Below are 144179 nucleotides of genomic sequence, written 5' to 3' on the forward strand. Positions count from 1 at the left end.
AGTTACGTCATACACCTTTAATTTCTCATGGGGGAAGAGAAGTGCTTCTCAATGCGTCGACGTCGACATTTAACACCCTTACCTACTACTAGTTACTACTACGACTACTACTACTACTAAGTTACCTCTTCTCTCTTTCCATGTGGTATGCATTGTGTAATCTTTCTCTTTGATTACACAATTTTCCATATGCATACACTACTATTTCATGTATGTAAATAGAGGAATAGAAGTGACATATATATATATTATATATACTTCATACGTCAATAAAGCCCCAGAATATATATTGAATTTAAAAATTTTGGAAAAAAAATTCAAAAAACCACATCTATTCTTAAAAAATTAAATTTCTTAGAAAAAAATTTATAATATTTTTAATTTCTTTCTCTGTTCCATAATTATACTTTTTATGCTCCTTTTAAAAACTGCAAATGTCATTATTAGGACATTGACGTTTGTAATTTGATTAAGTATTCAAACTTGACCGTGAAGAAAAGTACCTCAATTTGTTGGAGGGAGAAATGTCACCCCTGGTCTGTATTCTAAGATTTCCAGATTCAGAATAAGTAGAAGAGTGGAAATCTGAGCTTTTTTTCATGTTACAACTTGAACAAGTAGATTGTAGAGTTGTATGCATACTAACACGTTTAAAAATGTGCGCATTTTTACTTCTCTATTAACATACTACATTATAAAAACGAGGTGTTACTTACTAAACTATCAGTATATTAAAAAAAAGGCCTTGTTTTAGGGCAAAGTTAATGTGCTGGGGCCCTTTCATTCCTTTTTTAAATTTGAGTTTGAATTTTGTTTATATTTTTTTAGAAATTAGGTCACTCTTTTAATATGACCTATTTATTAATAAACTTCCATTAGTTTTTATAATCCCTTGGGAGGATGGGGTAAATTATTTCAATGCCCTCCCCCCTTAAACCAGATCATATATTAAGGGTGTAAAAATGGGATGGAAATATACTTGACATATATAAATTCAAGTGCAATTTATGAAATATTGCCACAGTTTCCTTTCGGCAGGAGACTTTTGCTACAGTTAAAATAATTAAATTATAGTAAGAAAATAACACAAAATAACATTTTCTTCAAGGTGATGAATGAATTAATGGCTTATTAACATTAAATTTATTATTACTCATTATAATATAGTAAAATTTGTATTACATATAGGGCCCAGATTTGATTAGATATAAAAAATTCACTGCAATTTATTGAGTATACTCATTCTGACACTAACACTATTATGTAGAAGAATCCAGGAAAATATACAGTATATCGACAAACTCAACATTTGTTGCAATTGACTACTTTTGTACTAACATTAAAATGTTTCAAATACCTCCTCCATGAGGAAGTATTGGATTTTGAAATAATTACAATTAGTCTTGGCAAATCATTACTTTTATCTCTCGAAATCAGTTTTTATCCAATGTCTGGAAATTTGACAAAAATGTCTGATTTTTCCCGTCAATATTAACTATTATATTATATAATTGTGATGTGAATTTTGTGGCTAAAGCTTTTGATGTTTAAGAAAAGTAGCTTGTTTCAACCTCCCTTGCGGCAAATATCCCACTTTCCCCTACATTAGATGGTGATTTATATTATTAAAAATGTACTTAAAGCAATGACTCCCAGTCGTTTGATTACTCATTACCTAACAATCTTTTTTTTTTTTTTTGGGGGAATAGCTGATCTTACATGAATTTTTGGGTTCATAATTTTTTTTAAACATTTTTATGACCATTTTAATACTGAGGGAATGTAGTAATTACAATTTTTAGAAACTACATTTTTTTATCGTCGCAGGGCCGCGGATACTTTAGACTGCTTGATTTTTTCCCCTAGATCTATTGCATATCTCGTTAGACAACCTGGATGCCTCGGACTCCTCCAAGATACCCATGTTGACGCCAAGCTTAGTGCGGACGCCGGTTCAACGTGTAGCACTGCACAGCAGAACTCCCAACCTCAAACCATCCACAAATTCTAGCCTCCCAGTAGCTTGGATTACAGGGCCCCCTGGTTGGCTATGAAATTATGGCCGGTGCCACGTAGGAAGGAGGGGGGTGTATTAGAGTAAGAAAAAATGGGATGTTTGTCAAAAATTCGGATTATTTAAATGATTTTATAAAAAAGTTAAATGTCGTTCCTTTAAAAAACAAAACTAATTTTGGAAAGCTAAAATATAATTTTTTTTAAATGACATTTTAAAAATAGAAGAAAATACAATTGTAGAAAAAAAACCAGGTTATTAAATAAAATATTCCTACAGTTTATAGACCTTTTTTATTCTTTTCTAAAAAAATCGATATACCAAAAAAAATATTAAGTAAACATATTTGTTTTCCTAAAAAAGACATTTTATATTAGAGTTGGATAATTTGAAAAAAAAGATTCAACCAACTCAATCCCTCTGCAAAAGAAAAATCCTAGTAACGGCCCTTTATGACACAATCAAGATACTTCGAGACAAGGTACGTCGGTCATCATTTTTTTAACCTCGCCAGGCAGATATAACAACAAGGCAATAAATAAAAGCTCTCCCTAGGTGAATAAACCATAATATAGTCAGCTGTTTCTGTTTACAAGTTCATTAATTATATTTATATATCCAGATATTTTATATACATGACGCCACAGAATTGGGGTGTGTGTATCAATAACATTTTCATGAAAATAGCGTTTCTGACCTAATTGGTTATCTAAGTATCTTGGAAACAATGAAATGTCGGATTTTCGGTCTAACTAACTTAGATGTAACTAAAATACCCTCAAATTCCAAGGAAGTGGAACAGTGGGAAAGTAAGAGCCCTAAATAGGAAGTGAGGACCTACCAATAATAATAATAAGTCAGAATCAAAGGCTCATACATATAACATTGGTACCGTGTAACTATTTCACAGGTAGTGGGAATCTTTCACTTTACGTACACAGACATAATATAGTATCTTCTGATTGATTCCCTTTGGGTAGCAAAGCGTGCCTTTTTATTTTCGTTTTTTTTTTTTTTTTTTATTATCCATCAACCTAACAAAAGGAAACAATTTGGGCTAATAGCATATATATACCTATACATTGGTATAATGCTCTACTGTTTAATTTCCCGTAATTAATGACTGATTTTCTGTTGAGCATTAAGACGTAGTATTATATTATGCATATTGCTAAGGCTATTTTTATTGTTTTATATGGTTGTTATTATACGTCTCTACACAAATATACCATTATATACCTATGTGAGTAGATATTTTCTTTTAATAAATAAAGTTAAAAAAAACCTCTGTCGTCCTTGAAAATGATGACTGAAAGGTCATTTGATGGAATATCTCATTAAAATTAGTGCATTCATTTATATGGTTGTATTTTTATATATACCATGGGCTACTCAACTAACAGTCCGTGGTTTAAATTAGTACTCTCTTAGTGTTGTTGGGGCATGGTTCCAGGAGGAGAAGGACAAACGTCACCACATTTTACCATCTAGCTAATATATTAATCAATCAAAAGCTAGTAATGAAATCAAGGGGGGATTTGAAGGTAATTAAAAATGTATTATTTTTTTTAAGTCATAAGGTAGCTCAATGGACAACTTGCTTGGGAGTCATTATTCTCTTGAACTCAATGTCTCAGTGGTACCTAGAGAAGGAAATATTTGTATTTTATATGGACTTCAAAGACAATTCCTAGGTCAGATGAATTAATGTAATACAATCATGTTTAATTGTAATTAATTAGTGTAAAAATCTTGAAAAAAGTTTTTTTATTTTTAATAATCCTTGTCCCAAATATTCGTACAATTTGTGTTGCCCGCATAAAAAATTATATTATGCGTACATTGGAAATTGTCCAACTGTTAGATACTGTTCATAATGTTTACATAGTCTAAATACTTGCATATACAAATTGGTTTTTTGCACTCTTTACCAATATAGGTACGATTTATTTAGGTATGTGCATACAGGTAATGGTTGATTGTTTTCATTATTTTTTCGTTTGTCACCTTATTTATGTATGTAGATTCCAGAGTGGAATTGTTTTAATTCCCTTCGCACACAAAAGATATGTTTCTTTTTTCATGTAGAATCAGATATACATACATTGGTTACTTGCTAGATACATAATGTGTAATATACATACCCTAAATCCATTCCTCTACATTTTTTTTGGCAATCACGTCCATACAGGAAATGGTTCCTCAAGGATAAGAAAAAGTATAATACGTAAAATTGTGTAAAAAACACACACATATATGAGGGTCAGAGTCAGTAATACTTCTTTTCTTAATGCTATACCCATGAGAAAATTCACACAAATTAGCTTTGTCAAAAGAAAGGGTTTATTCTTTTCTTCTTCTTTTTTTTTTTTTTTTTTGGGGGATTAAATTGTTAAACAGTGTGACGTCATTATTCTATATAATGTATATTTTATTTTTTGGTAATAGGTATATAAGTCACAAACATGGTATTAGGTATTATAATATAACAATATGTATGTAGTAGTCAGAAATAAGCCTCCTCATGACTCTCTACTTTTGTGTGTGTGTGTGATCATGATGGCCCATACATACATAGGTATACATTATATATGTATATGTGTATTCTAAATAAGCCTTCTTCTTCCCCCTATTAAGTAAGTAAGTACTATTTTTTATTATTATTTTTTTAGTCTACCTAAGTTCTATTGTGTTTGTTTCACCAACTCATGAAAGAATGAAATCCTTTATATTATATATATATATTTATTTTTTTTTCCATAAAGTTATTTACGAACAGTATACCTACGTTAGCACAGCTCACTCTATTTATTTATTATTATGTATTTTTTTTTTTTTTTTTTTTTTACAAATCATCAAGTCAGTTTTTCTTCTTTTTTTTGAGCCCCCCTTCTTTCTTCTTTATAGAACATAATAATAAGAACAAAATAAAGAATGAATAATAGGCGTTTGTGTGTGTGAAAATGAAAGAAATTTTTTTTTAAATAATAAACAAAAATATATTTTGTCAATTCCTACACCGTGAAATAAAAAAAATAATTTCCTTCTTTAATTCCAAGTACCACTCTACATATTATTATATATTACTCATGAATATACCTAATATTATCATGTACATTGTAAAGACCAGAAGCATCAAGTACGCTCGCCCGATGGTGATGAAGGATTCCGTTATTCCTCCACCTCATCATATGTAGGTACCATGCTCATTTGAGTGATTTATCGGTACTCATATGATGACTAAAACATGAGCATTTACATATATATTATACATATAAATATTACATGACGAACTCCTTGAACGGAAATCCATTTCTAAAAAAAGTCTATTTTTAATCCTACAAAAATTATGATGGTTTCCTATGAATCTATAGTATCGTTTTGTACAAGTTGCAATATTATACGATTTCTAACTTGTACAAGTTATAAATCGTTATTTAAATACTGTAACAACAATCATTATCATGTCATGATGATGGATTAAATACATTTATTTAGGATGTATTTACGAGGAATATAATTCTAGAAGAGTGGTTCACTGCAGAGGCCCTAAAAGCTAAATTTGGCCAAATATTTGCATCTATGAATATTTGATGCCTTAATAACCTAGCAGATCCCCGGTTTGGGATTATCACTCTACTCTAGACATTTGAACTATATAATGTGCTACAGAATACGTATTGTATCAATAAGTCACTGCCCTAGCAAATGGTCAAGTGTTTCATCATAATATATGGTTTATCTATTGAGAATCCCCAACAATTATAAATATAATTATCTGAGTAGTGACAAATAAACTATTAAACAAAAACCATTTCAAATAGTTTTTTTAAAGATGTTTGCAACTTGTACATACTATTTATTCAAGCTACAACTTGTACACCGACATATAGGTACATTAATTGAAGTTTTCTCTTTTCGTATATATGTAGTTAAATGAAGAAACGAAGTCATAAATGTATAATATAGTAAATACATTTATATAAGTGACTGCCTGTCATAATAGTGGTGGTGTGGCAGGGAGAGAGAGAGGCTACTACTACTGTGAGAATATTCTCATAAAAAAACCACTTATGTGAGAATTTTACCCAAATATATATATGTTAAAAAAACTCAATATGACGGATATTTTTTATTTCCTTTTTAGAAAACACAGACTGTGTCCACTCTACGTAGTTAGTTATTATAGTATAATATACTTATGTTACAGCTCACATTAAAAATATAGGTATATAATATAACAATCAACTGGCAGGAGTTGAATATGTAGGAATTTACTTATCTTTTTGAGAACATAAAGACCTTCCTTGAAGGCACAAGAATAGGAATAAGGGGGGGGGGGATAACCAGATTATGTAAATCAAATCCATCATCTGTGAGCTTCTTAGAAGAAGAAGAAGAAGAAATATATGTAAGAGACTTTTAACAATAATAATAAAAGCTTCCACTGCTGCTCAAAAAATAGTAATTTTTTTAATTACTATTTTTTTTTATGAGTTTCACTTTTACTCATAATAACTGCAAAAAAAAAACTTGAAGAAACCTTAAATAGTGTGTATCAATATTATTATTATGTATAATAATAATAAGAGAAGATGAAGAAGGTAATATAGGTAGTTGAAATAGTAGTCTCCATCCAGTAGCAGATACATAACATATGTATGTACACACATCTGTTTCCTTCCACCTTTGGGTTTGAGTGCCTCTTTTAAATGGACAGTACACTTGTGTCTCCTCGTTTGTGGATATTAAGTACATGCATACGTCACATAAGTAATATGTATCCATATACCTATGTACATATTATTATTATTGACGCTCCTTGTAATTGTATCTACATAATATACAAAAATGGAGCTTTGAGATGACAAATCAGAATTCAGAGATAATAATCAGTCTGATAGCAACTAGTCTGTAATTCATAGGTTACTCCATGCATTCCCTGCAGATATATCAAAAAGAGAAGAGTTAATCCAGTCTAAATATGTTTATATTATCTGTATAAGGAATGAGACATTTTCCTTGCTCGCTTTGACAAAAATATAGCTTATATCAAATATATGTATATTTATATGTATGAATGAATAAATTGCAAGTCTGAACAACATATTTTGAGTTTATTTTTGATATTACAATTTTGATATACTAATGAATTGAGTTATTCTAAAAGTGTATACATATATATATATCATCCGTATATCTCCTTATCCAGTGCCTGAGATAATAAATAGAAACTTTTCTGACAATCGAATCTGCACTATGTTTGGGTGGATTGTTCAACCAGTGTAAATTATTTAGACTACATACGACTTCTATTCGTTCATGGAAGGAGCTCTTTCGTCCAAGTAATTTATCCCATAATAAATAACTATAAATTAGATCATCTTGATGAGGCTCTTGCGTACCGTCACCAACTCTTGAAATATGCTCGTATCGAAAATGGGATGTGTTTGGAGTGTTTTGTTAATTTTTACATATATTTTACCAGGGCATTAGTAGGTAGGTAGGCAATATTTAGGCCTTTATACATAAAATGTTAAGGCATTTCTAGTGCTCTGGTCTTTCAAAATTTCCCAGAACTAAATAAACAAGATAAAAAAGAAAAAGAAGGAATATAAAAGCAAAGATTATTTTTATTGACGTCATAAATTGTATCCTAATTGAAGGTGACGCCATTTTGGGGGCTCTTAATTCATATTTTTAGTCAATAAAATAGACTGATTTAGAAAAAAATATGGATAAAAGTTCATCAATTTTTGCTTTAAAAATATAATAAAAAACAATCACTACCCATATCGAACACACAAAAAAGTTGTAATATTTGAATCACACCTAATATCTAAGTACTGAACATCCCCATGAAATGGATATAAATTTACATTGAATTTTATTTCTACGATATTCGGAACGATAAAAGTATAGTCATTTGATAAAAAAAATATATACATATGATCCTTGCGAATTGAGGGTTAATTTATTGTATACAGTATGTAAATTTGACATATAATTATAGACATTACTTGTTTAGCTCCTCATATATTTTTTAATCTCATTTGGACGTCCAAATACAAGGTAGTTGTTAACTATTTTCCTACATTTTAATCAAAAAAGTGTTTATTATTATAAAACTTGTTTGTTTACGTCCCTCTTAAAAAAGCCAAAATCAGCAATGCTTAAGTCACATGAAAACGCTCTATAAATAGACTTATAATTTTATATCAATAGTCATATGTGTGTTGTAGCTATGCCAAGACGTATCAAAGTTTTTATTTGCCAGGGATGGAACATGACCATTTGTTCTTTTTTGTGTCTGTGGAATTTTAGTGAACATTCCTCGACGTTCATATTCTATTTTATGAAATATAATAATAACATAGTTTTAATACCTACCCACTCAATATTACCCTATCCTTATACCTAAATCAATTTGACAGATTAATTAATTAATATTTTTAGTAACTATAGATGATTGAGTTATCATTTTGCTTGAACAAAAAGAAGATGGGCACAATGTAGGCAGGTACATGGAGTGGTAAATATGCCTAATGATAGAGAAGCAAGTTTGCGGAGGTGTAAGTGATAACACACTTGTGTCAATATCCTGATTTAGATATCCCGTCATCACTCATCAGCATCATAGAAGAAAATGAGTGTTGTCGTCGTTTTTGTTGTCCCATCCTCTTTGTCTTTTGTTTATTTATTCGGGGGGAAAATATTAGTGTTGCTGGATTCAATTAAAAATATTAGAATTGTAATAAGTTTTTTTGAAATGTTCCTTTAACTGGTCGGATGTTTATGTTAAAACAATAGAGCATTATCACTGACGTCATAATTAAAGAAGACGTCATTTTCTGATTTTCAAGGTTGATATTTTTACTACATAAAATGGACAAATTAACATTTGCATTGAATACTACTTGATGCACATGATAAACAATGATATTTGAAAGAAATCATAGTAATACGTGATAAAAATCACTCGATTGGTACTTTTTTTTTACTCAATTAGAGCCGAGAAAAGTAGGATAATTCCAGAAAATATATAATATTCGTTCATTATAATTGTTAATATATTGACTACAATATGAAAAATAGGATGTTATAACGATTTCATGGCATATATTCAATATATGTTAGGGGCAGTCAATAGAAATAGTTGTTTATGGGTCAGATATATACTAAAACTAGGCGATAGATATAAAGGGATTTTTGATGCGACAGTAAGGTTAAGTCCTTTTACTTATTACTCCAATTCTGACACCAATAGTTCACTATTTTCCTTAATATTAATGAAAAAAAGGTGTTTTTTGCTATAAAACTTGGATCTTTAGGGCCCCAAAACTGCCCACATCAACAGTGCTGACGTTACGTCATTTTTTTTTAGTTCTACGTCAAGTTGAGTTCTAATAAAGAACAGTATGGATAATTTTCGGGTTTGAGTTTTAAAGAATTTTCACATCATAATAATAATAGATAATATTCATAATACAAAAATTCATAACTATTCAGAGAAAATTAAATTTTTTGGAAAATCTAATTCAAGAATTCAATTTTTAGCCCACCCCCTGGATGTACCCACTGATTGATTACATTTGTATAAGTAATCATGATAAAGATATTAATCATAATCTTGCCCATTATGCCTTCCAAATTAACTCACTTTTTCCCTTTAAAAAAAAAGAAAAAAATATTCCGTTTCTTTAGAGATGCTTACTTCTAGCATCCTTGAGGAACAAAAATTAATCCAAGGCAACAATGGCCTTCCTTTTTATATATATACATATATAATATTTGACTGAGTAGTAACATATATATTATAGTATACATCATTCTACTTTTTCTAAATGCTCAATGATTCTATTTTTATTTAACTTTATTTTTTTCCCATATGGTTTATGAGAAAAACGACGACTCACTTCCAACAAGTCATATGATAATAATGTATGTATACGTATCCCTAGTATGCAGGTATGTACTCAAGAACGAAATTAAGGCTTTAAAAAAAGAAAGAGAATCAAATCACCATGCTGCATTTCTTTTATTTTATTATTTATTAACTTGAACAATTAGATAATGACCAGGTAATTTCATTCTTTACTTTGCTTCTCTCCTATGTGCCTATATACTTTGGCTTCTTCCGTTCTCCCTCTCTCTAGGTATAGATATATATATATATATGAAGAAGAAAAGACGTGAAATAGAAAGAAAGAAAGAAATCCACGGTATTTGATATTAGTCATGATTTGAAGTAGAGATTCTTGATCATGATGAGAATGACAAATACATAAAAAAAGAAGATCATCATCATCATGGCTTCACTTACTCACTACATACCTATAAAGTAAGCAAGTAAATAAACAGAAACCATCTCAGCAAGGGGTACCTACATAAATCACATTTAAGAGCAGTTGTTGAAGAAGAAAGAAAATAATAATACACTATAGAATATAAAATGATGATTGAACAGGTGCGTATATTTATGGGGGGAAGTTCACGTTAGTAGTTCTATGGATGCCGTATTATAGTACATATACATATTACACCGCATATTATGACTTGGTAAAAAAATAAAATATATATGTATATATATAATAAAAGAGAGACGAAGTGACGTGAAGCTGAGTCGACCAACCAAGCATAAACATCTTTTTTTTTATTTATTTTCTGTTTCTTTATTATGGTTGTAGTAGGTACATACATATTTTAAAAGTTCTTTCGAAGAGCAGCAATTTCATCCTTGTCTAATGGGGAGAGATTCATTCCTAATAAGGAAGAGGAGTAGACCCCTTCTTCTTTGTCATTGAGTTCGTGGAGTTGGACCTTTAAGTTGCTTCGCTGTTTGTTGATCTCTGTATTGAATTTAACTCCATCTAGAAAATAAATAAATGGGTCATTAAGATGGATGTGTGATATTGTATATAATATGTATCATTCATGCAATGCTGTTCCTACTATAGACACCTACCTATACATAAATAGAGGAAGAACAACGACCAAACTTCCGTTTTGATTCTAATAAAATAAAAAGTAAAAAAAAACGAGGCAGACAACATCATTACAAAGAGCCACCTGCTTAGAAAATCATTAATGGTGGTTCTTTCTCTTCTTCTACTATTACAAGTACATAGGTACTCCTATCCGTGGATTCTGATAACTTTTTTAAGTGTGTTCTACGTAAGTTTGGAGAACCAAGAAGAAATGACACGGAATATCTTGCTTGGTTCGGTTATTAGTGGAACACCTTGACCGAGTGTTTATTCTTATTATTTAAAGCAGATGGGCAAGTTAGGTGGCCGTGTCCGCCACAAACGATACTTCCCCTCTCCCCTAATTGGAAATATAAACATAATTTTAAATGTAAAAACTCTGGAATTGTCATCACATTCTAAACTATTGTCCTCGACAATCATTTATAATATGCCCTTCCATAAACCTGTGACGACTGAGGAGTGTAAAATAACATAAATGTTAAATAAATTTCCTTTTTTTTTAAATAATAATAATAATTTCAAACTTTGGGCTGTCATAGAAAAAAGGGTATTTAAAATTTTTCTAATATAGGTAAATGTCAACTCAACCTAATCAACTGGCAAATAAAATAATAGTCACGGCCCTGACGCTTCCTAGAATTTGGCGTGTCCGTCCTTGGATATAAGTATGGCTACGGGGCTGATTAGAAGCAAAAGAAGTTACGGTTTTGCAAATGTGTCCCGTGTACACAAAAGCAACTCTAACGTTCTTTTTTTTTTTATGTTGAGTCTGTATAGCAATTATTCGACGAATTAATTTTGTTTCATCTTTTCTATCAATAAATTATTTTAATTATTAATACTTTTTGGAGGTGCTGCAAGATTGAAAATTAAAGACGCGCAAATTCATTGTCATAATGAAAGAATTAGAAATTGATAGATTGAATGGTTAGAAGGCCATAATCGGGGAGAAATTAAATCTTATAAATTAAATGAAGATTCTAATAAACTATCTCAACAAATTCCATAAATTTGAATACAAAGCCTTTAATTGGCGAAAATATTAGGTCTATAAAATATTGTGCAATAGAATTAGGAGTAATGGTCTGATATATAAAAATCATAATTTGATTTATATAGTTTAAAAAAATGGTTTCATAGAGCCTAGCCTTTTATAGTAAAATATGATCTATAAAAAATACTACATAGATAATATAAATCACACTTTTACCCATAATTCCATAGCTTTTACACTGTATAGTTGTTATTTTTTTAAACTGATAAGGGATCTATCTTTAAATGGTTAGAATTTTTTTTTAAATCAAAAACTATATACCTTGAAAATTTAAGGTCAAAAACTATACAGTATATGCTTTACTTTTTTTTTAATAACAAAAACCAAACGCCAATATATAACATAAATTTTGTTTAGCTAACTGATAGGTATTGAATGATGTATTATACTTCCCCATGAGTGCTTTAGTATGTGATATAAACCAAATCAAATATTCATCAAAATACTAGTTTCTTCATCTTTAAGGCCTCAAAACTCAGAGTTGGATTGATTTACAGATCTAAAATTTCATTTCTGAGCTGGTTTACATACTGTCAAAAATACCACATCATCACTTATAGCCAAATCCGTGAAAAAGTGAAAATCCCAGTGAAAATTTATCTTGGAATGACCCATGTACGTATGCCATGAACAAGTTACGACTTTGTACAGCATGTGGCTTGTATAAGGAAATAGGATGAATAATTTCAAACGAAATATTTAGAGAGATGCAGATAATGCAATTATTGAGCCTTTTTTAGATCATTGGTCAGGAAACAAGGGTAATGGGAGAGGATGTCATGCCATGCCATAAAGAAGGACTTTACTTCCTAGTGTTAAATGAAATAAATATCATGCCACTAATTCGAGGCATATTAATTTTACTACAAGTTCTTTTGGGTCAACGCTAAAAATAGTTACCCGATTGTCAATATATTGATGATGTAATTTTTGACTATTCAGAGGAAAGTTGTTAATTGATACTGGCTCTCAATATTTGAAATCAGTTCGGTGTAAGATTTGAATCTTTCAACGTGACGTCACTTCATAATGTAATTATGTCTTTTAACTGTGCTCTTGAGTATTTAAATAAGTTATAATCAATGAAGAAATACACATACAAACAATAATATTTATTGATTTAAGATCAAACATTAAACCCGTCATACATTTAGGCCAACCATTTTGTACTTTTTTGATAGATGCAACCTGTGGCGTGGGAGCTTCAGATTGATTGAAAATCTGTGAGATTCACGGCAATTGCGTGAGACTTGAGAGCCCTGGATAAATATTTTATAGCAGGTCATCAAGTTCAAATGCCCACAGTTATAATATTCATCGTCAGTACTTCATAAATACGTAATTTTACTAGATCAAAATGAAATCATAAGATCAATTTGTACATAAATTGGTCATTAAAATGACAGATTTTGTAATTGAAACAGCTCCGCTATGAGACGTAAAAATATAACTTATAGAATCTGTTATTACAAGTTGCCACCTGTACACAAGATATGAGGTGCGTCCATATAAAAACAAAAAACAAATCCCAATTTATGTGTTACTTCATATATACATAATATTTATATACATACATATTTGAGTCAATTATAGGAGTTGAATTCAAATTTATGGAGTAATAATTTTAACAAGAGTGTCAGACCTTTATTTGATTTAAGAGACTTACATTTGACCCAATACGGCCTTTCAAATAAAATCTATCATTTTATTATTATTTTATCATGACAATCAAATTTTGCTAATTCAAGTATAATTTGCAGCGCCGCCAAAAGGTTAATAAGTATATAATAAATTGACGATATTCCGTCGAAGAATACAAATGTAATCCACAATTGATTTTAATGTCTTGTGAGTTATTTTAATCATTTCTGACATGAATATTCTTATTTTTTTAGGTGGCTATAGGCACACACCTGCATGCGCCCCTGACGCTAGCTTGCTTTTATGTTGACGGGCCTCTTTTATAAATATTATGAAGAAACTTGTGTAAATTAAAAGAATAATAAAAATTTATAGTGGGTGAACAAGGAAGGAGAAGAAGAGGAAAGACGGACTGAACGAAGGAGAAACGGTGTTTTTTTTTGTTTTGTTTTTCTTCTTTTCGAAAGTTTGCCTCTTCCTTCGTCGTCTTTTGCTTTTGATCTCCATGTCATCATCGTCACTTCTTCATTATTTTAATACTTGAATCAGTACATTATCCACATACATACATAATATTAATACAAAATTAAAAAGAGATCAAAGAAAAGATATCTTTCTCTTGTAAGAAGAAGAAAATAGAAAAAAGGGCTTAATATATATGTATTTTTTTAATGTAAGAGAACCTTGATGATAAGAAAAGGAAAACAAAGGTCAGAATTCATCATCAGATGAAAAAAGATGTTCAAAAATCCGTATCGAGGAGGAGATGGATACGGTTATGACTACATAATTCCATCTTCTCCAACCTATATTTATATATATATATATATAGTATATACGACAGCAAATGTATGTATGCACTAAAAGACCTTTTAAGTATGTATGTAGTATCTGCGTACATATATAGTTATTTGAATAGAAGAAGTAAATCATGAAGTAATAATAAAAATAACAATAATAAAACAAGAGCAATTAAACTCCCTAATTTGCAAAAATAAAAATAATATATATAAAAAAATAACCCTTTTCCACACAGAAAAAAAATCAAGGTTAATCACTATATAAAAAGACAATACAAATGCGCAGTTTCGAAGAGTAGTAGTACGGGCTATTCTATCTCTATGTATGTTTTGTACAAGTTGGAACTTGTACAAAACAGATTGTACAAGCTACAATTTTAAAATCAGTCATTTTAATTCATTATTAACCACCATATATTACTTGATACTATCCTTTCAATTTAATTTATTAACCCTATAGGCTGTAAATGCCCACTAGATTAATCCGTTATCAAAATTTTCTGATTATGTTAAATAACAAGTAACAAGAAAATAAATTTTTAAAGTTTTGATTTTTTTTTTCATCATGATTTTTGAGTTTAAGGTTATAAATTGAGATTTTTTTTTAATTCATAGTAAATGACTGAATGTTTTTACTTATGTTTATGAAAATAAATTAATGGATTGTCTCCATAGAACACATCTATGGTTAGATTGGATTTTTTTTTGTTTTTTTAAACACACGATGATGCAATACAAGAATGATGTTGAAAACATTAAGAAATTTACATTTTTTCTGTTTAGTGACCCATTGATTAAATATGTTTGTAATTGCATCGATGATGTTTTTGAGGCAACTAATTGTCAAACTGCTCAAATCGAGAATCTCAAAACCTATAAATATCAAAATGATACCCATGACCTATTGAATTAATAGTACTTGGTTATCATGTAATTATAAATAGTATAACCAAGGAACGTTATATTATCTAAAACTTTTACAATATATAAGCTGTTGAATCTGGGGAGGGGAAATTTTGGGAGTTATAAAATTTGAAAGGGGACAATGGACATGAACATTGTGATCTATTACTGATTTATTATTTACTAGCCGTAGTACACCACATTACCCGTAGTTATTAAGAGTCGATGAACAGACCAACTTTGCTTTAATAATGTAAATGGTAGCTCCTCAATAAATAATAATTAGTTTTAATCTCTGTTTTTCATATGCAGACTCGCAAGTAATTACTCAATACTTGGATGTTCTCCTTCAAGAAAGAATTATATAATATTTGAGGAACCAAAAAACTTATATTTGTACAAGTTGTCAACAAAAACTAACCTAATACATCATAAAAAATGCTAAAGATTTACAACTCTAAATATTCCTTTGTCTTTTTCTTTTTTTATGTGACTCACTGAGCTATAACAACACACGCTCTTTGTTGAAAATGAATGTTCCCCAGACAATGAAAACACCAACAAACTTTGTAGAACCTACAAGGGTAAAAAATACCGATTTTCAAACCCTTAGTGAGGAACTAAACTTAGTAGGCCCTGGGGCTTCATGTCAAATTAGCATTTGTATTAAAACAGCTATGCCCATTAATACGTCTGATCTATCAACCATCAAAAGAATATGTAATTATTGTATTTTCCTGAATACAATTATATTTTTACGGGCTTGGTTTTTGAAAAAAAAATCAAAAAAATAAAATTTTATAATTTTAATCTTTTTAATTCCATAGCTATTCACAAAAAAAATTAAATTTTTTGTAGAAAAAAAAAATTCAAAAATCCATAGTTATTCATGGAAAAATAAATTTTTTGGAAAAAAAATCAAAAATCCATAGTTATTTAGAGAAAATTTATTTTTTCAAAAAAAATTGAAAAATTACATTTTTTGGGAAAAAAATAACAAAAATAAAAATTTTTTTTTTAAAAATTCAAAAAATCCATAGCCATTAAAAAAAAACTGAATATTTTGAGGGGAAAAAATCAAAAATCCATAGTTATTCAGAGAAAATTAATTTTTTTGGAAAAAAAATTCTAGTAAAACAGAATACAGTCCTTCCAACCCACCCCCTGTGGACGCCCCTGACAAGTCAACTCTAAATTATTCATCCAATATGTTTAATCTCATTTATGGTTGCAGCTTGTACAATTTGCTTATACATAGAACTTGTACACCACAAATATAGATATATAATATACAAGCAATCCCTTCTCTACAGAAAAAAGACGCCATTCAAGTTTGAGAAGCTAAAAAAATAAAGAATATTCTAATGAAGGTTTGTCTAAATATTCATATTGGATCTCCGAATATCCAATATAATATTTCAAATAATTTCAGAAAAATACATGATCTCCTCATGAGAGTTTTAAAGGGACTCTGTGCTTATAAGATTATTTGAAGAAAAATAATTCATATCTTTTATTTTATATATAAAAAGAAGGTCATTTGAAAAAATAGAAATTATTTCTACAAAAAGTAACTTTGACGGTGAAAAAGGACATCATTTGTATTTATTGTCAATAAAACACCTTAGGTATCATAATAATTCAATCTATTTTTTCAAAATATTTTACCAGTTAGTCTAACATTTCTAATTCAAATACTTAATAGCAAAAAAAAGGTGGGTAAAACCAGAGAAAAGAAGAAAAAAAAAAGCCCTCATAGTGCAAAAAAAAAAAAAAATATGACTTAAAAAAAGAGGTTCCCATCATGTTCGTTCGTTAGTTAAAATCACATACTTTTTTTTCTTCTTCTTCCCCTTCTCAAGTATCAATTTACAGAAAATAAGAATAAAAATAATAACAGCACTAAAACCCATTAATTCAAGTTAATTTTTTTATATTTTCCTTCATTTCATCACATGTGTCGTCGTTATAGTTCTATTATGCATGTTTAATAATGATTAGTGATGGGTACTCTGAGCAAGCCCCTTCCTTTATTGGAGCAATAACACTACAACTACTTTAAGTATGTAGAACCTTCATCCTTGAGTAGTGTAATTAAAGCTGTCCCTACTACATTTAAAAACTCAACACTGCGCCAAACTATTTGTGACTTATTATTGTATTCGCTAAATAAGAATAAATAAATGTAGTGGTAATAATAATAACACGGGAAAAAGGGGCAAAAAAACGAAGAAAAGATTTTATTATGACTATGTAGTAACTACATAACATAGTATAAGACGCTGGGCCATTTCTTTAGTTTTATTATTTTGTTTTTTTATTTAGTAGTAAGGAGTTTCACGATTTTGGACGTAGATTAAGACAATGGTAGAACATGCTGCATAGGTAGAAGAAAGGCATTTTTGTTTTCATGGGTACGTAGGGTTTCTTTTTTTTTTCTTCCGTTGTCTTTTTCACTTACTTACTTACATATATAAGTCCTTCTTTTTTTTTTCTATTTTTTTTGCCCCGCAAGGAAAAGAAAGCAATGGAGGAAACCATTAAAAAGACAATAAAGGTGACTTCTTCTTTTTAATTTTCCTTATTCTTATATAGATAGATAAATGTATCACAAAAATGAAGGTCAATTTAATTTAACGATGCTTTTTTGCGATAATGATATAATAAAATATTCTTGTTGGTAAAGGAATAGTCGCCCCAAGGTATCAGAAAAAAAAATGAGAAAATCAAAAAATAAAGGGGAGGGAGAAATATGTTGTATGATGAAAAAATTGAAGATTTTGTATACTTTTACATCATCCTCCCAATATATATATATATATATTTTTAAATCATATATATAAATATATCTTTCCTTACATTGCCGGAAATTTAAAAAAAAAAGAGAATACCAAGGAAAGAAATCATCATTAAAAAATAAGATACCTTTTTCTAAAAGATGAGTTGAAATCCGATTAGGAAGAGCAATAAACGTATTACCCAGAGCCAACCAGGACTCACTTTCCTCTCCATTCCAATGACTCTTTGCACTTTTCTTCAAACCAACGAGAGCTTCACGATTGGATTGTCGTTTGCGATCCAGGTCCACTATTTCTTGACGCGAAGAGAGGATCTCCTCTGCGGCCGCTTCGATTTCCATAATTTGGGTAAGGAGTTTATCATAGCTGAGATCCATTCTATAAGTAAAAAAATAATAGGATCGTCAAACTCAATCATATTTGTGTTGTTGTAAAAGCAATCATAATACATTAATCAGTAAAACATCATTGAGACTCGAGCTTCCTTAGCCCCCAATAACAGTTGCTTTATCAAGATTCTACATACTAGAGTTTCTCTCAGAATCCCGCTTTACCGGGACTTAACACGTATGGGAGAGCCCCCATTTAAACATATATATCTTCTAAACTTGTGACTCGGTGGGAACTAATGGGAACATAGTATGTTCAGATGTATTTGTTGATTTGAGTCTAGTATGGATAATTATGAGTTGTAATCCATCATAAGTAAATTATTTCATTTTTGAGGAGAGAACATCTAAGTAAACAATAAAGTTACTTTTGTTCATTTCTTACCAATTATGTATATTTTTGCGGGTCGGACCGGATTACAGAATTTAAAAAAGCTGAATGCATTTGCTCTAAAAAATAACCTCTGCACTATTATCTTCATTAATGATAAAAATGAACTGAGTATACAAATGCGAGTAGAACACGCTTACAATTGATCCCGTTAATTCCCGATGTCCTGCTCCACGACAACTTACCGGGACCTGAGAACCTCTAGTACATACAAAGTCAATCAGTTAGTCAAAAGATATGTTATATAAAACACATACAGATATTATACTATGTATATAAGGAATCAAATTACTTGGAAAAAGAGAAGAATTAATAAATAGGACTACACAGAGAGTTCTTCTTATATGAATATAATATGTAACTATAAATTATATATTTCAAAAAAAAAGTGTAAATATTTTACAGTGTAACAATTATAACAGTGAGTGGCTCTTCACATATAGTAATAATAATAATTATTATAATGATGAATATATAAAAATAACTTTTAATACATATACGTAATGATAATAGGCCGGAGACAGTAATAGTAGTAGTGATAGTAGTTGTAGAGGGTTGGGGTCAGGGACTTGGGTGTAAATTTGCCAAAAAAATTCTAAGAGAAAAATAATTACACAAGAATCATTGCACGTGGTTGTTGAGAGACTGATTACACACTACTAGAGATAGATAGAGGCAAATCTTTATATCATTCTTACAGTTTTATCTACGGTTTTTTACATCATTTGGTTGACCAGAAGAGAGAGAGAGAGATAAATGGATAGAGAGCACCAAAAATCCAAATGCACAAAATATACCTAGTGCCATTTAGATTGTAGTGTACATATAATTAATTAATAATTACATATTTAATTAAATGGGTGGTGATGAAGGAGGAGGGAAAGAAACAGAAAAGTCTACAAATCTATAAATGGAAAAAACTTTGGTTGGTTGTACAAAAAATATTTAAAAGGGGTTTTATTTTATTTCTTCATTTGGAATGACTTTTTGGAATGGTTTTTGGAGGGGGTGAATTACAAAATAAATGATTTCTATTTATTTAAATATTATTATAAGTATATTATTATACTTGAATGATATGAAGATTATAAATCAAAACACAGTTGGTTACTTATATATGTATATGTAAGTGATATGGTAACTACATTTCAGAAAATTTGATATGTGTTTGGTTTTTTTTTTTCGTCGTTTCCAGGAGGGAATCAGCATCTACAGTCTAAGATATATATATATATATCAATAATAGTTTTTTTTATTCGGGCTTTTAGTTTTTTTTTAAATCATTTACTCTTTGGTATCTAAGCTCAAAAAAAAAAAAAAAAAATTAAGAAATGAAAAAGAAAAAGCTAAGTAATATGTATGTAGAACTTCTTGGATCGTGTCGTTTTCCCCCTTATTATTATTTTTTTAAATATATTTTTCAAGACAATTTCTCAAGTCTCTTCTTCTGATATGATTTATGTCAAATAAGAAGACGAAGAGGAGGAGAATTGTAGTAGAGGAATACATATTATATACACACATATCAATGCATATATATTAGGTATACAGAGGGAGGGAGAGAGACAGCGAATATTATACATAATCGGGTGTGCGATTTTTTCGCTTGAAATTGGAAACTTGTATAAATATATATATTTATAAACGCCGTGTGTTTTTAAATAATACATAATACTTATATAAGATCCAAAACACGCTACACCTCTACTCTACAGAGTAGCTTAAGTATAATATAAAAAAACGTCACAATCCAAAAAATTATCAAAAAAACAACATAATAATAGAAAATAACAAGTAATATAATAACAAAAAAAAAATTTACACATAATTCAAACTAAACAAATTTCTTCTTTTTTTTTTAACTTTTTAAAAATAGTCGAAACTTTTTTTTTTTTTTTTTTTTTTTGGTACAAGGGAAAATTGGAATGGGTCGTTCTTTGGAATGAGTTGTTGTTTGTTACCTTTTAATAATAACTTTAGTTTGTTCACTACTTACGAAAAAAATAAATATAAATAATTAATAATAATCTATCTGTACTTTACTTTACATAAGATATGAGGGACAAAGTAACTAAATCACAATTTAGGTTTTTTCTTCATAAAGAAGTATCATCGTGTGTATAAAAAATATAACAAAAGTTCGTAAAACGATTATTGTTATAATTAATTAACCTGCTACTAGAAAGAGATGATGATGATGATATTGTTTGAATACATATTACATGTACATATAGGTTTGATAATAATAATGATTAAATTATAAATGTCCTACAAACTAAACATCATTAAGATTTACTGCATCAATAGTTATTTCTAATTTGAAGAGAGAATTTGAATGAATTAATTATTCGTTAAGCCGAGGGTGCTTCGATTTTACTTTGAAGTGTTGGAACACCAGTCGAAGGAGGAGGGGCACCAGAGGATGCAGCATTATTAGCCGATGAAGGTGAAGACTGAAGTTGTTCTGATGAGGGTGGAGGAGCCGCGACTTCCTCTTCTTCATCCTCCATCATCATTTCCTCGTCATCAAGTTCAGAGCACGTTTTCTCATCAATGATGAGTTTTTCGTTGTTGTCTTCATGGGAAGGACCCATGAGACGGGCCTTTTTACTATTGCTGAGATCCATGTCGTTGTTCCAAATTCCATAGGCTTGGCCAATTTCCATGAGTGAGCTGTATCCTCCATTTGAGGGTGGTGTAGGACAGGTTGAATCGGAGGATTCATGGGATGAGGCAGCTGCAGCAGCTGCGGCTGCTGCTGCAAGACTTGCAGCTGCAGCAAGGCTGGCCATATTGTGATGACTTCCAGGAGGAGGTGGAAGGAGTTTGGGGTTGCTGATATTGTTGTTGTTATTATTGTTGTTGCTAGAAAGAGGAGCTGGTCGAACGGGGGTGGAGGCTTGCTGTTGTCCCCGAGGATTCGGATCCGGTGTTTTCTGTATACCCATTGCCTTCAAATAGCGTTGATAGTGTCGACGAAGAGTCTCTCTTGGAATGTGATACTTGGTAGCAGCACTCTGGACAGAGGCTCTGTTGTGGAGTATTTCTCCAATCGCCAATTGGAGGGAATGGGTACGACGGCTTTTCATGAGTTCTGGAGTCATGACAGGTAAGACCTCTGGACTTTGATCTGAATATTCGTTGATAATCTTATATTCAGCAGCAATCATCCTCTCAAGACGAGAGCCTCTTCCCTTGCTTTCACGACCATGATGGTGTTGTTGAATATGGTGTTGCTGTTGGATGTGGTGTTGTTGGTGGTGATGATGATGATGATGAGATGAAATTGGAGGAGTTGTGGAGTGGTGTTCATTCTTAATGTTCTCAGAATCTTCAGCAGCACTTTGTTCTAACCCATTTTCGGAGCCAGAATTGGACGGAACTGTTGGATGGGGCGGACTTTTTTCAGCAGCGATGGAATCAGAATCATCCTCCATTCCCTTCATTCCACAATTATTATTGTTTAAATTAACTGAAGGAGGGGGTGCGACGGTGGCATTGTTATAAAATGCAGCGGCAAGGTCCTTCATCTCCTTGAGAAAAGGCATTTGTTTCAGGACGGGAACTGGCGGTTGGTGAGGGCTTGTAGAATTAGTAGAGTCAAAGGGTTCTAATTTGGTATTGGGTGGGCCCAGGGAGGTTGCTAGTTGATAGCGTCGTTGTAGAGCACGATATAGATTTGGTGAAGTCAAGGAGCCTAAGAATTCATCTCCAGTTGAGGAAGGAGGCAGAGGTGGAAAGAGTGGAGGGGTGGATAGCTTCCCTGCAGCAGCAGCTAGTAAGTAATTCTTGGTCATTAAATCCGCTGTAGGCGAGGTGGGTGGAGGAACAGGGATTGGACTACCATTGGAGGAAGGGGGGAGACTTGACTTGTTCGAAGAGGAGTTCATCTGATTACTATTGCTGCTACTATTTAGTACATTGTTACTGTTATTATTACTATTATTGATGACATTGCTGTTGGGACCAACACTGTTGATATTGTTGTTGCTGTTGTGTAGGACTTTGTTCAAGGGAGGAGTGGATTGAATTTTGTTGCCGTCTTTGTCAGAGGAGCTAAGTCCCTTGACCTGAAGCGTTTCTGCAAACTTGAGGAAATCACTGAGTATGGCTTCCCTCACTTCGACTTCCCCCTTATACATAAAGAGAAGAAGGTCCCTCACAATGTCTTCAGAGGCGTCCTTAAAAACAATGACGGGATGCTTCTCAGGTAGATCCTTGAAGAGACGATAGAAATATTCGGAGCAGGCCGCAAGGACCATTCGATGAGCAGAGAGTGTTTTTCCATTATTGCACGTTAAACTCACGTCCACCAGGGTGTGGGTATCCAATAAATGTTGGAAGGAGTTAAGAGTGTTTAAACTATGATTATTCCATTTCAAATGAAATTGTTGAGCCTCCATTTTTTGGAGAATGGGAGGAAATGTGTATTGTCGATGATGAGGATAATTTTGTTGAGTGCAACAACAAAATGGGATATAGAGATAAAAAGAAAAGAAATCAATTAACCAAAAAAAAAAAAAAGATTAATGATTTGCCTTTTTAAACTTTAGGGTTGTTATTGATTTAGTATTATTGATGGTAGTACAGAAAGAAATCCAATTGGTTGTTAATATTATCATCAGTCTTGACGGGTTAAATCAAAATTAAAGTACATAATAAATTATGTAATAACTAGTAGCAATTAGATCATAGAAAGAGTTAGTCATAAGAAAGGGGAATGGGGGTGGAAACTTTTTCTTTGGAGGCACTTAATCCCTTAAGTAGTAGTAGTAGTAGTAGTAGTAGTAATTGTTTATAAAAATATAAGTGTTCTGTGTATAAATTGATTATGGATGATTAGTAGTTTAAGAAGAAGAAGGAGTAGGAGGATAGGAAGAAGATGTGTCAAGCCTAAAAAAAATGAAGGAAAATCCGTAAATTAATTATTTGACATTCAATTTATTTATAACCCAAAATTGGCCATTATTTCATTTATGCATGATGATGTACATATTTATGTAATTTTATGAGTAAGTTACATCACTGTCATCAGAGTATCATCATCTGTGTGGCAACCTCACAATAACACTTGGCGACTCAATAAAAAATTAAACACCTGTTAACCCACTTGTTGGGCAAGGAAAAACATACAAAAGTCATAGATATACAACATAACAAGAAATAGATCATCGATATTTAAGGTATTTTGAAATGAAAAGAGATCCCCTTAGGTGATATATGCGTGTGTGTGTGTGTGCTTCTAGAAATACTTGAAAAAATTGTGAGTGTGCAAATGATGGAAAAACGAACAAAATATGGCTACTACATATGTATGTACATAAAATTCATGAGGAATAAAGAGATAGAGAGAGATGTCAAATTCAGTGTGTGATAAAGTTTTTTTTGGTTTTTTTTAAATTCTTCTTATATATATATTTTCTTCAAGAAAGAGCTAACTAAATATGTATGAATGATAAAGGTAAATAATTTCATTCATATATCATAATCATATTCCCAATTACTTCACGGTCAAGATTCTTACAAAATGTAATTTAATTTCTTTATTATAACTACATAATATTCAACTTTCTAGATTCTTAACTTGGGGGGAGGGGGAAGAAGTTATTTTATATCTATATACATTTCAATTGTAAGTGTCTGTAAAAATAAATAAAAAATCAAGAAGGAATAGAAGAAGAAGAAGCCAATACTTGAAAATGAAAATTCTGCCCTATCTACCTATCAAACCGTGGAAAAAATAGCATGCAACTCTCACTCTGACGGAAAAAAAGAGAAAGAAAATGGTCATGCAAAAAGGTTCAAAAATTACATCCAAAGTACACTTTCAAATTGATTTTTCTATATATTGTACTTTGCTTTGTACTTCTTTTGATGAATAAAAAGACGAAGAAGACCTAAAAGTGTGAAGAGGACAAAATGACGACAAGAAGGTGGTGGTTTATGGAGGAGGAAGAAGAGGAAAATGTTGGGAGGACTGGGATATTCTATCCCCTTTCTATCCTAAATATGTATTTAATAAGGCTTCACCAAACTATCTCTTTTTTAAAAGGGGGAAAAACCATAGAAATGGTGGTTGTTCTTGTGACAGGACGGAAGTATATGTATACTAGATATAGGTATAGTAATAATTACAGCTGTTTGTTTCAGGGGGGTGATGTGATAATGATGGAAAAAGTACATTATTAATTATTACATACATAGACAAGAGAGAGAGAGAGGTAAAAGTTAAAAGAAGCAGCTGAACCCATTTCCCCCAGGTAAAATCATTGCTGCATGACCACCGGAAAGAGGCACCCATCCGTGGAAAGAGCACGCGCCTCATCCAACAAAAAACCATTGGTAAAAGTACTAGAAAAGGTACTTCCGCCGTTACTTGTTACTTGAAAAAGATCTTTGTCTAGACATCCTGGACGAAGAAGAAGATGAACCTCAAAAAAGTTATGAGCTTCCAAATAACTTAGCATAAGTAGGAAAGAACAAGAAAGCATTTGCTTAGAATTATATTATATGTAATAGTGTGAATTATACTCATGTATAAATCATATTTGTAATGTAACACTCATTTCAAGATTCATTTCTCTGACTTTTTCTCTCTCTGTATAAATATGTATGTATACAGTATGTATTTAATAATATTCTTTTGCATACAAAAACTGATTAGATTTCATTGATTAAATACATACTAAGCAGAAAATGAGCTATTTTCTAACTAAATGAAGAAGAGGTTGCTGATAACTGCAAATGTATATGTAGAGCATTGTTGTCTGTTATCAAGTTGTTGAAGTTGATACATATTGTAAGCATATATGTATCAAACTACAAAATATGTATTTATTTATGTATACAGAACTATGATGTGACTGACTTTGGCCCTACCTATTGCTACAACTATTCCTTCATCGTCTTTAACAACTGATAGTGATAAAAAGTAAGAAATATAAGTCCTTAAAAATTATGTCAAATGGGTGCTTTCTATATATATGATATAAAAAATTGGGGGGTGTTGTTGGAGTAGGATTGAGGTCAATGATGGTTAGGGTAAGAATATAATATAATATATATAAAAAATAAAACTGCTTTCTAAGTGATTTCCCTTCTTCCCTAAAAAAGAAGAAGGGAAAAATAATGAAAAACTTTTAGGGGAAACTCAAGAACCATCACCTTAAAAAATAAGAAGTAAGATTATTGTGTAGGAAGGGGGGAAATATGAGCTTCTGCTGTTGTGCTTTCGGGGTGGTAGAAGGAAGGAGGTAGAAGAAGTCGGGGGAAGAAAGGAGCAGAATAGTAATAATAAATATAATAGAACAAATATCCTTCCAAAGAAAGTAATTTCCTCCCCAAAAATAGGGGGATTTTGGGGGGGAATCAAAGGAAGGAAAGAAAGAAAGAACAAACTGCATGCAAGAACAACACCCTTCACCAAAACAATAAATAAATAACGATGATAGTTATGTAGTCACGATGCCTATTATTAATAATGATTAATTATGGGTTATTTTTGGGTACCAATAAATATACAAAGTATTTTTATCTATTAATCCAAAATGGATAACAAATTCTTAAAACAATATAATATAATAAAAGAGTGTGATGATGACTCACCCGCTCTAACTCAAAGGACGTTCCACGACGGAGTGAGTAACTAAAGAAGGTTGAGTAACTTTTAATGAAAAAAAAAAAAAGGCAAGTCCTTTTTTTCCTCAGGCAGACATGTGTCCAGGGCGTGCGCCCCAACCAAAAAAACGGGCGAGCGATGACTAAAAAAATGCGGCCGGCTTTCTTTAAAGTGATGCATGCCGAAAAAAAAGGGGATATATCATGTTTTTTTTTTTACCGGCCCACCCAAAAAAAGAAAGAAACTGATGCCATCTATCGTATTAAAATGTCTTTACTGGAAATAGTATATAGTACTTACTACTTAATACTATGTTAATAGTTGCAATAAATAAGTACTAACATAACTCATTTCTTCTTAACAAATAAATAAATACATTTTTTCTTTTGTGTCGTCTCCTTCCCGTTTGTCTTATCATTTCAAACTGACAAATCAGAGATAAATAAATATAAAGGAAGAGGAGAAGGAAGGGAAACCTGCTCAAAAAGGGGAGATAAGACTCACACAATTACACAGAACATCATAGATTTGTTCTGAATGCTGTTTTGAGTAGGCTCTGCGAAATGTAACACCTATTGATAATATACTTTGACGGAGTATAATAATATGATGTCCTTTATAAAACTTATTAACACAAATATTATATAAATGTAAGAAATGACATTTATAAACAAACGTTGGAGAGAGGATACACATCTTCAGTAGTCAGCGGCTCCATGAACTGACATTCAAATGCTATATAATATTATTAATATTATGCCACCGTACATACATCATAAATGTACTCATGGATACCACACACTATAAGAATACTAACTACCGAGTACATAATAAAAAAATATGTAGTCACACTTTTTATTTTTGCATTTTCAATGAACAGTTATGGAAGTCAACGTCCTTAAAAATGAAACAAAAAATATTACGTAAAGTTTATATACGTACCTACATTGATACATATAATAGGTGAGGTGAGATTGTGTGTCGTTCATCATAAACACCCAATGACACATCTACTACATACATTGTATATACTTTGTATACTAGATGGACCATATTTTAACTTCCCAAAAAGCCCCATCAGAGCCTGTTTTGTGGAGAAGGTTAAAAATAAAGGAATTTGGGTTCTTCAGGCTCTGCACACTGTTCTTGAAAATGGAGGGGACATAACTGTATGCAAAAACACTTTTTTTTGCTGCTATATTTGTAAATTCAAATAAGTGTGGTCCCTCTATTGCATGCACCCATGTTCTTTATTTTTTTTATAAAAAAATTATTTAGGAACTGCTGCTTCATTTTAGAAATGAAATGAAGGAAAAATATTTAATACTCATAAAACTTGACATTTCATGGATCTGTAAAAAGTAACCGGACATGCTGTAAAAAAGAGGTCATCTGAAGGCTAAAAATAACTGTAATGCACCCTACGACTTAAATCATGGGGCCGTAGGAAGCCATTTTTTCATAGTGGGGCAAAAATCAGGCACAAGGACTGGGCATATATTTTTCTTGAGTCGAAGAATGACTATAGTCATGACCTATAATAAAAAAACAATTTGATTGATTTTTGTGGGGCCCTCCCGGTTCCTACAGCTCTGAATCATTATATATTTTTTCAGGCTCTATGCAGCGTTTTCTTATTCTTTTTTTAAAGTGGGGAGTGGGCAATGGCCCAATAAGTCTAATTTTTATATTAGGTAGATACTGAACTACCGCCAAATAAAAGAATGCTCTTACATTTAGCCTCAACAGATCTGTCGTTATAATAAGAATTTCACTTCCACATGGGTTTATTGTATCCCTGCACATCAAGCATTATATTTTTAGTCGACGGTACAATACTGCTGTGACGTTGTCTGCATGCCTTGCTTTCAATTCGTCCCTAGATGCTTTAATCAAGGGGATTCAGGTCGGGGCTCTGCCGTTGACAGATGTCCTTCGGACAGAATTTCATTTTTTTGGTCATCCAATCTTGCACGATCTTTGCCGTATATGCAGGAACCCCGTCCTGTTGAAAGCAATAATCGACTTTCTTTGATTGCTTTGTGAACTTGCAAACCTGGGGAAACACAACTTTGTTTGCATAATCATCAAATAATCCTTGCTACTCAATAAGTATCCAACGGGAAACCAAATTGGCTTCATTTTGTGACCTTCAGACGAAACAATGCCGAAACTATGTTGACTTCTCCAATAAATACAACCCAATAATTTTCCCTATTGTACACGGTATCCACTGTAAATGTTATCTCGTTTGGGAAGAACAAAATTCGGTTTCCGTGATACCTCATGTCATTGTAAAGCTTTTTGTACCGATCAAATCGTAATTGTCGTTGAGTGAGTAAGGGTTGTTCAATAAGTCGGAGAAATTTGCCAACAGCTTCTTTTTTCTTTTGTTTTTTTTACAGCATTAGACACCATGGGACGGATCTCTGATCGCTTTTTCGCCAAGTCCGTCATCTTTGGATTTTTCAAAAAAGGTTTTTTTCCCATTTCAGACTTTAATTTGACCGACCTTCCGCTTCTATGACAATCGCTGATGTCTTCATTATTGTTGAACTTAACTCCGTCTCTCCAGACGGTGGTTTTGCATGACATTAAAGGTATTTACAAAATCGGAATTGTTAAATCCGGCGCAGACTAAAGGAGCCACTTCTTGCTTTTTTTCCTACATTTTCGTTAATGTTTGTCTTAGAGACTGGGTAATAAGTCTTTAAATACGTAAAGAATCAGCCGTTCTTTTTTGTTTACTCAACTTTTGCATAAAATTAAGCAAAACCTTTCAAAATGCAATTAAAGTAATGTTCCAAAACTTTTTGGGCGCCCAGTATATTATTTTTTATTCTTGAGGCATACAATATTAATAATATTTTTAGTATAATATGCTTAGGAGAGGAGAACATCTCAGTATTGAGTAGCTCCGTCTGAGTGTACTCATGACAAACCAAGAGTAACACTGAGTGTTTCTTCGGCAATTATCTTCAAATTAATTAAAGTAAGGTTTGTCTTTTGACCGACGCCAGATTATTTCGAACAATTCCGGGTAATACCTCTAGTACATTGTAATTGAACATTATAAAAATTTTTGCATGTCCCCTAGTATGTTATGATAAACCATCATTGAATTGATGATAGGCCTAGTATTGTGTTAGTCCTTATTCATTCAGTCTAGTTCAGGCTAGTCTTGGGACCGATCCTTCGGACTATCAGTTCTAGAACTGATTAAAAAAGAAGAAATTAAGGACCAAACTTCATAAGTTTAAGGACTGATATACAGGACTGAACCGGACTGCACCAAGACTGAGGTCTTCAGTCCTAAATAAGGATCGACACAACACTAGATTTCCCTGTATTTATTAATTAAGTAACCTATAAACTTAATTAGTCCTATATGTTTTATTATTATAATACTGTATGAATGGACATATTTAAAAGCAAAGTACAGTGACACTTTATCAAGTCTACAGTCGATTCGAGATACATCAATCAGGTCTACTATGTACATAATATGTATTCTACCCGTGTTATTATTTTAAAAAAATTAAAAAAGATAAAACCTCATCATAGAATTATTATACTTCATGTATGTATTTACTATATATATTTTACGGGTTCTTCGTTCCTTGTTCTTGCTCTGACTTGTTATCATTCCGGGCGGAATTTGGGAGTCAACTCTTTATTTTTTATTATTTTAACCACTAGAATGAATATATTACATATTATATTAATATATATAGTCAAAACAACAGAGACAACATTATCAGTTTTAGGTCACTTTCCTGTATTCATCATAAATTGGCCTGGATATCATGATTTCCGTTAATACATAGTGGGTCGTTCATTTTTTTTTCTTTTTTTTTTCATCAAGTGTGTGCGAATAAGAGAGCTAAAAATGTTTTCAGTGGCCTAGAGACCACTGAAAACCTCTTCCAAATTTAAAATACAGGGACTCTAATATACTTCCCCCCGAAATATGAAAACATTACCTATAATGCTTTAAAATTTAGACTTTTCCGAGGACTGATATCAACTAGGAACTAGGACCGGTCGTACCGTTAGTTGGGCCCTGGGGAAAAAAAAAAACATTTGCAGGGCTTTTTAAAAACAAAAATTCGAATCTATATATTTTAAGCAAAATAAATGCAGGGAACAATTTTGTATGGTTGGAAGTTTTTTTCAGGAATTATTCTTTAAAATGACCTTTCATTTATTTTTATTTTTAGAAAAAGGCGTTTATTGATTTTGTTTACTTTTAAAAATACCCAATGTAAAGTCCTATTTTTTTATAATCAAGCGTTGGCTCAGGCAAAATCCCCAATTCCCCCTAAAACTGCCTTTGCTTGGAACAAGGCCAATTTTGAGTCATTTAACTATACTGTGCACCGTTTTTGAAAATTTTCATAAATAAGATTTTCTAAGGAGTTATACCATATGATATTTCTAAATTTTCAAAAAGTGGACGCACCCTTTTTGCGCAGCCCCTGAATATTAATCACGGATAATATGTACAGCCCTAGTTCCCACTAATAAGTGAATATTTAAAGTACAAGGTTCCTTTTTTATAGGGCATGGCAGTCAGTCTGTAGAAGTAATAACGAGCTAAGCCTGGTTTTATTCTAGAGCAGGATTCTAAACTTTTCTCGGAAATACATCCAGTCGCTATGAAGTAGAGAGAAACGTGTATTTGCCGTCAAAATTAAATATTGCCCAAAAATGGTATGACATAATATTTTATAAAATTAAACTAACTCCTGTATAGCTATTGAGTTTTTATTCGTGGGATTTATGAAAATCAGTTCATTGCATCAATTTCTAATATACAAAAAAATGAGATTTGCAAATGTTTGAGCACAAACAACTGGACGGATAATGATACTGGAGAGATCAGATTTGATGTCATACAAATTATTGCACTTTGTCTAAATAAAAAACACAATATATTTAAGACCTTAGAGAATCGTAAATATCTAATTACCTAACTAATTAATTATCCACAAGTATAAAATAAAATATGATTATAGTTAAATTTTGCATTTTTTTGTATAAAATAACTATCCCTTAAAAATCTCTCAATGTAAGGTTAAACTAAAAAAAAAAATCATCGAGTATTAAAATACAAAAGTTCCGTTTATTCAGTATATATGGTCAATGAGGAACGTCAATTCTATGAAAGGATTTTCAAAACTTGAAATCTGTGCTATCATTATGAAACAAAAATAAAACTTTCCGGATTTATAAAACTTGTTTTATTGTCGTTAGGAAAAAGGAAGTTAAGTTGAAGCACCCTGTATATATCATCTAGCTCTTCATGAACATAGATCTGTTTGACACAACGTCTAGGTCTATGTGAGGTCATCAAAAAATGTAGCACATGGGCTGAAAGTCCTGGGCTTAACAAAGAAAACACGTTTCTTTCGTTCCAAATTAGCTTTTTTTAAATCATTATTATTATTATTTTTTTATGCTTTATGAAACGGTATTTTTTCCCATCAAGAAGCAGTGTAAAACTATTGCACGAAATTGGTTTTGATCCATTGCTTTGGAAATAACAAAAGTAACATCATATTTAGCACAATAACTCACAAACTAAAGAAAAAAATTGTCATGAAATTTTTACATCTGTTTTTTGAAGGTTGGTACTAGCTGAAAATGAGGGGAATTAAAAAAAGTATGAAGCCTAGTACTTTTCAGTCCATTTGTTATTTTCTAAAAAAAGGTCACAATAGCAGAATGAATTTTCCCCTCCCCTAAAAAAATACAAGTAGGGTCTCTGAATTCACTGATATATGTAGGAGGTAAGGGTGATAAGAAGGTCGAAATAATAATAGTTCATACCTATCTACTATAAATAATAATCATTTTGTTGCATATTCTAAATATATTATGTAGAAACTTACTCAATTGTTCACACCTCAAGAGATAGGTATGTATTTTACCTACTACCTAACATATCTATACATATTATTCTACAATAAGAGCATTTTATTATCTATATTTGTTCTTCATTGAAATTAGTATCCCCGACTTTGGAGAAAATAAAAAGAAACATGCGTTGTCGTCTCTACTATACAATACAATACTAGGAATCTATTAATTATATCAGTATCAGGGAACTTATCTCTATAATAAATATTATGTAAGTATAGACAGATAATATATATTATACATTTTGGGCGAAAAAAGAGGATTTTGATCCTACTAAATCAAATATAATTAATTCATATATTTATTATCTAATCATAAATTATGAAAAGTATGAACTTTTTATTTTATTATTCCAAACTCCTTCCTTCCTTCTAAAATATTTATTTATTAAAATAATAAAAATATATCCCCAAACAAAGAATTAATATTAATAATAATTATTATTATCTAATCAGTTCAATATCCACTTCAAATCCCATTTTATCAAGTTACCTAGAGAGATAGAGAATTAATACAATTATTTATATTACAGTACATTGTACCATAACACAAAAGTAATTGTATTTTATCAGGGACCTCCGCAGAGTGATATATATATATATTATTATTTTATTTTTTTTGGGAAAAAAATCCAGAAATTTAAATGCTTAGAAATAAATTTGGAAAATTATTTTGTTTGAAAAAATTTCAAAAATCCATACCTGTACACAAAAAATTAAATTTCTTAGAAAAAATTTCAAATATAAAGTTTTTCAGAAAAAAATTTATAATATTATTTTTTTTTTGGGAAAAAATACACAGCTATTCACAAAAAATTTATATTATTTTATTTTTTGCTCTATGCATAATTTGCCCGAATGAACTTTTTTTTAAGAAAATAAATCTTCCAAAAAAAATATTTATTATATTTTTTGCGTAAATTAGTTCCTCCAGACAAAAAAAAACCCTAGTAAAAAGCAAAAATTCCATAATTAGGGGGGGGAGCTACAGTCCCTCCAGCCCACTCCCAGCAGACGCTTCTGATTATAGGCATCTTTATTATGTGCAGTTCTTTGCGTCTCATCAAATGGCATCAAAGGTTGCGTAACTCAAGTAACGTAAGTTTTTCCCGTTTTTTGTACACCCTATATTAACATATGATACACTTTTTTTTAACTGCCTTTCCTTATAAAATACGCAATTTCAAAACCCTTTCTACCTGCGTATGGAAATACGTATAGTTCCTTGAGTGATTTATTTGAGACCGATTGAGATTGATACTTTGGTGAAGACCTTGATTCTGAAATCCCTTGGACGGGAGTTTTAGCACCGTATATCGGGGGGGAAAATGCAAAATTCCTTTTCTAATAAAGATCAAACATAATAAACTTCTTTTTTTTTTTTAATATTGGTAATTTTATCAATTTTAAGGTAATTAATTAAAAAATTTGTTAAATATTTTGACAATTTTTGATATAATGTTACAAAATTAATATTTTTAATGACCTTTTTATTTTTTATAAAAGACATAAAATGAAACAATAATGACTTTATAATTACGACAAAAAAATATAAAACAAACAATAATTAATTATTTATAATTATAACTCAGAAGTTTAAAGTTGTGAAATATAATCGAGAAAAAAAAGTCGAATATTTGACTAAATTAGTTTGACTTACAATAACTATAACTATAGGCGAGTTTTTTTGGGAGTGGATGAAGGTTACAAATTTTAGGATCAACTTTTTTTTTTATGTCAACCTTTAGTAGAAAATATATTTCTTCGTGACCTTATATTTTTTTTAGCAATGTCAAATGTTTTTTGAATACTCCCACAGCCCCAGAATGTAGTGTAACATATGATAATGATAGTCAATGAGTACTCTATATATAAATGACAGTTTGTACAATTGACTTATTTGCCTAACAACCAGATGATTTTGGGCCTTTTTCTGTTTATTTTTGGGTGAAAGGTTGCATGAATATGATACAATAAAGGTAACGACGTGTACAACATACATTCTCCTTACGTAAATACGAGCATATCGTAATATATATGTAATTTACTGAGAAATAACTAAGAAAATTTTATGAGGTGTACGGAAATATACATGTATGTACAAATAATTCTTTGGAGGAGGAAGGTTCCTTCTGCAGAACCATTTTCTTCATTATATATTGTTATTAATAAAAAAAAAGTTTTTAAGCCTATGACAAACAATAAAGACGACGCATAATGGGAAATTAAAAGAAAATGTGTGTATTTCAATGTTATTAGATAGAAGAAGAACAAGTTATTATTACAACAAAAATAGAATAATATATAAATGTACACATTATTATTATTATCAAAAAGAACTTCTACTTAAATACCTTGACAAATGACGACAATATCATATATAGGTATAACAAAAGTTGTACCTAAGAATGGTACCAAGTAGGGTTTCTCATTTCCCGGGAAATGAATCTTTAAATTTCGGGATTCCGGAAGCAATTTATAAATGCTATGTAATTTAAATATTTATTTTTATATTTGGAAAAGAAAGAATACATCTAAGCCCTGTATAAAATGGCCATATATTCTTAATTTATCATTATTACTAATAGTGCACGGGTTGTTTTTTAGAGTACGCAGGTCAACTTTTTTTTATTCTGTTTTTTCGATCCAATCTGCAACAAAAAAAACTTAAATAGTAAGTTATGAACGAGCTGAGAGTTATATAATTGTGAAATTCACAGCCCAAACCCTGAGTTAAAAGCTGATATGCGTTCTGGTTTAAGCGATTTGTTGGACAAGGTAGACGCTATTTGAAGTTCAAGATGCTCTAATGAGTCGATTTGTAGTACAGGGTAAATCTCGTATGTTAGTACCAAATTCAGTGATTTTAATTTGATATTTATCGCTATAATCCTAAATTAAGTTATCCCTTTATTAATAAATCTGCAATTTCAACGGAAAAATAATCACTCCTTCAAAAGGAGTTCGCAATCTGGGTTACAGGAGATTATAAGTGGAAGGTTTCAACTTTGGACAGTTTATGTGTTTAGTTTGCTGAAGGAAATTGTGTATCCTGTACATGTTTGCCTGCACATAAAGTCATCTTTCTATCTCGAAAATTGGAGACAGCGACGGAGGATAGTTGAAATTCAATCCTAACTACCTTTTAATAATAAGGAAATAACTTTGGTACGTCAATCGTAGGGACACAAAGTGGAGGGAAGAATATATTGATGGAGGAAGAGGACAAGGATCTCGACTTTTTCGAGTTATTCGGTTAATTAGCACTTCAAAGTGTCATGAAAATAAACGTTCTAAAATAAATTAAAAACATTGATTAAATCAATAAATTTATAAACATCGAATAACTAACAAATTTAACAGTGAACAAAAAACATAGGAGTTAAAAAAAATGAAACATACTCAAAAATGATACAGAAACAAAAACTTAAACAAATGTAACAAAATAGAGAAATAAATTACAATATATAACAAATGAACAAACTGCATTAAAATTTATAGAAAACATCGAATAAAATCATACATAAAGCAGTCTAAATTTCCCATTCGTTTGATTCACAATCCTTCAAAAAAAAAAAAAATATTTATCAACATACTTAATGTTTTAATTTATTTTAGAATGCTTCTGTCATACCCTTCGAAGAGTTGAGACTCGGCCTAGCACCTATTTTATTTTTTTCGGTTCGGTCTTAAGTGATTTTTTCTAAAACCAAATTTTTTTTTTCGGTCTCACATATTATGAAAATCCGATTTTTTTTTTGATTTTTTTAAGTTCAACCGTCATTGATGTTTTGTTATATTAAACAAAGATCTTAGATAGATTATGAATATTTGGATAATCCTGAAAATTAAACAATACACTATAATTTCTAGACCAAATACAGTATGCATATAAAATTCAGAGCAATTAAGAATCTATTCTTCCATTTATGCAATATTGAATTGTATCCATAAAACTAAAATATTTGAAATATAGATATCCTTTTAATATGACAACTTCTAAGGCCTATGATCATTCTTAATTCATTAAGAACGGATTGCGGTGGACGTCTGTGTTCTCCAAGAGTTAGAACCAAAAGAAGATAAAGGGAATCAAATGAATATACTTTTAATTTGACCATCCATCTCAAGAAATGCTCAAATTCGGAGTTCTGTATTCCAACAGGAACGACAAAATGAAAATATCTTCAAGTTATCTTTGTTTAAACTTTGATTGACATCATTGTACCATGTTCACAATTTAAAAACACATATGACGTCATGAACAGTTTATATGTAAAATCGGTCTGGATTCAAATTTTGAATAAGAGCGATTTTTTTGGGATCGAAATAGACCGAATTGGTTCCTTAGACCGATCTAGATCAATTTTTTTCCTTTGGACTTGGCTAGACGGAATTTTTCTATGAGATCAGTACATACCAAATTAGTTCGGTCCAACAAAAATCATAACCGGTCTAGGATTTCTGGACCAAACCCAACAATAGTACCTAGATATAGTATATATTCGAATAGGTATTAGAGGTGGATTAATAATTTTACATGCAGGAGCTTCCGCAGGATTATATATATATTTTTTTTCAAAAATTAAATTTACTGGTGGAAAAAAATTCAAAAATTAAATTTCAAATATAAAAATTAACTGGAAAAAAAATTACAAAATGAAATTTAAAATACTAAATTTTTTGGAAAAAAAAATCTAAAATCCATCACTATACATAAAAAATTAATTTCTTTCTCAAAAAAAAAATTCCAAGATTCACAGCTGTTCATAAAATATTAGATTTTTAGGGAAAAAAATTTCAAAGATTTAATTTTTTGGAAAAAAGTTTTAAAAATCCATAGCTATCTACAAAAATTAAAAAATAAACCCCGGTTTCCCAAAAATAATTCAAAAATCTATAGCTATTTACACATCTTTTTTTTTTTTTTCAATTTGGATATAGGGGGTACATCCCATCCAACCTATACCCTGCGGACGCTTTGGACATGATTACTACACAATTATAAAATAATAAAATGAGAAATTTCTCCCAAGTGTGCAACCACCTAGAAATCCTGTGAAGAGAGATAATCCAAAAACCTAGTACCACCCTAATTATGTCTTTTCTCCATGAACAACTTGGAAGAAGAAGTAATATATGATATTTTGGACTCTGATTCCATAAAATTCAGATTATTAATAGTCCCCCAAGTAGTAGGTAGGCGAACATCATACACATAATATATATTTATTATTTTTCACTTTAATTATATCAAATTACAAAAGCCTACATACTATTACTACTAAGTTACCACATAAAAAGAATTAAATTAAACTCCTTTGAAAAGCAAGGCTCTTTAAGACATTACATATTAATTATTATATTATATTATGTATTATTTATTAATATTATATTAAAAAGAGAGAAGACACTTAGATGTACTAGAGGTGTGATAGCAATGTCCCAAATTTGCACATTCTCCTGACATTTTAAAATCAAGTCAATGTATGTATGCAGAGTAGATTATACTTGGAAGATATGTCACAAATCCCCACATTGGATATGTCTCATCTCAAATGATAAAACCCCCTTTTTTATAAGATGTGCAAATATGATTTTCTTATTTTTTTTTTTTTTTTATTCTGGAAATATGTATGTAAGTGCCCTCTTGCAACACCTGTAATTAAATTTAGAATATGAACCTATGACGTTACTACATAGAAGTAGTCTTAAGATTTAAATCCAGTATACCAAGTATTATTCAGGCAATGAGGAAAGGAGAAGGAAAATTGACCTCTCCAAAAAAATCAGGATTTTAAAAGTAAAATCTGAAAATGATTTATCACCATCGCAGGAAATGGGGACGAAAATAAATAGATTATTTTCTTGAGATATGATCCTCCCAATCTATGAATGCTTCCCTCGTCCCTGAACATACATTAAGGGTAATAATGGATTTCAGACCCTAATTTTAAATCCAGGTAGTTTCATAATTATTCGGGTAATTTGCATAATATTCCGATTCTCAGTGATAGAACATAGAAAAAAGTATTGTTCTCTATTTTATTGTTAGGCTCCCTTTTCAAATTGACTCGTATAAAAGATACAAAAAAATGACTGGAATCAAACTTGAGGCTGTATTTTATAACTCGCGGCTCGCCTTTCAAACTTCACGCTGACTCGATTCGGTTATTATTATCTTTTTTTTAATAAGGTTCTTACCATTATTAGGCCCAGATCCGAATATATCGGGTATTTGGGGTCGAAACTGCAGTTCTGATATTTTACTGTTATTTTTAATCATATAGAATAGAACTGGAACTAAGTTATATAACCTGAGCTCTAAAGCAGAGTTTGAAATTTATATTTGGGGGGGCGTGGATTGTATTAATTTACTACCCTGCATACTTCGCTTATTGTAATTTATTACTTTTTGACAAAACTGACAAAACATTTTGGCAAATTTATATATATACGAGCATAAAAACTTTTTTCAATAAAAAAAAGTTAACAAATATTTCTATTTTTTAAATTTTGTTAAAGAATATTTTTTATTATGTTGTTAAATATTAAAAATTTTGACAACACAATTTTATTTTTTGAAAACAATCGCTGTTTTTTGCACAAAATATTACAAGTTTTACAAAATTTTAGTCATGGCGGATATTCTCCCCCCTACCTTAAACACAATTAATTAACACGACAATATTATATTTGATGTATAAATAAATATAATTTTACTTTAGTTAAAATTTGTTGAAGAGGTTGTAGATTGAGAAATTGGTATAAAAGATGATTTCATAAAAACAATAAATATGGGGGGGGGGGCTGCCAGATTTTATCACCATTCAGCATAAAATTGCTTTATAGGCCATTGTAAACTTATTTACCAAACATATTATAGTCAAAGCCATAAGTGGAATTTTTTTTTTTTTTTTTTAAATAACAATGAAAAGTTGTGTGATAAATCTGTTAATAATTTGTGACGAAATTATTAAAAGACTGAACCCCCCACTGTCTCACTTATGAATTAGTTATGGTACCCCTAGTCAAAGTAATCTAAATAAAGTTTTGGTTTAAGTATAGGTAAAGTTTACTGGAGGGGTTACAGCCGGTTTTAGGTTGATTGGGCAAAGATAAATGTACTTTAAATATTTATTTTTTCCCATTCTAAAAATTGCTCCATTTTTAGAAAATGTATCTCCTTTGAACAAAAAGGTCACGCCTTTTTTTATTCTAATGATATTTTTATAAAAATTGTTGGGCCCCCAGTCAAAAGTGGGGTATGGGGCATTTACCTCCCTAAAACTGGTCTTTTTCCCTCAAGATATACCATATACAGGGTTATAATTTAATTTATTTTAATATGGATATTGCACTCTATATGAGACTAAAGTGTACATATATGGTACCTCTGTTATCTTTTAGAAACCTATCGTAAAAAAATCAAATTAAAAAGTTTTTATTCCACGTAAAACATATTTAATGAAGAATGGAAGCCAAGCTTATCATTAATTTATACGAGAAAGGGAAGTCAAATCCTGAAATAGTAATACCCCTTAAATATTTGGTTATAAACTGTGTTTTGGTCCGGAGAAAAATTAAACGCCATAAAGAAAAAGATGGAAGAGGTGATCGACCTCAATCTGGACGACCAAAAGGCAAAAATACTTCCAAAATAATCAAGGACTTCTGAGAGTGAATTCAAAGAAATCCTATACAGTATCAAAGGGCATTGGGGAAATGGTAAGGTATTTCTAAGGCCAGGGTATCCAAAATTATCAAGAATAATCTTAAGATGTCTGTGTATTGTTTGCAGAAGCGTCATTTCTTAACTACTAATACAAAACGAAATGGAATGGAAAAAAGCAATGTTCTTCTTAATTGCATTAGAAAAGGCACACTCCCAAATCTCATTTCCAGTGATGATAAATATTTCACCATCTATTCCACATTTAATCCCCAAAATAACAATGTGATTGGAAAGGAAATCGCTGCAATACCTATATCAGCAATAACCCGCTATCAGCGTTAGAAGCCCGCTGGAATTATGGTTAAGCTGCTGTATGTGAGGATGCAATGCCTACACTTATTTTGATTCTACAAGGGATCAACCTCAACTCAGAGACATACCAGCTCGTGATATTGGAACCAGGATTGTAGGTCTGTGTTGAAGAGGTATTTCAAGATAATAAATATACCTTCACTCAAGATGAATAATTTGAAGATATCTTGATATAAAATACTTGCCTTTTTCAAACCCAAATATAAATCCCTTGGATTTATATTTGGTCATTAGTTGAAGAATATGTCTGTAATAAGGATCATCCAAATATTAACTCATTGAGGGACGCATTGGTGAATGAATGGAATACGTTTGCACTTATTACTATTTGTGCCTATGCAAAAGCTGTTCGAGAAGATTGAGAAAGATAAAGCTGCAAAAGGTGGCCAAATTGAGTAAAAGTCTTGATGATGGGTTCGTCACATTTTAAACATAATAAATATGAAATTGATTAAATCTATTATTCTCATTTTATCTTATTATAATCATGTGAGAGAACATTAGTTATAATTAGACTGATGATTTTGGATCATTTTTTTTTTTTTTTGCCAAAATTAGCAAAAAAAACCACTAAATTTTTTAAAAATGAGTACTCAAAATAGAACAATTTGTATTTAAAGAAATATACACTTATATAAGGATCCTTTAAAATCATTTGTGTTGTTTTATATTTTAAATAATTTATTCATAAATTTGGCTATATTATATCGACAAATCAAGATTTTAGAAAGATTCTATTCCGTTAATTTCTGCGTTTGATCCGTATTGGTAGTTTTAAACATACTAAAAGACCACACTAGTAATTGAAGCATATTTGAAGTAGGCGTGATCTTCAGGAGACTTGTTGGATGGAGGCATCACCACCACAATTGATTATAAGTCATACCTTTTGCGTAAATGGAAGATCAAGATTTCTCAATTTGACGCAAAAGGATTTATCATTTGTTGCAAAATTCTAGAGGGATTATTCAACGGATACACTAGTGTGTAAATAAATAAATAAATACCCCTTCCCCCTAGTACAAATTTCAAGTTCTTACCAAACAAGGAGGGGATACTAGTATGAATGAAAAACTCTGCTTATGGGTAATGATGAAAATCCTCTGTACAATGAACATGTTAAAAAAAAAGAAACTGAAAATCAACATTGTAACTCTGACAATTTGAAGAATGTTTTGTAGAAGAGAAAGAATAATGCTCATGACGAGACAAGAGGAGGAGAATAAAATAAGCAACCACATTGGTGATAATTAGTCCGTTGTCGATCCTCAATTCTACTCTGAGTCCAACAAGGACTTACAATTATAACTCCACAATAAATCCTTAGGGTTAGGCTCCGTCTTTTATCAGCTCACATTAATGTTTTGACATTGACATCTAGAGCTTCTGGACTACATGCAGATGAATAAAAAAAGCGCGCAAGCTCCAAGAAACGGCTTGTTTTTAAAATTGATTAGTCATTGTTTTCAGTAGTGAAAAATTCAAAGATACTATACTTATAGCTTCAGGATTCCGATCGTGACTGTTAAGTTTAAGGTGATGGGATGGAAGTGCTGTGCCTCCGGATGCCGTGGAGGTCACAACGGTACACCCAAGAATCCTATACTATAGTTTTCCTGGTTTCAATGTGCCTCTTAATCCGGAACTTGAATCCAAATGGGAGAGGTCTGTTCCAAGACAGAAAGTGTATCCCAAAGTGAATTCAAAAATATAGACAATTACTAAGAATTCAAGACTGTATGTACGTTCGCGCCTCGGTGATTCCTAGAGAAATAAATATACTTACTATATGTATATGGATTTCACCAAAAGATTCCTAGGTTAGATGGAGTAATTGTAATACTATAATGTTTAATTATACTTAATCAGTGCAACTCCATCTAAACATTTAAAGGAACATTCAAGAAAAAAAAAAAAAAAGACTGTGCAGCCTCCATTTCACAAAATCGGATTATATTACCCATTCCGTAGACCAGTGATAGGGCAGTGGTCCTCAACTTAATCGGCAAGTGGAACTAAGGTAGGGCTCTCAGGGGCACAAGTCCAAAAATAGGTTCTAGCTTTGGATAAAAAGGCTAAGTTACTTTAAAATGCAAACCTAGAACTAATTCAAGGATTGATATATGTACTTAATTGAACTACTTAACTTTTCAGGAGACTGAAAAAGGATGCTGTGCCTTGAGTGAGGCAAACCTACCTCACTACCTCTCTTCTCATCTGCCTCTTCCTAGACCCACCCAAGCATCCAGTAGTGACCTACGACTCCAGCTCGAAAATTAGCGTCAGGAAGCCTTGGAGCTCAAATGTTTGTTGAAAAAGAGACACTAACCGTTAAAGAGCTTTAAGATAAGTTGTTAATTGAAACATTTTTAATTGGGATTTATCCTAATTAAATACCCCAAATTGACCCTTGTTAAGCTAGAAGCGACTGAAGGTTGGGTTCTTGATATTAAGGCTAGCCTCGAAATCCAAGAAGACCTTACCTTTTGAATTTTTTATGGGCATCATGAGCTAAGCAAAAGTTCTGTCTTATCACAAAGGTTAATATCATATAACCAGTAACTGAAGAAATCAGCGTTGCTGCATATTTAGGATCAAAAAAAGTTCTTGAATAATGAAGAGACTTATGAAATCATCATGGGCTTATTGAACAAACTACTTGCATACCCAGACATGGAGCCAATTCATTCTTCAAAATTATATTTCATCATTGAACAGATGACATTACTCTTCAAGAAACCCAACAGAAGGAGATTTTCACCTTGTCTTCTCTCTGTTCTTCTTCTGTGGCAAAATTTTAGTACGGCCCTCTATGATCAAATCTTCAAGTCAAATTGCCTTACAGCTTCATGTCTCAAGTATTTTAGAACTTTGTCTACTGCATATCAAAGAAATCCACCATAAAGAGTCAAGACAGAGCTCAGAAACTACAATCGAAGCAATAGTTGATACTGTGTGTGACCAAGATCACAAATTGGCAAGCATTCTTGGCAAGATTTCACAAATCCTCTTCAACGTGATGGGAAAAAATTTGGTTTCTCAACACAATGACAACATCCCGACAGAAAGACAGAAAAATATCTTCTGAAAACAAGCTCAAATCTAGACAGGTTGCCAAGCTTCAATCTGATAATGTTTAAGTTATTAACATTAATTTTTCTGGTGTGTACATCTATTTTTGAAATAATTAATGTAAATTATATTGGGGATATATTGCAGCTTATTTAGTCTTGAATTCTTATTAATTGTCCCTTTATGAATAAATATTTATAGATTTTAACTCAAAAAACTCCTTAAATCTGTATTGAAAATCCGTATTAATATATTTTTATTGAAAAATAACATATTCGTGAACTTTTAACGCCAGTCCTTGGAGCGCGTGTTTTCTAGTCTGTTGTCCACATGCTCGAGACGTCCATGCTTTTGAATCTAATTGAATATATTTAGGAAAGCATGTTCATTACACAGGAATTAAATAATAATGACAACTATCAAGGAAAAGAAAATTTATTCTTCAGATTAACCATTCCAAAATATACGGGTCAGCTAACAAATTCACCGGATTTCCCTCACTCCTTATAAAAGAAGGTGAGTTCCTTACGTTACTTTAAGAACACTCTCATGATATAATATCCCAGAACAGATAGCTAGAGCAACGAAGAATTAAACCATTTGTACTTTTAAAATATATTGTTCTAAACATTCGACTTATCATTCGATTTAAAGGAAATATATTGACGAAAATTTTACTTAAATTTAAAAAAATTGTTCATAGCAAAATTGGATCATAATTCAGTAAACTATTTCAGAAAAATTGCAAATTATAAAATTCCAATTTCCATTTTTTTTCTTAAAATTGTATATTGGAGACAAACCTTGCAATACATAAATTACTTTTATTGTAAGTATTTTCAATTCCAAGAACTCAAGTCAAGTCTAAATTCATCAAATTAACAACTCAAGCCTGATATCTATTAAATCGTTATCAAAATAATATGTATAAACATAATTATATACTAAGAGACACGGCCTTGACTTAGTAGTGAGGGGCCGGGGCTTGACAAATTGGGAAAAAATTAATATATTTCATAAAAAAAAACTTTTTAAAGAAATAAAAATTGTAAAGGGGTACCAAATTTTTTAAATCTGTAGTCTCTAAAGCAATAAAATCTACCTACCCCCCTCCAGTGAAAGTTGAGTACGGCCAACACTTACAGAAGTAGGAAAGGTACTAGTGTTGAGACTCGGTCCGAGACTTATCTTTTTCAATTAGGTCTTAAAATGACTTTTTAGATCGACCTGGATCGATATTTTGGTCTAAACCGGTGTCTGAAATTTAATTATGTTTTAATTACTCTACTAACTCAAAAATCTAAACTGTATTTTGTTATAAGATGACAACTTTTTTGCTTCTTTTCCCCATAATAATGTTCTGAACGTTGATTAGTTAAATGGGAAATAGCTCTTATTAAACTATGAACAATTTCCAACAATTATTGATTAATAAATATAATTTTAGTAGGGTAGAATTGCAAACTACCACTGACTCAAGGTTAAAAGAAATACAAGGTTATACCATAACACGTGTACAACGGATGTTTAAATTCCACCACAGTTTCAATATTGACATCATAGTAGATTAGTGGTTGTTCTGTGCTTTTCTGTCAAATACATTAAATTGAAAATTCTAGCTTGTCTTGCCAAAACCTGCTTGTCTTGTCCAGCAGTCGGGACCATACATTAAATTGAAAATTCTAGCGATGGTGGTTGCGTTGCGTGTTCTGTCAAAACCTGCTTGTCTTGCCCAGCAGTCGGTACAATACATCAGATTGAAAATTCTAGCAAGGCCGATTAGATGATGGGTCTAACCTTGTATTTCTATTAACCTTGTTTTGCCATACCTTTCTTACATAAACATTAAAACTACATTTTGTCGTCAGTTGTCGATGTTTCTGCATATTTCCCTCCAATCAGTGTTTTGATTGCTGATTAGTTGAATTTGACTCCAGTATTATTCAGCTGAGAGCAATCCCCAACAATTATTGAGTACTCATTTCAAAGCTTGGAAGAATTGGTCAACTACCAACTGATTTTGGGTATTTTTCTACTACTTTTTGAATGAGGAAAAGGTTGTAAGAAACAATAAATGTAACGAGGTGATCAAACCCAAATTTTGTAGGACCAATCTAAACAAAACATAGAGCATGTGCGTTGTTTACTTAAATTCGTTTGTAAACATAGCGAACGAGAATAGCGCCGTCTTGCAGGAAAATAATACAACTCCCTGAGTTATTATAATATTATTCAATATAAAATATAGGTGTACGTAGGAAATGTTAAACGATTTAAAAAAATCAGATTTAAATGCAATAACAAACGTTATTTGATGTAGCCTTTTCTTTTAATTTCAGTGATGCCAATATTTCCTATATTTATTCGACAGTGACGAAGTAATTTGAATTTTACAACAAAAATTACTCCTTCTTTAGTTATATAGCAAGAACTTATCGGTCTAGCGGTTCAAGCGGCTCCTGTTCTTGAACTGCTAGAACTTGAACTGAAAAAGTCGAACTGAGACCGCAATATTAATCCTTGTTCTTGTGTTTTTTATCCTATATAGATTATATATAAAAAAATACAATATATATTATAAGAAATAAATTAGCTTTTATCAATAAGTCAATTTTCTGATTTTTTTAATCAGAAAATTGTTGCGTTTTCTAATAGTTTTTTACGTCACCTGGGTGATACAGTTTCATCTGAATTCCAAATAGCTAAGGGCTTCGTAGGGATCTGGAAAAGTGGTTTTAGGCAGCAGATTGTGTAAATAAAAGAGGGAAGGGGTGGGTTAGATTATAGATCCAGGTCCGCTACTAAGCTTGTCGGGCCCTATAATATAATAACTATAATATTCCTTAACCCAGGGTTTCACAAGCTTTACTATGCCAAGGCACTATTACATTTTTAGCTGAGACTCCCCTTTATACAAAACATGTGTACTATGGATATATAGGCTGAAAGTAATCCTCAATTCTTCATCTTCCTGTACCCCGCCTAGCCTCCCTCACAGCTCCCACTTTGAGAACCAACGTCTTAAGTAACCTTAGCTTTTGTGCCCCTACAAGAACTTGGGCTATTACAAACTCTGTGTATAAGGTAGTTGCAGCCTATTTGCATCTAATATCCTTTCCTGGGCCCGAATTTTCTAGCGAAGCCCCTTATTTTAAGTGCCTATTACAAAACTCAGCCTGTATAAAACAGATCCGAGACCGATAAAGCTTAACAAAGACAAAAACCGTTGAAATGAAAGAACCGAGACTGATAGAACCGCTGAGCCTGAACCGGGCACAACCTTGTTCAATACTATGATTTTTTTAAACATACAATACCACATAGATGAAATTTCGTTAATGATAGGTAATTGAAACATTGAAGTATGTAGAAAATTTAAGAAAATGAAAAACTTTAAAAAATAATAGAAATTTATACTTAATATTATTTCAATCTTTAAATTTATAGAAAAAAACTTCCCTCTTTCAAGATGACAAAATATTTGACACGCCTTTTATGCTGTTAAAATACCTAGGTGTATGTTACTCACAGTGAGGGAGCTGGAAAAAATTCATGTCCCGTCCCCAAGCTACAAACTCTCATACCACCTTGCGGATTATATATATTTATTAGTTTGTTCATACCCTATTAGTTTAGTTTCACAAAAACTATAACGGTCTATAATTTCCCCACACTAATAGGTAGACACATAATATGACATAATTGTTTGGTAGATTCTGTAATATCTTTCGGAAGAAACAAAAAAGGAAATTTATAGAAAATGACAAAATTATATGATTATATTATTGGCTTTTCATATTGATTTTTTTTACAAATGCAGTTTCATTGAATTTATGCCAAAAAATAAAAATATCAGTGTCATTGTTTATTAATAATCATGCCATGATTTCTATAAATCTCATAAATGATATATGTTTGAGTTATAGGTTTCATTACATGTCATTATGTGTGTGCATTGTATATTGAACATGTATTCGGTCTTGTCGCTACATATCTACATAGATGCACGGCACATAAATTATTACTACTAGTACTATAGATATAGCTAGAAAGCAATACTTTTAAATTTATTATAAAATGTCATAAGAGAATATTTTCTTTTTACAACTAACAAGTCTTCGTCATAATTTAATAAATTAATTCCACTACGTTAATTCAAATTAATGACTGACCCAAAGATAGTGCAGTCCATATAAGTTATTATTCCTCCTCTTTCATATTATATTATCAACGAATGAAATAGATCTAATTTCTAGCTATATGATTGATATGATTAGTGATTGCCATGAGTTTAATTTCGAGGGCATTGATGATTATGCATCATTAATATATTATTACGACATTTAGTCTAGAAGTATTCGGGTTTTGTATCACGTGAGCATGAATTTTGTACAAAAGATGGTAAATCATTAAAACTTGTACAAAATCAGCTGCTAAATACAGTAGTAGTAAAAAAGGAAGAAGACAAATTAGTATTACTCATTTTCCCTTACCTGATAATTATTCTTCTTCAATCGTTAGACTTCAACTTCGGACGGGATGAATCGTATCTTTGGAAGAGGAAAAGACAAAGCTCCGGCTCCAAATCTATCTGATTGTATTTCAAACGTAATTTATTATTCACTTAATAGTTTATCTGCACAAAGACACTACTATTTGTTTAAGATCCCACTCAAGTATAAGCTGTTATGACGCAGGGTTGCAAATGTGCATCACGTGATTTTCTTTATTACAACTCTTTATTATCTGCAAAATTGACGTCATTAAAGAGCAATCCCTTGAGGGGTGTGTGATCTACCTTGTCTTGAATACGTTTTTTTATTTAATAATATTAATTATGCATCAAATTGATTATATGATATCTTATGTTGTAGGTCGACTCCCGTGCTGAGTCCATTGACAAAAAAGTTGCTCGCCTCGATGCTGAGCTTCGAAAATACAAAGATCAAATGTCAAAAATGAGAGAAGGCCCAGCAAAGAATTCTGTTAAACAAAAGGCTCTCAGAGTCCTTAAACAGAAAAAACAGTATGAAGCCCAGTGTGACAATTTGAGAAATCAAGCATTTAATATGGAACAGACAAACTATGCCACACAGTCCTTAAAAGACACTAAAGCTACCGTCAATGCCATGAAACTAGGAGTTAAAGAAATGAAAAAAGAATTTAAAACGGTTAACATTGAGCAGATTGAGGTAATCAGAGTTATAATGAAAAATTAGCGATATGAAATTGACAATTTATATATTGTCTTCTAAATAGGATCTTCAAGATGACTTGTCTGATATGTTGGAAGATGCAAACGAGGTTCAAGATGTCTTGGGACGTAGTTATGGTATGCCAGATATCGACGAAGCTGATTTAGAGGCTGAACTTGATGCCCTTGGAGATGATTTCGCTCTCGACGATGACACGTCGTACCTAGACGATGCTATTTCCGCTCCTGATGCTCCTGATAAGGAACCCGGAGCTGAATCTGTGGCTACAGACAAAGATGGTGTTCTTGTTGATGAATTTGGACTCCCGAAGATTCCTGCAAACTAAACATCAACTCATATTTATCTGTTACTCTAACGAATTTATGTATAAAATATTTTTTAAATGCAATCCAGCATAATTTTCATTTAATAAGTGTACTGAATTGGTAAGTCAAATAAAATTATTATTTATAGTGTCTTAAAACAATAATTTATCTTCCTTAAACATTTAAAAGAGGTTCTATTCCATCACTATGATAACTGCGTTTGATTTATATACATACACACACAATTTTGCTTTAGGAAATTATTCATTACAACTTCACTCTGTACAGTTAAATAAATATCATTTACGCCGATTGTGTTGGTGTTTGGTTGTGATGAATGTGAGTGGTAATATAAGTCTTTGATTGCTATTATACTTCTGCAAAATAGGATTGATAAGCTATTCCGATTGCCGATGAAACAAACCATATGAAGCAACACCACCAAGTCGTAAATCCCAATACCCCTTTACACATGGCGATCGAGAAAACCTACGAAGTATTGACAAATTAATATAATAAGTTTGAAATAAACACTTAAGAGTTTCGTACTTGTTTTAATGACTGCCAAGCTAATGACACTTGCTGTGTGACAGCTTCTACATCTTTTTGCTCAAATAATTTAGAGAATGGCGTATTTGAGTCTTCGTTGATAGAACATGTCTCCTCGCTCCTTTCTACCCAAAGACCAGTCCATGTACCTCCTTCACCCATAGTTTTGTACATTAATGACAAAAAAAGAATGAGTATCATTGGTGCAAGGTATTGGAGTGTAACGACACATAAATAATAGAAAATGCGAGCCACCATTTTCTGAAGATTGATGTTTGATATTTTTCCAGCTTCAGTTTTCATTTCTTCCATTTTATGGTAAGCGATATTCAAATAAGATTGGAGATATCGGGGCATCACCCACAACCGTAAAAGAAACACAGCAATGATGAGGTATAACCGCATGGACTCAAATTGAGATTCTGTCATCCTGGAAATATTAAAATCTTCATTTATAAAACATTTAAGAAAATGCCTAATAAACTCACAGAGGTCCTTCCATTCCTTTAAAAACTCTTATAGTTAAGTAGTCCCTACTTAATGGTCGAACCCATAGTGTTGTCAATAATAAAGGGGAAATAAAAGCGGCATGTAATACCATGAGTGACGGTTGACTTTCAGTATATTTTAATACATCCCATTGCATTCGAGCAATTCTGAGACCCGGAAATGTGAACAACGCACCAATGGAACTGCACCAAATAGCTAAAAAAAATTTGAGCACAAGCTTTGAAGCGGGCCCACTGCATCAGATATTGAAATAATGAATAATATAGGTTGAAAAAAATAACATGTAGAAAAGATTTACCTCGAGTCAAGTCCAGTATTTTCTGCCAAAAAAGCTGCAGCAGACATGTTGAAGCTTTTATAAGCTTCATCTAAGCCTGATTCTAGCGTATCCTCCTGTACAATAAGTATCATCATGGCAAAAAATAGATATACAAAAGCCATAACGATGACGAGGGACCTCTCTCCTGTACTTTCTTCACCCTCAAAATAGAGACTTGAAAGAGATAGAAGAATCCAGTAGGAGAATCCAACAACTAGAATACACCACACAAGACTCAAATTGATTTCAGTTTGAATTCTATCTGGCATCACGAATGTATACAACTAAAGTATGAACGAAAATGCATCCTATTAAAATGTGTTAAAATGGGGAAAGGGAAGATTGAAGATCACCTCAGTAAATATATACACAAATATGGCATAGATTGAAAAGTCAAGTAGCCATTGATACTCGGAATAAAATCGAAGTTGAACCACATCAATTGGACGAATAGGCGCCGTTTCTAACTCAACATTTATGTTTCTGGGAACATTGAACGTGGATGTCTCTTGTTGTTGTTGTTGCTGTTGTTTGTGATGTCTTCTTTTAATACCGTTGACGGATGGGGCATAGGCTTTGAGCTCTTCATCAGTGGGGTGACAGTAGCGCACTAATCCGGAGGAGGTCAGTAACCAACGACCCACACTCTTAAAGGGACCAATCTTTGACATGACACTCGCAGTGATCATTGTCACCACTATTTGAACTCCTAGAATCGCCTGGAAATATCCATAGAACAATTACAATAACTGAACAATCCAGGAATCGGAAATACTTCAGAATTGAGAAATCTACTCCAAGAGGAAATAATCCTTCATTCACTCACCATTTTTGATATCTCCTATTTGATATTCGCTAACAAAGATTTCTCCACATTTCAACTATTACTAAATACTAACTATAAGCAATTTTTGTTAAATTAATCCATATGAATACAATAATAAATATTGAACGTCCTCTCGGCTTGTCTTGTTAAAGCTATGCTCCTCACGAGTCAGTTTGACTTTATTTTTAGAGTTGAGCATGTGTTTACCACTGACGTCACAGAAAACTACACATTCATTTCCCTTCTTTTTCAACCTCAATATTTATATGGATAGATAGTTTCTCATCATTGGGACGTCAATATAAATAAGTTAATGTCCGAATTTATGAGTGAAAAAACTATGTACAAATCTTACCACCCTTATAGTACAGATATACAAAAAAAAATATTTGACTGCCACTAGCAGTAGTCATGGACGGTTTGAGATGTTCATGCTGCAGTTTAGCTGGGACTAGATGTCCGTGTAAGGACAATTTTGGAGGTGGAAATAGAAAATAATTCACGGAAGGGAAAAGCCAACCTTTAATCGAGTGTATGTGCTTATGAATGACGGAGAATAACTATGAATAGCTGTTGGGGAGTTATAAGTTTAAGTCTCTGTAGGACTCAGAGTAGAATTGAGGATCAAAAATTGATTATGTCCTTGTTTGATACGGAATGGGGATTGTGTTAATTTCCTATCTCTTATTGCTAGCCTAATCATGATAGCTCCTCCAACATATTTTTCAAATTATCATGTTGGTTTTTAGTTGTTTTTTTTAAGCCCAAAATGTTTTTTGATTTATAACACTAAACAGGGAACACTGAAATTAATATAATTCCGAATATTAATTTCAGTATTACCTACCCTAACCATGCCACATCCCAGCTACGTCCCTGGCTCCTAGCTGAAATATTGAGGAAAAAAATTCTGCTTCCTTTCCTCGCAAAAATTATTTTTATCTTTCTTTTTTTTGAGGTATTTCAGATCTTCTTCATTTTTTGGGAAAATAAATTTCGCAAACTAATATTTGTTTAAAAAAAAGTTTCGTTTTCGTTCGTCCATCCATCTAAAATTTTCAATAAGAAATGGTACCCTTTATTTATAATAATAATTGCAGGAGATGCCACTGCCTAAGAGCTTATAAAAATACTATTTAGGTTTCAAGTTTAGAAATGAGGTAGTCATAAGATTTTTAATCTTATTACGTCTCTTGATTCAATTGGGCTCTCTAGTTTCTAAATAAGAAAAAAATACTTTTACCTCTGAAAATCTGTTTTTATCTAATATTCAAAGGAAAGTTGAAAATAATAATCTATTATTTTTCAGAATAGTCTTCATTATATTATAAAATTGTGATGTAAATTTTGTGGCTGTAGCTTTTTGATATTCGAGAAAGTTGCAACTGTCTTCTGTCTGCCCGCGAAATAAATACATGTTTGGCTTGAAAATGTGATATTGAGTAGAAATAAGTGAGACTTGAGAGCCCGGAATCATTACAATTATAACAAGAGATACATTTTTCATTTCCTCCTTGTAATTATTTTGTATTGATCATCAAAATTGTATCGAATCATTTGATGAAAAATGTTGAGCTTGCTAACAAATAGACACTATAATGCATTTTTTCCTGATTATTATGAAATCAATATCATATTAAGAAGTTATTAACACATTTATAATACAGTGGTTCTCAATTTTATTTTCTTTCTTGCTGATGCCACACTTCTTGAATCAGAATGCCTTCATCTAGGAATTTTCGCCTTAATCAATAAGAAATTCTCCAAGGATTTTTTTCTCTAAAAAAAGTCATTTTGAGGCCCGGGGCAAATAATATGAGGTCTTGTAGAGTTATCTTCTATATTATTAAAACGAAGTGTGTCTGTTCGTCGATGCCTAATAATTCCAGGCAAACCCGGGAGTGGAAGGAGATAAACCCACATCCCACTCCTAATATACCAAAGACATATATCCTGTAAATACTAAGATATCGACACTCAATTCTAACCAGAGTCCAATAAGGGAAAGTCCGAGCAAACATTCATTGTTAACTCTCCGTCTTTCATGAGCACACACACTAATTATTATTTCATACTTCAATACTTTATATCTTAAGAATTAAAAAATAATGACAACAGCTTTAGAAAACAAAAAATCATACTCAGTTTGCAAATACAAAAAGTCGCTCCCACTTTCTATGACATATGTTATACACAACTAGACCGATACCGTATGTAAATTATATGATGTCCCACGTTACGAACCACTATGAACTTACCAGTCTTGATTTGAGAAGCTGATTAGTGATTAAGTTTTATATTTATGACAAAGTCTCTTAAAACGTACCCTAAATACTTAAGAGACTATTAATATCTTGTACATACCTAGTTACAAAAACAATATTGTTAACTTTTTAAAATAAGTTATTACTATTAGTTGTTACTAGCGATTATAAATTATCGATCTTTTTGGGATTCTTGGGAATCGATGATACTTAAAAAATTCTCGGGAAAATTATCTACACAAAAAAGTCTTAAATTGTGTATTTATCTAATGATATTGAACACTCCTTGTTTGGTGGAATTGGTGACATCTTTGACCTGCTCAATAACAATTATTCTTATTTCAGAGTGCCACTTGGGTAAAATATAAACATCTTTATTCAACACAAATTGCAAACTTTCACTAGAAGCAATACATACATACATGTTATTATGAGCACACGTCCTAACAATTTTTTTTAATAAGATATTTTTTAGGGATTATTATTTGATTGAAATATATTGCTTTTGTTCAGCTGTGTCATTCTATTTTTGATAAAATGACCTCAAACTTGCTGCAATTAATATTGCACACATCCACCAAGTCCGTCATTTTATTGAGGAACTTACAATGAACTTGTAGATACTTAGTAGTTATTACAGATTCAGGATAACTACAATACTGGAGTCGATAAATTTTCCGGAAATTGCCAAAAAATATCAAGAATCGATAAAAGAAGTTTCTCATAATTCCTGGGAATCAAAACTAGTTGTTTCCTATTAGCTTAATTATTATGATTTTTGAGGTGGCATGTTGGATTTATATTTAAAGTGTCAATATAATTATTTTAAATATAAAATGCATGATCCCTCCCTCCGCCCTTTCTCTCACCACTGAAATCATCATTCTTAAAGGTCATGAACATAAAATAGGTATGTACCTACTTTAGTGACTAGAAGGTTTCAAATCATTGACAAACGATTTCCCTTTAAAACCCTTTATTACTGTTTAGTATTTTTCGTAAAATAATTGATTTTCAATTATTTACATTTTTACTTTTTCAGACCATTTGTACAATATTAATTGCTATGATTATTAGAATTTTTAAAATAAAAAATGGACATATTATATTCTTTGGTAATAAAGTAAACTTTTTATTCTAAAGGAGAACAAATTAATATAATTGGAAATCCTCTGGATTTGAAATATTCCGAAAAATATCAGTAAATATCAATAATTTTTGCTTTATGTTCTCAACTCCGTTTTTTTATATTGTACACCAACCTATTGGAGAGAAATACGCCTTTATAACAATTTTACAATTGTGTTTTTATGTTCCATTCATTGTCAATTAATCATTATTATATCCATAAATCCGTACTTCATCCAAAGTAAAATACATTTCTTCTGATGGAATTTGTCACATGGAATGATACTGTAAATGTACAAAATCCCTATAAAATGTGTAAAATTGTACAATTTAGAGGAAAATATCTTATTTTTTTCTATTGTAAGTCTTAATTTTTATCTAAACTATAACAAACTCGTATACATTTTAGGGTCAGATATGTAATAAAACTATGCAATAGAGGGATACATTTTTAATGTACAGTAAGGGGTTAAGGCCCTGTATTTGTTGGTTGCATTTTGATATCTATTAGTTCATTATTTTCCTGAATATTAATGAAAAGGGTTTGTATTGTTATAGAACTTGGATGCTTAGGCTCCCAAAATGGCTCCCTATATCGACAATGCTGATGTCACATGAAAACGCTCTATAACACCACGTGTATATCTGTATATTTTCAATTAATGTCTTAACTCCCAATATAATACAAGAGAAAATCTATTCAAATCTAAGTTATCAATTTAATCTAAATATATTTGAATAATTCTATAGTATTAATATCCTGTATTCAATACCCATCACTCCAAATTTATATCATATGAATATAATATCTAGAAATTGATATAGTAAATCCTGACATTTTGTGTTAGTTTATTCAGGCTTTTGACTATGTCTTCAGGGGCGTCGCAGGGGGAGGGCCAGATGGGTTTTAGCCCCCCCCTCCCTAAAAAAAAAAGGTATATATATAATCCAGCGGACGCCCCTAGACTTAGTTAGGAATTATGATAAACAATATGTGGTTTTTCTCTTATTTTATTTTCCTTCAGGTAAGAAGAATTAGAATTAAGTCTCATTAATATTTGTCTGGTAGTTATGTATATACACTTTTACTCTAATATCTTAAGTTATGTAATTCTAATAAACAAAGAAGGCTAGTGCTGAATGGAATTATACGTATTATACCGTCCGCGTATTATATATATTCCGCTTTCAAATCTCGTTGTATCACTAACTTAATATTATTTCCATACGTCAAGTAGATTATAGTATCATGTGTAGGGTAGACCAAAACAGATTATTAGTATTGTTTACAACAATAATTTAATGATGGAAACGCTATATTGGTAATATGGGTTCATTATAGATAATAATGATGGGATAGGGATATTATCATTCATTACATATTTCTTTAAAATAAACATCTAAATGATGATAATGCTAAAGATATAAGTTCATTTTTGGATTTATTAATCAAATATAGAAATGTTCCTCGTTAATCAAAATAACTTTTACTTGCCATTAGATAACATGTATGAATATTAATGTTTTAGAATTCGTTAAATGTATATATATAATTTAATAAACCAGATTATCACAAATGAAACATTCGATTCAATTGAAGTTTGCCGCAAATACATGATGCATTCAAATTGACGCTTATAATTTGTATATAATTTATAAATTATATTATATATATTTATTTTAACACTCAAACGATGTAAAAATATATCTAGAGAATATTTGAGTATAAAGTGATACAATACCTTTAGGTCTACCCTATATATCTGCGTATGAATGTGAAAGAGAGCAGATTAGGCGCAACTGTCTGAAACGTCCACATATACTTGTCTTTTTGGAACCTTGATAAGTTACTTTAAAAAAAGTTAAAAGGAAATAATTGCTAGTTGCTAGTTCTTTTTGGGAGTTCAATCCTCTACCTATTGCGCGTCTGAGGAACATATTCTTCATTGACATTACTTCATCCCATCCAACTTCAATGAAAGCTTTAGTAAAATGCCTAAACGTCAAGCAAATAAGAAGCAAACCAGTAGAAAGGCCAAAAAATCGGCAGAATGTCTGGATTTAACGGAGGAAGAGAGAGTTTTTTTGGCTTTGGAAATGAGTAAAACAACAGAGTCATCGGATCCAGTCCTGGATTTAGCTTTAGAATTGTCTAAAAGGTAAGTTATGGGGGTAGCTTAGAAAGGAGCCCTTTGCAATTTGGAATCACGTGTTTTTTTTTCTTTTTTGACAGTCAAGTATCATCCAATGATGAAAAGGATGGAGAATTGGAGGCTATTCTCCAACTCTCTCTTAATCCACAGGAACAGATTAACAAAGAGCATCGAGATTTCCTTTCCATTTTGACAAAGGTCGAGAGCACAGCTCAAGAGACAAAAGGAGCCCAAAAGAACCATACTCAATATCAAGATCTCCAGCTAAAAGAACTTGACGAAGAAGAGCAAATGCTAATTGCTCTTCGCCGATCCGCGAATGAAAACAAATTTGGCGTATGTATTTGGTTCATTATCTTGTATTCAAATACTTATAATCTAATATGTGATCAAGCTTTTTTTACACAAAAATCGTTGATTCTTATTGCTTAACTTATGACGTTCTATCTATATTTCAGGAGTTACTCAAGTCAGAAGATAGTACAAATAAGGGCAAGGAAAATACTCCACTGTCTTTTCAACGTATAACATCCAAGAAAAAAAAGCAATTCAACCCTCTCCCTGTTCCTGCTTTACCTCCATCTCCTCCTAAAAAGAATTCCATCATTCCACGCATTGTTGTTTCTCAGACTGGCGGATATTGTCCGTTCCGTCCAATTGTTATAGATGGCTGTAATCTTGCATGGGCTCATGGAAATAACAAGAACTTTTCTGCTCAAGGTCTCATTTTAGCCTATAAGAGGTTTCAAAGCCTGGGATCTCGAGAAATTATTATTTTCGTTAGGAATAGTGTGCCTGATTTGGATGAAGAAGGTGAAAGAATCATGGAACATCTAAGGAATTTAAAAGTATTATATGTCATTCCAAAAAATAGAACGACGGCTGGATTCCATGTGAGCCATTACGATGATTTGTAAGTCTCATCACACAATACAATTGTTATTTGCATACTTCTTTCCTCATTAATTTCATATGCTGATGTTATTTAAAATTGCTTAATTTAGAATGATAGTCGACTATGCTTCAACAATGAAAGGGATTGTGGTTTCCAATGATCATTTTGAGGATATTATTGATCATAGCAAAGAGTTTAAACAACAAATCCGATACAGGTAAAAAAAAATTAATTTCTATATATACCTATAGATGTTAGTTAATATTCATTTTTTTTTAAAACAGACTTTTACCTTTTACTTGGGTCGGAAACGTACTACTTTTCCCACAGGATCCGTTAGGAAAAGGGGGGCCGAATCTTAAGAACTTTTTGAAATATTAAAGCAATATTACTTGTTTAATTATATGATTTTGGGATTAAAAATTTAACTTTTAAAAAAATATTTTTTTATTACTATAGGTATTTTCGGTATATTATTTAGAAAAATATTTTTGCAAGTATGTATATTTTGTAATATCTTATCAAAATTGTGAATAGAATGGAGTTAACTATTAATTATTCATTACACTTTTTGAGTAAAAAACCTGTATACTAATGTTTACCATATGAAAGATTATTTCTTTCATATTAGATATTATATATATTTATAAGTAGATATTTATGTTATTTTATTCTCTTAGAAGAAGTTATTTTTATGTCAAGATTATGTGACGAATAAAAAGTGTTAAATTGTAAATTCTCTTCTGATTGTTCACTTTGTATATAAACTAACTACACCTCGCTTAAATGGCGCTTGATATCATATTTGAGGAAATAACTTTTCATTAAAATCGATAAATATCTGTTAATTCTGCGAAAATATCTCAAACACTTTAATGTTATCTTTCACATGGGTTGTAAACGTTGAGTTAACCTCCACTCGTAATGTCATTTCTTTAAAGATCTCACTTTTGGAGATTTCTTGAAACCCCATTTTTTCAAACATTTTAATACTAGGATGATTATGAGTCTTTATCTTGGCAACTAAGTAGCTCAAGTTAATAAAATTTTTTAACACATACAAAATCATTAGATGCATAGACTCCCAACCATACTTTTTTCCACGGGCTTCTTTTTCAGCAATCATAATTTCCACTTCGCCAAATTTTAAATCATCATCATCAGTTCCAAAATAGACATTCGTATCTCCGATCATTTTGATTGGTTCTCGCTCACAAATGATAAAGGTTAATTTGTCTTCAGACTCTCTCCAGGTTTTGACCATTTCATATTCCTGTTCTATTGTTAGAGGTTCTGATCCTGTCAGATCCAATATTTCGGGATCTTTCATCCATTCATGGTATGTAGGAACATGGCTTTCATCATAGGGCACTAAGACCACTTTTTCACCAATTATCTTTGTTCTTGCATTTAATTTCATATCACTGAAAATAAGAATGTCAATTGATAAGATAGATATAATTTATCACAGAAGAAATTAAACTTTATTTTTAACACATTTGCATACAAATATAACAGATTTGAACTCTGCCTTCATCATTGACTCTGGATTATGAGCTACGTTTGAAATTATGGTATCTGAATCCTCAACCATTTCAAAACCAATGTCGATTATTATATCTTTTAAAATGTCAAAGCTTAACTCTAACAATGTCCCACACCCATAATTAAGAGGTCCTAAATTTATCCAGTAGCCTTCATTTTTAAGTGCCAATTGTACGCAAGAAGCCACGTCAAGTATATTTGTAGCTGAGTCAATGAAAAATTGTGTAATGATTACGTCCATTGAATTACGTATTCGATGAGCATGAGATACATTTCCGAAATCTCCTCCTATAATATAATTTATTATATTGAGCAAATGTATGTATATAAAGACATTGATACTAATAAATTTACCTACAAGCTCAAAAGATGCCTTTTCACTCACGTCTGGAATAAAAGATGCCTTTAAGATGGATTCAGTATTTGAATTATTTATAAAATCAGTAATCCAAGGGTATATGGAGTACGTTTTTGTTTCATCACAGTAGTTTAGTATATAATTAGATACAAGAACGTTGATTAAACTACTCTCACAGGCAATTATTTCATAAGTTGGAAATTCTATACTAAGATTGTAAGGAAGACGGCATAGAGCAGCTCCAGGTACAAGAATTTTGGGGTTATTTGATAGATTGAGACCCTTTAGCTTCTCTTTAATCTTATTGAAAATCCTAATGTAAATTAAATAATTTGTAATTAGCATATAATAAAAATGTTGGAAATAATATAAGAAATGAATCCTACTGATCCCTATGAGGTTTTCCTCCAACACTCCATTCTAAATATAAGGAGTGAAACAAATTTTGGATTCGCTTGTAATCTTTCATATAATGATGCCCCTCAGAGGAAGAAGATCCATTATTCTGCCTTTGAAAATGACTTTCCCTCGAGTCTAAGTCTAATACGTTTTGAAGAAACATTTGGTTCGTTTCTGATAATTTTTCAATGTTTTTGAGGTGACTCACATATCCAACTTTTGATAATTGTGACTTATGACCATAACTTAATTTTTCTTAGAGTAAAAAGATATTTAGTTAATAATGAAATTATGAACTATTATTAATATTATAATATAATTTACAAATAATAAAAATTAACAACATACCCATAGAGTTGATTCTCATGGCAACGACTTTCTTAGTGTTATTATGATACTCATGCATAGATTGATATGCTCTCTGGGCACCATAATTATAATTTTCTGAGGTCTTAGTATTCATAATAATTAATAACTTAAGGTTGTACTTATTTATTTGTTATTACTTATTTATATTTATTATAAATAAGTAAAATTATTTTTCTATCCATAAACTGAAACAATGACGTCACAAGTTATAACGGAATTAGGGATGTGCTGCTGATTTATTTAAAGATTTTTTTATTGTCTACTATTGTTTATTTTTTTTCATGAGAAGTGAGAAGGTACAAGGTATATTCAATTTTTTACGATACTAAATTATATTTGAAAAATACCTATCTTTTTTATTAAAAAAAATATTTTGTATCAAAATCGATGACGATTATTGTCAAAAATAATATCGCAAAATTTCGTACAACAATATATTGTTAAACCTCTAATAGTCATAATTTTTGAAACACATAATTACTATAAGTTGACCTGGGCTTTGGTGAAAAGTGTCCCCGATTTTAACACTGAATGGGGGAAATACTAATTTATATCATTAAAACTATTTTGGTAAGACTAATGTCTCTGTTCTTGCAGTTTTTCTTATATTTTATCTGATCTGATTCTACCCAAGATACTTAGAGACTCCAAGTACTTTAATTTTACCCAGGCTTCCAGGCTTCTGATGCAAAGGTAGATAGCAGTATTGTCACCACCTTTTGCGTCATATATATAAGTTCAGTATTCGGTTGTGAGTAGAAAAGTACTGACCGATTAAATAAATAAATTCTAATTTTTATTGATATTTTTGTTTACCTCAGTGGCTGGAGGGTTGGTGATGTCAATCATTTGTTCGATTACAACATAATGTAAAAAAGGTGGTTAAAATACATAAAATGTATTTGTCCCTGTTTTTTTATTTCATAATGATAATATTTAAGAATTTATCACTACTGCATTGAAAATGTCCCCGATTTTCATTTCAGAAAGTTGGTGTAAATAAAAGAGAGAAGGGATGGGTAAATTATAGATCCAGGTTGGCTACTAAGCTTGTCGAGGCCCTATAATATTTCTTGGCCCAGGGATTCCCAAACTTTAATAAGCCAAGGCCCCCTACACTAATACATTTTTAGCTAAGGGCCCTTTTATACGAAACAAATGTACTATGTATGTGCAGACTGAAAGCAATCCTCAATTCCCTATCTTCCTGCGTCCCCCTCCCCACTTGCCTCTCCTCATGGTCCTCACTTTGAAAACCATTGTCTTAAGCAACCTTAGTTTTCGGCGCCCCTGCTGGAACTTGGGGAATTATGTACTCTGCGTATAAGGATGCTGCGGCCCTGTTTGTACCTAATATCCATTCATGGACCCGAATTTTCTAGTGACGCCCCATGTTTTAAGTACCTGTTATCAAAATGAGCCTGTATAAAAAAGAACCAGGACCGTTGAAATGAAAGAACCTAGACCGGGACTGATAGAAACCCTGAACCGGGAACAAACTTGCCGGTCACCTTAAATTAAAAAATTATTTTTGAATAGATAAATGTTCCGACATGATAATATCCTACAGTACAATAGAATATGTGGCCGGTCAACACAAAAACAAGCTAGAATGATTGTCTAAAAAAATGAGTGTAGATTAGATTGGTATTATTTTACAAATTATAGTCAATTTATATCAACAAATTATTCTTATTAACCGCCGGATATTTCACTTAAAGAAGCCAAAATTGTTCATCACATTAAAAGAAAGAAGCAATTTACATATTTATTTATGGCCATAAATAAATCTGTATAACATATAATATGAGTTTGTGTATGTCTTTTATGGGTGCCCACGCCGTTGAACCTAGGAGGCTGAAACTTTCTATGGGTTCCTCTTTTGAATCTGGTCAAGCTAAGAGGGGGCGTTAATTTTGAGGGGAGCTTACTTTATACCAGTGTTAACTTCGTCAAGGCTGACGAGACGAGATCATTTCGTCAACGAAGTTTTTTTTCATGACGAAGACGAAAATCTGATAAAATCATGACGAAGACGAGACGAACACAAAACTCTGACGAAGACGAAACTGACAAAGACGAAACTTTGACGAAAACGAGACAAGACGAAGACGAGACAAAGGCAAGACGAAGACGAGACAAAGGCAAGACGAAGACGAGACAAAGACGAGACGAAGACGAGACGAAATAAAAGTTAACTACGACGAAACAATGTCGCTGTCTGACAAAGATAATATTATGACACTGACGAAACTCTGACAAAAACTAATGACTTAAGATTACGAAGACGAAAAATATCAATGCTATTACTGATGGTTCGTGCAACATGCTCCAATGGTCTCATAACACAAAACTTTTCTTAAAGTGTATAAAATTTAATTAATAATTAATTGTCTGTGTGTATAATGTGTATGTATGTATTTCATCAGCACACAAGTTGTGCAATATGTCAGTATTTAAGGCTTATAACCCACTTCCAAATCATTATAATTGGCAAACAAACCCCTTATTCGAGACTCTATTTCCTTTTTCTGCCCACAGGTTGTGCAATATACCAAAAGGGCATGTAGTGGGTTCATAATCCAACGCCAATTTACAATTTTTTTATATGACCTCTAGACTATAACTAATTTTTTTATATATGTGATCCATTTTAATTCCTACTGGGTTTTCAAAGGCGGTCAGCATCCAGAATGGGGGGGGGTCTCAGGCTTAAAAACGTTTAAGAGCCATAACTATAAATTGCAAGATAGCATTTATTGAAGTTAAAATGTAAAATATTCAAAATCCGTTAAATTTTAGTCCCTTGTGAATCAATCATGAATCTGTGAGAAAAACTATTGATTTTTTTTACTGACATTATCATTCTTAGGTGCTAGTATTCCTTTTTTTTTTGTATTCGTAGTCGTAATAGACGAATACTACTTATTTAATTCATTGAAGGCCAGGTCTTTTATAATATTGTTATTATTCCCAAATAATATTTTGTTCTACTCACGAGAAAATATTTGGTAATGGATCTGCAATCTGCATCAGATGCCTTTCATTTAAGTAAATAGGCACTAAATACCTCTTCAACATTTTTCTTTTTTTTTGGAAGGGGTAGGGGTTTAATCTGAGGAAAAAGTCACGAATACAACAATAATGAATTAGAATGAAATTTTTCTAAGCCTATTTTTTTCAAATTAGACACCTCATGGATTCGAACTTGAAGATAGAGAACTAGGAAAGTCCATTAATTTCTATATAATGGTTTTTTATAAACTGCATGTGAATCCATATTTACCACGTGAAAAAATGAAATGAATATTTCTTACAATTTTTTTTCTAATCACTGGCACTAATATTTTTATCGTCTGTACGATTTCTTGTAAAATCATTACGTCTTAAAAGATGGTCTACTCAATTTTAAATAATTAACAAATTATAGAACACCAAACGATATATAATATGAACCGAAAATCAATAAATAATAACCATCAAGTTTATTAAAGAAGCTCAATCAGGGTCAAACAAAAGGTAACTTCTCTGATCAAACATATACTTAAAGCAGGCTTGTACCTGTTCATCCCTTTTCTGTTCAGTCGTTCATTTTGTAAAAACTTTCCGTTTGCCGTTCATTCGTTCTTTTTTTTCCGATCATTTTTCCGTTCCATCGTTCATTTTTGAATTTTATTCATTCATTTAATATTTATCTAGTATAAAAAGTCTAACCTAAAAAAATACTCATTAATATATGAAACCCTTTTGTTTCGTAATGCATAAAAATGAGCCTCAAGGACGTAGCTTAATAAAAGCAAAACAGGCAATCCCTGAGGTTCTAAAATGATACTCTCAATTTTTATAAAATGGTATCCAATTTTTAAAAAAAAAGTATATTTTTTAATAGCCTCAAAATAGAGGCAGTACTTTTATTCAAGTCCGCCTCCAACATATTTTCAAAAGCTTTAAAAAATAGCTGAACCGACATATTTTTTGTGTGTTACCTTATTTACTGGGATGTTTTAAACGTGGCATTAACAATATAGACAAATGCTAAGTGTGACGTTCATTCAGGGGTGCCATCATAGGTACGAAGAGAAAAAAGGTCACACCGAACCTTATCCGACTTTTGGGCCGGCCTCAATTTTTTCAACATTATAGTTAGGCCAAGTTGCACCCATAAAACTAGGATTTTGTCGGTCTTTAATTGTCAGGCCCATTCGGATTTCATTTTTTTATTTTCTGGTTGATTTTTTTAAAGATGCCTCTGATTGGTTTTTAATTGCATTACTGATTTTTCAAAAGTTTGTAAATTTCTTCTATGAGTTCATCTCTGATAGACCCACAGTGGTTTTAGTTTGTCTATAGTGTTAACCTCTCCGGACAGGTGGGTACTGTTTTTATTATTATTATTTATTGTTAGAGACATTAATGCAAGACTTTTGGGTGGAGATGGGGGGGAGGTTCTTGCCGTGTGATAGGATAAAATTAGTCCCGAAACACTTGTCTATATTTTCGGGTAAAACCCGACCTGATTGCACTGCTCCGACCAGTTAATAAGTGCATACTGCATATCAACGGTATACACTATACATGTATTAGTGCACTTGGGATTGTCCTCTTACAAAAGGATCCCATGCCACCTGTTGACGGACATTCTGAAGGAGAGGAGACTGCAGAGGTGCAAGAAAGTTCGTGATTGGATCAAACCAAATGGATTCACAGTAAAAAAATTCTCTGACGTGAAGATTTTCACCGTGGACCAGGTCTACAACCGTCGGAACGACTGTTGGCCTGTGGTATCACCAGAGGAGGTCAAAGAGGTGTTCTGTACATAACATCCGCCCTAAATAATGATCCTGGGGGTCGCGGCGTCCGATGGCAAGAAGATGCCTCCCTTCTTTTTTAAGGGTGGGGAGAAAATCGGCCAGGAGGCCTACTACAAGGTGTTGAGGTTCACCATGCTGCCATGGCTCAAGGTCACCTACCCAGAGGACAATTATGTGAAGCCCAAGATGGTGCCCCCTCGCACACATCGGCCCAATTCCAGAAGTTCTGTGCCGACAATATGGATGATTTTTAGCCCAAGTACATGTGGCGATCATCTTCACAGGGTTTGAACCTGTTGGACTTTGATGTGTGGGCGACTAACCGGACATCTCACCCGAAGGTATACTCCCTGAAGGCCACCATTGTGAAGGAGTGGAACAACTTGTCGGAGAAGTTCATCATCAACTCCTGCAAGGATTTCCGCCGCTGTGTGGAGACTGTAATTGCTGCTGAGGACAGCCATATTGAGTGAACATGTTCATAAAGGTCGTGCTTCAAAGTTTTGTTAAAAAAAAAAATTCAAAATTATTTACATTTTTCTAAAATCAGTCATTCAGTCAACGTTTTGCTTCCGAACCCTGTACATAGTTCAATTTTATATTTTGCATTGGCTATGGATGTTCCATTTTTTAATAATTTTTTATATTATTAGAGGTATTTATATTTTCTCAGAATATAATAAATGTCCAAGGCAATTAATATATTCAGCTTTGTGTAACAGTTTAATATTGAATATACATATTATTTGGTAATATTTTGTAGGCGCCAAATTGATTCGGATTGACCCTGTTCGATTGCATGGTTGATCACAATACCATATATATGAAATTTAAATAGAAGAAGCAAGATTAGGGAGAAGAGTCAAAAGTCATCCATTCGCCTTTTTTCGATTTTTAAACTGGCCTTTTGTGAGGCCTACAAATGAGTAACTAAATCTAACTAATTCGAAGATAAAGCTATAAAATCGACTAGAATTATGTACTAAAAAACTCGCAACTGCGAATTATAGTTTAAGACAAATAATTTGAATTTAATATTCTAATAATAAATGTTCCACAGCTTTTTAGGCCCATTCATCAAGCTGTGTATGCTACAGGCCCATAAGAACATGTGTCTCTCTAAGTTTATTAAATAATTATTGGTAAGCAACTTCCCAAATATATGGCGGTTTGCTTTCATTGTGTTTTGGAGCTTCAGTAAATTAATTACCTTCAATTGGAGTTCACGATGAAAATCTATATTTAAGTGCAAATCATATATAATACCTTCCCCAAAAATAGAGCTATTAAAGTAGGTATGTTACAAAATGCAGATTTAAGGAGAGAAACAAACTTGCAGGAGGAATGCACGGAAGTATAGAGCGATTTTGGGGATCCCCATAGAAGTGCTGGCTTTTCATTTTTTAAATGGGGAAATCAAATTCATGTCATTTATATTTAATATAGATAAATTCTTAATATTTGAACCAGTTTAATTTTTTTTATTCAATCCATTGCTTTGTTTAGTTGCATCATTTGCTGGAAAATAAGTCATCCCAAGATAGCCTTCAAAATTACAAATAAAGTGTAATGGATCAAATAAAAGTTATAATGAATTTAAAAGAAATAACTTGTCTAGTAATTTGTAAAGTTCCCTTTTAATTTGTTAATAAGACGTACATCAATTTCAACCCGATATTAGTCCTTCATTCTTTATTACTGATTGTTTTAATTTTTTACCACGCTTTTTTTTCCAATAATTCTCATTTATTCTCTGGAAAGTGGGGGAAGATATTCATATAATCGACTCAATACTTTCGTATTGCTCAGTAATAAAGATTGAAGGTTCAAATGTTGGGTTAAAATTTATGTACTTCACAGAAACAGATTAGATAAAAACTTTACAAGATACAAGATAAATAAATGCATTAACGTCCATTATATCTTTTATTAGGTCAACTACAACTTATTCGTGAATTTGAATGCTATCTTGAGATGACTTATTTTCCAGTGAATGTTGCAATTAAACGAAGCAACGGATTAAAAAAATATAGACTAAATAAACAAATTTTAGACTCCATCAAAGATAATAATTATAATTATACCCATAATCAATATAAAAAGATGTAGTAATCTTCTGAAAAAATAGTCAAAAAGCTACCTCTAATGTACAATAAGAAAATGAATGTCAAAATGAACGCTATTCATATTTCGTCATCGTTCATTTTTTTTCCTTTCGTCGTTCATTCGTTCAAAAAATGAACGGAAAGAGTAAACGCCGTTCGTTTTTCCGTTGAATGTCAAAGCCTGACTTAAAGTATAAGCAAAAGTCGAACTAATTCAATAAATTTCGAAATTATTTGATTCAGTTCTAATTACATTCCAACATACTTTACTGAATAATAAACGTTAATTCATTAATTAGATGCCCAAAAAATTGGGATTGGTCAAAGAAGTATTTAAATTAGTCGTGTGCCACGAGAAAAACTCATAAACTGCTACTCGAGTTTTATAAAGTAAATAAAAAACTACAAAAAACTCGGTTTGTAGGCATAAAAAGCCGATAGAGGTTTGAAAGTCTAACCTTTTCTGAAATGAGGCACAAAAACCATGACTTAATCCAACCTCACCCAAGTCTAGTTGTAGATACTGAATTTAGTAAAATATATATTTTTTATATAAGTAATAAGAATATATTTTCGATAAATTCTTGTCGTCAGTGTACGGTAATATGCTATGTTTAAGTAGCACATTTTAGATTATTTATATTCGATGTCTAATAGCAAATAAAGGTACAAAAATAAGGAAATGTGTTAAATAAATAATTTTATTTCATGTAACAAAGTCATAAATATCTATAAAAAATGCAAGACACCACAAAACTTAAAAATTTCTAATAATTCTATATATTTCTAGAATGTTATTTTATTCATATAACCATAATATAAACAATGAAATGGAATATAACTTAGTAATAACCAGTGTTAACTTCGTCAAGCTTGGCGAGACGAAATCATTTCGTCAACGAAGCTTTTTTTCATAACAAAGACGAGACAAAACTGACAAAGACGAAACTCTGACAAAGACGAAATTCTGTCGAAGACGAAACTGACGAAGACAAAATTTGACAAAGACGAAAACTGACGAAATGATGACGAAGACGAGACAAGACTGAAAATAACTGACAAAGTTAACACAGCTCTATACCCAAGACACAAAAAATATCTTTTTAGACTAGATAGAGAGTTAATTTATTACTCAAAAGTGACTGGCGTCTCTAAAAACAAATATACAAATAACTAAGTTTTGTAAATATATTCAAAATCAAAAAAGTTATGTGCAAAAAAATAAATTGCAGTTTCGTTTTATTTTTTCAGGTGCAAAAAAATGGATTTCCAATGACACATTGGATTTGTAGATGAAGTAAAGTTTGTAGAAATTTGTGTAGAAATTTGCTTGCATATAAATATGACAAATAAAAATAGATTCTTAATTGATATATCTGTCATTTTTTGAATATTTTTTAAAATTTATTACCTTTTTTTCATCAGTCTATTTTCGATTTTTAGGAAGAAATGCTACAAAACAATGCATTTTGAACATAAAATTATAAACCTTAACATAATACTAAACAACGGAGTATTTTTAATTTCCAGAACATTTTGTTACATAATATATTGCAACATTTTCAAAAATGAACCAGTTAGTGAGGGCTATTTTTTCGACAACATTATTCTCCATAACTGTTTTGGGTTTGCAAGTACGAAAAAAATCTGGGTACGTTTGTGTTCTTCTTTACAATGCCAATAAATACTATTAAATTTTTTTTTTTTTTTGCAAAATTAATTAAAACAGTTTTTTCTTCGATAATTTTGATTTGGCATTTTTTTACAAAAATAAGAAATTAACTTCTCTTCTACAATTTTTTTTCATGCATTTATATGTCAGCATGCTATTTGAAGTTTATAACTCTTTTTTTTTTTTTAATTCATAATAATTAATTGTATATAGTATACAGGCGCTATATTATCATATACTATAGAATATCGCAACGCTCATATTACCTTAACGTAATGTATTACCACCACTGGCTAACCCATTGCTAGTTATACTAATAAATAAGTATAATTGATTTTTATTTTAAAATACTCTTGATGCCACTTTATGATAAAAAAACAGTCTTTTCGAAGAATATTTTAAATTGGACAACAAAGTTTTAATAAAGAGTGGTGCTTCTAACCCCCCCTCCATCAAAAAAGCACACCGTAGCTAAGGGCCCACCTCCTTGCTTGTTAATACTGAGGGATGTAATTCTAACATAAATGTTACATAGTAGACATAAAGTAAGCCCCTTGGCTAAAATTTTGTTGTCAGATTCGTCGTACAGAACGTTTTGCGAAGATTTTTTTTGTAAAGTTTTGTTTTTCTAAAAAAACATTCTGTTTAAATTGTTCCCCTCTAAAAAAAAAATAATAATAACATTACTAGTTACTCAAGTTTTGAGTTCTTTTACTAGAAACAGCCCTGCTTGGATGTATTTTTTCCCCCAGAATATATATTATTTATGAATTATGATGGTACTACTTGGTCAGAGCTATAAATATTAAGTATAACTGAGTAAATACAATGTAAATAAAACGATTGACAAATTGTTTCATGTCATTTTCGTGTATTTTATTCTACGTGACATAACTAATTATATATGGAAATACAATATTGTAATTATAAGTATGCAATAGTATCTATTTTACTCATTAATTCTTAAATGAAAGTAAATATAAAATACTTTCAATATCGTATGATGAACATGTCGGAACGTCAGCTACTCTGTTAATGCTATATTTTATTTACTACAACGGCTTTAAACATTTCTACTCTAAAACATTTTTGAAAAATATATGAAAACATAAATATTTCATCTAGAAAATAATGTATTTGTTATTATTATAACACATTTGAAGGTTAAAGAGGGGAAAATATAATCACCAATTTGGTTGCGTGTCGTTTCGATATCATAAATGTATGTCTAGGGAATTGTCCATTAAAATATATAAATAAAAGTATATTTTTGATAGTTATTATTTCCAAGATTTTCCTTTTTCTTTATAAATCAGAACCATAACGTTCTAAGTGACAGAGGGACGTGGTTGTTCTAAATGTTTGTTCGAATGACAACACCAAATGGAAATAACCCCATAATATTTAGAAAATAACCTCATTGTACCTAAACATAGATAGTGTATTTTGCGTACAGCATTGAATTTCTAATCTAGTATGAGTCTTCCTGAAGATACAAATGGATTAGAAATAAGGGACTGGGAGAGCTTTAAACCCCGCATCCAGCTTCATGAGCTCATAGACCGAACGGTACAAACAAGTCGTCATACTTTTCCTCTGGTGATGAAATGTCCAATGAGAAATGAGGAAGATAGAAAGGAAATCTTGGAAATAATTGTTGCTGCCATGGAAATGTCGGCTAAAGTCAACTACTGGCGCTCAGGTCATTTTTATTTAAATAATGTCATTCTTTTTTAAAACACAAATACAACAAAAAAATTAACACGTACATCAATTAAATAAAAGTCACAGATTATAAAGGTGCATTAGATTATAAAATAAAATAAAATTTGGAAAATAAAGGAGTATCATGCCATATTTAATAAATCATGATACATCTAGTTGTTCATTCTCCGTACAACGTTTCTATTAATTTGTACCTATCATGTGTATTTTTCATAAATAATAAGTATAACAGTGTAAAGTAAGACTAATGAACTTAGAGATATTAATTAAATTAGAGAACAGCAACTATCCATATTCCTTGCATTTGAATTTAACATAGTTTAACATAATTCAAATTTGTTTCACGATGTTAATAAATTTATAAAATGAATTGATTTTTGCAATTTCAAAATTGACATATTGATCATATTTTATGTACACATATATATATGTATATATTTTTAAATATAAATAATAGATTTGTAATGTATGAATAATCGTTTTGGTAGCTAATAATAATATGTAGTTATTTTCATAAACATATACATATTTAGTGATATAATAATGATGTGGAATTATTACTAACATACAAATATCTCTTTAGCTGAGAAAATAAAGCGTAATCTGGACAAAGTTTATGGCCCCTCATGGCAAGTCATCATTGGAGAGAATTTTACATTTAATGTTGACTATGAAGATCAATTTTTGTACTATATAATCTTTGGTGCTGTAGGAATACTCGTGTGGAAATGTGGAGATATGCTTCAGTGTGAAGTGAATCACTTTGTTCCAGGAAGTAAGAAAAAGGATAACAAGAGCCGGAAAACTCATGGTGCAATGAATTTACTTCGAGGAGAGAAGGCATACGTACCTTCAAGTATGAGAAAAAAGGATACTTCAAAACAGACTAAACAAAAATAGACTTTGTTTTTATTCAATTCGCATAAATGAATTTCCTACATGATCAAACATTGATGATGATTAAATGAAAAATAAATAATATACATTGTTATTTATTAAATCTTCAATATAATATTTTATATTTGAGGGGCAAGGGCAACTATTGACTTAGAAGGATCATAAATGAAATTTTGGTACTTGTTATATAATATGTTGATAATTTGTTTTACACCTCAGAGAAAGAATAAATTTGTATCTGCTCCGTTATGCATTTAAAAGAGACTAGAACTAGAATGAAAGGAAAATACATATGATGATTTTTAAAACTTTTTAGTCATTCATGGACTAAAAATAAATATGAACAAATAATTTGAAAGAATAATTAAAAAATGAATACAGGTTATAAGTATAATCATAAATGTTAATAATTATACAAATTAAAACACAGATCCTATTTTGATTCAGCAAAATATATATCTATATGGAATATTAAAAAATTATCTAAATGCTTTATAAAAGTTCAGCATTTTTAAAATTTGTTGTACTTTTTTGTTCGTTGCAAATGTCACCGCCATGTCAAGTACCTTCCTTGATCAAATCCAAATGTACCTTTAGAGAAGAAAATAAAAACAACAACACAAAGTGTAAACTAGAAAAATATATCAACTTACAGTTAGGCCTACACAGGAAAGCCATGATCTAGAGGAAGGCATCTCTCCAACATTTTCCCATATGTCTAATTTTGTATCATAGCACTCAATGGTGTCATGGTATCTAAATCCAAATAATTAGGGTCATCAGCGTTCTTACCTCAATAATCATAATAATTAATATAGCACATACCTATCCCAACCTTCCTCTCCTCCTAAAACATAAACTTTTCCGTTAGATACAGCAACTCCAGGTCTGTATCTTCTCTCATTCATGGGTGCAACAAAACTCCAGACATTGTTTCGTAAATTATATCTTTCAACTTTGTTTGTATTTTCGGTTGATGCATGCCAGCCTCCAATAACATAAATATATCCATCTAAATAGCAAGAGGCTGACCCAGATCTCGGAATGATCATTCTAGCAACTTCAGTCCATACGGCTCCTTCTTTTTTTGTGTCATATTTTTGAACGAGTTCGATTCCATCTCCATCAGACAAAACGGCTCCCCCAGATACATAGAGACAACCATCAGTTGCGACAACAGCTGGAGAGGTCACAGCCATTTTCAGAGGTGCCATTTCAATCCAAGTGTTAGTGTCAACATCGTATCTCTCAACAGAGTCCAATCGACGAGAACCTTCCCAGCCCCCAACCGCGTAAACATAACCATCTAACATAGCTAGACCCAATTCTGACCTAGGTGTATTCATTGAAGCCATTTCCTGCCAATTATTAAGAACTGGATCATATCTCCATAGAGATCGTGATGCACTTCCGTCAGGATATTCACCTCCAGCCATATACATTTTGTTGTTTCCACTCACTACCAAGCCGTGTTTGCTAAAAAAAAATCCTTCATTAAAATATTAATAAATATACATTGATTAATTTTTACCTTACTGCAAAAGGCAAACAGCATAATTGTTTCCAATGATTTGTCAAGGGGTTCCAAAACTCAACAGATCTCAGAACAACTTTATCATCCTCACCACCAACAGAAACGATAACTTGAGCCATTCCTGCACATCGTCTTGGCCTCGTTCTCTCGGACGATATTTCTAATCGTCTATCCGGAAGAAGATGATATATCTTTGCTTCTTCAACTAAACTCATACACTCTTTCGATTTTTGTATGACACTGCAACTTTGAACTACATCGTGTAGGAAATACGGACTGACTTGAGGTAATCGAACATGAGCAAGAACTGTGTGAAAAATGGGAAGACGTGCCGCTGGATTTCCTTCATACCATCTGAGTGCACCATAAAAAACTATTTCCTCCTTTTCAACATCCAAATCATCATTTGAAATAATATCCGTGAGTTGAACATGACTCATATTTACAAATTCATCTCCAGCAATTAAATCCTGGAAGTGTTTAAGAGCATAGGCCTTTGCTTGATTGAAAAGATCCATACAAGCATGAGCTTCTGCGTAATTTTGAATTCCTAGGACATTTGTTTCATCCATATGTCTTCCCAGGAACTGACAGCATGCTTCTCGAACAGAGAGCATCTCTAATAGATTAGAGGCAGATAAAAGGCTTTGTACATTCATTTTCGTGATGGAAATGGTAGATGTGTATGCATAGTTGATGAGAAGCTCCACGATAGGGGATTCCATGCCATTCAAAGCCACTGAGTCGAGCTTGGACTCTGAGAGATTGCAGGTAAACATGGCTTTAAAGTAAGGGCTAGCAGCTGAGAGAACACACTTATGGGCAGGGTACTCATCTTCTCCAACCTGAAGGGACACGTCGCAAAGGCTTTTCGTCCTCTTCAGTTCCAAAAGTCCGGAGAGCATGCAGCTGGAATGCCCCGCATCCACAAACTTCCACTCTTCTGCGCCGGGACCGTCTACTGCCACGACTTCATTGCTGCTCTCTGTAGGGACATCCGAAGGGCTACGCAGGAAGGAGTAGAGTAAGCTATTCGACATTCTTCTCACCACACATTCACATTGGCTTGGATCCCAATCACTCACTACTTTTCAATTATTACTTCTTATCAATTCACAAATAATGAGGAATCCATTAAAATATGGAGATAAATTGTAAGATAGTCCATTGATAATAAAAGGAGCTGCAAGTTATTACTATTTCTTATTTACATTGATATAATTTAATAAAATATTTATTGATATTTGCGCAAAAGTCAAAACACCAGCTGACGAATTTCATATAGAGCTTTTTGGTGTGCATGCGTCAGCATGGTTGATGTCATTCATTTTGGGTAAAGAGACTAAAAATATTTGTTAATCCCTTTATTTTTGGGAGCCTAAACAACCATGTTTAATAACAATGAAACCACTTTTTTCATGAATAGTAAGGAAAATAGTCAACGATTGGATGGCAAAATGGGACAAACAAATAAAAAGACTTAAAATTTACTGTCTATCAAAGAATTGTTTACATTTCATTGGGGGATTCTGTAAATATTACTCTGATTTAATTCAAATATTGCTGTTTAAGTAGTATTCAATGCAAGGGTTAAGTATTTTTTTATACACTTAAAGCCATTTGATTAAGTTTAATAAAGATTTATTGGAAATATATCTATTTTATGCAGTAAAAATATGAACTTTGATTGAAAACGTTATTTTCTTATTATTAAATAATAATTATATATCACACATAACATTAGCTAGTAAATAACTACATATATATGTATTTAAGGCAGCATATGAACTGTGAACGATCTTTCAACTATATAATTATAGACTACATCTTTCGAGCAAAAGTCCAATATATCCAACATTATGATGATAGTTTTTATCAATGTCACAAATATCATCTTTTCAAGCTGTCCCGGTCCTCCCTACTGTTGAATGGTATATAAATATTTTAGGAGATTAGAGAGGTGGCGGCATGAGTAAAGAAAAATAAAATAAATACGAATGACGTCATGATTGACTTTAATATTGGCGGGCTTAAAGATTTTCTGCTTCTTTGAAGTTTTATGAATAATACAACTATGGAAATTAATGAACTTCCGTTGAATCATGGAAAGAAAACAAAAAGAATAATATCCGGATTCTTTAAACGGGTTTCCACGGATGAGTATTTGAAAGACGTGGAAAAAAATGCAGCAGCTCCACTGAATCAAACAATCGAGGCCCTTGTTCATCCTCCTCCATCCAATGGAATGACTCACACAAGTCCTCATCAGACTTCATCGAGAAGGTCCTCTAATGTATTGATCTCTGTGGATGATACAATCACCGTTTTAGAGGAAATTGATGGAAATGTGAGTAATGAGAAGGGCTCGATACGCAAAAGTGAGAAAAGAAAGCCGAGAGAGGCAATAGACACAAATTCCGTGAAGAATGGAGAATCCCACAGCCCTCCTCTTGAGCCAAAAAAGGATCTATCCTCTGAATCACTGAGTGAGGTCTCTTCCTTTGAGAATATCAACAAATTGACAGTTAAATTCAAAAAGAGAAGAAAAGCTTCTAGTGATGCACTAAAAACGAATGAATCAGACTCGGACATTGATTTGAATTTTGTTGAAGAAACTGAACAAGAGACTAAAAGCCCCTCTCCACTTGGTATTTTTGGCGTCATGATGTCGAATCAAAAGTCAAAAAGAAACGTTTCGCTCTCATTGAATAGCGTTAACAAAACAACAGCAAGTATAGATACATACGAACCAAATGAGCCCATAGTATCGATTATGAGTGTGAACAAAGAAAAAAGTACGCCTGTATCCTCTCCTCATCAAAAACATTATAAAAAATGTCTAAATAAAGAAATAGAAATCGCTGTTCTTCAAAATGGGGACTCCTTGTCTCGTCCAAGCAAACTTTTTTCTGATGACAACGGAAATAGGAAGCAAATTAAAGATGAATCTATTATTGATACTGATTTAGATTTTTTAAACGATATTCCAAAGTCCCAAAATAAACTTAAACGAGGTCGGAAAGAAAAGATCAAAATTGAAACACCAAGTGATACCATCGAGGACAAAGAATGTCCTCGAAGGATTTCATCCCGTGTAAAACATAAGAGAATTATAATTGACTGCCAAGACTTATCTTCTCCAGAGGAGCATGAATTGGAAAAGAATCCTAGGAAAAAACAAAAAAGGAAAATACATGATAAACCAGGATGCATAAATAAGATGCCAAATAAGAAGTTAGCTTCCATATTTGTTCGAGAATCACCTGAAGTAACGGCAGCGCGTAAAGCTTTCCTTCATTCCCAAGCACCAGAAAGAATAAAAAAATTGAGAGATAAGGAGCTATCAGCAGAGACTATTGGTCATGATTACTTTAACGATTTTTCCAATGTACTTCATGTTAATTATAGTTCAACACAGTACTCTTCGGACCAAATTAACATACCACTTAGAAATGAAGATGTCAACGTGAATCAAATTCTTTCAAAAGACTCAAATCTTTCTTGGTTATTATCGAGAAATGAAGAAAAAATAGAAGAAATGACAATTGATGACAGTAGTGGCTTCAAATCATTATCCTTACCTCTTGATAACAAACACATTTTCTTATTTGCTCACTTGGAATCCACGTCTACCAGACAGTGTTTCATCGATTTAATGAAGAGAGATACTAGTGATATTGATAAATTTCCTTGGACGTTAAAATATGCACCCAAAAGATGCTCTCATATTCTTGGTAATCAACACACTATTTTTTCTTTAAAAGTCTGGCTGAAGTCTTTTTCTTCAAAAATCAAATATAGTCCTGTATACTCTGATACGGAATCTTGTTCATCGTTGTCAGAATTTGGTGCGAATGCAGCTATTCTTTATGGTCCTCATGGGTGTGGAAAGACCTCCACTGTTTATGCTCTCGCGTCTGAATTTGGTTTCAATGTTCTTGAGGTCAATGCATCTTCTTCTCGTAGTGGTCGACAATTAACAAATCAAACACATGAAGCTACTCAAAGTCATAGAGTTGGTAGTAGCAAGAAGAATAAAAAGATCGGGAAAAACCATCATCTAAAAAAGTGTTCCTCGTCCAATACTAATAACCTTATACTGATAGAGGATATTGATCTGTTTTTTGAGGATGGAGATGAAGGTTTTTATCAAGCTTTAAGTGGGGTAATTGGAAACTCAAAGATACCTATTATTCTCACGTATTCTTCAGACAAACATAAAAAATCAATCCCTCTTCCTAAAGTAGACCAGCTTCATGCATACAAATTATCTTATCCGCCTCTTCAAGTGACGTCGAGGTATTTGTGTTCAATTGCACTGAAGGAGGGCTATCCTGTATCCTCTAGAAGTATTACCGAAATTTTGCAAAAGTTCAATGGAAATATCTCTAAAAGTATACTAGAACTCCAATTCCTTTGTTTATCATCAAAACAGACGCAGTCTTCGGATCATTCTCCAATTCTCTATGAAATGGACACATCCTTAAGTGAAGTCATGAATATACCTATGAACTTTCAGACGACCGATGTACAAACCCGTCTTCATTGCATCATCCCATTTAAAAAAGACAATACAACATCTCCTCTTTGTTGTAGATCACTTAACTATAGCATCACCGATGCTAGTTTTTCAGAATCAATGGAGGCACATAATAAACCTCGGACATACTCCAAAAAAGATATTAAAGAAATGGAATACATAGCAACTCGTCTCGATATTCATTCTGGCTTCTGTGAGAAAGAAAACAGTATGAACTCTGAAATGAGCTTTCAAACTAGGTACATTCGTAGTGTTGAGTCTCAAATACTGGAATCGCTCTACCCCCAGAATTACTTAAAATACAAATTCCTTTTCACAGATACACTTCCCTTAATAAGAAATATGGCTCGATCTGAGGATGAAAGACGCTTATTAAACTCTAAAAGAAGATTCTTACACTATCTTGACTCGCAACTTGAGCTTTCAATATCATCTGAAGATCTTCTTATTTTAAAAAATCAATTAAATTCATAATAATTTATCATGCAACTTATTCTTGGTTTCCATTCAGATAGTTAGTAATGTCTTTAAAGGCGATTAGAAAGTTTTGAATTAACTATCCTCATCTACATATTAAATAAACATATGCAAATTATTATATATATCTTTATGTGCAATTTGAAATTCGCCATTAAATTTATATTCATTTATTGATTCTACTATTAAAATAGGTTATTAATGAAATAAACTGTTAACAATTTTATGAATATCAAGAGGTATTTCATTAATATTCTGGGTATAGCTATATGTGTTCAAACTTTAAGAGAAATAATAATTAGTTTTATTATATTAGAAAAAGTAAATTTATATTTGTTGCAATTTTGTACAAGTTGGAATAAAAAATGAGATGCTTCATTATAAATGAAGGATTTATAGTACTCGGGATAAGGATAATCAAATAATCGAATATTCAATAGATAGTCCATATATTAAAGGTGTATTATATTTAAAATGAGAGGAGGAAGGAAGAAGAATAACGTCATTTGAAGCAAAGCGAAGGAATTTGAAATGTAAAAAAAAAAAGAAGAAGCTTCATGTGACGCTGGATGAAAAGAAAGAGAAGGAAAAAGATGACTAAAGCAGGGAAGAGTGAATTGAAGTGAATAGTTAAAAGAGTTGCTTGAAGTAAGGTTGGAGTGTTGACTGTCTATTCGTCTATTCCCAGTGAGAAATCACTAATCCTAAATTTATCGAAAGCTTAGGTCAAGCCGTGATATCAAGAGTCTCAAGATTGCTTCCGTTACAGAAAAGAAGGTCTCTGGCATGAACAAGAAGGACTCTAGTGAGGGAAAGATGGCTGAGGCCATCGAGAGACCTAAAATGCCTCGGGCCACTTGGGATGCTCTTCGTGCTCACATTCAACGGGAGCGTGCAAGGAAGAAGCAGGAAATTGAGGAAACGCAAGAGGTAAGGGGATTGTGGGTAGTGTGAGGCTTGAAGACGTAATGGCTCGAGCTTTTCTTTCAGTTCGAGCGGCAGAAGAAGGAGCGCGAAAGGAAGAAGAAGCAGGAGAAGTTGAGTCTGGAGGACACAAAGGAGCAGATTGCTCAGCTGGAGGCACGCCTCGCCAAATTCAAGGAAGAGAAGCACCAACTCTTCCATACGCTTAAGAAAGTTCTTTTGGAAGATCAGTCCCGAAGGCGCAAGCCAGAGCCACACCCATCTCATGTGTACTTGCAGCCCACTGTGCGACAAAGTCCCTTGTTTATGAAGCCACACCCTCATCTCTTCATGCCACACCACTCTTCGGGCTCTCCTCTTCCTCTCCCTCCTGTGAGTTCTCCTGCATCACAAATAACTCCATCCGCCACTGCGATAGCCACACCTTCTCTCGCCCCTCCCGCCAAAAGACAGAGGTTATTCTTTACAGTATTCCTTTTCTTTTGTGTCCAGAGACTCAAATCTGGGTTTCACTTCAACAATGATCTCATTTCAGTATTCTCTTACTTTCTAGGTCCCCCTCTCCCACCTCTAGAAATTCTCTTCAGCAGCATTCAGCACCCTATCCTCCTTCAAGGAATCCTACTCAAGGAACATCATCTTATCATTCATCTTTAGGACGGTCCAATTCTTCGAGTGGCTATCCCAGTTCGAATCCAAATTTTACTCATGCTAATTCATCTTCTGGTAGTTCTCCTGCCGTGAATGTGACAGGATCTGCTGGTCTCGTAGCTGCTGTCGCTGCAGCTGCGGCACATTATCCCTACACAGCATCGGCAGCTCGTTCTGTAGCCATGGCTGCTGTTGTATCTGCTGAAGAGGAAAGAAGCAAGCAAATCTACGCAGCCGCTGCAGCAGCATCTCAAAATGCAAGAACTTATGATAGAGAAAGAGCTGCATTAGTTGCTGCGGCTGCTCAAAGATTACCTTTAGGTAATCCACCAGCTGCTCATGGACCAAATGCAACTACTTTAAGTCAAGTAATCAAATTCAATTAATCCCAATTCTTATGCATAGTTTGACACATTCTTTTTTTGTTTTCATAATGCAGCAAGTATATCGTGGAGGTGGTGGAAGTATTATGTCTGGCTATCCACGCTTTTCTACTGCTTCTACATCTTCTGGTCGTAACTCACCTTCACGCTTACCCTCGCAGCCCCCTAACGGAGCTCCTAATCCTAGGTATTATGGTGCATTGCAAAGGGATGTTTGACACGAAGAATAAACCGATGAAACATGAATTTCTGAGATATCTTGACGATTTAATGGATCTTTTCTCTTTAGACATTGCCTCAGATTATGATTAATGTATTTGGTTCATACATCACTCGTATTTTTAAACTCAGTTCAACATAAAATCTTATTACGTTATCATATTAATATATTATGTTCCTGTTAGGAATGTATTTATAGGTGTAATCGTTTAAGTTGATTGGGCTTTCTAGTTATTTATTGGTATGATTTGTTAGCGTTAGAAAAACATTTTGAAGAATTTTTGTATGTTCCATTAAAAAATTTATTCGATTATAATTTTTAATGTTTATATAAGATGAATGCACATGAACTGACATAAAGTATGTTCAAGTGATATAATTTAATTGAGGAATTAAACAACACATATTAAAGGCAATTTATACGGGGATAATCCTGCCTTTTTCTTCATTAATATTCAACATTTATTTTACCCTAATTATGTATCTAAATTTAGTACTTAATGATTCATATTCATTTTGATCATAAAAGTATCAGTTTCAGAGCAGTGTTTCATGGAGTAAGCATTTGTTCATTTTTATAATTGCTATTGTATTTAAACTTCATCAGTCATCCCTGTCCCTCATTTGGATTCCTAATGGGATATATTTGAATATTTATTCTAGACATTGTAAAAATACACTCTAATATTAAATTAATAGTGGGATTTGAAGAAATTAAGATTTTAAGATTGCATTGCAGGTATTCTCTTTCATGTTTCTTTTTAAAAGCCCCCGAGGATTTCCTTTCGTCTTCCAATGCTCAGCTCTACTTGCATAAAAAATATTTAGTTATGTTAATGATAATTAACTAGTGCACAATTACCGCCCATCATTTCAGAATTCATTTTTTGCATTACTAAAAATTCATCTTTATTTCCCGTACACAATGGTTTGAATTTAATCAATTTATTTAATTTGAACTTTGTCATAACCGAATTGTGACGAACATATATGGCCTGCCAATACAAAAGCAAGGTGGAGTAATTTTTTCCAAATTGAGTGGATTACATGTGTAGTCTCAATTGATTAATTATGATCATTCTTATCAGCTAATTATTATAATTAATCCCTTAGAAATTATAATCAATGTAACGAAAATTCATCGTCACAATGAAATAATTAGGAACTGATGTTATTTGAAAGGTCATATTGGGGGCAAATTAAGGTTTTAAACTATAGGAAATAACCCATAAATTAGGCATTTCTCTTTTTCTTCATGTTTGTTCAAGATTGTTTTTGTGTTAACTGCCTACATATTTGAATTAGTATACTGTCTGTTCGAAACCTTCACTTTAGGCTAAAAAATCCATCATAGTGAAATAATATATTTGAATTAAAAAAAAAAATATCTCGCAGGGTAAATTCAACTAAATTTCATTTGTTTATGGAACCTATCACAAATTCTCAAATATTTGTCACCTCCCTATCTGAGCATAAGAAACATTGAGAAAGTGGTGGTACAACTGGACAAGGGACTGGACTTCGGATGTCACAAATTACATTGAATCCATTCACATCACGATCTTGAAGGTTTTCATCTAAGATCACACCTTCTCGCTCCTGAAGTGACGAAAATTCTTCTCAATCCACCACGTCGATTAAGATATTGTTGAGTCTAGGGTAGAAAATCTGCAGGTATATTATCATTGCCACTAATGTGTCGTAACGTGACTCCATACTCCGACACTTCCGCGAAATATCGATGCACTTTGTTAGACCACGTAGGATTTTTAACCATGAGGGTGTCCATGAGTGGTTTATGGTCCGTAAAGACAGTTACAGTACGTCCTTCGGTAAAATATTGAAAGTGACGCAGGGCTTCTCTAACACCAAAGAGCTCTCTTTCAAATGTAGAGTACCTCCTCTGTGTTTGGGTTCAGAGCTCTACTAAAGAACACTAATGGGAGGAAGTCTCCTTGGCCATCTTTCTGGTCGAGAACGCCTCCAATCGTCATGATGTTCCTTTTCGGAATGAGAAGCTATCATGATATCTTCTATATAGGCAAAAACATATTCCAAACGTCTCAACAGGGAATCCATCAATCTTTGGAAAGTATTGCAGGCGTTGCGTAGCCCAGAGGGCATTTTTTTAATTCATAAAACCCTGTGCACGTGGTTATTGCAGTTTTCTTGCAGTCTTTGCTTGACGTTAGTACCTAATAGTAAAGAATTCACAACTTCCGATATTCGTTATAAAATCATGAATATGAGGCATAGGGTAACGGTCTGGCAGGGTTAGGGTGTTCAACTGCCTGTAGTTACAAACCATGCGCCATGAACAATCCTGCTTTGGTACCAAGTGAATTGTGAAAGGCCAATTGGATTTTGACCAGCGTATAATTCCAGCCGAAAATAGTTTAGAAATTTCTTTCCTCACTATAGTCTCTTTTTTAGGAGTTAGACGGTGAGTACATGAAAAGCAGAGATTCCCCGTCGTGAAAATTTCGTGCGGAACTCCATGACGTGGCTCTGGGTATAATTCTTCCTCAGACTGAGGAGTGGAATATCGAGATAGCATTTTCCTGGTAATGTAGCACCTTTCTTCACCGAAGAAGTAAGTTCATTCTGTTGTAGTGAACCTAGTTCCATAGTTAGAGACAGTTTAAAATAGCTCAAGAAATCGACACAATACTCAATATCCACCACGACAAACTCCCATCGGACCTTGTCAACGGGATCGAACTCGTCCCATAATTTCCTAGAACCATGAGTTCTCACAGGAGTTCCATTTGCGGCAACGATCTTTGGGTATGCTGGATTACGTCTCCCGGAGAAGAGGCTCCTCGGAACGATCGATCGCTAGGATCCGGTATCGAGGAATTTAATCCCATTACTATAAATAAATAAAAGAACATTTCTAACAGGTGAGTTCATGCAAGGTGAATTTATGTTTAACGTCGGGATGAGGACCCGACGATTGCTTAGTCTTTTGGAATAATGAGCTTTGGACAGATTTTAGGAGTTTCGCACTTTGTGGCCTTTTCCCCCATTTCCTGTGGTAAAAGCATTCCTTTTTCTCCTTAATTGGGTCGTGGGGCCTTAAGTTCTTGATAGAATGAATCACACCTGGGTCTTCAACCATAGTTGTTTGATATTTGACGTTCTTAATGAAATCCATCAAGCCATGATCCGAGAATTGGACCGATAAACCAGCCCTTCTGCTTTTGGGGAGACTCCTCACGAGTATTTGTTTGATTATAGCCTCACGGACATCAGGAATATTTGAGAGGTACTCCCTTGCCAGGCTCACAATTTCATCAATAGAGTAGATATACGGCGCTTTGATGAGCTAGAAGAGCTCTTCAATTTTATCCTTTTATTTTTTACTCATGCAAGATTTTTGCTTTAACATTGTTGTAAGGGGTAGTACTTAATGGGCCTTCGCTGTCATCATCAAAAGGGTCCAGGGCTTTGTCATCGATGACAGACAATAAATGATGACACTACTCCAATCCTTCCTTTACTTGGTGTAATTGAAAAGTGGGCTTCGATGACGCGGAACAAATTTCTAGGTTTGGTAGACCAGAACGGGCAGACTTTGAACTGCCCTATAACGTGAGGTACTTCATTCGACTTCGGCATGTCGGGGTCACCAGTGTAGCATCTCCAGAATAATACACACTTCTTATAATTACTGAAACATAAGTTGTATTCTCGAGTAAAGGTAAACACTGATATAGTTTATATAAAATAATAGATTAAAAGATACTCTCGGGAAGAACGTGGAGTCAACTTATATAGCTAAACGCTACATATATAAATCCATTTTAATTAATGACGGTATTGTTTTTACACGTCAATAAAGTTAGGGGGTAGAGGTAATAGATATCTATTTTTTCAATGTTTCTGTTTAAGAAATAGTATAAATTAGATATCATTTTAAAGCTTATTAAATTTCCAATAAAATAATAGGTATATCAACCCTTTATGCCTTTCCTATCAGTAGATATGGCTACATAAATCCAGAAATTTATCATAAAGTGTGAATTTTCGATTTCCGTTTGTCAATGGAGACATATTATTCAAAAGGTCATTGCACAAATTTATGGAATAACCAATTAAACAAATTCAAAAATTATAATTTTTCATTGGGATTATATAACTTCTTGCAATCTTTGATTACGATCTTTATTAACCCGTTTCATTGGTCAATATTGCCACTTTCCAAAGGACTTTTTTTTTAATGAAGAGACGAAGACTAGGTTGCTCCATTTGTACTGAGTGGTACAGTTTTTCTCGCTTGCACCACTCATTTCCTCCTGTTCTCCTACGACCCGACCTTTGAGTTACTCCTCGAATCCTTTAAGTGATTTGCCTCACCACATCCAACTACCTGTTCTACTGATACATCCTCGCTCATAACAAAGAGGAACTCACTGCTCTTCCCTGATCTGATGTTAATGTTATGTTTGTTCGTCCATACATGAGTCTTTTGCAATATAAATAATTCATCATATATACATTCTAATGATAATTGATAACGGATATTTAAGGGATTATCACTTCTTCTATTCGAATTGCTGTCGTGTTTCTTTATTTTTCTTTAATCTTATATTTATTGATATTACTTATAAGTAGTTGCGTAGGTTACAAACCTAGAAGGCACCACCATCAAATTATCATACTTACTTTGCAGGTTTTTCTTGTTGTTTCAAAAGAAATTAAATAATTTCTTCTGTCGTAAATTACTCTGCCCAATTTAATTATTTTTCTTGTTTTTTTTTCAACTAACTATTTTTCATGAACTGGGCTATAACTCTTTGTGAAATATTTTTTGTTTCAATAGCTCTAACACATTCAAAATCGATTTTTTTAAAAGTTAATTTTCGTCAACTTTCAGATATCTCCGGTAAAATACGGATATGATCCAGTATACTTTAGGCTTTTTTCTATCAAGTGGCAAAATTTTATAAAATTATTTCAGCTGATATAGACATTATTGCACTTGCAAAATGTTGTTTCGTAATCACAAATTTAGTAGGCTACGATACATGAAATTTTTTTTTAATATAAAGCCATTAGTACATTTTTATGTCAGCTACAACTTTCTGCATAAGAAAGTATAAATAGCTATAATACATTCAAAATTACCTTTTTAAAATTTTTCCTTTAAAAAAGGTTAATCTTCATCAACTTTCAGACATCTCCGGTAAATTACAGGTTTGATCTGGAAAACTTTAGGATTTTGTCTATAAACTGAGAAAATTTTGTAAAATTATTTCAGCTGACATCAACATTATAGGACTTGTAGAAATTTGATTTTTAATAAATTATTCAGTTTGATGGTTATGAGACATAGATAGAGAATACATTTGTGTATGACTGCTAATAAATTGTTTTGTCATCTACAACTCTTTTTAAGAAAAATTTCATTTTAAATAGCTCTAATACATTCCAAATTGAAAATTCACTTTTTAAATTTGTGTTTTAAAAAAGATTAATTTTCGTCAACTTCCAGACATTTCCAGTCAACTACAGGCAGAATTCGGTAAGCTTGAGACTTTTATGTATCAAGTGGCATCATTTTTTAAAACTATATCCACTGATGAAACCGTTATTGGACTGGTGAATTTTTGTTTCCTAAACTCAAACGACTGATTATTAAAATATGAAAGATACGTTCTGACGTCATCTATATAAAAAATATTCAATCGAAATTATGATGTCATACTATAAGGAAGTGTGTTCTTATGGTATCTTTTAATTATAATTATAATTAAAAATTGTTCTTACAAACTATATTTTATATATTTATGTTAAATAAAATAATCTATTTATTAATTTATAACCTCTTTAATTTGATGAAAGGTTGCATTGGAATATAAACGTCAACAGATGACCCTGATATTTAGGATGTGGCATCTACCTATATAAAGTTAAACATAAAATTCTTAAGAACAAGTGACGTCAATTTTTGAGAAGATATAAGAAGGAAATTCAATATTCGGTTTAGAAAAAGTGCAATAACTCAGTGCTTAGCCAACAAATAGAAGTTATTTTGGTATCGACTAAACTCTCCACTCAATATACATAGTAAGAATATATTTAAAGTCCTTGATTAAGTTATTTTTGATTTTTTGTAACCTACCTATTACTTATTTTGTGTGACATTAGTGAGATTATTATTTACATTTAATAAATGAAGGCGAGTCTTCCGGCCGGCGAGTTTTATTCTATACGAATTTTTCTAGTGCGATCGAGTAATCCCAGTACAAACTTTCCCAATATAAATTTTCCGTAGGCGAGGTTTACTGATACCCGAAAAAATAACCCTTGATAAGTAGTTAATTTACAAATATTGCAAAAGTTATCTAATAAAATGGACCAGAAATCAAAAATACTTTAATGTTTAGTGATTGAGATAAAAATTTAATGTCCAAAATTCATCGTTTAGAGGCATTTCTTAAAAAAATGAAAATGGACGTTTAATGAAAAGAATAAAAAAATAAAAGTTATTCAGAAAATGACAGATATTTTAGTTAAAATCAATTTTTATTTTTTAAATTTATATCCAAACGAATTTCCAGACAAATTCCACTTGCAAAACTTTATTTTATCTATGAATCCAATATTCCATTGGAAATCCATTTGTTTGCACCTGGAAAAAACCCCGAAAGTTCAATTTTTATCCATTTCTTTTTTTTGCCCATAAATTTTTAGATTTTGAATAAATTTAGAAAACGAATTATTCATAAAGTTATTTTTTTGAGACGTCAGTTAGTTTTTGATTTATAGTTTAACACACTATCTAGTCTTCTAGAGCTCCAAAAAATAATTTTTGTGTTTATGTATAGAATAAGCCCCCTTATATGGCCCCTCCCTTCCTAAAATTAGCAACCCAGTCTTAACCTGACCAGGTTATAAAAAACCCACCCATTGAAAATTTTAGCCTCCTAGATCCAACGGTGCTGGCACCCATTAAGCACAAAAACACACACAAACTGTATTTTATAGATATTTACAGAAAAAATAATTTTAAAATTTCAGCATTTACCCTTCAAAAATTTCTCTTTGAAAAAGAACAACTATCAAAATTATATTACAGCTGTACTAGACATTCTAATACCAAATCCTCTTCTAAATGAAAATCCAAACTATTCATGCTTCAAATAATTTCCTTTAACTTAAAAACAGTTGAAGAACCGAAGCATTATTTCTTTTTACACAAAATCCTTCAAATTTGCTGTTTTTTAACTTTTAAATTGTGTTTTCTCAGTAAAACATTATCTGACATAAAATAAACACACATATCTAAAATCAGCATAACATTTTGCTAAGAATGAACCCAACGTTTATGTAAATTATAAATTTTTTTCATATTAAAAACTTAGCTCAAACCATTAAAAAGGTTTAAAATACTTTTAAAAATATTAAAACCTAGATTTGATACAAAACAAACTAATTGCAGATTCGTGATAGGGGAATAAGGAATTCAAAAGATTTTTGAAAAAGTAAAATCATGTTGACTTGTGTTATGGATTTGTTATAAAAACTAAAGGATAAACTTTATCTGAGCTGGTGTTGCCAGAACTATAGGGGCCATTGACCCCCAGTTATGAAGGTTTGTTATTATGATAGCAATAAAAAAACAGTCTACCCAAAATATTTTTTTATATCCAAATTTTCGAAAATTTATAAACTTTCTTTTATTTGTATTTTATGAAAAAAGATGATTCGTTCAAATTATTCTAAAATATTTTAAAAAGTAGTCAGTCTCAAATTTAGTATTTATAAAAATAACAAAACATTTTGTAATTTTGCCAACACTCCTCCTTCCAATGAAAAATCCTAGTGACAGCAACAAAAAAATTATGCAGGCACCTCTGAGGACGTCATTGTTTTATAATTTGGCCATTCCACTTGCAAATACATTCCAATTTCAGTGATCTCAGCCTATGTTCAATTTTATATGGGTTCATTTAACACAAAAAATAAATTAATTTCAAGAGCTATTTAAATTGGGTTATCCAAAAATCACTTTTTCTAACGTGGGTTCGAACATAGCTAAGGGAAATGAAATGAAATTTATTTAGTTTTATTAAAATAATGTCAGTATTTTTATTTTTTAAATGGACTTTCAAACAAAAGGGTAAGCTTATACAAAATTAACTAAAGTATCAAAATAAGTAAAATAATCTTTAGATGAAGACAATCTATATATAATTTTAAAAGAAAAGTTTTAATTTTGTCGGGAAAGTGTATTACACACATTTGACCGCACTGCTTGGGTCAAATAGTTGTACTTGACTTTTTTTCTTTAACTTAATGTTCAGGATTTTATTTATTTATTTCTAATTTAAGGCTGTCTAGGTGGAATTGATAGCTAAGACTTGCAATGCTAACATGCAACAAACATGGAACATTTCAAAAGTAATCTTAATTTATTAGGACACGCCTCTTAATTTAAAAATTTAGTGTTTGATCCCACCCTACCCTATGTAGGCACACCATATCATAGTTGTAGGAACAGTGTGGAGGTATATTGGACGAGCTCCCTCCCTTTACTAAAAAAATATAATAAATAATCATATGAAAATCCTATTAAAAATTGTCACGCTCCTTCACCATTTTTTTCTTATTTCTTTTAAGCAGCAGTGTTCCCCCTCCCCTTTACCAAAAATGACTTCTCATTGCCCTAAAATACACTGTACAGAGGTAATTATTATATGTATAAAATTGACCCCTTAAGTTACTTAGGGATACACTTTTTATTGACTCTTCTTTTTTTGTACGAGTCATTATTTCAATTTATGGGTATAATGAAGATGTAAACTCACACCTAAAGCATAACAGAAAATGAAATTACATTCTTATAAAAATCTTTAAATACATTTATCAATAATTTGAGCATACTTATCAGGTATTGACGTTCTAGTAGATGCTCTGAACTTTAGTGTTAATCAAATTAATTTATTTTTGATTATGGCCAATATAAAAATATGTAAAATCTTTAGTATTATATAATATTAAAATTCAAAATAAAACACACACCTTTATTAATCCCAGACATTTTTTATATACTCACATTCAAATATAAAATGCCTGGCTGTGTCCCCTGAGACCCTACAAAAGGAGGAAATTCTCTCTTCATTAGTATTTTATACACACTATCCAGAGACAAGGTAACTATGCTAGATTTAATCCAAAATTGTAAATGATCAGTTTGGCCAAACGGTCCGCTCTACCTCTCTTCTCCTCCGCCTCTTCCTTGACCCACCCGAGCATCCACTTGTGACCTACGACTTCAGCTCGAAAACAAGTGTCAGGGAGCCTTGGAGCTCAAAGGTTTGGTGAAAAAGAGACGCTAACCGTTAACGGGCTTTAAGATAAGTTGTTAATTGAAACATTACCGTAGGTATCTATCCTAATTAAATACCTAAATTGACCCTTGTTAAGCTAGAAGCGACTGAAGGCCTTGATATTAAGGCTAGTCTCGAAATCTAAGAAGACTTTACCTTTTGAATTATTCATGGCCATCATGAGCTAAGCAATAGTTCTGTCTCCCACTATTTTACCTCAAAGGATAATGTCATCAAATTAGTAACTGAAGTAATCAACATTACTACGTATTTAGGATCAAAAGAGTTCTTGAATAATGAAGAGACTCATGAAATCATCATTGGCTTATTGAACAAACAACTTGCATCCCCAGACTTGGAGTTAATTCATTCTTCAAAATTGCCTTTCATAATAGAACAGATGACATTACTCTTTAAGGAACACAATAGAAGTAGATTTTCACCTTATTTTTTCTCTGTTTGTCTTCTGTGGTAAAATGTTAGTACGGCCCTCTATGATCAAATTCTTAAGTTGAATTGCCTTACAGTTCCAAGTCTCATGTATATTAGAATTATATTTACTGCAGTTACCGTAGAGACTGGACTACCGTCATCTATACTTAAATAATCTGGAACAAGGATCAAACACCTTAACAGCAGAGAGCGTAATGCCAATCTTATAATCGATGAAGCCTACTTCACGGAATGAGTCGAGTTTGTAAGAGGTAAGTTCTTGGGCTGCGAGGACAACCAAACAACTAAAACGGTCCTTACATTTATAATCAAATCCGTTGGAGGAAATTACATGGATTTGATAGCAATTATACCAGTTGCCAGATTAAACTCTGAATTCCTCTACAGGAAATTTACTCTAATTATGAAAACCCTCTATCAAATCAGATTTATCGTTGTGGAGTGAGCTCCAGACTTCAATTACTCACCCACACAACATTAATAGAAAAATTCATCTCCTTTTCGACCCTGTACAAAAATTTAAAAATATTTATAACTGCTTTCAAAGGCAAGAATACTTCAGATTTCTCATGAACTGTTAAATCATCATTACACCATAACATTGTTCATATCTGTAATGTATTAGTGTTTTCTTCCCCCTTGTTCTCTTCTCTTATTTTCTTGTATATATATATATATGTAAAGTTTATTCTTTTATCTCGTTTTAAGTATAAATAGTATCAGCTATTTATAGCTATAAAATAGCTAAATTTATAGCTATAAATAGTATCAGCTATCAGTATTTTATGTATTTATCAGAGTAGGGTTTTGTATTAATAAGAATACAGATGTTTTTATAAATAAGCCTTGTATTATTCCTCCACGCCTTTTCTTCTCCTCACTTCTCTCGGTCGTCCTGGATCTCTCCACCTTATAAATAGTTTGTGCCTCCTCACCCTCGTCAAGACACAACAATATCAAAGAAATTCAACTTAAAGAGTCAAGAAAGAGCTCAGAAACTACAATCAAAGCAATAGTTGATACTTTGTGTGATCAAAGTCACAAATGGGTGAGCATTCTTGGCAAGATTTCAAAAATTCTCTTCAACGTCATGGCAAAGAATCTGGTTTCTCAACTCAATGACAACATCCGACAGGAAGGGAAAAAAGATCATCTTAAAACAAGCTCAAATCTAGAAAGGTTGCCAAACTTCAATCTAAATGTCCTTGTTTGTATCCTTTTTCCATCATCTCTTGTCACAGCTGATTGTAGCTAATCTAATGATACGTAATGAACAAAATTATTTCTCTCCTCCAAAACATTCTTCAAATTGTTAGGGTTACGAGGTTGATTATCGGTTTCTTTTTTTAACATGCCCATTCCACACTGGATTTTCACCTTTGTGTATGTAGTAGAAAAGGACGTTACTTCTCAGGTATTAAGTAGTAATAATAAGAGCTGAGGAAAAGTAAATTCATTCTTCAGGTTGCCAATTCGAAAAAAAAAAACAACAACAACTGGCAAGTTAAAAAATGCTATAGAACATCAAATCCAAATCTAGTTTTCCTTCTTTCAAATTTATTCAATAAATTTTGTCATGTTCCTTGCTCAACTAGTAAATATCTATGATTGTTATTCTTAAGCATGAATCTTTGTTGAAAACTGTTCTCATATCTATGAATTCATAAATAACTATTTCTTGTCTTATAGCTGGTTTTACCCTATTCTGTCTCTGTCTATTATAAAGTTATTTTCTTTTATCTAATGAAATTATTTATTTACTGAGTAAATATTATATAAGACAATAAAAATAATAGTTTTTTGTAGTTTATGCGAATTTTGACAAATAAATAATTTGTTTTGCCTTGTATAAAAATGGAAAAAAATAGTGGGTAAATAACCTTATAAACATTTTATCCGTTAATCGTTTTCACATTAAGAAGATAGAAAATAACACAGAGGAATGGTTACAGCGTTAAATTGATACGTATTAATTTAAGCAAAGAATGAATTTTACCTTTGAGCACATAATCCAAACAGAGATCAGTTTTTCTGTGATGCATGAGGTTTAAGAAATATCTGGAGTTATAGTAATTCGAGACTATTCTCGTTCAGAGACATTTTTCACCATTAAGACAATCAATAAATTGAAGGTACGATTAATAAAACTTATGTTAAAGGGTTTTGATGGTTATAAAAGTGTTTTTATTGATTCTGTATCTTGTTCTGAACTCAATATATTTCTTGTTTTAGTATAAAAAATGATGAAACACGACACTTATCTTTAGACCCTTGTAATTTATTCATCCTTCATAGCTAGTGATAACAAATATAATGTATAGAAAGATATTCCATGTTTTATTTAATAATAAAAAAAAAACCTATTCAAAAAATATTCATCTTGAAGGATTTTGGTTCTATTTTGCATTTCTTGAGTGATCTTATTTTTTATGGGGCTGTACCATCAAACAAAAAACATTATTTTAATATTGTTTTCGATTTCCATGTCTTATCACGGCGTCATAGTCCGTCATAAATAATAATAATTAACATAATTATACAGGTATGCCACTAATATAGAGGTCGCCACCATCAAATTATCATACTTACTTTTAGAGGTTTTCCTTGTATGTCCTAAAAAAATATATATATACCTTTTTTTTATCTCTAATTACCCTTTGAATTTTAATTTTTTTTTCAGCTAACTATTTCTCCTGAACCATGCTACAACTCCGTCTAAATTATTTTCTGTTTCAATTGCTCTAATACATTTAAATTCGACTTTCGAAAGTTGGTGTTCAAAAAAGTTAATTTTCATCAACTGCTGGTCGTTTCCGTTAAAACACGGATATGATTCGATAAACTCTAAGACTTTGTCTTTCGATCAACAAATTTTATGAAATTATTTCAACTCTCATATACATGATTGGACTTTCGAAATTGTGTTTCTTAATTACAAATTTAGTTGGCTACGAGACATAAAGAACAAATTTATCTATTTTTTTTTCAGATACGAGACACAATTTTTTTATAATATATTTTATAGCCTATATAAGTACTATTGAATCATTTGAGTCTAGAGACTATGAATATAAATTAAATTAACAGCTATATTTTGTTATTAGTTATATGTAGTAAATAATTATGCCAGGTATAAATTAATAGGCTTAATTAACATAGGGAACACTCACTCATTTTGTACAAATAAATATCTTTAAGCGCATAATCCAAGACTTTCTCAGTTTTTTTCTCTCAGTCATCTAAATTCTGCAATATCTGGAATTATATTAATTCGGGGCTATTAAACAACACTCTTCTTTAGACCCTTATAACTTATTTATGATACATAGTGATGAAGAATATTGTAGCTTATATTATAGAAAAATATTAAATGTATAATTTAAAAAAAGATCTATTTAAAAAAATGTACATTTCCAAGGATTTTTGTACCCTTTTGTATTTATAAGTGATCCCATTTTGAAATATTAAAATTATCTACTCATTGATAATGAATCATTTTATTTTTTCGATCCTGGTATCTCATTCCCGAGAAAGGAGTCCACTGTACTCCTTTATGAGGTTTGGTAGTGTTCCTCGGATGAATTCTTCTCCCGTCGTCCTTCGTGGAATTCAGAGTCCGAATTCGAAAATCTCTTGAGATGGATGATCAAGCTAGTAGTTATCTTCCTTCGATTGCCTCGATCTTCCTTTTATGAGGCATGACATCATGAAATTGGCATTGAAATCGGAAAAAATATGATGATAATGTTGACTATTTCTTAGTGCACCTCCATAAAACAAAATTTATATTACAGATTTGATTCATCTGTCATGCATAACCTTTAAAATGAAATTTTAAGCAAAAAAATGGAATTGCTTTTTTTTCATAATTAAAAATGTTTATTGCTTTTCCAAGAAAAGTAATGAATGTAAACACTCAACTACCATTACTTATGAACAACTATCATTAGTGATGTAAATCGTGTGTATTTTTAGTTGACCTGGTTTATTTAATTGGTAATATAAAGAATGAATTTTCTTGTCCTTAGCAGTTGCCATTATTATTTAATTTCTAAGTAGTGAACTTCCTTTCCTAAATATATTCAAAACCTGATTGAACATTGGTTTATACTCATAAAGGACGGTTTGTTGCAGAGTTATAATTGTGAGTCCTTCTTGGACTCAGAGTCAAATTAAAGATCGATATGAAAGTAATTATAGTCAATTTGCTTCTTTATTTTCTTTTTCCCCTCTCCCCTTGTCCCAACTGATTTTAAATGATCTGATGAATCATCATGACAGCTAAACTACTCTCCTCAAAAACATTCTTCAAATTATTAAAGTTACCATGTTGAGTTTACGTTGTTTTTTTAATATCCCCAAAATACACACGATTTTCATCAGGAGCTATCATAGTATCTTCAACTAAAAATGTATTACTTAATGCTCATAGATAAAAGAAACTTATGTTGAAGTGAGATACGATCAAGTATTCAGCAATGATCAGGAATTTCTTTTTACAATGGCAGATCTGCTTAGACTAAATGTAGGAATATTCTAAAAGCACTTTATGTTTAGTTGACGGTATTGAGATAGTTTTTGATAGGTAATAGTAATTGAGTATGTTATCAAAAATTCCCTGAAATCTTCTCAACAACTGGTAAAAAAGATAACTGTTTCTCTACTTATATTCATAAAATTGTCATTAAATTTTTCAACGTAGTGGCGAATAATAAAAAGAAATCGATCAATTTAAGATCGTGAGACATTTTTACGAGTTGGATAGACTTACCAATGCTCATACTAGTTATTTCTCATTTTTGTAGCTAGAGTAAAAAAGAGCTGGGCTCTTTGTCTACGATATATTGTGTTGTGTACAATATTTCTCTTTCCTTTCCAGTAGTTAAAGTATTCCTTGATGAGTATAATTATATCGTACAGCGGGGAATGCAACGTGATCTTATGATAATACCGCGATTCATACAAATTCAAATAAAATAATTATTAATTATGTTCAAAGTATTTTAATTCCCTACTCTTTATTTGTTTCAATCCAGGAATCTCTTTCTCTAGGAATGAATCGACTTTACTCCCTTATGAGGCCTGCTAGCTTTTCTTAGATTAATTTTCATGCGGTCATCCCTCCTAGAATTCTGAATTGGAGCATCCCCTGAGATGACTGATCAAGTTATAAATATTTTCTTTTGATTCTCTCTATCTTCCTTTGATTTTAACTCTTGTAGAACATATAAATCCTTTCCTTTGGGTCTTAATGAATGAAAAAGGAACTTAAGCCTTAGCAATTGTCAAGTTAAAAGTATGTTCAAATATTAAATGTGTCTCAGCTAGATTCAATGGTTTAAATGTGTTTTTATGTATATTTTAGTTTTATGGTTTCATATCATTGTACTGCCTAATTAGTTTTATAATTCACATCCAGAGCCTTTTATCTGAATCTGTAAGTGAACAAATCCTGTCATAGTTTCAAAATATGAATGTATTCATTTTTATACCAATTTTTATATAGGTATATGGAGGAATAAAGTCCTACCCAATTAAAGAGTCGACTCTACTCTATATGAAACTTAGCTTGTTTTGTACTTTCTTCTTCAGATAAATTTTCATTCTATCAAATTTCAAAGAAATCAAGAATATCTTGTAAAGAATAATTTATCTCGAATTTATTCTTTTGTCGTAATTCTTAAAGTTTTTCCGTCTTTAATGAATGACAATTGATCTAAGCAAATGAAAAGTATATCTAAGTTTATAATTTGTCTCTCATTTACATAAATGTTTTTGTGTGTTATATTTTAATATATTTAAATTTTATGGCTATAACTTATGAATCATATTAATGTTTTGATAATATCTTAATGTTTTACATTATTATATTTACATAAATATGCCACATCTAGTCTCTTTTTTATTTTATTCAGTCAGAATTATAGTACTTAGAAGAGGGGATATGATTAGACATTGGCCAAGTCCACATATCTATTTTATTTCTATGTAAGTAATAGATGTAACATCTATCATTTTGTAAATTCTTTTTAGTAACTCATTTTTCAGTTAATAAGTAAGAAAAATCTATTTAAATCAGTTTTTTGTTAAAAGATAAATTTCACTTTTGGCCTGAATTCATTTGTATAAAATCCGTGATCCCTAGTATGATTAATCAATACAATCTGGTGTAGAGTCTAAATTTCCAAACTCTTCTCAAATATATAGATAATTTATGCTTAATGTAATTTAATTATGTGGTGATATAATACGAAAACAATCTAAAAAAATAAGGAGAAATGTCAAACTTTAGGGAAAAAAATGTAAATAAAAAAAAGTGATTAAGTTGAAAAATTGACAAAGTTCTTTTAAGCTGATTTAATACCTATCACCAATATTAACTTGTCAATTAAGTATCGTGACAAATTATTTCCCTTCCTTTTTAGAATCCTAATCAAAGGAACACGTTAGAGCACAGTAAGGATTTTTAAACTTGGGAGATCATTCATTCCTTTACTACGTAAAAGTTGTACAATCTAAAGGGGCGTTTTTGAGATTATATAAGAAATAAGAGGGGTGCCCTCCCCCATACTGACGCTCATGGTACACGTCTATCAACTTATTTAAAAAAAGGATAATTAACATTAAAGGACTACATCAGTGATAAATGTTTTCTTCTTTTGAATAATTAATTGATCAATAATGCAGTGGAAACTTAAGAATAATTTGATATTACTATATTTATATATACATATATATTTGTGTGGCTTAGAGAGATACTGTATACTTATTATAATATATTTACAATACGGTTTAATGTTTAACTTTTTCCCGATGAAAAGCTATTTCCTTTCTGTCTTAGAAAAGAAGTTCATCAAATATTGTGGACCGTTTCCGAATCGCGGACATAATTGAATTTATAATAAATAACAACACTATCTCATTAATTGGATTAATTTAAGCTAAGATAAATAAATAATATTTCTGAGATGTTGATATTGACGGAGCGCACGCCTTGGGATTAATGATTTCATCATTCTGAGATATGAAGACAAAATTTTAGGATCTTTGAACCATTCATATTTTTATGACTAGAATTGCAGACACAATGAACGTTTAACGGGGAGCAATATTGTCATATTCATAAAATCTCGCAGGCGTTTTGCATGTAGCATCAAGTGTGTGTTGCTACGGTTCAACCAAGTAGCGCTCTAGAGACTAAAGTACTTCATCACATAACCTATTACAACTGGTTGCTAAAAAACACCTTTATAAAGTTCTAGACTGAAAGTGTATAGATTTTTTCGTCGCATCAATTCTATATGAATTTAAGTTTTTATACAACTTTGAATTTTAATAGAATTGGTTTATAATTAAAGGAAATAGTGTAAATGGTTAAAAACGCTTAAATGTCGTCTCCATATCTCAAAATAAAAAAAATCTTTAATCCCTATGGGCTCTGTCCATATCAACATCTCAGTAATACTACTTTTTATCTTCATTAGCTTAAATTAAATTGAGCCAACTAATGAGAAATTCTTCTCCTCTATTTAAAGTTCCACAGTGGCTGCAATTTTAAAATAGTCTAAGGTCTATGTAGTTTCGTTTGAAGTTGTAGATATATACAACGTGATTAATTCTGTAAGAGTTGCTATTCACTCCTTGCAGACTTATCACATCACAGATTGTACACGATTCTTACTCAATTGGATCATAGCGGACTCGGAATCAATTAATATAATGTGCTTTTAAAAGTTAAAAAAACAACAACCTCTGAATTAAACTTTGAGTCATGAGAAGAGGCACATTTTAAAGACGTGACATATATTTAAAAAAAAAAAAAGAAGAAATACCTAGCCAAAAATAAATAAACAACTATTTCTCTCTTCTAAACTATTTAACAAGATCTTTTGATGTTTTTCCCTCTATTAAAGTTTTTATTTCATTTTTTGACAAAAACACTAACTTTTATTGTTATACTATTATAAAGTATTTAAAGATCATAATCAAATAAGATTTAACTATCATTATATTACCTTTCTACAGACTAAAACAATTATAGTTGTATTACTATGACATATAAACAACATTATAAGCTAAAGGAGGAGGAGAAATTAAAACAAAAAAAGGTATTGTGTACGGTTTCTTGGAGGGAGGAATAGAGTACAAAGTAGAGATGTACCGAAACTAGTGTTGGATTGCTCCTAGAATTGATTGCCTATTCAGTTTTTTTATATCGGTCCAATCTTTTTTACCATTCGAGAGTCCTGAGGATCGATACGTCGGTTTTTCAGTCTTACGGTTCTTGGCTATCTTTATATCTGTTATTCACTCATAGATAGGTTTGAATAATACACAGGCGAACAAAATAATAAATCATAGCTAGAGCGTATAATAAAATGTTCTTGTTTCACACATCCTACTTTAAATATCAGATATCTTATCTTTTGATAGAGGTTATATTAAATAACTGAAACGATATACTTAGAATCTACGTCATATCAGTTATTGTAGTTACCATAAAAACCGGAACCGGTAAAACATGTCCTATGACTGATTATTAGGACCGGACTAATAGGAATACAGTCTTTTAAGTTTTTTTAGACTTATCCAACACTATCTGCTACCAAAATTTCGGTCGATTCTCATTCATTATTATGTAAAAAAATATTTCTTTATATTTTTATTACATAAACAAATAGCAAAATGATTTTTTTTTAATTGATGAACTTTTTATTAATTAGGACTAGACTAGAAATGACATAAATATATCAATCATAATTATGATTAGTACTAAATTACTTGAAATTAAAATGATTAAAAAGTAGTTCCTTTCCGCGCTCAGGAGTCAATTTATTCCTGGTTGTGTAATATATTTTGCCTGCACAACTGAATTCAACTTTCAATAGCTTCCAAATAACTTCTAGGAAGTAATCCTGGTAACCATTTTATTTTATTATTATGACACATTCAACAATCCTTGGAGATGTATTAGCAACATGCGATCCCAATGACGAATTTCATCCCTATCCTACTCTATATCTAGAATATTTTTTATCCTGCAGTATTTACTTATACTGAACTCTTGATTAGAGATCCATGATCTCATGGGGAGGATCGATGTCTTCTCTGTGCTTAGTTTCATGCCAGACATCTTTCTAAACTTGGTAAATAAATATAAAACAGGAGAAGAGCAGACGGACAGCCTTGTCTACAGCTATTTTCAATAAGATTGGATCACTCGTCACTCCATCAATTGAAATTGTTGATGTGCCGTTGAACAAAAGTGCACGTACCGGATGATTTTTTTAGGCAGCAGCCACTTGACAGCATAAATAATACAAATCATATAAAAATACGAGAATCAAAAGCTTTTTTGAAGTCGATCCCAATCATAGCGCCAAACTTGTACCTAGACCTGGAATATTTTGCAAAATAAATGAAATTCTTCTGTGCTTTAAAAACTCTCCCTGGGCTAGTCCGATTTTTTTAATTTAAGATAAACTGCATTTGTTCTGGCAAAATTCGATTCGTTTAATTAAGAACTGTTATTAGTTTCGAGTTCATAGAATCAGTTTCATTACATTTTCAGGAATAAGGACTATTTTTCCTGTGGTTTAAGATTGTGATATTGTACCAATCTGTTCCATAGATTTTCCGATGTGCAAGAGATAAGGTGCACTTTCCTGGGGCAAAATATTAAAAAAAATTCCAACTTTAATATCTGGAGCCGTAGTTTTTTGGTAATGTAGGACACTATTCGTTCCTTGGAGAAAACTTGATTATCTGAAGAAGCCTTGAACGATCTTTTCCGCGGAAAATTCAACCCTTCAGTGTCTACAATTTTTAATAATTTTCTATGAAAATGATTCAGGATATCGACTGTACTTATTAGAGCTTGACCGTCATATACGATCTTCTTAATAGTATATGCTTGTTAAATATCCTTCATTGAAAGCAATTTTATTCTTTTATTTTGATCACTTTACACAATAACCTTCTTTTTCCGATTCTGAAGGAGTTGATTGTGTCAGTAACGTAAGTCTGCATAAACAATTAATTTTCCTGAAGAATTCGATCCATTTTTTCTTGATTTATTTTCCTAAATTCACTTTGAATCCTCACCTATCCTAAAACAGTCCATTGAATAATGTGACATAGCATGAACGCTACTTGGCTGGATGAATGAAGAGGGTAAAAATCCACCTAAGAATTAGAAAACTATTTAGAATTCACCTAATTTTTTCTTCTCTTAGAATGTACTGGGTGAATCTAAAATACCTAGGCTTTCGACAAACTTGAAATTCAAGTTCCACTAAATAATGGTCTGTTATGGTTCAGGTCTGTAAAAAGCCTTTTTTATTTGAGAAAACAAAGACGGAGAAAATAGAACCAAGTGTAATCTTGATGATTGTTTGCTTTTACTCCAAGAAATGTTTTGGAGTTGACTCAACTCTTTGTGTAGACTACAATATTAAATCATTTAAAATTCTTTGTTAGGATAATTTTTGGACGGATTGTCCAAATTGACGTTAGGATCTCTTAAAAGTAATAGAGGAGCGAAATCATTTTTCTAATTACATATTTATAATGGCTTGAAAGAACGAAGTGGAGCGCTCATTAGGGCTATATGCATCTAAAAGTAAAATTTTCCCACCATTCACCATTGTGCGAATTTCATGCCAGTCACATTTCTGTGAAAGTTCTTTCTGGCATGATATATCTTTGAATTTCTTTGTTACAAGAGTTAAAATTCCTTTATTTGAATTAGAGCACGTATAAAAGGATTGAAATATTTTAGGCATCCAGAGTGGGCAATTAAACTTCCATAAAGTAGATAAACCCCAATGTCTAATTATGTCTCGATTAAAAGATAGTAATTGTCTCATCAATGCATGTCGGTGTTTTCTATCCTTCCGTACCCTAGAATTAAAGGCATAATCTTATTAATACCAAGATTTGATTTTATATCATCTGAGTCCACTTCAGGGGAAAAAAATCAGTAGTAAGCATCTTTTATCTTTTTTTTTGCCATATAATACCAGAAGATGAAGATATTATTGAAATGTAAAGGGTGATTCAAAAGGAGAGGTTTTTTTCCAGTAGGGATTTTTTTGACAGGTGCGCGCGAATTCTGTCAAATTCATACGTCATTTTTACTCAGTATTGTTTAACAATTCTTTATGGAAAGATATACGCCACAATAACGTGTACAAATTGTTCAATTGTACTATGAAAATCAACGTTCTGTGTAAGAAGTTTTTCGCAAATTACGCCCCACTTATGGTCCAGATAATCGACCTTCAGAATCCACAATTCGCAGAATAATCGAAAAATTTGAAGGGGCAGCAACTTGCTGGGATGTCTTGTTGTCTGGTAGGCCACGTACAGCTCGCAGCGTAGAAAATATTGCAGCTGTAGCCGAGAGTGTAGCCGAAGATCGTAAAGAATCGTTCGAACGTTATCTAGCCAAGGTAACATACTTTTTGGTACCTCAAATTGAAGCACATGGTCTCCACGATATTTGATTCCAACAAGACGGTGCCACTTACCACACAGTAACAATGGACTTATTGGGACATAATTTTGGTGAGCAATTAATTTCACGTTTTGGCCCAGTGAATTGGCCACCAAGATTGAGTGATATCACACATTTGGACTTTTTTCTTTGGTGCTACGTAAAAGCAAAAGTCTATGTGGATAAACCAGCGACGATTGAATCATTAGATGTCATTATTGAGCGAGTTATTCGTGAGATTCCGGTCACAATGCTCGAACGCGTCATAGAAAATTGGCGCAAATAAATGGACCATTTAAAGGCCAGTTGCGGCCAACATATGAAAGGGATTATTTTCTAGAAACAATTGTAAAGGATCGTTTTTTGCTTGATATTAAAGTTTTGACCATAATATAATATTTTATTTGTTTTATTTTTACAATCCAAAAACCGCTAGTTTTGAATCACCCTTTATATGAACAACAACGATTTAAAACAAGCAAATAATTATCAAGTAGATTCACAGCTTTGGCTAATTTTCCCTCCCTTTCCTGAGAACTATTAATCAGTGTCAGGTTTGCTTTTCTTACCACCAGACGAAGAGCGTGTATGCTTGTCTAGAATTTTAACCATGTCAATGTGTGATTTTGGAGGTGTATGTGGGTTAACTCTGCCTATTAAGTCTCTCTTACTTTCCAAAATATTTTCCTTGTAATTGTGAACCGTACAAAAGAGTGGGTTTAAATTTGACTTAAACTACCGTATGGCCATGTATGTACTTGTATTTACATTAATAAAAAAATACCTGAAACTCAATAAACATTAGAATAACTTAGATAGTCATATTGTAAGGGAGTCTTTTTTTTAAAGGTACAAAATTATTTTTGTATTTAAATAACAAAATATTCATATACCTTGACCTATAAGCTTAACTTGTAGAAAACGGAGCTCGTAAGTCAAATCAATTTATCACATTGCAAATAGATAAAAAAAAATTGCCAGGTTTCTTCAAGAGCATAGTTAGTTAGTTTAACTTTTTAAATTATATTTCCTTTGAACTATTTTCTCTATATGTTGTTTAATTGAATATTTAAAATTGTACCACCTTGAAACGGCTATCACGTACAAAAGTCCATCTCAGCTTCTAAAAAGTAAAATTATTTTTTTCAAATAACAGGTCAGGAAGGGCAACATTCATAGTTTATAGAAAATATGTAGGTTGTCTGGCCAATAATTAGTTATGTAAATCGTGGGTATTTTTTAGCTGGCCCGGTTTTTTTCAAAAATTGGTAATCTGAAGAATGAATTTTCTTTCACTTAGCTGTTGTCGTTATAATAAAACATCTTGACAGCTAAGCTGCTCTCTTCCAAAACGTTATTCAAATTTTTGGGGTTACCATGTTGATTTTCATTTTTTTAACATGCCCAAAGTACGGACAATTTTCATCACTACCAATAATATTTAAGCAAGAGAGAATAAGAAGCGCCATGAATAGTCATGAAAACGTTAATTTGTTGACTTCAAACGTTTTTGTAGAGACACCAATGATGCATAACTCAGTGGATATCCAAATGAGGTGGTAACAACATAAAACATGAAAACTTTTACAAAATCGATTAGAATGATCGGAAAGTGAGTTAACTGACATTGTAAAGATTTCAAAAAAAACGTGTTACCTTTATAATGCATGATCATTTGTCCATGAAAAAGCTCTGTTCAAATAAGGGTTCCGCGTACATGGATATCCATCATTTCACTCTGGTATCCAAACAATCATCATCCGAGTGGACAGAAACTGGTGAACAAAGCACCTGCAGAGGGTGGACTGGAGGGGATATAGCCCTCTCAGAAATGAAATAATTTTTGTTTTGGGCAAGAAAAATATATCAATATGTAAGAAAAAATTCAATGAGGAAAAGGTGTGAAATTTTTTTATGGATCTCTTTTGAAAAAAAGTCATTGCACGAAATTAAGCATCCACAGCAAATATTAAAAAAACCTAGACCCCCCTTCCCCCAAAATAAAAATAAAAATAAAAATAAAAAAAATAAATAAATAAAATATTAATATACATATATATATGTACAAGGTCCACGGAAAGTCCTGTTAAATGTTTATTAAAGTACTAATGAAATAATTAATTACATAATTTGCATATAATTATAGACATAATTTAACAGAAGTTCCGAAAACATGTGACATAAATTTCATTTGAAATGGCCACCCTTAGCCTTGATCACAGCCGAAGTATCTCTGGAAAGGACTTACATGCTGCACACACTAAGTCTACGGTGATGGAGTTCCAGGCAGCCAACAGTTTGGGTTTCAGGTTGTCCAAATTCTTGCTGTGAGTCACAAAGGCTCTGTTCTCAAGAATGAAGTACATGAAGAAACCATGACGTTTAGGTCGGGGCTGGAGAGGCCAGACCGTCTTGTCTTTGAAACAGTGTCAGACTTCAGCTTCTGAAGAATGAAATTGCTTCTCTGAAGTCTTTTAGGCTTGAACTTGCTCTACAGGCGCTGGTGCCTCTTCAATTTGTAGGGATACCTCCCAAGGTCATCTTGAATAAGGTCTGTCATTGTTGTTGCACCCATGTTGAAATCCTTGGCCATCTTGGTAGGCTTATTCACTAGCACGCGCAAATTAGAACATATTCCCCTAGTTTGTGTGTGTTTTTACCATTATTGTTGATAGTGGCACACTCATTGATTAGAAATGTTGAAGTTGATACTACATGTCTCAAAGGTTGTCTAATCCTGCTGTAGTGGTTACAATACAACGAAGTCGATAAAAAATTCCTATAGTTCTTCATTTTCTTTGTGTCCGTTTTCTTATGCAATATAATTATAAATTACAAACAAAAGATCTATATTTGAGAAAATTATATCTTCAAAAATAATATCCTTGTAAATTATGTTTGAAACTATTAGCAGAAGATTCCCTAAGCTAATGCTTTCTGACGTTAAATGCAATGAAGATCAGCGCTTTGATCAGTTTCTACCACAGATTAAATTTTCAATAATCTTGTTAAACATTTATAAAGAATTCCTTTGTCTAAATGTATTATCAAAAAATTGTTATTGATATTTAATCCATACATTATGGTACTACGACTTGCTCATATTTACAATAGGGTATGAGAACTTTGAGCTTATAAACTACCCCTTGGTGTCACTAGTGAGAAAAAACCTTAATCAAAGTAAAACCATTCTTTTGAATACAATACTAATTCTATATATTATTTTATGTTTGTCTAAAAAAGAATATTTTAAATAAATCTTCTGGATATGCCATCCTATTGTGTTGTTCCTGGTTGCTCAAGGAGAGGGGGGTTCAAAGGAGCATTTCTTTGAAATAGCAGATTGCCAGGAAAAGAATTGTCCCTTGTAGTAAGGAAATGCTTTGGAAACCATCATCTACATCCGTCATATGCAGGATTCACTTCCAGGAAGAGGATTTAGAGGAACCAATGCAATACTATTAAGTTTTTGGAGGAAGATCAAACCTGCATTTGAAACTTAATGCAGTTCCCTCTCTTTTTCCGTGGTCAAAAATGAAGCACGGATACTCAACTCGTCACGATAGAGCAGAAAAACGAAACGAAAGGAAGATAGACACAAATTTTTAAAATTATTAACCAAAGGAAAGTCAATCTGAAGCAAGATTAATAACTTTATATTGTTCCCATTTATAATTGTCTTTTTTATTAGGCACATGTCTATGATATTCAAATGGCTAACCTCTATATGGACGTAGATACAGTGGATGTTATCACCGAAAATGAGGATCAAGAAAGTTCTGACAATACTCGAGGAAAATAATGTCAAAAGGATACCACTTCAACAAAACAAAAGAACTTTCAAACTTTAATTACAGGAGAAAATTTCGTTCGACCCATTTTTTCTATTGAAAATTTTGTTGATTACTCATCAGGTGTGTTAAACAATTAAAAATTTGTCTGAAATATTAAAATAGTTATTTTTTCCTTTATTTCTTACTACACAGGGATGCAAGACATAAATCATTTAAACTACCTTTTCTCACGTCTTGAGCCTGCTGTCGATCATCGTAATTATAAAAATCACGATTCAACGGGAAAGAAGGAGCTTTTCTTGACCCTCATGAAGCTTCGTCAAAATAAAGAGGATTTGGAGCTCTCTATTATTCTAAATACATTGAACATCTGTTGGGAAAGTTTTCAAGACGTGGCACTTTCTTATATTATCAATTTAAAGAAATTATTCTGTTTCTACCCATGGTTATCACCAAGTTTAACATGCCTAAAGACTTTAAATGGAAGTTTCCTGATACTAGATGCAACCGAGGTCAGAATAAATAAGCCATCTAATGTTAAGGATCAAAGGTTGACATGGAGCTCCTATGAAAACTCTAATACACTTAAAACAATAATTGGAATAAGTCAAAAAGGTCGAATTTTCTACCTCTCACCTGCGTATGGAGGCGCATGTAGTGACCGTCAAATAATTAAAAGATCTGAATTACTCAAGGATGCTCGACTTTCAAAAGGAGATTCTATCATGGCCAATAGAGGCATTATGGTGCAAGACTTTTTTTTTCAAATCAAAACGAAAAAGTTAATACGCCAATGTGAGGCATCAATCAACTTCCAGGATCCAATGTTGTAAATGACATGAAAATCGCTTCAAAGCGAATTCATGTTGAGCGAGTTATAGGACTTGCTAACACAAATTTAATTATCCAGGCGGAATTTGATTGCAATAAAACTAGAAAAGGAGGACCCATTTTATATGTTTGCTTTGTTTTATGTAACTTTTATAAGAATATAGTAAATTAAAATTCCTAGACAAAATACAAGAAAATCAGTTACCTTCGGGTCTGTGATACGTACTGTACTGTTTTGTCCATGTATTTAGTAAAAGTAGTTTTGACCCTTCTATAGCTTCTATTTTCATTATCATGGGTTAAACATAAATTGAAATGAAAGAGGCATTAATTACTAGAAGCATATCTTTAACTTTCTTCGGCGCCTTTTTTGCTGATATAACTGCATATAGAGTAAGACGCAAAAATAACCATGTTGATATTATGTATTTAAGGAAATTATATAAAACTATAAATAAATAAATATATATATATACGAAATTAAATTTGCCTTGATATGTATTGAACTAAATATTCATAATAAAATTTTATAAGATAAATAATTTTTTTTAGAAAAGAAGTCATTGTCAAAAAAATACTTCCTCAATAGATAGATCTTTAAATGGGAAGAGTACTCAAAAACGTTTTGATTTTTTAGTCACACGAAGTTTCCTTGAATCTGGGTAAAAGTAGTGATGATTCTTTTTCAGCTTTATTTCTCCATTTCGAATTTCTAAGAGTGAAAAATTGGGGCCAGGACAATTTTTTTTCATTTTGTCCTGTAAAAGGGCATTTAATTTCAAGAATAGCATTTTCACCGACACATCCATTAGGAGAGCCAGCCAAAAAGTTATATTCAGCATCAATGAACTACCCACATTTTTTGACTTCATTATCGGTAGAATGATAATATTTTATTTGGGCTGAAGACTCATGAGCTTTACCATGGGAGATAGTGACAGAAACAAGAGTTGGTGGTAGAAAAATAGACTCAGCTAATTTAGTGAAATCTTATCTTTTTGTAGCCTTGCAAACGTCTCAAACTCTGGATGCAGTTAACTGCCACGTTCTTTCTTCTTTCAATGAGTGTGAAAATGATTTCTGCTGTGTCTTTATCTCTATATTTCTGATTTCTGATGAGCATAATTTAACAATGTCTTTTACCTAATAATTAGTAAATGGCTGTGTTAAATAATTGTGATCAAGTAGGTCGACAGATCCAAATGTATATGATGAGACGTCAATGCCTGAACAATTGCTGTAATTTATTTTTTTCATGCGTAGCTCATCCGTATATGCTTTTTATGTCGTTTTGGCCTAGGATCATCTTCAACGTGGGTATCTTAGAAATTTGAAAAGACGAGCCAACGACATCACCATTCCGATCATATGATTGAAGACGCTCAATCAACTGGATTTTTCTTCTATGAGTGTGGGCACCTCTTCTTGAAAGTTCACACTTCAGCTCCGTCAATGTCCGGTCAGAAAAATTTGATTTTAAATTCATATTTTAAGAGATATTAATCCTAAGAGTTGGTCATCAATGTTAAAAAATAGTTTATGACCTTGAAAGTTCACCTATTTTAATTTGATAATGCATATTTTAAGAGAAGTATTCTAAAAAATCCCTTCAGAAAACTCGAAACAAATGTGGTTTTGCTATAGATTAGCTACAAGCTCTTTATTTATAAATTATATGACCTCAAACCTCCGGAGAAATACTGTATCTTTGTAAAATCCAAGTGGAGTCATCTCGTCATCTATTATAGTGGCCTAGGATAGCCCCCCTCCGTAAGGCAGCAGAAGATTTAGTGTTCAGCGCTTTTGGATTAATGATTTCGGAGAGCGACTGACTCTTACTGTTGGAATCTGAAGTAGATGAAAATATGTAGTTGAATTGCATAATAACTGATTTTCTATTACCATTTTATCAACATAAACAGAGTAGTAGTAGTTCTACGCCTTCCTTAGTAAAAACATTGAAAAATAAGATTCACAGGATGACCAGAGATCAAAATAATCCTATCCACTGGTATGCTAAAAACAAATCAAAAACAACCAAAAATTTACGTGGTAACCTTGATAGTTTAAAGAATGTTTTGGAGGGAAGCAGCTTAAATAACATGAATTTGTATTAGATTAGCTGTGAACAGCCCTGAATAGTTTTGCAAGTTACACTGGAGATAAATTTAACAAAATACTGTTTATGGGACTTTAAGAAATGTCTAACACCACTGTCAATTGTGGAACTTTTGGAGGGAGATGAGCCTCTCTTGGATTCAGATGAACTGCTAAACTATAATCCCAGGTTTTATACAAATGATGTCCTATTTGTCAACCTTCAGCTTGCTTCTATTGGCCAACTTCATAAAGAGTCCGTGACGAGGTGCACTAGGACGTTCCTATAATTCAAGATAATGATTAAGATTATAAAAATATCTAATGATTACATTTTGACGTCCAAAAGGTTGAACTGTTCTCTTAAATATTGTTGTTTATTGATTCCAAATATACCAAAGGGTGGTTCCTCGGTTGGTTGGTAGTAGGTGGTCATAGAAGGACTAAATAGTTCTATTCCAGTTTGATACTTTTATTTCCTATCTAAAAATTAATAGTGAATTTTGCACCAAATTGAAGTTATTAATTTTGTAAGAAGGAATTGTTTCCCAAAATAAATCTTTGGTAAAAATGAAGTTTAGGGACTTAGGAAGAGATGTCAACAATAGTTTTTGTCAGATATTATTCAAACATCATTTTTTTCGATTAATGTGGATGGAACTAAAAAACAAAGAACTGTTATTCTATATGAAAAATAAAAGATTTGCAATTTTTGGTTTGCTCGTATCAATTAGCTTTTCTGGTCAAAATTTTAGATCTATTGCACCTGTGGAACAGATTTTATGACCAAAAATTTCATTTTAAATGTCGCGATTTTCAACAGGATTCTCGACACAGCTGATTTATAAAAAATCTGATATCTCGGGAACCGCTGGGAGTTAGACGTTCAAATTTTCAGGATAATCTCATTTTTATAAAAACTAACTCTGCTGCGATTTTGAAGAAAATCGAGGATTAACGGTGACATGCCCTGGATGATTTGATGAAGATTTACCAAATTATATCATCTTGAAGCTTAAACAAGCCTCTAATTTAATTTTGATAATTTTTGTCGGAACGCTAACTTACTCATATAAATTGGCATTGGATCTGTAAGGGATCACAGTCATTCGAAAGCAATATTAAAAAAAGTTTCCTTTAGTTTTGATAGATTGTCCAACTATGTGTAAATTTTATTTTAACATTCCACATTAATAAACTTTTATTCCTTGAGCCACTTGTCTTAAAATTTTGAATTGAGCTCTGATACTTATTTGATTTTATTTAGAGGTCATAACAGTGTTTTAGATCGTTTAAATATCCAAAGTAGTTCGTTGGATACGATTTTTTTTTCTTCAATTTGGCATGCTATGCAACAGCATTTCTGCCCACTGGATAAAATTCACATTTATTATTTTTATTTAAGCTGTATAACAGAAAAATGACAATTAAAACCTGTAAACCAAAATATAATGGCCTTTAAATCCTTCTATATTTATTTCTTAAATCATTTTTTTTGAGAATCATGACGATTCAGAGCCCTATTTTGTCGTAAAAATAACTATATAGAAAAAATTAAAAGTAATAACAATTGATAAAGAATATTCCTCATTTGAAAGATAAATTATTTATAAAGTTATTTTGTATATAGTTCCTTAAAAAACACAAGTTCATTCCAACAAAATAACTGGAATGTAAATAACTCCATTTAAGCAAAATATTTTTTTGTTTATAAAAGACATTCATCTATCTATTAAATACGAATGTCTTTGTGTGTGAGTGTCCGGGATTCACGGCAATACAATGAATGGATTTTGCTGAATTTTTTTATTTAGCTTCTTAAGTCTCCAGAAATGGTTCTGTTAACAAAGACAACCATAAAATAACATTTTATAATATTTTTTTTGTATGTATCTTTGAACACTTTTTTTAAAGGAGATTATAAAGTTTAGAGAAAAAAAAAGTGAAGAAGACAGAATAAGAAAAAGGATTTTTGACAATAATATTAAAGTTGAGCAAACGAATAGCATGTGAAATGTGTGTAAAGATACATAAGAATATGCAGCGAGAATCATTCTTTATTTTTTTTTTATATACGAAGCAAAAGAGTTCAAATTTATTTTTAATTTCTTAATGTCCGGGCAACACCGGGTAAACCTACTCTACTAATAATAATATTTAGAAAAGAGTGAAAAATAAGGAAAGGGTGAAAACTTATATTACTTATTTTTTTAAAGGTGTGTTTTCCCAACTTTTAAATTATAAATAATAATAAAAATATACATCACTTATTTCTTTTTCTATTTGAGGCTGGCGGCATCATCTTTCTCTCATGCTTTTAATATGTGGCCCGTCAACACACAATCAAGCTTCAATTATTTTTCTCAAAATTGAGTGTAAAGTATATTTGTACACATTGGAAAAATTTGGAGTTCTCACAGAGTTGGTTGTTCCACTCCCTGACTAAATTATATCCTCCAATCGCTTTTTGCACCTGCAAACAAAAAACAATTTTCCGATTGACTCAACTTTTAATAGAGTTATAATCTGTTTCTTTTCCTTTCCATTTCCCGTTAGAATTTGTCCATTTTATGCAAAAATTATATGTTCCAGGGCATATGAATATTTAATATTTTGTTCACATGTTTTTTTTGGGGAAAAGTTATATTCAACAACAAAACCTTTCAGACAGTTATTTTATATACTATACAAGTCTTTAAAATATTGGACAATTTTAAAAAGCATCCCTATATGAAATAAATTAATAAATTGGGATTTTTTCCCTTTCTTTATTTATGTTCAAGATTGTTTTATTGCTGATGCATTACATAACATGTATTTCTTCTTTAAAAAAAAACCCAAAAAAACATGAGTTGTATTAGGAGCTTGCTTTCATTCTTTTTCTATGCATATACTAAATATAATATATTATATAGATTTACTGTAATGTCTATTAGAAAATGGGTGTTTTTAAGTATGCCAAGATTTAAAATTAAATATAACATATTTAACGTTCAATGATACTAAAAGACTATTATATATATATATTAATTCGTCTTGGTGGTTGAAAAAAAATCATTTTCTAATGACTTAAATATATGTATGAAATATATTTCATCCCTACAAGCAAAGAGGGTTTAAAAACTCCACGTGCGTTTCTGCTATTAGTGATTATACCAATATTTCTGTTTCTGTACCGGTATTATATACTTTCTCAATTCAAATATAGAAAAAAAAGCTTTTAACCCTATATTACTTCCATAGGGGTGATTATCCATATAGTACTATAAGCCTGTAAGCGAAGGCTCCAGAGCACCCGCTACAAAGGTAGAAGAACTGAGAAATTACTAAAATAACATCCTATAAGTTCAAAAGGCCATTTATCATATTTTTATGAAAAAAATGCCTCTTCAAATCGTCAAATGTATACCTACACCAAAAAGAGGCATTTTACAGGCTTGATATTGGAATTAAATAATTTCATAAAGACTGCGTGATATATGATACTCTTTTATTCTTGAAGAGAGAATAATGAGTATGAAATGATCATTTGTGCTTCAAAGACGAAGAGTAAGTTAGAGGATTTGTTATGGAGTCATAATGGTAAGTCCTTGTTGGACTCAAAGTTAAACTAAGGATCGACATTACTGTAATTTCTGCCTATAGCATTGCTAGGTACTGAGTGGGGGGTTTAATATATTTTCTTAATCTCATAGCCGAAAATCAACATGGTAACCCTGAAAATTTGAATTTTTTTAGAGAAGAGTAGACTAGCTGTCATGACGTTTCATTAGATCAGGGAGGGAGAAGGAAATAAACAAAGACAATGGCAAGAATTCATCGGATATCGATCCTCAATTCTACTCCAACAAGGACTTACAATTAGATCTCTGCAATAAATCTTCAAGGTTACTCTCCATCTTTTATGAGCACATTCAAATGTTCAATTAGGTTTTGAATATAATTGAATGTAAATGGAAAATAAGCTCAAAACTCATGAGTTAAATATTAATGAAAACAACTGAGGAAAAGAAAATTAATTCTTCAGATTACCAATTAAAAAACAAAAACAAACAAAAAACGGGCCATCTAAAAAATACACACGACTTACATAACTAAATATCCATATAGTAGCGTTTTTAATGACTCTGTCTTCCAGTACCACCATAGTTCTGGTACATAAACCAAACTACACTATGTCCACTAATATATATTTATCTTGATAGTATGATTAATGAACATTTCTAGATATGAATGGATGTAAAAGTAGGTACATACAACCTATTACCTTCAATGTATTACTCAAGTTCTTTACAATATTTAAAACAGTTTTATGTTATATTAAATATATACTTGATGCATTTGGGATCAAAGACATTCCTTAATTGATCTTTTAAAAAAATGATTTCATTTATGTATGTATATTGTACATATATATATGTTCAACATGAGTATATTTATCTAGTCAATGTACATAGATTTTGCTAATATTTGATTAAGCTGTACAGTTCGTGTGACATTTCAATAAAAAGATAAAATAATGTAAGAGCCCATTGAAGGACTTGTGCTATATTTTCTTTTATGAGAAACGATCATAGGATTCTTTTGTATCGTTTTATCCGTCAAATATTGTTCATATATATTGTTGTGCGAGCTAATTTAAATTCAACCAATTAACGGTCTGGACAAAAGCTTTAAACTAAGTAGTTAAACGCGTCCATTAGCTTGAGTAAATACCATGGTCAATATTTTTTTTGCGCAACATGCCGTTTTTTCAAGGTGTCACCTTCCAAGATAACCACCAAGTTAAGAAATTACGCAAACAGTCCAAATTAATTTGGCACATCTTTGAGAAATAGGTTTTTCTTCCTCTCAAGCCTCTAAAAATCCTAATTTCGGGAGTTTAATCGATTTCATGGACAAAAACTTATTAATTATTTCAAGGAATGTCGTAGTTTGATTTCAATCGGGATGTTCATTACTATATTGCCAAAGGCCAAATATAGTAGATGGACTGAAGAACCGCTTTGCCAAATTTACTTTTTCTATAGATTTCGGAGCCAAAATCTTATGGTTGAGTTGATATGCATATATTAAATGCAAACCCTGTTCCTTTTCATAAAGTTCAAATAAGTGCTTGAGATTTGCCATATTGAAACATATTTTCTATAATTAAAGGGAATATAAATAGCATGTTGATTCTGAAACTATTGTAGAAATTTTTAAAAAATGCACGGTGTCATATAAAAAAAATATGTGATTTCCAATAGAAAACAGATTTGGCTCCTTTAACATAATTCTTGATGATAGAATTTTTGATTTGAGGCATGCCCATCAGAAGCTAACGAAATTATATCGTATCAAATTTCCGTTAAAAATTAAGTTGCAGACGTAGCCCACTCTTTAATCATTTTGCAATTTATTGTGACAACTGTAACCATGGCAACAATATCATTATATTTAGTTGCTACACTTTTAATCGTAAAATATACCACCGCCCATGTGGGTGTGCTATCAGCGTCCGATCCATAGATTTTTCCTCCAACAAAAATCAAAAAATCCTTTTTAAGGAATAAACTTTGTCGAATATTATAGACACTATTCTACTTTGATAAAAAATTGAATTTAAACGCATCTTGAGATATTTATTGTTAAAAGAAGATATCCGGGTCTTTAAATTCAAGGCCCCAAATAATTTTAGCAAATGTGAAACACTAGGTAAATAACGATAAGCCTTTTTTACAATGATTCTATAAAGAAAAGAGCTACATGTGTTGCCCACAGCATGCACATTGCATATAACAAGCAACTTCATTGATTAACGTCTTCCTTTCATGAGAACTTGCTAATACTAATAGTTGCTCAAAATAATTGAAAATCGAAGGGATAAATAATTGGACCTTGCATATGGAGTTGAGATTGTACTTTTGGTAGTTAGACGGGGTTGGATTAATAGGGAAGGAATGTTCTCAACACAGATGGAATAGCATGAGGCTTAAGGTGACATCGACTGAGAGTAGTTTCATTCTTCCTATGAGGATTGAAATAAGTCCTCTCCTCCTTTCATTCATCTTGTATGAAATGTTCACTAAATATTTTTGTATTCTAGTTTTTCCTAGGTATAGCACAAATAGTTATAATATTAAGTGTACATTTCTATTATTTTTTGAAATGTTTATTTCTAATAAAAATAATTTATTTCAACAATTATATGAATGTACTCTACTACTCAGTCATCATACCTGTACACTTATCTCTCTTCAACCACCAGTACCAAATAAAGATGACACAGGAACCAAAATTCAGTTCCTACGAAAAAATGAGGTGTTGTTGGTTCCATTAATTTTAATTTTCACAAATTTTAATATGATTGTATGTTTTAAATATGTCTTTAATTTGAATTTATTTATACTTTAATGCCTAGCTTTTTAGCTTGTAAAAAAAGAAGAATAAAAAAATAAAAAATAACACCAAATAATAAATCCCTTGGTGAGAGTGTGATGATGTGTGTGGATAGATGTATTTGGTTGTATGTGTGTGATATAACTGTGTGATTCTGCAGGCATACTTTAGATATCTCATAGTCACTTACCAGCAGCTCTCTATATATCTTTCTTCGCCAACTGAACAGTCCCCAGTTCGCAGTTTCCAGCAGAGGGCTACTTTCTCTCTGTTTGGCTGACAAACAATATTCATAAACTAAGCAACTAAACTAAATAACTAAAAAAGAGACAGCCCTCCAGACTGGCTTGACCCTTTAAATGGGCCACTGAAGTTAAACATATTTGGGTAAAGCATTATTTATCATAGTATTTTTTTTCTATTTCAGACGTGTAACACCAGTAACGACAATGTTTTGTGATTCTTTCTTTAACAGGAAAAAAAAAAGTTTTTCTAAATATGATTTTTGGGTACTTCAAACCTTTCCCTACAAAATTACATTTATGATTGTTAGTCTTTGAAATATATATTCACAGAGTTTTCATCATAAGTTCAGTGAGTCTAAAAAGGTTGTCCATTTCCGTAACGTCCGTAACGCTGGGTATTTTGTCACTTCTCTCAAAATCCAAAGGTTCAAAACATTTCATATTGCGGGCTTATCTTTATACCAATATGTGTAACTAAAATATGTATATTCAATTTTATAATACAAATCAATAGGTTGATAATTTTAAGCTTAGTTTCAACATGAACTTCAGGTCAAAAATGGTCCCCAATGAGCCCAGATCTGAATCCACTGGATTACACAATTAAGTGGTAATTTGAGAAGAAGGCTTGCAAAGTCCGCTACCTGAAGACCTCCGTTAACCAGTAGTGGATGATCGTGAAAAAGGACTACGTTTCCAATGTGTGCAAGGGGTGCCCTTGTTATAGTAAAAAATATTATAAAATAAAATGATATATATACAACATCATCCTGATCAACTAGGAGTATTTTAATGACTACCTAAAGGCAGATATCAGTACTTTTTCTACGCTTTGTATTCGAAACCTGATTGAGCAATGCAAATTCAAGTGTGCTCATAAAAGACGAAGAGTAACCTTGAGGATTGCTTAGGAGTTATATTGCAAGTCCTTGTTGGGCAGAGCAGAATTGAGGATCTACATCAGAGTAATTCTTGCCTTTGTCTTCGTTAATTTTTTTATTCCTCCTTCTTGTTACTGCTGCTCGTAGATGGTTTAATGAAATGTCATCACACCTGAACTGCTCTTTTTCGAAACATTCTTTGAATTGTCTAAGTTACCATGTTGATTTTTGGTTTCATTTTTTTAACATGCCCAAAATACAAAAGATTTTTATCACTTTAAATATATATCCAGTTGTACAAAATTGTAAAATGTAAACATGAACAAAAAAAATTGAAGAGTAAGGTTGTGTATACCTCATTAGACGTGATTCATTCTTCCGTAAAGAGAAACATTCATTCTTTCAAAAACAACAATTTAAAATCAATGCTAAAATTAATGATAAAACCATAAGAACAATCAATATTTTACTAAAGGACTTTTATCTTCTTGCTATATACTAATATAGAGATGTGTTAATAATGTCATTGATTGAGAATTAATGAGGTGTGTATAAGTGGTTTGATTTACGTGTTATAGCTTATATTATTTGAGCTACTACAATCCAAATCAAAAGATATTTATGGTAGAGGTAGAAAGGGAATTTAATCATTTGAAGAATTAGAAAAGGGAGTGAAGAACATTCTCTTCATAGTAGTTAAATGTGTAAGTAGATAATATGAAGTGAGGGCGCGTCATTAAATTTATTGTTTTATAGTTTCTTTTCTTTGGATAAGAAAACGAGAAAATCCCAAATTAGTTGATCAATTCTACGCAACTATGGAATTATTATTTTATAATTGTTGATAATTGTTTACAGCTGACAACAAAATACAGTGTAAACTTTTGTGTTAGTGAGACACTAATAGATTTTTTATCCCTTCTTAACCTCAATTGTCAAAAGGGAATGGAAAAATTTGAAGAAATACATATTGCAACTATTTTCTGTATTGTTTCTGTTGCAAATTGTTCATTATTACTTAGAAAATAGATATTAATTAATATATACATTGAATTGATAATCTCATCAATGACAGAGTATGAAATAACACAAATTAAAAACATAAGCTCATGTTTTCTTTTAATGCTCCTTTCATTTGTTAGATGGAGTTACACTAATTAAGTTTAAGTAAACATTATAGTCAAATGTGAAAGTCCAGTGTGGAATGGGCATCTTAAAAAAATAGAAACCATAAATCAACATGGTCACCCTGACAATTTGAAGAATATTTTAGAGGAGAGCAGCTTAGATGTCATGAAGATTCAGGGATTTTTTTTGCAATTTGTTGATAAGATTTCGCAGGATGTTTGATAACATACTCAATTACTATTGCTTATCAAAAACTATCTCAATACCGACAACTAAACACACTGTACTTTTAAAATATTCCTACATTTAGTCTAAACAGATCTGCCACTGTAATAAGAATTCCTGATCATTGCTGAATACTTGATTGTATCTTACTTCAACATATGTTGGTTTTTTTAAATCTATGAACAGTAAGTAATTTATTTCTAGTCGAAGGTAGCTTTTGATGAAAATTGTGTATTTTGGGCATGTAAAAAAAAAGAAACTCTTTGAGGATAGCAACTTAGCTGTCATGACGTTCAATTTCATCAGCTACAAGCAGCTGTGGCGTGAATGGGAATGATAGAAGGAAGTAAATCAAGACAATGACAATAATTACTCCGATACCAATCCTTAATTCTACTCGGAGTCCTACAAGGACTTAATGTTATAACTCAGCAACTAATCCTTAATGTTACTCTCCGTCTTTTATGAACATAAGTATGTTCAATCAGGTTTTGAATATAATATATGGTTTAAGTTTCACTAATAATTAATTATATTACTCTGTATTTATCAAGGATAAATGACTTCTTGAACGTTCAATTATGAGTAAAAAGATGCCGTTATACTTCATTAGTGTCTTGTTCTGAAATGGTAACGCTCTCAACAAAGAAAATCGCATTCATGGATCCACAACATACTTCATATCAATAGGATTGCAAGTCGTGGACACGCTTTTATATAATAATTATAAATTGTTTTGAAAGAAAGATAATTGATAAATATGAAAATGTAAATATATATAATAGAATAAATTTCAGCCTTGTTATTTTCGTTTATTTAATGAAAAAACAAAGCTTAATTGATAAAGTGTATATACTCGTTAACCAATTTTTTTTATTTAAAATTGTTAATAAAAAGAAATATAAATTATAATTTTATTTTATAAAATAACTTTTTATGTACAAATATGGTAAATTACGATTATTCAAGAGAGGAACAAAATTTTGAAACCATGGGACAATGCCTCCAAGTATTTTTCATGTCGCCTTTGTGATTTTAAGACCAAAACAATGTCAAAATTCAACATTCGAAGACTTACTAAAAGTGTTACTCACGAGAGAAACTTAGAGATGGATACAAGAAATCTAATTGAAGCAAATCCTGAAACCAATAATTTCATAAATGATATGACCAAGATCCTTGTTTCTTGCAATGTCCCACTCAATATAGTTAGCCATCCTAATTTTGTAAAATTCTTAGAAATATGTAGTGACAAAACCGTTTCGCCTTGCTACAATATCATTAACTCATGTAGTGTTGTCCAAGATAAATAAATAACCTAGGAGACAGGTTGTCTTGCTTGCTACCGAGTCCCTTAGCGATCCATAATATTTATAATTTTGAGGATATTAAGAGAGCCGACAACAAAAATATAGTAATCTAAGTATGCACTTTTTTGGCTACGATTTCAAAGGTGAAAGACTAAAGTTTTTTTTTTTTTGGCTTATTATATACAAACTCAATCAAAAACCTTAATGATGATAAGATTACTTGTCTTGTCATGGTATTAATAGGATATAAATGTTTAGTCCTGATAAAGTAACAAATACCAACCCCTTAAATCTCTTTAATTATGAAAAAAATTAAGTGATTCCAAGCGTAAATTTACAACGCCAAGCATTTCAATTCAATCAAAGATTTTTTTAATGATAAAGAAGGATAAAATGCTGCAATCCAAAAAGATAAAGATGATTTGAATATTTTTTTTTCTCGGAAATAGTAATGATTTTACACTATTTGAATATAATCCTGACAACCATAAAATTATTGAAGGAGAGAATTCCACTACTAACAAGTGTAACCATAATTTTAAATATATATATCAAAATATTACACTTGCTTTGTTCAAAACTAAATCTCTGGAGATTATTGTTATCTACAAAGTTTTCAACAAACTCAAAGAATTGGCGCCAGAAAACATCATTAACCACAGTGAGTTTTTAAGATGCAAAATCTTTGTATTGTAAACTGTGACAATAAACTTAATTAGTGTAACTCAATCTAACAAATGAAAGGAACATTAAAAGAAAACAAGAGCTTATATTTTTAATTTGTGTTATTTCTAAACATGATATATTAATAACCTTTTTAACCCACTTGGAACAAAATTAAATCTATCTAATCAAATCCAAGATGTATTTGTAGAAATTCATTATAAAAAGGATGATTGAGGAAGGAACAATTAATTTAAAATTAAATCCATCCTACCTTAGGTATTGTGTATGGATATTAGAGCTCAACCGATACACCTTATTTGAAACTGATATAGATTTTTGGGCAAAAAAACAACAACAATTTCCTATTAATCAGCCGATAAGAAAAATACAATGAAGCTGAAGGTGTCTTTAAATATTACGATAATTAAGTGCAAAAAGGTACACTTATTATCACCAAATAGCTCTCTTAAATATATTGTCGTCATAATGTATTCAAAATAATTAAATCATGTGTTAGGGTGATCATTTGTTCTCTTTTACTAGTGTTGAGATTCCATCCAAGATCGATTTTTTCCCCGTTGGGTCTGAAGTTATTTTTTGTAGGGTAATCAATTAAATTCAAACTGTGGCCCAAAATTCAAATAATTGACCTTTGTAGACAGAAATTTCCATGTTTTAAAAGGAGCTGATGCCTACAAAAAAAGTTCTCAAATTTATTTTCTAAAAAACAAGAACCAGACCAAGACTAATTTTTTTGTAGACCGAATTTTAATATAAGACCCTTCCACACAGAAATTGTTCAAAAATTTAGAATTATAACTTTTTACATTATAGCTGAGGATTTTTAAATTTTTAAATTTGATAAATGTCAACAGTTTAGGTTGTGCATATTTTTCAAGATTGACCTAAAATAAAAATATTTAAATTAAGAATAAAAGCAGACTAATACCTCAAAAAATGTTTATAAAAAAAATCCAAAATATCTTTTCCAAAATCATTAAAACAAGATTAAAAACTTATTAATACATATTTTATGTATAAAAATATCCAAAAAAAGCCATTTGCATATAAAAATCAAATATCTCTATCATCATTATATTTATAAAAAAAAATTCAATTTGTGGAATTTGACTAAATTCCTCTTAGGAATTTTTGCCCACTTTCCATCTTTTTTAGTTTTTAACTCACACTTTTAGGGAATTTTATTCCCCACAAAAAATATTTGTTTTGTTCATATTTTACAAAAACAAATTAAACTTTTTGTTGTCACAACAGAATCCACGTTCCTTTTATTAAACATTGTTTTAATTAATTAACTTTATGATTATAAACAAAAGCAGATAGATTTATTTGCAGCAGTCATACAAAATAGTAAAACATTATAATTTATAAATACACATACATCATATAATCATTTAAACATCAATCATTTTAAGGCTTAATGTAAAAAAACATGACTCGTTTCTTTAATGATTTCTGTTTCTACTAATGCTCATTTGTAGTATTATAATTTGTATTCTAAATAACGAGGAATTGACTGTTAAATACAGTCCAATTAAGAGCTCCACCACTTATGCCTCCTATCTTGGACTGGAAATATATAGAAATATAATATAATTAAGATTTGAGGGATTTCCCTAGGAAAATAAATGATGATGTCACTCAACTTTCTCTTTTTTTGTCTGTTCTAGTATTTACAGTCCTAAGAACCGACAGTCTTAATGACCAATCATTAGGAATGATAGAACTGGTCCTAAGAATGGAATGGACCGAATAAATTAGGACTGATACTACATTATACTACACTAGGTATACCTAAAAAAAACTATATTGTGAAAACAATAGAAATCAATTTTTAGATGTATTGTTCCTGTTCGTACTTAAGATGTTAAATATTTTGACTATTTTTACTGTCATATTTTCTTTTAATACTAAAATTATCTCCGAAATGATATAATTTGTATGCAAGAACAGATTAAATATCTAGATCACTGCGTTAATTGAAGAACATATGCATTTACAGGGCCGTTTGCATTCAATTATTCATAATACGGATCCAGCTTTGCCATTTGTACGGATCTTCTTCAGGGCCTCCACATACGAATAATACATAGCACAGGGCTCATTCTTGACCTTCCCCCAGATATAGAAATATTAAGGGTTAAGAATCGGGCTGTTAGCAAGCCAAAAATCTGGCCTCCAAAAGTGAGTACATTTTGTACTTTAACAGGACATTCCTGCACTTTTTTGGCCATGTGGGTCGGTGTATTGTCTATTTAGAAGGAATAATTTACTCCTTGTTCTATTCCACCCATCCAAGGAATCTAGATTAAAAATGCAAAACCAGCCAAAGCTTCCTGCGCTGTGTGGCCGAAGTTATCAAGTGTAGCCCTTTCTATCTTGTATTCATCTACTTCATTTGCACATATTTGGAGTCTGTACACGTCGGAATCTGTTTTGTTTCTTTTGAATCCTTGGCCCTTCTTCCTTTCAACTACTATGAGTGTGAGAAGAGTCACCTCAATAGCAAGTTTATACCGTTCTGTGATTGTTGATACGGTCAATGCAGTACGGGAACCTTTCCTGGGCAACAGTGTTGACGAAAACGTTCTCCAAGAGGTCGAACCCCTGTGGTTCAACAAATTAGATGCTTCTACCACCATAGAGCCTCCAGCGCCACCCCCACCTCCCTCCAAGTCGGTCACAGAAGCACTCTTGGAATCTAAAGTTGCTGCTAGTTGTAACTCCAGTACTTCCACTCCACCTCCAAGCATGCCTCACACATCTTCAGGAACGATAGGACAACAATTGGTCATTACAGATCCCAATCGCCTCGTTCCCGTCCAAATAATTATTCCTGCTCAACCCAGGAATCCCCATTCTGTTCCACGCTCCATTCTTGCTCATTTACCTGCTCATGCACTTCAACAAAATGGTTCAACATGTGCCATGCTTCAACGAATTCTTACACCAGCCATTACTAAAGCCTTAACTCTTCCTGAAACACATTCTGCAGTATTTTTCAAAATCAGATCAACACTACATCTAAACTAACGTGATGATCAACTTGCCTAGCAGTTCAGTTATTTTTTTTGTCAATTCATTCAGTTTTTTTTTAACCAATAAAAATTCAATTGCTATTATTCGAATCATCGTGATGAACACATATTATATATTCTTTAAAAACACAACTGTACTTCGCTTCGAATAATATTACTATTTACTCAATTAAATAATTAACTATGAACAAATGTATAAAATAATATCTGTGAAAGTTGTGTAGCCTCTTCTACATCAATCTCTTTTGAATTGTTACTTTTAATACTGGATGAACAAAATATAAAAACTTTGAAGTTCTTTACAGTTTCATGTCAATTGATATCTAAAACGAATTCTTTGTCATCTTTCTAGAGTAGAAAAAAACAAAACGAATCTCATTATAAATGATTGAATGTCCTTAAATCTAGGTTTCAAATAATAAACAAATTATGGTTCTATCCTACCTAGCCTTTAAAGATTTTCCACATTTATCTGGACCACCCTGTATATGAAGTGACACAATAGTGCCTGAACCATAGTGGGAAAGGTATTTTTGTGAGATAGAATACAGGTAATGACGTGATATATAAGGAAACTCGCCATATTTTTAGTTACACTTTTTTATATATAATTTATTTACGTAATTATGCTTTATGCTAAAAAAAATGCAATGTTCCATGTATTACATATAAAAGCAAGAATTATTACCATTTCACGACAATAAATTATACTATGCAACAAAATGAAGGTCTTGGAGTGCTGGAGGCTGAAATCCACATTTATTATTATTACTTTCGTTTTATAATAACAATATAAATTTGGGTTTCAGCCTACACGCAAAAATGTGGTTGCATGGTGTTATCATTATCAACCTTTTAAAAAACTAAATGATTATCTGAAAAAATATGGACTAACTTTGATTGGAAGGGTAATCTATGTGACTTGGCATATCTGATTATCCAAAATAAAAACAGACTCTGGATAGCCAAGAGTATTACAATTAGAGGTATTACTGTAAATAAATATTATAGGGAAAGATTATTCAAAAATCAAAAAAAAAAAAAAAAAAAAGAAGAAAGAAAGATACTTAAGTAAATAACACTCAGGAATGCTTTAAATAACATTACATAATTCAACTTGAAAAATTACTAAATAATATATTTTTTTAATACATACCATTCTACATAAATTCATAGTTTAGATTTCCCAATATACATATTATGATGTTAAAATAGACATTTAATGATTTAAATAAGTAGGAGAGACCCCAGAATGTTTCAATAGGCTCTATTTCTAGAAGATCAAAAAAGCTGTAGTAACAAAGTTTAAATTACCTATCATAACAAACTGTTAAAAAGAATCTGTTTTTTTATTTTTAGTCAACTTTTGTAAAAGACGGATTTTTTGGAATAAAAGTAATTTTTTGGAGAATCAATATTATTATATTTTAACTTTTTATTGTCTCTGATGTAATGAAAAAAAAAAATTAGAAAAAAAAATTATATGAACTAATTTTGCTATCAGCTCCTCAAATTTATCAAAATTTAAAAGTAACTAATTTAGCTGAAATGGAAGATATTGTAAAGTTCAGTACAAAAAGGACATTTGCAATAAGGGTTGCAATTTCCCCCGTATTTTTTATTCTTCTTAATTATCTCCACCAACGAAGTTGAATGAAGGTTATAATTATGCCGCTGTTTGTTTATTTATCTATTATTGCTCACCAGGATTACGGCAAAAGTTAGAGATCAATTTTAATCTAAGTTGAAACAAAGATTTTATAAGGCCACAGTAAGAGGGAATTAATTTTTTTGAGAGGCCAAGGTAGCACAAAACCTCCAAAATACATTATCAAAAATCCTTTTTAGGTTTAATAAAAGTGCATCATAAAGCAAAAAATCCAAGGTCAATATTAAAAGTTAAAAAAAACAAACAAAAACGAATCATGACTTTTGAACAAATTGAGAAACAGAGCTGAGATGATCTCTTTGTGGCACACAATACATATACATAAATAGCACATTAAAGTATGAATACTAGGGTATTATGTTTTATTAATTTAATATATTCCTCATCGCACATTTTTGACTTTAAAACAGAGAAGAAATTATATTTAATTATGAAAAGGCGGAGGTTGGCACTTTACCGAGTGCCCATTCTACTTATTTGATATATTTAGGCATGCTTGTCAGCATGAAATTTTTTGATTGAGTAAATCTATAATACTGATCAGTAGTCTATAACAAAAACCTTTACCTGTTCTAAAACATAGAGGTACGATTATTCAACACCATAAAAGATATTAAAATTTATTTATTCTTCAAAAAAAATGATAGAGTCTAACTTTCTTAATTTTTGACGTAAGCTAGTTTTTTTAATGTTGCAACTCTCTCACTCCATGTGTTCAGTTGTAATATTTGATTCAAATGGAATAACCGAAAAAACTACTGACTCGTATAATATTTAAATACACTCAAAGAATAGCCTACATATTTAGGTATAATGTGTTAAGCTTTCGTGTGTTTGAGTTAAATTAACCCTTAACAAAAAGATTTGGAAATTCCGTCTCCCCTACAACCCTTTTCCCCTTAAAATACGGATAAGTGAATACTGAATATGTTTTTATGTCTTCTTATAGCTACATAATTTATGGACATAAATTAATAATACCTGTACAACAAAGGATGCAAGAAAAACAAAAAAATCCTCTTAGAAAATACATAAATAAAACGTAAGAATGCATTCCTTAATATTCATAAATAAATAGGTACTGTCTATAATTAACTATGTACATATGCCATTAATCAAATACTAGATTAATAAATGGTAATATAGTTTGATCGTAATCCAAGTTTTGTATGGAAATAATTATGAGAAGAGTCCTTCAATTTCTACATATGTATTTCTTAATAAATATTTAGTAATATTTATCAAAGGCCGTTTTTTCAAAGTATTTTTTATTTCCTTTTCAGTACCACCTTTTTTTTATTGTAAAGGCCAAGCCTTTAAATTATGTCCATATTTCATTTAATGACTTTTTTAAATAAAATAATCTTTCTTATTTTCCTTAAAACAGCCTTTAAAAAGCACAACAATTTTAATAGTACACCCACTGCTCTTGAAAAATACATTAAATTTTTTCCTCCAGTAATTATACAGGGTGCAACAAAATAATTTTCTTTGTCTAAAAGGCAATGAGAAATGTTTTATAAATCAAAAAAGTTTTATTTTTGTTTCATAATAATAGTACACATTTAAAGTTTTGTTTTACATAGGTTTGAAAATCATTTAAGATAGATGACGCCCCCCATTGCACATACACTAAACTTTGGTATTTAAATATCCGGTTATATTTTTCTTTAAATAACTTTTCATTAATAAAATTTAGAGGTACGGTTATTTTATACAAAAAAAAGAAGAAAAAAATGCAAAAAATAATTCAAACCATTAAGGTTATTAGGAAAAATTTTCTACGTCACTATTTAGACAAGTTAATGTATTGAATATCTCCGTGAATATTTCACTTATTTTATTTATTTTTTGCTAGGGACGCTCATGATGATCGAAATAAAACCATATTTTTTAGATATGAAGTACTTTTAATATTAATATTTGTAGCTATATTCATGATGATTTTAGGAAAAATGGACAAAGGGGGAAAAAATGACTAGGTGGAAAAAATGGCAAAATTCTTTTAAACTGATATAATAACTGTGGAAGAAGAACATTTCACTTAATTTATAACATAATTAGACATATTTGATCCAAACGTCATTTTGAAGAACCCGATCACTGACATACGTCAAAAATGGCTGAGGTACAGACTAGGGACGTCTTGTATTTTAAAAAATAAGTCCTGGAAGATCCTATAGAGATAATTTGTTATTTTTGCCAAAAAGAATTGTAGACCTCTTTTCATTTATTCTACCCAAAGTATAAAAATTACCCCAATCCTGAGGATGGTCGAGGAAGAAGTCTAGAGAAAACTTTCATGTAAGGTTGATTCCTTCAGATTGGCTTATTGTGATGTCCTCACGGTATAAGGATTGATGGAAAATTAAGGGCCTAATTTCCAAAGCTTCAGGTATAATATATGCTGTGAAGCACAAGAACCAAGAACCCTTCTTGGCTCTGTGATTACGTCACTGAAGATATTATATACCGGGTTTTCTTTCTTCTATTCCTCCTTCATTATTGTAATTAAACTTATAATATTTTTAATTCTTAAATTGACTTATTTGGGGTTTTTATTTTCATTATAGGCAATGTTAGAGCTCTGAATGTGCATTTGTTTATCCCCCTGGTGGTGAAAAATAGCAATATACGATGAAATGTTGATTGTTATGAACTGAATATTCAATTAGTAATTCTCAAATTAGTTATTCTTAGCAAGTAATAACAGTCAAGTGGATTATCAAATGAGTCTTCAAAATTGTAAAAAGAAGGCATATTGTAACTCTTCCATCGTAGGATGTAATAATGCTTATGGAAAAGGGCTTGAAAATGTAAAAATGTATTTTGTCCCACTTCGTAACTAATATGGAACAAAGAGAACTCTGGATCAAGGCTATTAAAAGGGTGAATGTGGATGGGACTATGTGGAAGCCTAAATATTAGAGTTGCATATGTTCCAAACATTTTATTACGAAGCAAAAGCAATTATGAATAAACCTTAGAAGTATGGGAGTATTCACTTAAACTTTTTTTTTCTCTTTTCTCTACAAATTATGAGACTTATAAACTTAATTTTTTTTTAAAATAATAATTTAATTATATGGAATCGTTCAAATTCGGAAAAAATGTTAAACCTTCGGTCTTAATACATTGTGAGTAATAAGTTAATTAGAAATTGCAATTTTAGAAATGTCTTGAAAATGATGTGTTTTCCGAAACAAATCCAGTTCCCATTACCCGATTTGGACAAATTACATCAATTTAAAACTATTAGATAATATCAAATTTCATGGGACTAACTTTAGATATCAAATACAAATATCCGTGGAGTGATTTGGATTCTAAATTTTTTGTAAATTTCAAAACATGAAAAATAATTGAAAAAATCGTTTTTGGTATATTAGAAATTACTCAATTAAAATAATAGATGCCTACCTAGATAGTTATACAACACAGACCGAATCTAATATTTTTAAATTTACAACAAATTTACAAGTGGTATACAACAAAAAAACAAAGAAGATAAGGAACAATTTTTTTTTGCAAAAATGTAACTTTCCTTTTTCCTTATTTAATGCAGGTAAGGCTTTTCAATAAATCAAGGCATATTTCAAATCCATATACAATAAATATACATATGCTTTGCCCGAATGACGCAATCATAAATTAGCACCGTTATACCAAAGTAACTATTTGAATTTGCTTTCAATGCCGTTTCATGCCCATAACGTTGATTATTATAGTATAAGGATATATCAAGAATTTGCCAATTAAAAAAAAAAAATGCCCCAAAAAAAAAAACTCTTTTACAAAATCCTTTTTTAGTCCTTATTACAGAAACACTGTCCAGCTTTCTAGCAATATATTTCTTTCTATTTGGATAGAAAGAAAATAAAGTATTTTCATACGTAGAAATGTGCTCAGAGATGAATTTGAAGCTTTGTCATAAATTGTAGGGCGTAGTTGATTTTTAGGCTATTAATGTAAAGAAGTCAATAAACGAACATCACTAAACAGCTTTCTTCAATAAAATGATAACCTTTATATATTAGCCTATTTTATAAGTAAAAAATTTATTTTAGTGTTGTCATGGTACTAATATTTTGGTGCCGTTCGGGTAAAAAAATTGGTACTGGCATTTTTGAAAGTTTTCAATACTTTTTTGACAAGACACATAAGTTTTTTTTTTTTTGGGTTGACTTTTTTTTAGGAAAAAAGAAGAACACGAGGAGAATGCAGGTGCGATACATATGGTACTACTGAATGGATACCTTTATGAATGTCAGCTGTCTGTTATATAATTTTGGTGGGATAATATGAAGAACTACTATAAAAAGAATAACATCTCACATTTAAAATAGCATTAGTAAAGAAAAATTATTATAATTATATTTAAATTCAAATATAATTATTTTATTATTCATTTTGAAAACAATTCATATCAATGATAGGAGAGAATGCTTACTAGACCTATTAAATAATGCATAAAAAAGAAGAAAGAGCACACTCAAGAACTGTTTTTCCTTTTCTAATTTATAAACTTAGTTGTTTCATTACAAAAACGTCAACTCTATGTATAACAAGAAAGGGCAAATCACAGGACTTAGAAGAGGGGGCTATGAAGGATTTTTTTTTTTTTTGGAGGGAGGGGTGGGTGTGTTTGTAATAAGAGGGGGTTAGCTCAGAAATTCGATGTCTTATTTCAAAAAAATATAAGACAATTTTTTAATTTGTCTAATAAAGATCATTTATTAGGGAGTGAGGATTTAGTTCATAAATTTTTGATTAAGTCATTGAAAGTGCAATATTTTAATGATAATGATTTGATATAATGACTCTAGCAGTACCACTTTCAATAATTATTTGGTATAGTGCTGTTTTAAATGCATCAGTACCCTAGTACTGAACAACACTAGGAATTGTAATATATTAATGCACAAGTTAAATTCACAAAACCATTTACCTATATATTGACGCTTATGAAGAACATTCATACAAATGTACGCCTAATAGTTGTGTCCAAAATGTCACAATATATTAATCATATACCTAAAGTGAACTAAGATATTCATAAATCAATTTTTTATCTTCATTTGCAGTGGTAATGAAGATTATAATATCAAAAACGGTTTATACTGTTGTCACGATACCAATATTTTTTGATTCTTGAGCCATTTATATGTACATATAACCAGAGGAATTTATTGAATTTTTTATTTATAAAAGATAATTTTCAATCTAATTTTTTGTGTTATAAAAACACTTTTTTTTGTGCAGGGATGCTCATAAATATGTGGGGTTACGTATTCGGCGGGTTCAGTTTTTCTTCATACATATTAAGTATACTTGATGTGATCATTGCATTAAAATAATTACCCAACTCTGCTTCATTTAATTATCGTATCGTATTTTGCAAATTTGATATCGTTGCAACCCCTTGTACATAATTTATTTTCAGATTCCCAAAAAATAAGCATTGAAATTTGAAAAAATGAAATTAACTTAGACATGATGTTCATTGGTGTTTATATTCATATCAAGGGATAACGTTGGTATTTGACACTTCTTGCTTAAGCTTGACTTTTTGTGAAAAAACATTTCTTTTATGTCATATCATTTTGTCCTTCATCAAAATGTAATTAAATATAGATTTCTCATTTATTTGGAAATCAATTTCTAAATTTTGAGATGCCCTCCACTTCCTGATATCTGGGAGATATGTTCTCCATTTTTTTCATCTTGGTATTTAAAAACCAGGCTCCTACAACACTTAAAAATATCCGTAATCTTCATCCCATCACCTCTAGAATCTGAGGAATAGGAGATCTAAGATACGCTGCCTTTTTGCTTGTTGCTCACTAATGATGATGAAATAACTAAATGATTAGTATTGTTTGCTAATGTAAGAGGAGGCAGACACAGATTATAAAATAATAATCACTAAACCTTTTCATAGTAATGAGAAAATAATTATGAATTTTTGCTTCCACGTTTTGCTGCCCTAGTCTGTGTATGGCTTGATTTTTATGAATGGATTCAGGTGGCCCTTGTGAAGAGTGAGAGTACGGGAAAGAAACAATTTATAATGATTATATGTAACATATTGTAGGCAGATGACGACGTCACAAAAAACCATTAATAACTTTGTTTGCTCAGATATCACAAATGTACATATTACATCAGTCAATAAGTCCCGGCCCTAATTACCAGATAGCACCACTGATAAAACATTTTTCAGAAGTACAAACATTTAAAAGGTTACTGACAAAATTTCATGACATTTCGTTAATTATTTATCGAGTTACAGTGGTTTAAGTGACGCTACTTTTGTGATTCTTAAAAACGATGGATTCAAAACAATTTCGTGTGTTGATTTGTCATTGCTTTTTGATGGGAAAAAACACCGTTCAAGCAAATGTTTGGCTTGAAAAATGTTATCCAGACTCTGCCCCATCAAAAACAACCATCAAACGATGGTTTGCCGATATCAAACGTGGTCGTAGGGACACTGATGATGCTGAACGCCCTGGTCGGCCAAATGAGGAGGTTATTTCGGAAAACATTGAAAAAACCTTGAAAATCATCATGGAAAATCGCACAATCAAGTTGCAAGAGATAGTTGTTACTCTGAACTTATCAAAAGGTAGCGTTTACACCATCATACATGAACATTTGTGGTATGAAAAAGCTGTTTTCCATATGGGTGCTGTGTTAGCTCACACCAGAGCAAAAACAACAATGAGCAAATAATTAATTCAAAGAGCTGTTTGAAAATGTTCACACAAAATAAAAAGGAGTTTTTGCGTCGGTACATCACAACGGATGAAACATGGATTCACCACTTCACTCCAAAATCAAGACTGCAGTCTGCTGAGTGGTGTGCTGACAGAGAAAGCTGTCCAAAGACTAAAACATCGGTTTGGAAGGTCATGTATTTTGGGATTTGGATGGAATTTTATTCATTGACTACTTGGAACATGGAAAAAACAATCAACAACGACTATTATATCGGTTTGTTGGATCTTGTAAAGGCCGAAATTACCCAGAAAAGACATCCTTTGAAGAAGAAAAAGATGCTCTTTCACAAAAACAATGTACCGTGTCACAAGTTAATAAAAACAACCCCAAAATTGGTCGAATTGGATATCGAATTGATACTGCACCCACTGTATTCTCCAGATCTGGTCCCCAGCGACTACTGGCTCTTCGCAGAACTCAAAAAGATGATCCATGGGAAGAGATTTGGCTCAGATGAGGAAGTGATTGTCGAGACTGAAACATACTTTGAAGGTCTCAATAAATCGTTCTAAACCCGTGGTATCGAAAAGCTAGAGAAACGTTGGAATGATTATATCGTTCTAAAAGGAGATTTATATTAATGAATGATAAGGAATTTTGGCAAAAAAATATTGTTTTCCTATCTAGGGCCGGGACTTATTGACTGATGTGTTAGATAATTACTAATATAAAAAGGAAAATATTTTATATTATCTGAAAAATATGACAAACACTCGGGAAACAGTTGGTATTTGCAAATAAATGAAGATCCGAATTGTCTTTTAAAAAATTGTACTTGTCGATAATTTCATGCAGGATATTACTTTTTTTTACGTGTATTTTTATATTGATGTTCTGAGTACGAGTCCACTGGTACGGGTATTACCTGGAACCATTAATAATGAATGCGCAGATTGTAAGATAATGATTCCATCTAAGAAAGTTTGTAAGATATATAATGAAGGAACAGTATTTAAATTGATTTTCCTTCCCCCTCTCTCTCAAACAATACAAAATTTCTAAGTAGACAACAATTTTGAAATGTGATCTAAATATTTTATTAGAAATTTTTTTTTTAGGTCTTCTCAAAAACAAACGAAAAAAAAGCCTCTCTTTTAAAGGAAAATATATTATATGCCTAAAAATATAATTTTGAACTATTTAATCCTTATGTTGTGTGGAATTTTCACATATTAATTTTTGGAAAATGATTTTTTTTAGAGCTTTAAATGAAAGAGCATTAATTTTATGAGCATTTTGAAAGAAAAATAATCGAAAGTTAACTGATTAATTATTTGTTACCATTGCAGTGGCAGCCTGGCTTACTTTTTACATCTAGACAAGTCTTCAATATTGCTGCCACTATACTATAGATTTACAAAGTTTGTCGCCCTTAACATTTCCATTTTTATTTATTTATGGATATAGCTTTCACATTATATTAAAACTGTTGTATATATATTTTTTCATTATAATTAAAATTTCGTCTTTAAAAACAAAAATATAGTTGAATTTGTGTCCTTCACTTAATTTTCTCAAATTGATGCCTATGAAATATGAGTCGTAGGGAGCGACCTGGCAAGCCACCCCTCCTACATAGCCTTAATTTAGTTACATTACATTCATGTAACTCAAAGAATTCTAGAAAAAAAGTAGAGTGCACCTAATTAGCGAGCATACAAAGTCACGCCTCTATTTTAAGGAAGAATGCAAAAGTTCTGCGCAGATAACATAGTTAACAGATCAAATAACAGATTTGAATCCGCTGGACTTTTTTATACGGGACACTTTGTAGAAGGAAATCAGCAGAACTTCACACGCAAATCTGAACTCACTGAAGTCCTCTATAGTGGCTGCATGGGACAACTTGTCAGAGGAGTTTGTCATCAACTCCTGCATAACCTTCAGGTAACTTGTAAAGGCTGTGATTGATAATGAAGGTGGCCATATTGAATGAGATAAGTTTTTCAAAAACCTTGTTTTCAGTTTTTTAACATTATTTTTCTTTATTATTTATTATTTTATAAAATTATTGTTATATTTCTAAATCCATCGCTCGAGTCCACTCTTTGCTCCCTTACCCTATACTATATTGTGGAATAAAAGTTAAAAATTAAAAAAAAAAACATTTAGTTAGAATGTTTTTCCCTTCGATCAATCTATCACTCACTATATGAAAATTTAAAAAGGTTCAAAACCTATGGTCACCCCTGTAAATTATAGCCAATACATCCATAAACACAAGTAAAAAGAAAAAGAGAGAGAGATTTATCGATAAGTACATACAACATAGCATCGATAAATACGAAATCGCATTGAGCATTTGTGTGTGCTCATCAAAGGTGAGAGAGTATTAGTGAGTAGCTGTTATAGTGTTATATTCAATGAGGTAAATCTGGTGTGTTTTTTAGCTGGCCCATAATTTGTTATTGGTAATATAAAGAATGGATTTTCTTTTCCTTAGCAGTTGTCATTATTATTTAATTCCTGAGTGGTGAACATCCTTTCCTAAATAGATTCAGTCTTATTCCAAACCTGATTGAATATTTGTGTGTACACATAAAAAATAGAGCGTAACCCTGAGGATTTGTTTTGGAGTTATAATTGCAAGTCCTTGTTAGACTCAAAGTAGATTTGGATATCGAAATCGGATTAATTCCAGCAAATGACTTTTTTCTATCCTTCTCTCCTTCCTCTCTTGTCGCAGTTGATTGTAGCTGATCTAATCAAACGTAATGAGCATTATTCTTTCTGTCCTAAACATTATTGTTAGGATTACTATGTTGATTTTCGTTTTCTTTTTCTTAACATATCCATTCCCCACTGGATTTTCATCATTGGTTGTATTTGTAAGTCATTGTTGGACTCAAAGTAGAAATTTGGATTGACATCTGAGTAATTCTTCCCTATGTCCTTTTTTATTCTCTCTCCCCCCTCGACAAATTTGCTTGTAGCTGGTCTAATGAAACGTAATGAAAGCTAAGCAGCTCTCCTCAAAAACATTGTTCAAATCATAAAGGGGGTTATGATATTGATTAACAGTTTCTTTTTTTATAACATGCTCAACATACACACGATTAGCATCACTAGAAATATACATATTGAAAAAGAGTAATAGAATACAATACACATACTATACGACGGTTTTGTTACGAAAAGCAATATTTCATAGTTGCTAAAAAATATTTGCTCAAATTGATAAAAGAGACACCCGAATTTTATTAAAGCAAGTACTTATATTTCATTTTTTTCTCTTTATTTCCCTTTTTCTAATTTATCGAATCGATTCGATCCTTAACCACACTTTGAAAACATAAATTATAATCATACACAATCAACATAAATATTATGTAGAAAAAATGTTCATAAATAAAAGAATAAATATTATAATTATTAGGTTAAAAGTAAATTAAGATCTCGTTAGAAAGAAACAAAAATATACTAATTTAATATAACCATATACAAGTATGTATATGGTTTATATAATGGGACCAAGGTTTAATTTGTTACGCATGGATTCAATTTGATATTGCACAATTAGTATTAATTGATCTTACCAATAGAATCAAAATTTTAGATTTAAAAAAATGTATTTTGCCATTATTTAATTTGTGTTCCTAGGCTATATTGAATAGTTTTTTTTAAAGGTATGTTTCGAATTAGATCAAAGAATTGAAATACAAAATAAATATTCTATTAGTAGGATATATTATACATACATTTGAAACTCATACTAAAATATTAATAATTATTTGTTCATTTACAATATACATACTTTACACATATATCAATGGCTGTGAAGGATAATTAATTATGATTACAAATGCAGTTTTTTAATAGAATACAATATTTTAATTTTCTTGTATACTTGTAATTATTTTCATTCAATACCACTATTAATTTCGTTTTGTTTTTTCACATTTTGTTTCATTATCTTTGTCACAGTTAGTCTTGTCATATTATGTCAAGAAGAGATAATATTTATAAGACTTAGAACTATAAGAATAATAAGAAGAATTATACCACTTCCTTGAATGAATATACATTTTTAATAGAACAGTTTTTAATATTTTAAAATCAATTCAAAACATTTACCTATTGTAATAAAATATTATTAGGAAATTAAAAACAATAAGTTACTATTATTGCTAAAATTAATTTAGTTTAGCTATATTTAGAAAAATGAAAAATCGAGGAAAACGCGGGTATTTGTACAGACGTATTTTTGTGTGTTATATAAATTAAAATCGGAATTAGATAGTTCAAAGTGTATTTTGGCCTTTTTATACATGTAAAAAGTGTTTTAAGAGCTAAAAGTCCCTATTTCCGTCGGTTTTTTTTTGGACAACAGTCTTTATTTAATTATAAAGAAATTATCGGAACTTTAAGAATATATGTCTATCAAACCTCTCGATAAACCTCCTGACGATAATATAAAGATTTTGCGAAATTTTTTAACAATATACTGCATGCCTTTGTGGATTTCAGGGCTGTCAATATTCAACAAAGATTCATTGCCATCAACATCAAGGGTCTGGAAAATATACCTTTGAATTTAATCAAATCTTCTATATTCTTCGAATTATCTCAAAGGAAGAAGCAGTCTCCACAGAAGTCTAAAGCCATTGATTTTCCTTTGTTATACTCTAAGATATTAATTGCAGGAAAGCTTATATCCTATGAGCCAATATACCCTTACGAACTTAGAGCAATTTTATGGCATCCCCTGTTAGATATACGACCCTTTCCTTGAAAATCCCAAATGCTGATAGCACGTCCTGGATCCTGGCGGCAACAGAAGTAAAGTTCTATCCATCAGTATCACTCCAACATAAGCTACTAAAGTCAATTCTCTCAAGTTTTAGATTTTCTAACCCAGTCTTTTGATTGCTATAATTTATTTTTATATAGTAACAATTATCGATGCGTTTATTAATGATGCTTTTTTAGATTATTAATTAGCTATGAAATCCAAAATCTTTGAGCAATTGACTATGGTTGCCACAGTGGATTTATACATCTATGGATGTGCCAATTACTTATATAATTCCAAATATTTGATCTGTATTCATTTATAAAATCGCAAAATATGTAAAAAAAATAAATTAGGAATAGTTGCAAAACTGTATGTTTTTGACTCCGTTACCTTCAAATTTAACACAATATATTTTCTTAATTTAAAGTTAATTTAAGATAAATAATTTAAGGAAAACCAGTAAATATTTTTTTACACAAATTGCATTATAGCACAACCTGTATAATGTTGCAACTGTCCCCGTAATCTGAGACGGTTGAAATAGTTAGAAAATCGATTTTGAGTTAAAAATTAAGAAAAATAGACTTAACAATATTTGTTAAAGAATAAGTTATAAGACTTTTTAAGATGTGATATAATGGGGAATAAGCCGTGTTAACGTATATTATTTTGAAAATAAAACACCAGAGAGTGGCACTGTCTTGTGTCAAAATAATACAACTCCCTGAATGCCTATATTATTATATATAAAGTATATGTGTTTGTTACTCATAGTACTAACAAATTCCCTTGCTACAGACGGTCACACCATTTTTTTTTTCAACTTACTCATGCTCCATTAGGCTTCAATCTAAACTATCAGATTAAAATATAATATATTTAGATTATAAATCACGTATCTGTATTATAAACTCACTCCCACAAACCCGTTCAGGCCATTTTCACAAAAACACTCACAGCAGCTCACTATAACGACTGTGCCATTACAACTGCGACTATAAAATGGCTGAAAATTTTATTTCGAACTGCTACCATCGTCACGTTGAGGTCAGAAACTTTTCGAACCACTCTCGTATGTATGTATGCTCTATATAATATATAAAGCAAATACACTATTATAAAAATATATTTTTTCCTACTATTGAAAAGTTAAATAGCAAATTATTTCTTTGACAGTTGCATTGTGCTTTATATCTGCATATTATATATATTTATAGATAATTATCAATTAAAATAATAGAAGAGAGTTTCCATTTAATATGTTACTTTATATTTATATTCGTTTTACATAAAAACAACTCTGGAAATAAACTAAAAACTGTTTCCTCAACGGGGGAAATTCTTTGAAGTGATAATAAAAATATTTTTTATCTTTTTATAACACATAATATGTATGCTAATATTTTGTCGGAATTCCAATTTAGAAAATTATAAAACAAGTGGAATTCAACATTTTCTTTATTTAAAATTGACGAAACCTTAAAAAAATACAACAGCTATGATTGTTTTTAGGTAATACGTTGGTGCAATTTTGTCCGACAATAAGTCTAACTAAAGTTACGCCATTTGATATTTATAGAGTTAAAATACATCAAGAAATAAATGTAAAGTTTATTTTCATATTCTATAACTACGGAAAATACGGAAATTGTCGAGAACAGAGAGAGAAAGCTTAAACATTCTGTTTTATTGCGAATTTACAGGGTTTTTTTCGATATATAATTTATGATTATATTGGTTCTTCCAACTTTGCATAGTTTTTAAATGATATGATTTTATTTAATAACTTTCAGCCACATGATAATTAGGCTAAATAAAGTTAAAAATATCAAAAAATATTTGCTTACAAAAACATTAATGATATTTATTTACTAGAAAAGTTGAAAGTTAAATGTAATAATATATTACAGAAATTTGCAAAAAGAAGCTCTCAGACGAGATTTGTTCTCGTAGAGACTTTCAACTGGTCTTTCAAAAATATATATAATTTTTTTATATTAAATCATTTGTTAATTTTCGTATCTATCAAATAAGCTAGGTTTTTATGACGAACCAGTTTCATTTCAATTTTTATTTTATCTTATTAATAAAATATACATACACAAAACATTACAGAGCTATTTGGGCTCTCTTATTCATAAAGTTCACTGACTCCTGGTTTAGTAACTCTTGTTATATAGTATTAACATTAAAAATCTATATCAAAATTGTTTAACAATACCAACTAATTAATACTATATTGATTAAATATATAATTTTTTTCTTTTTCCAAATTTTAGATCATATGCTTGATCTAAGAATGCCATTATAGACAATGTCATTTTGCTTAGGTTATTTCCTTTCCACATGACAACTTTTTGGCACAAGTTGTAATCAAAACTCGTAAAAATTTGAGAAACAAAACGCTCATGTTTGAGACTTTAAGTGTGTGTTTGAAGAGCTTATGATCCGTAAAATAGACATATCCTTATCTTCAAGATACCACAAGAATATGCAATTAGAATGCTAAGAGTTCTTAAAATCAATTCTTTTTTTATTAGTTTAAGAATAGCTCTCATTTCAATGTCCAAAGTGTTCGAAGTTAAAACCAATGAGTTTGAATGATTTTTGAAAGTGTTTTTTTGAATTTGCCCGATAGTTATATGTCCTTGTTAGACTCAGAGTGGAATTGAGAATCGACATCAGATTAATTCCTGACTATGTCCTTGGTAAATACGAAGAGGGGTTTGTGTTTATTTTCAACCTCTTATAGCTCCTCAATCAACGTCATTTCAGCTAAGCTGCTCTCCTGCAAAGCATTCTTCAAATTGTTGGAACTATCATGTCACTTTTCGATTTCTTTTGTTATTACATTACGGCAAGTTATGTTCTATATAACTCTATAGATAAGCATACGGCAAAGTCAAAACTTAGATAAAAAGTAAATATTTCATAAAGGGGTATTTACTATAACGTTATGATTTTTTTAAATGTTCCTTTGATTGGTTTGATGGAGTTGCACTGATTAAGTATAAGTAAACATTGTAGTATTACATTTACTATATCTGACCTAAAAATCTTATTTGAAGTGCATATACATATACCTAGTATATTTCCTTCTCTAGGACGACCAGGATGAGAATTACGCACATTGAGTAATGATTTTCGAAGTAGCTAACCACTAAGATAATACGTGGTTTCTGATTTTTTGAAATTTGAATCCCTCTTCATTTCTACGATTAACTTTTTTTAAATCAGTCAAAATAGATTTAAAAAATTGAGATTTTTGAGCTTTTAAATAGAAATTGAGAATTTTTTTATTGCAGTAACTGACAAACTGTTTTTTTTTATATAAAAAAAGGAATAATATTCTCCCTATAACCCCTTCAAATTAGATTTGTAGTTTTTCTGAAAAATACGTAAGTTAAGGACACTTTTAATTAGACAATACGTTCATTGACACCTGAAAGCTCATCAGTAAGTCATTTTTCTTTTGTTCTAATTAATAATCTTCTTTTTATAATAAAGTTTTTAAAAAAAAAAAAAAAAAAAAAAAAAAATGTCAAATGGCTCAAGTCGAAGTTTCCAAAACTCATGATTCGAACATGATACATATGGGGTTATAGAGTTAAAAAACGTACCTATTTAGACAAATAATATTTTTAATAATTTTTATTTATTTATAAACGATAATACTCATATAGTTGAATAAAAAGTATTAGCAATAAGAAATTATCTTTGTATTCAAGTATATGGGCCTCACTAACACAAAAATCTTCACTCCCACCACCCCTACTTATTCTAACAGGTGATTGATTAAAAATAGTTTTTACTAAGTAATCAACAATTTTCAACAATTATTGAGTAATACTTCCATAATAACTAATAGTGCTGGGGTTCGGTCAGGAAATTCTTGACGGTCTGAGACCCTTATTATTATAAAAAATCGGCCTTCACCCGCTTCCACGTCATTTATTTTAGAAAATAATTTTGAGAGAAAAAATTACTTTCTTTTTAATTTAATAGACAAAAAAACACTTATTCGGCCGAGGCAACATCAATTAAGACCGTACGGTACAAAAAATCAGTTTCGGATTGAGCCTCATCACTAATACCTACCAACAATTTTTTTTTTAAAAGACACAATAATGTTATCGAACTGATGGATGCATATTGAGAATAAATTATTTTCCCAGCCAAGCATTTCAATGTATTCTTTTTATTTAACATCCATAGAATGAATGACGAGGGATTTGGGCTTTATAGAATCTTATTTGTCCATACTTAATACCTACTTACGTCACATATGTACGTCTAAATATTATAAACGTTTAATATGTAAAATACCATAAATAAATATCTCAAATGGTCATAAATGGTTAGAAAAAGAGAGTGAGATGGGAATAAAGTAAATATGGGTTTGAGTACAAACTCATTCTCTAATAATTTTGGGTCCCCACTCTATATAAAATATTTTTTTTCAATAATAGATGATCTACTGTTAAGGTGAACCAACTTTTTTAAATTTTGTAATTACCCTTCTGTGAAACCATTCTGTCAACAAATATTAATGATATGGCATTCAACGTGTTAAAATACTGAACAATTACTCTTGTAACCAACTGCAGCCTTAAACACATATGAGGAGTGGAACATTGACCGATGAACAAACAGAATAATATTTTGTTTTTCTTCAAGCCAAATGCAACCATCAAAGGAGCCTCATCTGGTTCACGATCCATCTGTTACCGACCCCTGCTCTACAGTCTAAATTATTTGCACAATAATATATGTAATATGAATTACTTACATACCATTTTTTGGGGCATATTTTTCAAACCTATCACTATAAAGACCATGAGGAAAGGGGGGTAACAAGACAGTTCAAATAATGGGGATTAGGATGATCACAAAGATAGAAACAAAGATGCGAAAAGAAGACCCCGTAATCAAAATTTGTGAAAATATACGTGGCTACAATATAATTTTATTTGTCCGCTAGGGGTGTCGAGTATATTTAATTATTACTCTATCATTAATTATACAACTTCCGTTAATTCACGCTTTTAAATGAATAAAAAAGCATGATAATTTACGTGAATTTAATGAAGCTAACAAGGGAATTTCGCCTACACTTGGTTTATATCCTTAGAAGACTATATTGTAAAGTGCAAGAAGAATAAAACTTTAAGATTTTTCTACAAAATTCCCAGCCCTATCAAAAAATGAATGTATTAAACTAAAAAAAGAATCCTACTATAATTTAATATGATAATTTTGTTTCTCCGTTGATATGCAGGTCATCTCTTTTCTTAGAGTCTCCATAATTCCCTCTATTAATTGATAATTTAATTATTAATTTGAAATTCTATAACTTTACATTTATACATACATATATTAGTTCAAATATCTTGTGTTTCTTAGAAATATATTCAAAGTATTATAATTGAATACATAAAGATCAAAGTTGCATTTATCAAGATAAATAATTTACTTCTCTGTAAGTTCTATTTTTCATCTAGATATATTTTTTGTTTTTAATTAAGTTTTTAGAAAAAATTTCCTTTTCTTGAAATTTTCTTTTTGTTTTAAAGAAGTAAGACTTTTTTTTTACATTTTGTAATACTTCAAAGCCTATTTTCTTCAAATACTTGATTATGTACAAACCTCATTAGGAGTATGAAATTTGCAGTGATGCTTTTCTCTTCTTTTATATTCGAAATTCTACTTAAAAGTAGCTGTCATGGTATTTAAACTTTATTAATTTGTATTAAAGAGTATATAGGTATGATTTATTACGTCAGCTTGCATATTACTTACAAACATGTATCTCTTTCCCCAGTGCTGCCATTTGTAGGAATTTAATCTCTTGTAGGAATAAATTATATTATTAAAGGAAAATAATTCTTTTTACTTATCCTTACGCAGGGTACAGTGTTACCTCGATAGCATAAAAATACCAAGCATATTTTTTTTCTGCTGTCAATTCCATAGTTTCACTTGATACGTCATGGCACTTTCATAATTTATTCTTTTTGATAGATAAACGAAGTAATAGGTTATCCAGGTGTGCGCGTCTAAAACTGAACACTCCTTTAAATTTTACGCCATGCACATATTCGTGATTTTATTGAGTTGAAACCGGTTTATACGTCGAGACAAGGGTCTTGACTACTTATAAACAAAACTCCAGCAAAATCTAAATAGCAACAGTGAAACAACAACCGATAATATGGAGAGACGTCGAGTCACAATTTTGGAACTTTCCACGCGGGGAAAAACTCCCACTGAAATTGCCAAGGTTCTGAACTGCAGCCGCACCACGGTTTACATCGTGGTAGCCAAAGGGACTCCTGAGGCGACCACAAAATCTATGTCAAGGCCTCCAAAGTCGGACGAAATGGTTGCTGCCGTGCAAAAGTCTATCGAGGACAAGAGAGGCAAGGTCACCGTCAGTGGCCTCTCCAGGGAATTCAATGTCAGCAGAAGGACCATGGACCGGCTAGTTAAGAAAGATCTTGGCCTTAAGGTCTTCAAGAGAACCCCTCGTCAAGCCCTCAAGCCTGTAGACTAGGAAAAACAAGGAAAGAAGGCCTGCAAAGTCCGCTTCCCAAATATTGATGCCCTAAAGAACTCCGTTAACCACCAGTGGAGAATCATGGAAAAGGAATACGTTGCCAATGTGTGAAAGGGGTTCCAGAGGCAGTTGGAGTCTGTCATTGAAACTGATGGTGGCCAGATTCATAATTTATGTGCATTGTACAGCAAAAAATATTATAAAATAACATTTTCTATGGATAACATCATGCTAATCAATTATGAGTATTTTAATGACTACTTAGAGACAGGCCTCAGTACTTTTTCTATACCCGGGATATTTAATTCAATTTTGAAATTATGGGGAAATAATATGATAGTCTGGGAGTAGTTGATATGATTAGCTTATTTATCTAAATGACAGAGGATTTTGGTCCTTTTTTCTCTCGTTTCTTTTCGGGGAAAGGTTGCGTGATACAATAAAGGAAACGACGTGAGGGATATTCATCCTTATTGTCTTTCTAAAAGGAAAATTAATTTAAACGATAATATCCTAGCAACTAGGATTATGAATCACCATGAAACCTCGTAAGAGAAAAATACTTTATGCTATGAAAATTTGATTGTTAATTAAGTGGTTGTTAGTTCTAGTTTATCAATGGTTTATAAAGATCTTTCCTTCAGAAAATTTGTATATATGGATCTGCACCATTTTTTACAATGAATTAATTTAACGTCATTCATAAATAAACGCATTTATGTCGTCATATAAGCTAGTTTTGAGCTTAAGGAATTGTTTGAATTTTTAGTGAAGGGCTTGTCTCTCCATCGCAATGATATTTGTATTCCCATTACTAAAAAAATTATGATGAATTTTATATCTGCTGTTGATCTCTTTGCTCTTGCACGCCAAAAAGCTTCAAATATTATGAAAATTTTATTAAAATGAACTTATAGCTAATCATATATTTTTTTCAAAGTTTTTATTTCGACGCACTCATTATTGGTGAACTTTATGTAGTTACCTCAATCAAATTACTGAGTGAATTAAACATACGTAACACACTTTAAATGTCGTTGTCTCTAAATATCCCAAGATACATTGCTAATAGAAAGCTCAGGGGTTCCACAATCATTATTAGTTAGTATTTGACTTTTTTTACCTTTTATAGAGACATGCTAAATGTTTGGCCGGTGTATTATGCTCTACATTCGAAATAAGGCTATTTTGTCAATAATGCTTAAGGCAGATGAAAATAATGCTGGTTTGTACATTTTTCAATGATGAAACCCGTCTATGGTGTAAAAATTTTTAGGGAAAATTTTGTCCATGCAGCACTTTTTGTATACTGGAGGCGTTAAATAACATTTTATAAATAACTACGCAGATTTCATGATTTTACCCTTTTAATTTAAGTAACAATTTATAAATTGATATATAATTCTTGCACATATACGATCGCTTAGTTTACTGCAAACTTTAATCATTGTCCTTGATGAGGCTATCTATTATACTTGATTTATGCCATATTGAATGATAGGAGTGATAAATAAAATTTGTTTGCCTTTATTCAAAGTGCAGCTGAATCAAATCTAAACAAAAGTTTCAAAATAAGATCATCTATCATGTTACAAATAGAATCTAATCTGTGAAATATATACTCTTTAATTTACACCATTGTATTTCTTGTCGTGGTGTCGAGATTAAATTATATTCGTACATATGTATATGTGTATCTTTGAATTAAAAAAAAAAATGAACTCATTTGTAAAATCGTTTCATTCTATCAAAACCTATTTAAATGCTTATTGTTAGCCATGACTTTAAAAAGTAATTTATTTTCAATTCATTTTTGAATAATAGAGTATCTTTTTCCTTTTAGTTTCCCTTGAAATCTGTATAACAATCTCATCCTTTCAAACAAAATACATTTTTATTTATATCAATCTGGTCAAATCAATCTCATAATTGTTGGACATATAATATCTACAATTCGCGTTGTATTGGTCTTTATTTAGGACTTAAATTGAGTCCGGTTTAGTCCAATCCCACATTGAGTTCCTTAAAAAAAAAGGAAAACTTTATTCCTCGTGACGTTATTGGGGTGTTTTTTCCTTATCAATTGATATTATTCAGCTGTACCTCCTGTGAAATGTCC

At 31.3% G+C, this 144179-nt stretch overlaps 12 protein-coding genes across 17 annotated transcripts; 6 read left to right on the forward strand and 6 right to left on the reverse strand.

The window, feature by feature from the left end:
* Nucleotides 1-10467: 10467 nt before the first annotated feature.
* On the reverse strand, nucleotides 10468-48273 carry Pdrg1 (Pdrg1 prefoldin-like subunit). The gene is made up of 3 exons (XM_040711662.2): nucleotides 48132-48273; nucleotides 18328-18578; nucleotides 10468-10884 (listed from the first exon to the last, which is right to left on the reverse strand). The coding sequence occupies exons 2-3, from the start codon at nucleotides 18575-18577 to the stop codon at nucleotides 10718-10720; spliced, it is 417 nt and encodes a 138-aa protein (XP_040567596.1). The 5' UTR covers nucleotide 18578; nucleotides 48132-48273; the 3' UTR covers nucleotides 10468-10717.
* On the reverse strand, nucleotides 19315-27024 carry LOC121117254 (uncharacterized). Its single transcript, XM_071888104.1, has 3 exons — nucleotides 26899-27024; nucleotides 26586-26842; nucleotides 19315-23873 (listed from the first exon to the last, which is right to left on the reverse strand). The coding sequence occupies exon 3, from the start codon at nucleotides 23381-23383 to the stop codon at nucleotides 21332-21334; it is 2052 nt and encodes a 683-aa protein (XP_071744205.1). The 5' UTR covers nucleotides 23384-23873; nucleotides 26586-26842; nucleotides 26899-27024; the 3' UTR covers nucleotides 19315-21331.
* Nucleotides 48104-49323, forward strand: Vps60 (vacuolar protein sorting 60). The gene is made up of 3 exons (XM_040711654.2): nucleotides 48104-48246; nucleotides 48513-48830; nucleotides 48898-49323. Exons 1-3 carry the CDS (start codon nucleotides 48178-48180, stop codon nucleotides 49177-49179), a joined length of 669 nt encoding a protein of 222 aa, XP_040567588.1. The 5' UTR covers nucleotides 48104-48177; the 3' UTR covers nucleotides 49180-49323.
* On the reverse strand, nucleotides 48811-51816 carry emei (transmembrane protein 161-like emei). 3 transcript variants are annotated; one of them, XR_005864138.2, is made up of 7 exons: nucleotides 51364-51592; nucleotides 50891-51256; nucleotides 50517-50821; nucleotides 50197-50451; nucleotides 49709-50138; nucleotides 49467-49648; nucleotides 48811-49175 (listed from the first exon to the last, which is right to left on the reverse strand). XR_005864138.2 is itself a non-coding variant. In XM_040711640.2 (6 exons), exons 1-6 carry the CDS (start codon nucleotides 51364-51366, stop codon nucleotides 49529-49531), a joined length of 1479 nt encoding a protein of 492 aa, XP_040567574.1. In that variant the 5' UTR covers nucleotides 51367-51816; the 3' UTR covers nucleotides 49277-49528. The 3 variants fall into 3 exon arrangements, 1 of the variants encoding a protein (XP_040567574.1); XR_005864129.2 differs by having other exon boundaries at nucleotides 49397-49648; nucleotides 51364-51574; XM_040711640.2 differs by lacking the exon at nucleotides 48811-49175 and having other exon boundaries at nucleotides 49277-49648; nucleotides 51364-51816.
* A 4720-nt stretch (nucleotides 51817-56536) lies between these two features.
* LOC121117291 (endoribonuclease ZC3H12A) lies at nucleotides 56537-58539 on the forward strand. The gene is made up of 5 exons (XM_040711674.2): nucleotides 56537-56914; nucleotides 56989-57244; nucleotides 57367-57821; nucleotides 57913-58020; nucleotides 58088-58539. The coding sequence occupies exons 1-5, from the start codon at nucleotides 56748-56750 to the stop codon at nucleotides 58182-58184; spliced, it is 1083 nt and encodes a 360-aa protein (XP_040567608.1). The 5' UTR covers nucleotides 56537-56747; the 3' UTR covers nucleotides 58185-58539.
* Mnat9 (microtubule-associated Nat9) lies at nucleotides 58455-59223 on the reverse strand. The gene has a single exon (XM_040711716.2). It carries the CDS (start codon nucleotides 59221-59223, stop codon nucleotides 58648-58650), a length of 576 nt encoding a protein of 191 aa, XP_040567650.1. The 3' UTR covers nucleotides 58455-58647.
* Nucleotides 59224-59227: 4 nt separating this feature from the next.
* Nucleotides 59228-60687, reverse strand: LOC121117300 (carnosine N-methyltransferase). 3 transcript variants are annotated; one of them, XM_040711685.2, is made up of 4 exons: nucleotides 60454-60687; nucleotides 60093-60360; nucleotides 59703-60019; nucleotides 59228-59636 (listed from the first exon to the last, which is right to left on the reverse strand). In XM_040711685.2, the coding sequence occupies exons 1-4, from the start codon at nucleotides 60566-60568 to the stop codon at nucleotides 59281-59283; spliced, it is 1056 nt and encodes a 351-aa protein (XP_040567619.1). In that variant the 5' UTR covers nucleotides 60569-60687; the 3' UTR covers nucleotides 59228-59280. The 3 variants fall into 3 exon arrangements, with proteins under 3 accessions (XP_040567619.1, XP_040567636.1, XP_040567628.1); XM_040711702.2 differs by having other exon boundaries at nucleotides 59444-59636; nucleotides 59734-60019; nucleotides 60454-60669; XM_040711694.2 differs by having other exon boundaries at nucleotides 59444-59636; nucleotides 59707-60019; nucleotides 60454-60669.
* Nucleotides 60688-68641: 7954 nt separating this feature from the next.
* Nucleotides 68642-71928, forward strand: LOC121117332 (uncharacterized). The gene is made up of 2 exons (XM_040711740.2): nucleotides 68642-70764; nucleotides 71371-71928. Exons 1-2 carry the CDS (start codon nucleotides 70539-70541, stop codon nucleotides 71685-71687), a joined length of 543 nt encoding a protein of 180 aa, XP_040567674.1. The 5' UTR covers nucleotides 68642-70538; the 3' UTR covers nucleotides 71688-71928.
* LOC121117323 (kelch-like protein 24) lies at nucleotides 71675-74710 on the reverse strand. The gene is made up of 4 exons (XM_040711729.2): nucleotides 73216-74710; nucleotides 72510-73160; nucleotides 72338-72440; nucleotides 71675-72275 (listed from the first exon to the last, which is right to left on the reverse strand). The coding sequence occupies exons 1-4, from the start codon at nucleotides 74256-74258 to the stop codon at nucleotides 72243-72245; spliced, it is 1830 nt and encodes a 609-aa protein (XP_040567663.1). The 5' UTR covers nucleotides 74259-74710; the 3' UTR covers nucleotides 71675-72242.
* Nucleotides 74711-75208: 498 nt separating this feature from the next.
* Nucleotides 75209-78465, forward strand: elg1 (enhanced level of genomic instability 1). Its single transcript, XM_040711758.2, has one exon. The coding sequence runs from the start codon at nucleotides 75278-75280 to the stop codon at nucleotides 78230-78232; it is 2955 nt and encodes a 984-aa protein (XP_040567692.1). The 5' UTR covers nucleotides 75209-75277; the 3' UTR covers nucleotides 78233-78465.
* Nucleotides 78466-78736: 271 nt separating this feature from the next.
* LOC121117359 (uncharacterized) lies at nucleotides 78737-80828 on the forward strand. Of its 2 annotated transcripts, none has more exons than XM_040711773.2 (4): nucleotides 78737-79165; nucleotides 79226-79614; nucleotides 79713-80178; nucleotides 80250-80828. In XM_040711773.2, the coding sequence occupies exons 1-4, from the start codon at nucleotides 79022-79024 to the stop codon at nucleotides 80409-80411; spliced, it is 1161 nt and encodes a 386-aa protein (XP_040567707.1). In that variant the 5' UTR covers nucleotides 78737-79021; the 3' UTR covers nucleotides 80412-80828. The 2 variants fall into 2 exon arrangements, with proteins under 2 accessions (XP_040567707.1, XP_040567700.1); XM_040711766.2 differs by having other exon boundaries at nucleotides 78816-79165; nucleotides 79695-80178.
* Nucleotides 80829-121757: 40929 nt separating this feature from the next.
* LOC121126414 (uncharacterized) lies at nucleotides 121758-122312 on the forward strand. The gene has a single exon (XM_040721772.1). It carries the CDS (start codon nucleotides 121758-121760, stop codon nucleotides 122310-122312), a length of 555 nt encoding a protein of 184 aa, XP_040577706.1.
* Nucleotides 122313-144179: the final 21867 nt, after the last annotated feature.

Source organism: Lepeophtheirus salmonis, chromosome 1 (genome assembly GCF_016086655.4).
Source record: "Lepeophtheirus salmonis chromosome 1, UVic_Lsal_1.4, whole genome shotgun sequence".
In the NCBI taxonomy this organism is placed as follows: domain Eukaryota; kingdom Metazoa; phylum Arthropoda; class Copepoda; order Siphonostomatoida; family Caligidae; genus Lepeophtheirus; species Lepeophtheirus salmonis.

Bases quoted from the DNA above. Each gene is read 5' to 3' on its own strand.
- Pdrg1 (XM_040711662.2), bottom strand. From the start codon at position 18,577: ATGGATCTCAGCTATGATAAACTCCTTACCCAAATTATGGAAATCGAA. The intron at 10,885-18,327 runs GTATCTTATTTT...TTTATTTTCTAG, and splicing joins AACTCATCTTTTAGAAAAAG to ATGGAGTTAAATTCAATACA.
- LOC121117254 (XM_071888104.1), bottom strand. From the start codon at position 23,383: ATGGAGGCTCAACAATTTCATTTGAAATGGAATAATCATAGTTTAAAC.
- Vps60 (XM_040711654.2), top strand. From the start codon at position 48,178: ATGAATCGTATCTTTGGAAGAGGAAAAGACAAAGCTCCGGCTCCAAAT. The intron at 48,247-48,512 runs GTAATTTATTAT...CTTATGTTGTAG, and splicing joins TATCTGATTGTATTTCAAAC to GTCGACTCCCGTGCTGAGTC. The intron at 48,831-48,897 runs GTAATCAGAGTT...TCTTCTAAATAG, and splicing joins TTAACATTGAGCAGATTGAG to GATCTTCAAGATGACTTGTC.
- emei (XM_040711640.2), bottom strand. The intron at 50,822-50,890 runs GTGATCTTCAAT...TTCATACTTTAG, and splicing joins TTGTGTATATATTTACTGAG to TTGTATACATTCGTGATGCC. The intron at 50,139-50,196 runs GTGAGTTTATTA...TAATATTTCCAG, and splicing joins AAAGGAATGGAAGGACCTCT to GATGACAGAATCTCAATTTG.
- LOC121117291 (XM_040711674.2), top strand. From the start codon at position 56,748: ATGCCTAAACGTCAAGCAAATAAGAAGCAAACCAGTAGAAAGGCCAAA. The intron at 57,245-57,366 runs GTATGTATTTGG...TCTATATTTCAG, and splicing joins CGAATGAAAACAAATTTGGC to GAGTTACTCAAGTCAGAAGA. The intron at 57,822-57,912 runs GTAAGTCTCATC...TGCTTAATTTAG, and splicing joins GTGAGCCATTACGATGATTT to AATGATAGTCGACTATGCTT.
- Mnat9 (XM_040711716.2), bottom strand. From the start codon at position 59,223: ATGAAATTAAATGCAAGAACAAAGATAATTGGTGAAAAAGTGGTCTTA.
- LOC121117300 (XM_040711685.2), bottom strand. From the start codon at position 60,568: ATGAATACTAAGACCTCAGAAAATTATAATTATGGTGCCCAGAGAGCA. The intron at 60,361-60,453 runs GTATGTTGTTAA...TTTTACTCTAAG, and splicing joins CATGAGAATCAACTCTATGG to AAAAATTAAGTTATGGTCAT. The intron at 59,637-59,702 runs GTAAATTTATTA...ATTATATTATAG, and splicing joins GGCATCTTTTGAGCTTGTAG to GAGGAGATTTCGGAAATGTA.
- LOC121117332 (XM_040711740.2), top strand. From the start codon at position 70,539: ATGAGTCTTCCTGAAGATACAAATGGATTAGAAATAAGGGACTGGGAG. The intron at 70,765-71,370 runs GTCATTTTTATT...ATATCTCTTTAG, and splicing joins AGTCAACTACTGGCGCTCAG to CTGAGAAAATAAAGCGTAAT.
- LOC121117323 (XM_040711729.2), bottom strand. From the start codon at position 74,258: ATGTCGAATAGCTTACTCTACTCCTTCCTGCGTAGCCCTTCGGATGTC. The intron at 73,161-73,215 runs GTAAAAATTAAT...ATTTTTTTTTAG, and splicing joins TGTTTGCCTTTTGCAGTAAG to CAAACACGGCTTGGTAGTGA. The intron at 72,276-72,337 runs GTAAGTTGATAT...TCTTCTCTAAAG, and splicing joins TTTCCTGTGTAGGCCTAACT to GTACATTTGGATTTGATCAA.
- elg1 (XM_040711758.2), top strand. From the start codon at position 75,278: ATGAATAATACAACTATGGAAATTAATGAACTTCCGTTGAATCATGGA.
- LOC121117359 (XM_040711766.2), top strand. From the start codon at position 79,022: ATGAACAAGAAGGACTCTAGTGAGGGAAAGATGGCTGAGGCCATCGAG. The intron at 79,166-79,225 runs GTAAGGGGATTG...CTTTTCTTTCAG, and splicing joins AAATTGAGGAAACGCAAGAG to TTCGAGCGGCAGAAGAAGGA. The intron at 80,179-80,249 runs GTAATCAAATTC...TTCATAATGCAG, and splicing joins ATGCAACTACTTTAAGTCAA to CAAGTATATCGTGGAGGTGG.
- LOC121126414 (XM_040721772.1), top strand. From the start codon at position 121,758: ATGAGTGTGAGAAGAGTCACCTCAATAGCAAGTTTATACCGTTCTGTG.